We start from the raw sequence: 144,179 nt of genomic DNA, 5'->3' as shown, positions 1-144,179 counted from the left end.
TTTATAATTGAAAAACTTGCTAATAATGAGGGCTGTACCAAGGACTCCAGAGTTAGGTGTCTTCTTCTTCCTGAGAGGTCTTTCAGGAAAAGCTGTTGTCAGGTATGGTGGGGTGGACCTGTAATCTCTGCTAAAAGGAGAGGCAGAGGCCAGCAGATCCCTTCAGAAGGGGAAATCTGAACCACAGTGGGGCTAAAGCCAATGGAGTATCCACATAAAGTCCAGCCTAGTTACTCTCACCTCCCATCAGGAGGCCACCAGGCTGCCCAAGGAAGGACAAATGGAACTGGGGAGGAAACAAAGCAAGAAACTTTTAAGCCCATCTGCAATGGAAACAGTCTACTCTATTTCCAGTCTGGGTTAGATAGAGAGTCAGAGAGAAAGAGATAGAGACAGATATATGGAAAGAAAAAGAGAGATAGAAACAGTCTATCCACTGTACCTCTGAATATCTACTATAACAATACTTAACAAGTGGTTATCCAAGCTTTGTACCCTTCCTCCCTTTCTTCTGAAGTCCATTGGTGTGGAAGCACCTACCTCCTAGAGCTATTGTGGATGAAGTGAGATGATATTTGAAAAGTGATTTGAAAACTTTAAAGTACAATATAAATTTCAGCTCTTATTAGTCCTTTGATATAAAGAGTTGGATTAGATGGCCGTAGAAATCTCTACCAATTTAGAAACTCCAAGATTCCATAATACTTTTTTTTTTTTTTTTTCCTGAGGCAATTGAGGTAAATTGACCTGCCCAGAGTCATACAGCTAGGAAGTATTAAGTGTATGAGACCCCATTTGAATTCAGCTCCTCCTGACTTCAGGGCTGGTGCTCTATCCACTTCACCATCCAATTGTCACTTCCACGATGCTTTTTGTCTTCACCCCTCATTCCATTGTTCTGCCATATTCAGCTTTACTGGGACATGGAGTGAGGAAGTGCTTTTTAGAGGAGGGAAAGATAGGAAAGGCAGAAGTGGAATCAGCACTTTGGAAGATTCTATTTTTCCTAAGGCTGGTAATGGGAATGAAATCCCCTCCTCCTCTACCCCCCAATTCCCTTCGGAAGAAAAAATTTCCAAAACAGCCAGATAAAATTCAAAACAACTCAAATCATAGGAATTCTCTATGGAAGAGTAAGGAGAAGGGAGTTACACAATCTGATTGGGAGGACAATCTAACACTCTAAGTGTCACTTCTCATCCTACACATTTTTTATTCGTCCCAGATTTACTTCTACTTCCAGAATTCTTCCTCAACACAACACTCTTTGACCAAAGTCAGGGCCATGTTTACATTATGTATCATGACCTTAATTAGAAAGAAAAAGGGAGATATTGGAAAATCCTGGATAGTTACTACTGTCTCTTATTCTGAGGCACAGTAGGTTGGGAGTCAAGAAATCAGGATGACCTTTGAAAGAAAGGGAAAATAAAAATGTTTTAATGCACATACTATGCACTAGTAAGTCACTCAACAAGCCTGTATTAGTGCCTACTATGTGCCAGACCCTGGATCAAACGGTCTTCATCAAACCATCCTCACCAAATAGTGAGGATAAAAAGAAAGGTAAAAGTGAGTTCCTTCAAGCTAGAAGCTTCCAGTCTAATGAAGTTAATATGAAGATAAAAGCAGAAGGAAATGGGAAGGGAATGAAACCATAAGGTAGTCTATTTTTTTTAAACTTTTAAATTTTTTTTTACAATACTCATCTCCATATACTTTAGGCTCTAATCAAACCAGACCACAGATCTATTTGGAGGCCAGTGGGATATAATAGAAGCATCTATGAATTGGGAATTGGATAGGGGTTCAAATTTCCTTTGTGTGCTTGGGCAGGGAGCTTAATTGCTCTTCATTTTTAAAACAAGGGGATTAGACTGAGGTCCATTCTACTTCTTTTATTTAAAAAAAAAGATATTTTTTGGTTGCTTTTAAAAAATATTACTTAGATTTGCTCCTATAGTCCTTCCTCAAGCCTTCACAGAGAACTAACCTTATAACAAAAAACATTAACTAAGCACCTAATACTTGTCTGGCACAGTTCTAAGCTCCAGGGGTACAAAGAAAGGCAAAAACTGTTCCTGACCTCAGAAAGCTCACAATCTGATGGAGGAGATAGCAAGCAAACAACTATAATGGTGACTTTGTAAGTGCCTAAATAACCTAACACGAAGGCACCTTGCTTGTGAGAAAAGACATCCTGCATTCTGCTGAGATGGAAGTAGCAATACCTCCTTTGACTGGCTTCAGAGCTGGAACAGGCTGCTTCTTTTAAAACTGCCAGACTGGGACACTCATTCTTCCCTCAGAATTCTGAAAGGTTGACAGTCCTGTCCACCTCCAACCAGACTATCTTCTCATTCTCTTCTTTTTTTACTGTAGTCCTAAGAAATTGGCTTGAGGTTTTGTTATGGCCTGTTTTGTTTGTCCTTTTCAGTTCTAGGCACAGGCAGAGGAATCTCTACGGACCCAGAATAGAGTCATGGTGACCTTTGAGGTAGGATTCCAAGTTGGATATATAGCCAGCCAACCTAGCAGGGAGATGTGGGAGACACTGGCACAGGGCTGTCCAGCCTGGTGTGCCCACATAAAAGAAGGTACTAAGTTCTATGAGCAAAGAAGAGTCACAGGAGCATAAAGGAAAAGTAAAATGCACAAATCTAGAGATATCTCTATGCCAAATGTTCAAATGGATTATTTGTTTTCAGTTTATGGTAGAGCCTCCTGAGCAACCATAATGGAATACACTGTATCTTGACTCCAATATCATGATGTTATTTGGTCCTCTTTGAGTATGAAAGAAAAACAACAATCTCCAATTTATCCTCTATGTATCTTGTTTATGCATGGTTATTTGTGCTTTGCCTCTTCTGTTAAGACTGTGAATTCCTTTAGGATAAAGGCTTTTTTTTGGAGGGGGGGTTATTATTAGGTTTGGGGGGAGCAGGGCTTTCTTTGTACTTTCAATATTTGGCAAGGTACTTAAAGAATACTTATTGATTAATCTGACTGACTGGTGGAAGGTCTCAGAAATAGAGCTAGAAGGGCTTTAACAATCATCTAGTGTAGAGGTCCTAAATCTTTTTTGTGTTATGGACCCCTTGGGTAGTCTTGGAAAGACTTCTCAAAATAATGCCAGACTAAGAACCTCTAATCTGTACCAATTGTTAGGAAAAGGGAAAGGACTTAAAAGTTTGGCTAATGAAAGTCAAGTCTCTGAAATGGGGATGGGGAGAAATTTTCCAAGTTGGATCTCAGAAACCTCAAAATGTATATATATTTGTGTGAGAAAACAAAAAGTGCTATATGTGAATAACTTTTGGAAATTACTCATATAGAAGATTAGAAAAATCAAAGGATTAGGATCTTGCAGAATGAGAGAGAAAAATCATCATGCAAAAGCTTTGATAAATGGCTTTTGGCACATCATTTTAATCAACCAATCAACAAACACTAAGTACCTGTTTTGTGCCAAGCATTGTGCTAGGATACATTTGGATACAAGACAGTCCCTGTCCTCTAGGAGCTCACAATTTAATGGATATAATTAATCTCTTGATGTCTCAGGAAACTTTTATATATTTTTAAAATTATCTATACTTTTTTTGTTTTTTATAACACTCCATATTTCCAAATACATTCTTCTAATTAGTCCTTTCCTCATTGAGCCATATCTTATAAGAAGAATTAAAAAAAAAAAGACTAGGAAATCATCCACTACATCAGCTAAATGTGAAAATTCCATAACTTTAATAGAGAAGATGAATTGTTTTCCTCTTTTCATCTGGGTCTAGCTTGCTCATTATAATTATACAGTTTTCAGTTTCATTTTGCTGCTATTCTTTCCATTATCATTGCCATTATTGTGGCTCTGCTTATTTCACATTGCATCAGTTCATATAAGTCATCAAATTCTTCTCTTTTTTCTTCATATTCATCAACTCTTATCATATATCACATACCACAATTTGTTTAGTTATTTCCCATCCAATGTGAATCTTTTTTGTTTCTTATTGTTGGCTACTACGAAGAATCTTGCTATTAATATTTTGGTGTATATTGAGATTTACATATGCCCATGAAACTCTTAGATATCAATTGCAGAACAATTGCTTATTTGCACTGCTGGAGCGAACTTCCTCGAAAATTTCTTTTGAGGAAATTGCATACTAAACAACAACAACAATCTTTACCCCCAAATTTCAACCCAAGAAAGTTTTAGGAGAAAAAGGCTTGATCCCACTTCTGCACATATGCATGGGCAAGATTAGTGAGCTAGTACAATTTGGGCTTAGGGCACCACCTGGTGGTTACATGGATACAGCATGTCCCAAATAGAGACATCATTAAGCCCTGTCCCACTAATTGGCATATGAACCATTTTCCCTGTGAGTGTGAGTATTGAAAGAGGGTAAGGGGACATGATAGGGAAAGAGAGCAACTGTTCTATCATCTAAATTATTTCACTCATAGAAAAGGCTTTCAAATGTAACTTTGGAAAGAATTTCCCCAGAACTTACTTTTCTGGTCCATGATTTCGTGATTTCCTATAAAACGAGGAATTTTATAAAACAAGAATAACATGGTAACATTTGCCTAATAAAATAAGGATCTGACTTTATATAATGCTCCACATATCATTTAATTTGATTACATGTATTAAAATGTACAAATCAAAGGAAATATATGAAAACACTTGAAAATCTATAAGATTTAAGTATTTAGATATTTCATTAGAATAAGCTCCTTAGGATCATCTTCAAAAAAAGCAAGAGAAATACCAAAAAGAAGTAAAAACTACTAGAAACTCTAAAGGATTTTTAAGGAGAAAAACTTTCAAAAATGAATAAGCAAGAATTCTAAGATGATGACGAAATATTATGAATTAAGAAAAACAGAAGCAGAAATGACAGAAAAAATATACTAAAGTACTAACATATGTATGGGAAATACTACTGCCATTTTCTCAGGTTATATAAAAGAAAATGAAGATGGAAATGAACATAGCAAAAAATTTATTATGAGATGGAATGAAGATACTTCATATGATTAAGAAATCTCAAATCAAGATACTGTTTAAATTCAATAGAAAAATATTTTTTAAAATGAAACAACTGACTCAATGTAAAGCAAGATTCTTTCAATTAGAAGACAATAGAAGAAACATCAAAGAAAGGTAGAAGATAAGCAATGAGAAGAGTACAAATGGAAAATAGATTCAAAATGTACGCAGACAAAATTGTCAAGTAAGGAAGACAGAACAAGGAGAGAAATTTAAAAATTGAGACATCCTAAAAGCAGAAAAAAATATAACCTGACCATTATATTTCAGGAAATTGTATAGAAATTCCATCTCGTCTTCCATATCAAAAATAGAGAGATTGTGAATCAAAGATGCCAACCGGGGTAAACTCTAAATTCAATTCATCATGAAATATTGTCAAGCTTCAAGATTACAATGACAAGAATATTTTATATGTAGTCAAGAGATGGTCATAAGGCTATATATATTTTCAAGAATTTATGAAGAGGTTCAACCTTAAAATGGATTTTGACAGGTAAAACTGTCAAGAATTGCAAAATTTGTTTTTATATAATATTTTAAGGTTTACAAGGAATATTAATATATTATTTCATTTAATATTTCCATTAAGCCTGTCAGATAAGTACTATCTATATTCTTATCTTCACTTTACAGATGAGGAAACTGAGGCTCAGAAAGGTTAAGTGATTTGATCACAGACACATTGCTACTGTCAAAGATGAGATTTGAATTTATTTCTTTTTTACTCAAAGTCCAATTCTCTTCCCACTACATCACAAAAGCATTATCAAGATATATACTATCTGTGATTTCTAAAGATCAATAGGCTAGCAAAAACACATATAACCTGCTGTATATGTCTGACATAGCATTGGTATTAGGTAAATGCTTCCTCCTCCTCTTCCTTTTCCTCCTTATTGTCCTCTTCCTCTTCTTCCAATGCTTTCTTGATATGTCCTTTTACTATAAAAATGAGATATATAGTTATAAGAAACTCAAAATTTTATCACAAAATTAAATTTCCAAGTAAACTAAGTATTCTTTCTGAAGATAAAAGTTGGTAATTTAAGACTACATATATTTTCAAGAATTTACGGAGAAGAGATTCAACCTTAAAATGGGGATAAACATTATTTGTTACGCATCTACTATGTGCCGGTACACTCCCCAAAACCCTGTAAAGTAAAGGCTTCACCATCATCAATAATGATAACAGCTAACATTTATTAAATACTTACTATATGTCAGACCCATGCTAAGCACTTTAAAATTATTATCTCATTTGATCATCACAACACTAGGGAGTAGGTGCTATTATCCCCATTTTACAATTGAGGAAATTGAAGAAGATAGACATTAAATAATGCCCAGGGTGACAAAGCTAATAAATGTCTAAAGCTGGATTTGAATTTAAATCATCCAGATTACAACATGAATTAGCTGCTCATTATTTTTTGAAATTGTACATTCCATTTTTTATACTATTCTAATTGTTGTGGCATTTTGTAATGCACTTTTGTACTGTTATAATTGTAAGAAATTTTGCTTTCCCTTTTCCTAACTGTATGTCTGATGGCAGCTAGGTAGATGGTGCAGGGTCTGGAGTCAGGAAAAAAAATCATCTTCCTGAGTTCAAAATTGGCCTTACTAGTTGTGTGACTCTGGCAAGTCACTTAACCCTTCTCCAGCTTGTCTTACAAATGAGGAAATTGAGGCAAATTTCCTCATCTGTAAAACAAGCTAGAGAAGAAAATGATAAACTACTTCAGTATTTTCACCAAGAAAACCCCAAATGAGATCATGGAGAGCTGGGCACACAATTAAAAATAACTGAACAACAATATATGTCTGAAAGCTCCTCAGTTTCCATTCCATTTCTGTCCCTAATTGTGGATGTAAGGCTCTCTTCTAAAGCTTATTCTCCTCTCTATACTCTCTCAGTTGGTGAGTTTGTCAACTCCCATGGATTCAATGAATATCTCTTCACATATTTTTTCCAGCTCTACATGGTCTATTTTTTTCCTCAGTTGCAGTTCTGTATCACCAGCTGTCTATTGGACATTTCAACTCAATATTCCATAGAAATCTCACACTAAACACATCCAGGAGCAGCTCATGCTCATTCTCCCCAAACTCAGCCATCTTTTGAACTTCCTTATTTCTTCCAAGGGTACCACCATCCTCCCCCTCACTAAGTTAACATGTCATGTTCAACTTTTCACTTTCATTCACTTTATATAATCAGTTGCCAGTTTTTGTCATATCTTTTCCTTCAGTGTTTGTTGTATCCTCTTCTTTCCATTCATACATTCACCACCCTTTATCACCTCCCACCTCAAGTCATTGCCTTTACTCTACTCCCTCTTCCACAGAGCTACCACAATGATTTTTTTCCAAAGTGTAGATAGGGGTGTGCTAGAACCACTTTGAACCAGCCTTTGGATTGTTAAATTTTCCATGAGTATTTACACTTTAGAAATTGACACAGTTACAAATTAAGGCTTGATTTATTGTTTTGTTGATTGTTTAGACTGAAAAAAAGTGAAGGAGAAAAATGCTAATAATGCAAATGAAATTTTAAAATGTATTTTTTGATTTTGTTTTGAGAAAGTTGGTCGTTAAACATTTATCAGCATACCCTTGAGCATTAGATCTAGTCATGTCACCTCTCTGCGCAACAAATTTCTGTTTTTTATTATTATTTCCAAGATCAAATATAAACTCCTGGGTTTGGTACTTAATGTTCTTCTCTATTACACTTTTCCTTCACATACTTCACATGCTCCCTTCCACTACATTATCCAGCCATTTTCTGTTGCTCATATATAACTTTGATCACTCATGTCTGTGTTTGCTATAGACTGTGGACTGTCCCCCATCCCCATCTTCTCCATCTTCACCATCCTCTCTTAAAATCTCTAGCTCGCAGATGGCCTCTGTGGGGCTTTCCAGGTCTATATCTGTGATTCTATGATGCTTTGATCATATGGCTATTTCCTCATGATTATCCTGTAAAATACATGAACAGTTGTCTCAAGACATAGAAATTGAGGGGCTGATAACCAGAAATGGTGTGAGGCTTAAATGAAATAATGAATATAATGCATTTTGTAAATCTTATAGCATCATATAAAAGGTGGTTTTTGTAACAAACAAACAAACTCTGGCTTGCTTCAAGACTTAGCTCAAAACCTACCTTCTGCTAATATTTTCCCCTCTAAGATTATCTTGTCAATGTCTTGCACTGTTTCATCAATTTTGTCAATACCAGTCAAAGTACATGTTGTCTCTCTCATTAGAATGTAAGCTCCTGGAGAGTAAGTTGTTTTTTTTTTTTTTCCTTTTGCATCCTAAATGCTTAGTACATAGAGTATACACTTAATAAAAGTTTGTTTGAATGGTGACTCAAGCTGAAATTTACTTCACTGTGCATCCTCCTTCTAGTTTCACTCAGTAAGACTAAGAAAAACAAATAGAATTTCTCCTCCATATAATGACCCTTTGCATACAAGGCAGTTTTCACATTCCTTTCCTCTTTTTCTAGTCCTTTATATATTCTACATTAGAATGTAAATTTCCTGAAGGCAAGGACTGGCTTATTTGCATTTGAATCCACAGGTTTTGGCACAGTGCCTGGAACATAATAAGTGTTTAATAAATGCTCTGCCTTTCTATTATATACCCTGTCTTCTCTTTTCTAGACCAAATACTTCTAGTTTCTTCAATTAATATTTGTGTGCTGTGTTTTCTAGAGCTCTTACTATCCTGGTTGCCTTCTATTAGATGCCCTCTCATTTGTGAATGTTTTTCCTAAAATGTGGTGCCCATAAATAAACATAATATTCCATATGTGATTTGACCAGGGCCAAATTGAGAAGGGCAACCATTATCTTGGTTCTGGATGCAATGCCTCACTTAATGAAGTCTCGTAGCATGAACTTTTGCTCTCTGCTTGCCATGTCTCACTCCACAATGAGCATGAAGAAATGTGAGGAACTGCTAAGAATCACATAGTTTTTACAATATCCAAATTCTAACTTATTGGTGTGCTTAGATGTAAAATCTTTGTTCAACAAAGAGCTGACACAATGAGACATGTGTCCCAGGCACATTGATACTACCAAAGAAATCAGAAAACAAATCAAAAAAGTGCAGCTTTAATGGAGGATGGTTCACAGTTCATGCTTGTGAGTTAAATAAAGAAATTAGTAAGCTCTTTGAGGACAGCATCCATTTCATATTTGTCTTTGTCTCCTCAGAATTTATCTGGCACAGTTCTAAGTACAGAGTAGGTCCTTAATAATAATGATTTCTTCTCTGATCCAAATATGGTCTTGTGAGAGAATCAGTGAGAGAGAAAACAGAGAAAGAAAACTAGACCAATTTAATATGTATCAATGAAAAATGTTTAATAAAATACTTGCAAAGAAGCTACAATAATGCATTTTAAAATATTATAAACTATAGTCAAGTTAGAGTTACACCATAAATACAGAATTGGTTCACTATTAGGAAAATTATAAACATAATAAACCATATAAGTATCAAAATTACATGTTTACTTCAATAATTACAGAAAAGGCTTTTCACAAAATATAATACATTTGATGTTAAAACTATAGGAAAAATAAGAATAAATAAATCTTTCTTTAATATGGTAAAGGTAATATGGTAAAAAAATAAAGGTAAAGGTAGCTATTTAAAACTAATTGTTAGTATCATCTGCAGTGAAGAAACTGTAGAGGCTCATCTAGTAAAATCAGGGATAAAGCATGAATATCCAATGTCACCTCCATTTTTTTTTGGACTCAATAAGAAAAAATTGAGAAAATATCCACAGGCCAAAAAAAAAAAAAAAAAAAATTAAAACACTGCTTTTTGAATATGATATGATGATTTATTTAAAGAACCATAAAGATTCAACTAAAAATAATCACAAAAGTAATTAACAAGTCATACCTCAATTGATAAATGTTTAAAAGCTATGAACAGGCAGTTTTCTGTGTAGAAATCAAAGCTATTGATAGTCATATTTAAACATGTTTTAAATTACTATTGATTAGAGAAATGTACATTAAAACAACTCTGAGGTACCATCTCACACCTATCTGATTAACTAATGCAAGAGAAAAAGAAAATAATAAATGTTGAAGAGGATATGGAAAAATGAGATTCACTATTCATTATACAAAATTCACTATTGTAAACTGATCCAACCAAATTGGAAAACAATTTGAAAGTTCAAAGTACTGTAAGATTATGTATGTCCTTTAACCCAGTAATACCACTACTAAAAGAACAAAGAATCATAAAAAGGATCTACACATGCAAAAATGTTAATAGCAATTCTTTTTGTGGTAGCAAACACTTGGAAATTGAGGGGATGCCCATCATTTGGAGAATGGCTAAACAAGTTGTTGTATATGATTGTGAAAGAATATTATTATCCTATAAGAAATGATGAACAGGATGATTTCAGAAAAAACTGGGAACATTTACATGAACTAATACAAAGTGAAATGAGCAGAACCAGGAGAGCATTGTACACAATAACAGCAATATTTTATGATGATTAACTATGAATGACTTGGCTATTCTCAGCAATGCAGTGATCCAAGACAATTTTGAAAGATTTATGAAGAAAAATGTTATTTCCAGAAAAAACAAACAAACAACTGGTAGTCTGAATGTAGATTAAATCGTAATTTTTAAAAGTTTATTATTCTTGAGCTGGTTTTCTTTTTGTCTGCATTTTCTTTGTAGCACGGCTAATATGGAAATGTTTTGCATCACTGTACATGTATAATCTATACCAGATTGCTTGCCTTCTCAAGCAAGGTAGAAGAGAAGGAAGAAGAGAATTTGGAATATACAATTAAAAAAAGTTTTGTTTATATGTAATTAAAAATAAATTTAAAAGAATTATTTAATGACTTCAGCAAATACCAGGATTTAAAAATAAAAACACAAAAATAATCAGCCTTTCTGTATGTTACTAACAAAATCCAACACAAAGAGATGTCAGAGTAATGCCAGAGAAATTGAGGCAAGATAGAGATTAGAGAGTTTTTACTAGTTTATTTGAGAGGGAGAGATTGTTCTGGGGGCATGTTGCCCCCAGGGCTGATGTCTCAAAACATCCAGCAGTAAATGTGAGTTCTCAATGACATATATATGGCTCTAAGCTTGGGTAATAGACAAAGGCGGGTGTAAGGGGTTGTGGCGATGGAGTCCAAACTCTGGTGAGCGGGAATCTCCAGGCAGGGACCATCAATCCGGTTCTGACATGTTGGGAGGGGGGGTTAGGACCATAAATTCTTATAAATTGGGAGGACTTAGGAGGTGTCCAAGTAGAGCCAGGAAGTCTGGGACTTAGAAATACCAATTAGGTATTTGAGATAGGACATCTGGAGTCTTACCTTCTGGAATGTCAGCTCTCCATAGCCCTAATTATCTCAGTTCTAATGAACAGAAAAGGGGAGGGGGGGTACAACCAGGGGGATTGAGGCAGAATAATTCAAGGAAACAGGCAGAACAATTGAGGAAACTGAGGCAGGACAAATTAAGGAACAATAGAAAGGAAATTTTACTCAAAATCCCCACAGAATGCATAAATTATTTAGGAACCTATTTGCTAAGTTAGGAATTTTATGCATAAAACTACAAAACATTTTTACAGAAGTAAAAGAAGACATAACTAGGAAGTAATTTATTGTTCCTGGTTTTGTAAATATATTTAAAAAGACAATTCTACCAAAATTAATTTAAAGATTTACTACCATACCAAATTACCAAGTATTGGAGAACTAGATGAAGTTATGATAAAATTAATTTTATGAAGCCAAAGATCAAGAATCTCAAGGGAAATGGTGAAAAATGAAGAGAGAAAAAGCAGGGTAGACCTACTACTACTACTACTACTACTAGTACTGTTGAGGGTGAGAAATGTTGAGGGGTGAGAGATACCCTAACAGTGATAGGGTCCCCAGGCCTGTGTCACAGGTTTTTGCAAAAGAATTTGCAGTCCTAATCTCCTAGTGAGGTATTTTGGCAACAAAAAAAAAAAAAAGAGGGTTTAATTACACTGAGAAGTTACTTCCCTCAATTGGCTGCTTCCTGAAAGGAATTAGCAAAGATTTGGGTACACAGCCTTGATTATATTTAGGTTTCTATGGCCCAGGGTTAGGGAGCAATCTTCAGATGAATTGAGGGACTAATCAATAATGGATGGTAATTATGCCCCAGGTCAAGATCTCCAAATGAATTGTAGGTGTAGATTATTGTGGGAGTTTCCCTGGGAATCAAGTAAGAGGGTGGGGATGCTCCCAAAAGTTAAGAGAGTTTGAGATTTAGGGTTTTTCCAATCCAGTTCCACCCCACCCTCCAAAGATCAGGGGGACACTTCCTATTACATCACTACCATATCTAAAACTTTATTACAAAGCAATAAAAGCATTAGATTATGCTAAAAAAAAAATAGAAAAATTGGTCAATGAAACATATTAGACAGGATCCAGAAGCAATTTAACCCAGTTTTTTGAAAATTTAACTCAGTGTTTAAAAATTCATGGACACAAATTACTGGAGTAAGAATTTACTATTTGAAAAAAATTACTGAGAAAATTGGAAAGCAGTATGGGAGAAATTATACTTAGATCAATATAATACACTATATCTCACATAAATTCAAAATGGATATATGAGTGAAATATAAGAGTATGTTATAAACAAATTAGAGGAAAATACCAGACATTTTTTACATGCATAGATAGAAGAAAGTTCTTGACCAAACAAAAAATAAATATAATCACAGGAGATAGATTTTTTTTTTACTATATCAAATTAAAAGATTGTTATATAAATGTAAAATCGATTTTAATTATATTCTAACACAAAATCAAGCTGGCATAATTTTAATACATTTCCACACTTTGTGAGTCAAAACTCTTTACCTCTGTAACTTCACTCTTCACCTATATTCCAGAGCAACTTGTCTAAAAGTCAAACTTTTGTTTTGTAATTACCTCTACCCTTTCTTTATTCAGGTATTCTCTCTATTATTATAATTTGTATGTACACCTCCAATAGTCCACCTACCAGCCTTTTAACTCAATGCAAGTTCTTTTGTAACCTTACCACCCACTCAACCCAAATTCTAGTTGATACAACAAAAGTTGCAGAAGTCTATTCCTATTGTATGTAGCCTAATTCTATTATCTGAGGATTATTCTCATTTTCTAAATGAGGAGAAGTTGAATGATTCCCATCCCAACTCTTTATTAAAATGTCTTCCAATTGAGATTGTCTTATCGATACTTAGGGATGTACAGTCAGACCAATCAAATGGAAGAGATTTAAAAGACACAGTTAATCCTAATTCTGGGTCATTTGATCTAACAATGCTTTTAGTTTCCTCATCTCCTCTCCTTTTAAAGTTTGTGGCAAATGTAGGCTAGTTTCCTCCTATATCCTTATGTTGCCTTTTGCAGAATTGGAAGAAGCTCAGTTTTCAAGACCTCAAAAATGGATAATGAAGTCAAGAGAGCAATTCCTAGTTCAAAATGAACATGTGACAAATTCACAATGGCCATTCTCTTTGCCAAAAAATGAGGGTTTTTTTTAGGAGGAGAGATTACAGACAAAAGGAAGAGGTAAAATAGGCACCAGGAGTGTTAAATATGAAATATATTTGATAGCGCAATAGGATTATCAAAGAAAGGAATTTGGAAGAATCCATTAAAGGAATATACCATGAGGCTTGGATGTGCCATTGATTGGCAGATTAGATCCATAGAGGGATATGGCAGACTACTCCTTTAAAGGGAAGACACTCTAAAATGGAAGAGAGAATACCTCATAGCAGTCTTAGTCTTAAAAAAGACTTAAGAAAGATCATCATCATGGGTATTCCTTTTATAGGGGAAATATAACTCTGGGTTTCTCAGGAGAGGAAGGGAACTACCAGGGAAGAATTTGGTAGCTCCGAGGGAAGGAATCAAGGAGGAGCCAGATAGAATGCACTTGGCTGATCATTTTCCAGACCTGTCTAAAGATATACTAATAACTTGTAAATAGTTTTCTCATGTTTTCCTTTTTAAATTAATGCTTAAATTGTGAAAGAGATACTGCTCTCTTGATTTGTAAAATTTTAAGTATTAACTGTCTCTGATTCTAAAAGATAATGATAAGGAGGACCAAAAAATAAAAAAAGGGTTACTATGATTTTCAATTCAGAAAAATTTTGAAAAAATATATTAAGTAAGCGGTTAAGCCTTTCCTAACCTGTTGATGGGGTTTGGAAGTAGCTAGCTAGAACCCCACTCTTGTTCCAATAAGAACATAAGCCACTGTGTCCTGGAAGGAGATAATAATTGAACCACCTCCCAGGGTGTTATGCCACAATTCTCTTTTATTATCCTGATTCAGTTTTCCTAATTATCCTTATTCACTCTCCCTAAATTGTCCTGCCTTGGTTTTTAATTGTTCTGCTCAATCCTGCAAAAACACTCCTTCCTCTTAATCATCAGAATATTTGATAAGAATAAAAGATCTTATATTTTATAATATCAGAATGCCTCTCCCCATCCCAAGCTATCAGAATATCAATTACCATCTTATCAAAATGTGAAGGCAGAGAAATGCACCAAACTGGGGCTTGGAAAAAAAGCTCTTACCCCTGATGGACTGATAAGGGGGAATTTAGGAACCCTGATTGGGTCATCTAATACTGTGTGTTTAAAATTTGGGATGGATTTGTTAAAACTGTGTAACTATTGTTGTATGTTTGAGGGATTTTTAGGAAACTTACTGTACTAGTATGTTATGTATAGGAATTTTGATTCACTCTTGGGATTTATATGTGGTATGGTTATTTGATAATTCCTTTCTGTGAGAAAAAAAAAGGGGGGAGGAAGAGATAGGAAAATTGGGGAAACTGATGTATTTTTCTAGAAATGCTTTAAACAGTCCTTTTCGAATTTACTACTTGCTTAAATTTGCGGGACTATGATCTGCTGATTATGTTTTAACTTTGAAATCCCTTATTCTGCTGGAATTGCCCTGGCAGACTCAGTTTTGGTGATTATTTTTTAGAAACAACCAGAAATCAGACACCTTCCTGGGATTGGCAGTCTCTCTGATCTGTTTCTCCACTCCTGTTACCCCAGTTCCTTAATTAGTATTTCAGCATTCTCAAAGGTTGGTATCAGGCCTCTAATAGTTCAGGGGTTGCCTGCATTGGTCTAATTGCATAATCTGCTCAGAAATCTGTTTCCTAGTAGCAGCTCCTGTTCTATTGAGAGGCAACAGGTGGAGCTACTTCAGGCCCCACTTCCCTCCCACCTTTTGGAGTCTCTGACAGACTTGGGGTGCCCCTCTTAGGATGGGCAGCAGGACTGTCCTGAGCACTGCTATTCCCTATATAAGAAGAGGCTGAGTCAAATACACAAATGACCACAGACCCTACCTCACAGTGAACTAAGTTGTCCATCTCAAACTGGATTCTCTGGCTGAGATGCTTCCCAACTGCAGAGGACCTGATATGCTTGCAAAAGGGAGCTTGTGTATTGCTGATTAACTCTGCGGTTATCAGGGAGAGACTTGTCGTTGCCATAAGTCCTTGCATTTTTCTAGCTTTATTTTGGTTTATTTGCTTTACATAGATAGGGTTGGTCAAAACTATGGTTCTAAGACCTATCTAGAGGAAGGTAATTCAATGATTTGAATATTCAGAAGAGAGAGAGAGAGAGAGAGAGAGAGAGAGAGAGAGAGAGAGAGAGAGAATAGAATGTTATGCCACAGTTCTCTTTTATTATCCTTATTCAATTTCTCTAATTATCCTGACCCAGTCTTGACTCAGTTTCTCTAATTGTTCTGCTTCAGTTTATAATTATGAGTTCAAAGCTCAGTCCTGCAAAACCACCCCTCTCTATATATCAGAATATTTGATAAGGATAAAAGATCTTATGTTTTAGAATATCAGAATGCCTCTTCCCATCCCAAGCTACCAAAATGTCAGATACCATCTTATCAAGATGTCTCTCCCCATCTCTGGGGTGTCTCCCCCCATCTTCAGTGGTTCACCCCATCCTGTCAGAGTCCCGTTCCCGCTCTCAGCACCCTGACTCCGCCCTTGCCTTGGTTTACCCCTTGCCTCTGAGCCACATATATATATATATATATATGTCATTGAGAACTCACATTGTTTGCTGGATTCTTAGAGACGATAGTCTCATTCAGCCCTGGGACCAAACCATGGGTCCATTTGCCCCCAACACAATCTCTCCCTTTCAAATAAAATATTAAATACTCTCTAATCTCCATCTTACCTCAGTTTCTCTGGTATTACAGTTATAGGGATCACTTGACTATAAAAGTGCTCAACATAGAGCAAATTCAACATAAACATTAACTGTTTTTATAATTGTTTCATAGTTGATAATAATATATGGATTTTTAGATGTGATCAACATATACTGTCAGAGCTTAACAGGGGTCCTCAAACTTTTTAAATAGGAGGCCAGTTCACTGTCCCTCAGACTGTCGGAGGGCCGGACTATAGTCAAAACAAAAATTTTGTTTTGTGGGCCTTTAAATAAAGAAACTTCATAGCCCTGGGTGAGGGGGATAACCATCCTCAGCTGCTGCATCTGGCCCTGGCATAGTTTGAGGACCCCTGGTTAGATAAATGATTTCTTATGTAAGGTAATTTGGAAGCAACTAAATTAAGGTCACCTGATTGGTAATTAATGGAATCTCAAAACCTAGGCTCCTGAGGAATTGGAAGATAGTGCAAAGAAGAAAGAGTGGTTTTGTCTTTTTGCCCCTCTCTCTTTCCCCAACTACAGCAGGGATGGGTGGATGGGAAAGAGAAAGAAAATCAAGAGGCAGTTGGGTTTTTTTTTTTTGGGGGGGCCGTATCGTGAAAATTCAAGGGTGAAAGGCCTTCATTCTGAAATAAGAACTGCCACTTAAACCCTTTCCTGGCTCACAAAAAAAGAAACAGTCTATGTGAATTGGGTAACAACCAAAAGATAATTGACTTTATTGGAACAATTAGGTAGAATTTAGAAGTCTTATAAACCAAAATTAAAAGTTAATCAATTGGTGTTTATATGTTAAAACTGGAAACGTTATTGTAAATTATATGACTCCTACTTATTTTTCTGACAGATTGTTTTATCCAAATTTTTAAGAATTGTCTTTTTTTCCCCTGAAAACAAACTTAGTTAAGGGAACAGGAGGGGGAAGTCCAAGTTTTCCTAAGAACTCCCAGAGCTACAAAAACTTGGGGAAAGGAAAATATACTACCCAATTGGGTCCAATTCTGAGTGATGAGACTTAGTAAATACTAATTAATAAGGAATAACTTTTTTTGAAATTATAGAACCCAGATTTGCCTGGTCATCCAGTAACTTGAATGATATGAACTGAACAAGTAAAAGATGGAAAGTTGGTTTAAAACTTGGTTGTTATTTTATCAGTCTTGCTCACTCTGTCTTATAATGTTTTGTGATTGCATCTTAGGGAAATTGAATATTTTCACCTTTATGAATAAGTATAGAGGAAGTTGCAATTAAGACAATTTGACTATTCACTTATGAAAATTGTAAGATTGTGACAATAATGTCAAATCACATAATTAATAACATTAAAATCTAAAATTAGTGATTGTTGCTTATTTAAAGCACTTCACCTTAGAGTATGAGGTTGTTAGAATTAGTCTATCCTCTCCATCCCTTCATAAATTGGGGTGGTGTCAAAAAGCACAGCCCATAGCAGTCCTGAGGGATAAAGAGATTGGGCAGGAAGAAGAAGCAATTCAGCCCTTTCTCTGTGGTCCCTATAAATTCTCTGTAAAGTATAAACTTACCAGATTTCTTTAAGCTATCTTATGAGCAAAGTCATCAGCCCTGGAAAATAAGATACTTTAGATTATGGAGTTCCTAAACAATGAATGTAGCTTGCTAAAGTTTTTCAAGTCTCTTTATTATACAAAAGTGATTTCTAATGATTGGTCTTAAAACCAGGATGAGTTTAAACTCCAGAAGATGGAAAAAAACAAAACAAAACAAAACAAGTGAAAGATGTTAAGTGGAATCACTTATATGTATGAGTCCTAGTAAACTGTTATTGTGATAAGACTAATACTATTGGTTGCATTTTCTTTTGGGATTATGAAAACTTAATCTTCCCCACTGTAAATACTTTTTCCTAATAATACTTTCAGGAGTTAGATGGATCTCTCACTATTACCAATGTAAACTTATAGTTAATTATTTTTTAGGAAATATGATCCTTGAGAGTTGGACCCATCTGAAGCTCTTATTGGTAAGACTTGATATTTGAGATAAAATTTCTTGAAACTATAATTGATGTTTTGAGTTTTGAATTCAGGTGTGATTGTCTGATGGATCCTTGGGTCAGTAACCCAACATTTAGAGCAATGCCACAAGCTACTCAGAGGGATATGGTCCTGAATTATCACAGGTATCTGTATCTGGGGAAAAGCTGGGAGGTCAACTTTTGGTTTTACTTAAGAATCCTTCTGGCTCAGTTTCCCAGTTGTATTCCTGTTTCCCACCTGATAATTCCTGAGTTGGCTATGGGGTGGAATTGGTACTGCATGATTGTTTGTCAACTGTGACTCTTACCTGAAGTAAAAAAGAGCTAATAATGCTGTTATAATCATGTTCCTGCTTTTTCTTTTATAGCAAAAGCATATCTTCTATTGACGTGGGCACCATACAAGTATATAAGATCTTGTTGTTTTCAATCTGAAAATATATAGTCATGGAGCCTGAACAATCCGATAAATGAGAATTGGATTTAGTTACCTGCCCATTACTAGAATATTTTTGCATGAAATAAAGTCCTTAAATACTTCAAAATGATGTGAGAATAATTGGGTATTGATAAAACTGTTTATGGGACCTAGCTGTTATTCTGCTGATTATTGAAATTAATCAGAAACATCTTCAGTGTGATTTGGAAAAGAGAATTTCAGGTACTTAAGTATAACTTAAGTATAACTTTCTTTTATAAGTAAACTCATTTGTGCAATGATTGAACCTAGGGTTGGGAAACCTCTATCTGCAAGAGTGTGATTAGTCATGTTTCTTTGCCAACTAGAAGTCCTCTCAGTCTGTTATCCTCTCCATCCAATGTCTAATACCCTTTAAACACCTTGGTATATGTACCCTTGGCCACGTGACCATACCTGTATTGTTTACAAAGCTACCACCTCTATCTTTCTTCTCCTTAGATTTATTTCCTTAAGGCTTCAGCTGATTCACCTTCAAATAATGACCAACATCGGATACTGTCTTATTTCTGATCCTAAAGTTCAGCATCCCTTTGAATGAGATCTGTAAGACAGGAACAGCTCTATACCTAATCCTTAATGAACAACTGATTTTCTGAGTCAAACAACTAGCATTGTTAGCATAATTTGCTTTGAGTCTTTTATTATAAAAGCTCCTATCTTTCTTCTTATAAATTGTGAGAGCTGCTAGGAAACTTTGCCCACCTTATGGTATCATAATAAAGCTTTTTTGCTCTTTGGCTGCAAGATAGCCTGAGCTTCTGAATTTTTTCTGGATAATTCCCCACCTTCATGACTTCTTGTATCCCATCAATACAACTAAGTCTGTATACTAAAGATATATATATATATATTTAAAGTTTTACTATTATTTATTTATTTTTGCTCAGGCAATTGGGGTTAAGTGACTTGCCCAGGGTCACACAGCTAGGAAGTATTAAGTGTCTGAGGCTGGATTTGAACTCAGGTCTTCCTGACTTCAGGGCCAGCATTCTATCCATTGAGACCATCTAGCTGTCCCCAAAGATATTGTTTTTAAAAAAGAAAATATACACACAACAGTATTTATAGTAACTCTTTTTGTAGTGGCTAACAATTGGAAGTTGAGGGAAAACCCATCAATTGGGGAATGGGTGAACAAGTTATAGTATGTTGTTGAGAAGGAATGCAATTGTGCTTTGGGAAATGATGAGCAGGATGGTTTCAGAAAAACCTGAAAAGCTTATATAAACTTATGTAAAGCAAAGAGAGCAGAACCAGCAAAACACTGTATACCGTAACAGCAATATCGTTTGGATGATCAACTCTGAATGACTTAGTAATACAAAGATCCAAAATATTTCTGAAGGACCTATGATGAAAAGTTTTTCATCTTCAGGGAAATCAACTAATGGAATTTGAATGTAGATCAAAGCATGCTTTTTTTTTTTATTACTATATTTTTCTTAGGATATTTGTTTTTTTTTTTCCCACAATATGATTAACATGGAAAATTATGACTGCACATAGATAATCTTTATCAAATTACTTGTATTTTCTTTTTTTTATTATAGCTTTTTATTTACAAGATATATGCATGGGTAATTTTACAGCATTGACAATTGCCAAACCTTTTGTTCCAATTTTTCCCCTCCTTCCCTCCATCCCCTCCCCCAGATGACAGGTTGACCAATACATATTAAATATGTTAAAGTATAAATTAAATGCAATATATGTATACATGTCCAAACAGTTATTTTCTGTACAAAAAGAATCAGACTTTGAAATAGTGTACAGTTAGCCTGTGAAGGAAATCAAAAATGCAGGTGGACAAAAATAGAGGGATTGGGAATTCTATGTAATGGTTCATAGTCATCTCCCAAAGTTCTTTTGCTGGGTGTAGCTGGTTCAATTCATTATTGCTCTATTGGAACTGATTTGGTTCATCTCATTGCTGGAGATCGCCACATCCATCAGAACTGATCATCATATAGTATTATTGTTGAAGTATATAATGATCTGGTCCTGCTCATTTCACACAGCATCAGTTCATGTAAATCTCTCCAGGCCTTTCTGAAATCATCCTATTGGTCATTTCTTACCAAACAATAATATTCCATAATATTCATATAGCACAATTTATTCAGCCATTCTCCAATTGATGGACATCCACTCAGTTTCCAGTTTCTGGCCACTACAAAGAGAACTGCCACAAACATTCTTGCACATACAGGTCCCTTTCCCTTTTTTAAAATCTCTTTGGGATATAAGCCCAGTAAAATTACTTGAATTTTCAATGAAAGGAAGAAAGATGGAAAAATTTAAAACTCAAAATTTATACAGAAAAAGGTTAAAATTGCTTTTACATGCAATTAGGAAAAAGTAAAATATTAAAAAAAGTTTTAAAGTAAACTGTTAAAGCTCATACATTTTGAATATTAGTTTACTTTTTATTAATTTCTACCATACAAACAAAAATAAATCAGTCAAGTAATCCAGAAGGGAAAAAGTAACAGAAAAATATTAATAAATTTTTCTGATAGAGGTATGATATCTAAGATATGTAGGGAATTGTAGCTAACACATAGGAACAAGAACTATTTTTGGTAGGTAAAATCAAAGGATATTCATAGGCATTTTTCATGGTAGTAAATCTAATTTATGAACAACCATAGGAAAAATGCTTCAAATCATAAAGAGATATCAATCAATAAAAGAAATGCAAATTAAAGCAACCCTGAGAGTTCATTGCAAACTCATTAGATTAGCAAAGAAGACAAAAAAAAAAAATGACGATCATTAGACCAGCTGTGGAAAAACAGGCATAAAATTATAGAAAGTCACTTGAAAACTAACAAAAATGTTACTAGACTGTACATACCCTTTTATCCATTGAAATCACTAGTAGATAAAAACTCCATAGAGATCAAAGGGAAAGGATTCAAAAATAGTCATAGCAGCACATTTTATTGTGGTAAAGAACTATTAAAAATAGATACCCATGAGTGTGGACTACACCATAGCATTTTCACTCTTTCTGTTGTGATTTGCTTGCATTTTATTTTCTTTCTCGGTTTTTTTTTCCTTCTTGATCCGATTTTTCTTGTGCAGCAAGATAACTATAATTATGTATACATATATTGGATTTGTGTATATATATATATATATATATTGGATTTGACGTATATTTTAACATATTTAACATGGACTACCTGCTATCTAGGGGAGGGGGTGAGGAGAAGGAGGGGAAAATTTGGAACAGAAAATTTCACAAGAGTCAATGTTGAAAAATTACCAATACAAGGAAGAGAAAAAATTGGGTATCCATCCATTAGAGAATGTTTGGATGAATTATGGAATATGAATGTTGTAGCAATATCATAGACCTGTAAGAAATAATAAACGGCATGGATTCACAAAAACTTGGGAATTCATATGAACTGATGCCAAATGAAGTGAGCAGAGGCCTAACTATTTTTGCAATGATAATATTGTAACACTATTAAGGAATCCAACTTTGAAAGATAAAAGAATTCAGAAATGCAATGACTAAATAGGACTCCACAAGACTGACAATAAAGTTTGTCCTTTTTTTGGTGGGGATATGATGTAATCTAAGTGCAGAATGAGATATACATTTTCATATTCAGCCAAATACATCATCAATTTCTTTTGCTCAGCTATTTGTTACCTGATAAAACTTTTATTAAGAGTGAAAGAAAGGTAATGTCACAAAAACAAAAGAAGAAAAGAAAGAAATATGTCCTTAAAATATTTTTAAGGAAAGCAGAAGGAAGTTCAGAAGGGGACAAGACAAGCAGGGGAATATTAACAGTATCACAGGATATTTAAGATATAGACATATATATTTGAAAACAAAACTATGATAGATTCATATATACAAATTTTTTCTGACTTTTACATATGGTGATGTTCCCATTTTTGATGATTTTCTAGTTCATTATAACTTTTTAAAAACCTATAAAACAGAAAAAAAAAACAAAATAGAAAGACATTGAAGAATCTATGAAGGTGTCAAACAGGTAATCAGATAGTAGTAGTGAGCTGATACTACCCTATACCATTTACTTCTCAGAGCAAAATGATTGTGTATTGATTTTCTACCAACATTATCTTTGAGTAGACTTCAGAGGAATGAAGTAAAAAAAAAAAATTGGGTAGGGAGAACTGAGTTTTCAGATTTTACCCAGAAGTGAGTCCATGGAGCTGGAACTATGGCCTTATACATACCTTCCTTGTTTCAATTCTGTTTTAGTAAATATGTTTATGAGTGAGTAATCTTGTTAGGTTCCTACCAAGGTAGAAAAGAGACTAGACTCTTGATGTAATGAGAGCCAAGCCATGAGGGATTTATGAGTTATATTTTGAGTTAGTTATGTCCCTAGATAAAGAGCCTGGAAAAATGCAGTGATGGCAAAAGCTGGTTATTGATGCTTACACTAGGAATGAGGTGCTATAGCTAAAACTCTGAGGATCATCTAATGGCTTGTTCTCACATGTACAGATGACGGGCTAGGAGTAATCAAGCATAGAGAGTCACATGATAGCTTACCTAGGTGTACTCCTATCACTCTGAGCAGTCACCTTAAGCCACACCCCCTATTAGGTACAACTTTGATACTGGCTGTGACAAAATGAAGTAAAGGACCTCATTTATGTTGATGGGAAAGTAATCATATAATTAATTGTGAATATTTTCTAGGTTGCCTTTAAAAAAAAAAGAATCCTAAAAAGTTTTTTCTATGTGTTTGGTATCCATTTTTCATTTAGATATTCCTTAATATTCTCAAAATTGTTTTGCCAACAGCAAAGACCTTTTTTGTACGTTTGGCAATAATATTTTCCCCTGATATGTTAATATTGACAAATCCTCAGAGATAGGAAAGTATTGGTTACTGACATAGAAGTCATTCCAGAATTAATTATATTTAAATTATACATTATTTAGAATAAAGGAAATTGGTACAAATCAAAAAGATAAAGATAAGAAGTAACTATGGGTAATTACAACATTTCCACCCAAACTATTTATTTTGTAAGTGTTTTTATTTATTATAAATTTTAGTAACCATAAAGAAAAACAAACTTTAAAATGAATAAAAATAAAAATTCCCATTAGAGGTAGCTAAGGGACCCAGGGGTTAGGATTTTAGACTTGGAGTTAGGAAAAGATGAATTCAAATCCAATTTCAGACACTAGCTTGGTGATCCTGGGTAAGTACTTAACCTTAGTTTCCTTATCTGGAAAACAGGAACAATTTCTTTTCCTCCCAGATTTGTTGTGAGGATTGAATGAGATAATATTTATAGAGCACTTTGCAAAACAGAGAACAATATACAAATGCTTACTATTATTATCCATGAAAACACAAAGCTAAAAAAACAAACAAACCTGGATTTGTTAAATATTTGAAGGAACTGAACAGGAAAAATAGGGAAAATATTTTTAATACATATGGAAACTGATCACTTTCTAAGGTACAAAAAATTCAAGAGGATAAAAACTGCAAACAATATATTTGTAGATTATAATGTAATTAAAATGGAAAGCAACAAGGAAAATATGCTAAAAGACTACAGGCTTGAATGAAGATTGAAGAATGGCTCATTGCATAATGCCTTGGTTAAAGAACAGATTAAACAATAACAGACTATATTAAAGATAATGAAACTATAAATACAACATAATAAAATTTATGGGATGTAGGCAAAGCAATACTCAGAGTTAAATTTATACTCCTGAATGTTGATAATCATGAGAAAATAAATGGAGTTTGTACTTAAACAAATTTTGAAATGTCCAGGATATTGTAGAGGGATATCTTTTCAATTATACTTTGGACTAGTTCTCCTTCTCTACTATTGTATGACTCTTTAACTGTCTTCCAATACAGTGCAACTCTTGGGCTACTGTTGACATTTAACTTTTGATCTGGAGAAAACCATGGATCTGACCCAATGGCAACTTCTACGTTCTGTTTGGAATGACTGCTACTTGAATTTTTTTTTTGGGGGGGAAAATATTTTTGAATGGAGGAATATATTTTTCCTTTAAAGCTTTTTATTTTCAAAACATATGCATAGATAGTTTTCAACATTCACCCCTGAAAAATCTTGTGTTCGAAATTTTTCTCTTTCCTTTCTCCTACCCCCTCCCCTAGGTGACAACTAATCCAATATATATTAAACATGTACAATTCTTATATATGTGTTTTCACAATTATCATGCTATACAAGAAAAATCATATCAAAAAAGGAAAAAATGAGAAAGAAAACAAAATGCAAGCAAATAACAACAAAAAAGTGAAAATACTATGTTATGATCCACACTCAGTCCCCAAAGTTCTTTCTCTGGGTTCAGATGGCTTTCTCCATTACAAGACCATTAGAACTGGCCTGAATCACCTCCCTATTAAAAAGAGCCACATCCATCAGAATGGATCATCATATAATCTTGTTGCTATGTACAATGTTCTCTTGATTCTGTTAACTTATCTTAGCATCAGTTCATATAAGTTTTTCTAGGCCTTCCTGAAATCATCCTGCTGATGATTTCTTATAGAACAATAATATTCCATTACATTCTCTACCATAACTTATTCAGCCGTTTTCTAAATGATGGGCATCCACTCAGTTTCCAGTTTCTAGCCACTATAAAAAGGGTTGCTACAAATATTTTTGTACATGTGGGTCCTTTTCCCTTTTTTATGATCTCTTTGGGATACAGACCCAGTAGAAACACTGCTCGATCAAAGGGTATGCACAATTTTTTGTTTTTTTTAATAGCTTTTTATTTACAAGATATATGCATGGGTAATTTTTCAGCATTGACAATTGCAAAACCTTTTGTTCCAATTTTTCCCCTCCTTCCCCCTACCCTCTCCCCTAGATGGCAGGTTGACCAAAACATGTAAAATATGTTAAAATATAAGTTAAATATAATATATGTATACTTGCCTATACAGTTATTTTGCTGTACAAAAAGAATTGGACTTTGAAATAGTGTGCAATTAATTAACCTGTAAAGGAAATAAAAAATGTAGGCAGACAAAAATAGAGGGATTGGAAATTCGATGTAATGGTTCATAGCCATCTCCCAGATTTCTTTCGCTGGGTGTAGCTGGTTCAGTTCATTACTGCTCTATTGGAACTGATTTGGTTCATCTCATTGCTGGAGATGGCCACATCCATCAGAATTGATCATCATATAGTATTGTTGTTGAAGTATATAATGATCTCCTGGTTCTGCTCGTTTCACTCAGCATCAGTTTATGTAAGTCTCTCCAGGCCTTTCTGAAATCATCCTTCATTTTTTACAGAACAATAATATTCTATAATATTCATATACCATACCACAATTTATTCAGCCATTCTCCAATTGAGGCATCTACTCAGTTTTCAGTTTCTGGCCACTACAAAGAGACCTGCCACAAACATTCTTGGGTATGCACAGTTTGATTGCCCTTTGGGATTAGTATGGAAGAATATTCTAACATTTTAATGGATGTGATCTCATTGATATGGGTATTTTCTCTAAAGGAGAAATTTACTTTCTACTGAGCTGCCCTCTTTTGGACTTTTCCTTAAAAAATAAACTCAATAGATTTCTTATATTTTATACAGCTTTAAGTCAATTATGTAATGATAAAAATGTGTACTCTAGAATTCTGCTTGTAAAAATTTGCCTTCTAATTTCCTCATTAAGAATGCTTTTACCGTATGTGGAGATTATTCAAATGACAAATTTATTATTTGTTTTTGTTTTTTAATTTAATTTAATTTTTTTAAAAATTGTAACTTTTTATTGACAGAACCCATGCCAGGGTAATTTTTTACAACATTATCCCTTGTACTCACTTCTGTTCCAATTTTCCCCTCCCTCCTTCCCTCCACCCCCTCCCCCAGATGGCAGGCAGTCTTATACATGTTAAATATGTCACAGTGTATCCTAGATACAATATATGTGTGCAGAACCGAACAGTTCCCTTGTTGAATAGGAAGAATTGGATTCAGAAGGTACAAATAACCTGGGAAGAAAAAAAAAATGCAAACAGTTTACACTCATTTCCCAATGTTCTTTCTTTGGGTTGTAGCTGCTTCTGTCCTTCATTGATCAACCGGAAGTCAGTTAGTTCTTCTCTTTGTCGAAGAAATCCACTTCCATCAGAATACATCCTCAGACGGTACCGTTGTTGAAGTGTATAATGATCTCCTGGCTCTGCTCATTTCACTCAGCATCAGTTCATGTAAGTCTCTCCAAGTCTCTCTGTATTCATCCTGCTGGTCATATCTTACAGAACAATAATATTCCATAACATTCATATACCACAACTTACCCAACCATTCTCCAGTTTATGGGCATCCACTCAGTTTCCAGTTTCTAGCCACTACAAACAGGGCTGCCACAAACATTTTGGCTCATTCAGGTCCCTTTCCCTTCTTTAGTATCTCTTTGGGGTATAAGCCCAGTAGCAGCACTGCTGGATCAAAGGGTATGCACAGTTTGATAATTTTGGGGGCATAATTCCAGATTGCACTCCAGAATGGTTGTATTTGTTCACAACTCCACCAACAATGTATCAGTGTCCCAGTTTTCCCGCATCCCCTCCAACATTCATCATTATTTTTTCCTGTCATCTTAGCCAGTCTGACAGGTGTGTAGTGGTATCTCAGAGTTGTCTTAATTTGCACTTCTCTGATCAATAGTGATTTGGAACACTCTTTCATATGAGTGGAAATAGTTTCAATTTCATCATCTGAAAATTGTCTTCATATCCTTTGACCATTTATCAGTTGGAGAATGGCTGACAAATTTATATAAATAACAAAGTAGGCATGAGGATCCATAGTTATTGATGCTCTCCAGCTTGCCTTTTTGTGTCAAGGCCAAGGTTGTTCTCTTCTTAAAAAGGCCTAAGAACTGATCTCTTAGTGTCTTAGTGCCTCTTCCAGCATAACCCTCCTTTATAAATATAGGTAGTCTAATCTAGAAGTTTTTTTCTATCTTTGTTTTCTTATAGGTCATTTCCATTTTCCCTCAGAAACCATTCAGATTGAGATGTTAGAGTCCACATGTGGTGGCTCCATTGGTGGAAAGTTGTTTTGTTTTGTATTTTGCATTTGTTTTTAAAATAAAAATCTTTATAGATTTTAAAAAATCTTTTATCAGTTCGCAATCTGCCTCCAGTTTCATCTTTGAATATTATCAGGATGACTTTGTTCAACTGGATCTTTGATGAACTTTCTTTAAACTTGCGTTCTCTTTTCAGCTTGTTGTTGTTTTATGAAGAAATCCTGCTTTTATTTCACCATCCTTCTTTGTAAGATTTTGTGAATTGATTTATTTTCTAAATTGATATTGCCCTTGGCTACCATATCTCTCTGCTTAGCAAGTAGGTCAAGTGTTTGCTGATTAAGATGATTTTTAGACTCTTTTGGTCTCCTCATTATGGCAATTGGTTTACTTTGGTTACCCTTCTATATAAAATTGTTCTAATTGGTATCAATGTGCTTTCCTCCATCCATTTCCATTTTTTCAGCATCAATGACTATTTAAATAGGTCAATTTGAACTTAACTCAGTGCATACGGTATATTTTTCTTATTTTTGTTATGTCTTCTAGCATGCATTAATTTTTATGCTAACAAGTTAGTGATCTGACTGCACACAAAGTGCTTATTCAGGAATGAGTTTTTCCTGTTATTTCATTTTTTTGTGCTGTTATTCATTACTCTCCAAAAGAAAGTCTCTTCCCATTTCCTCATTCCACATGAAGGATTAGAGAGTCATCCAACAAAGTTAATTCTGTTATTATGTCTTTCAAGAAATCTTGAATGATTTTGATGTATGGATGGGAGATACTTTATTGGAAAAGTGCCATTAAGGAGATATTTTGCTTTACAGAAAAAAACAATTTTTTTCAACAATAAACAATAAGAGTCAATTGTGAAATGGTGAAGGCTTCAAGCAATATTAAATATCACTTTTGAAAGCCTGTTTCCTATAAAATTCTTATTGAGAGTACTCTTGATTCATGAATAAAGATTTTGAGTAAGTGGGAAAGTAGGCATATAGGCTGGTGGTGATTGAGATATTCCTTAATCCCACTTTTATTTATTTATTTATTTAACCTTTTTCCTTTCTTTAAGATCTCTTTGGGATACAAGTCCAGTAGAAAGACTGCTGGATCAAATGGCATGCACAGTTTGATAGCCCTTTGGGCATAATTCCAAATTGCTCTCCAGATTGGTTGGATCAGTTCACAACTCCACCAACAACGTATTAGTGTCCTAGTTTTCCCACATCCCCTCCAACATTTATCTTTTCCTGTCATCTTAGACAATCTGAGAGGTGTGTAGTGGGTATCTCAGAATTGTTACTGCCTTATATTTTGAAAAGTAAACCATATATTTATCACATTTGCTAATAACTAAGGAACTTTTTGGCCTCACAGAGTCTTCTTATTGTGACAATAGATTTAGGGCAGTTAAATTTCTTAAAAATATTTTAATTATACAGTGTCAATATAATTTCTGATCTCCATTTTAATTGTTATTTATTTATTTAAATAATTCTGAATTGAGGAATGTCAATTGTATGACATCTTTTTCTTACTTAATCTTTATTCTTACTTTTATATTGAAGCTTTTTATTTTCAAAACATATACAAGGAGAATTTTTCACCATTGACTTTTGTAAAATCTTGTATCCCAATTTCCTCCCCTTCCCCCACCTCCTCTCCTAGATGGCAAGTAATCCAGTATATGTTAAACATGGTAAAAATATATGTAAATACAATATAGGCATACACATTTATACAACTTTCTTGCTGCACAAGAAGAAGCAGATCAAAAAGGAAAAAATGAGAAAGAAAATAAAATTCAAGCAAATAACAACAGAACAAATTATTCTTATTTTTTAAACTAAATTGGATTGTTCTGAGCTGTGGTCTGTGGTCTAGCCACTTGATTTATAGATAACTCCCTCAGTAATAACAATTTTTCTTATTTATTAAAATATAATTTCTTTTTTCTTTTGTATTGTTATATCCATATCCATATCCAATGTCTACCAATTCTTTTCTCAAAAAAAACCCCAAATAATTAGTGTTGAGATATATTCTATAAGTTTTTGACCTCTTTCATTATTTCCCCTCCTATTAACTATGTTTTCCCATCTATTTCTTCCATTCTCACCTGTTCCCACTTTTGCATTAAAGTCACTGAGTATCAGAGTGTATACTAATTTAATCCAGAGGGTCTTATTGAGTTCTTCATAGAATTTCTCCACCTCTTTATTCTCACTGATGCTATACATGAGTTGTAATTTTCATGGAGATCTTTTGACAGATACTTAACTGTACTTCAACATGACATTATCCATATACCATGTTTGCCTGCTTTTAATTGCATGATAATAAGTCACTAAAGCAAGACAAAAACTCATCAATTCACATAGCTACAACTTCTCTCTTTCTGTACCACTGATAACAAGAAAGACAAGATTAATATTGAGTTCCTCTAGTAGTATATATACTAAGTAATCACTGAACAATGATTTCACATTTAGAATTAGCCTACAGTTAAATTAAAGAGTTTAAAAACATAGTTTATAGGTAGTTAATCTACTTTAGTTTTATCTAAAACTATGAACTATAGTTTGTTTCTCTAATTACTAGACATAGTTTTAAAAAACATGTAATCCTTAGAACTTCTTTTCTCTTTTCCATCATTCTGACATTATTACTGTAGAAGCAGAGAGGGGGCAATAAAAGACTAAGGGTAATTCCGTGGTTTTCTTGGTCTCAGTCCAAGCCAAATAGCCTGATCAAACTGGACTTTATACTCCTTCTCACACATTCTGCTTTTCATCTCTTTGCTTTTGCACAGGTTGTTTGCCTGCTTATAATGCTTTCCCTCCTTGCGCCTCCCTCTTAGAACACTTAGTTTCTAATTTTTTAATTTTAATTTTAATAAAAGATTTGTATCTAGTCAACATCAAATAAAACAAGATTTCCATATACAAAGTGGAAAAAATGAGTGTACACAAAGCTGTAAATTCTTATTGTGTATAGCTTGCTTTTCTTTTTAAAATATATGGTAAATTCAGCTTATTATTTTCAAAGCAGTTCTATTTGTTTATCTTTTCTTAATGATCTTCAATTTGTTCTTTTCTCTGCCTTTAAAAAATGCTTTAATGATGATATTTTCTTTTTCTCTATTTCAATAATCTTAATGTTATTCTCCCTAAGTAACCCCCCAAAAAACTGAAAATAAAGAAAAATAAATACCTTTTATCAGATATGCACAATTAAGCAAATTAAACTCCCCATGTTGTTTCATGTCTGAAAAAAATGTCTCATCACTTCACTGGCAGGAAGTAAGGAGTATATTTAATCACTAGTCTTTTGGAATCATTGTTAATTATTGCCTTGATCAGAGTTCTTAAGTCTTTCAAAGTTGTTTTAACATTTTTTCTCCTTGTTCTGCTTTCTTCACTCTGCATTATTTCATACAAATCTTCCCAGCCTGCCTTCCTTCCTTCCTTCCTTCCTTCTTTCCCTCCCTCCCCAGGGTCACAAAGCTAGGAAGTATTAAGTGTCTAAGGCCAGATTTGAACTCAGGTCCTCCTGACTTCAGGGCTGGTGCTCTATCCACTGCACTACCTAGCTGCCCCTGAACCATTACCTTTGAATCAGGTTATTCAACTACATACAAGGCCATCTAATTCTATTATCATCTAGTCCACATTTTTCCATTCTTCCTATAAGAACAGTATTAGACACTTTATCAAATGCTTTAAATGAACTAATTTCAAAAACTCTTCTGATTCTCCTCTTTAGTAATCTTGTTAAAAAAAAAAGAAAGTCAGACTGGCACAAACTGTTTTTGTTGAAGCTAAATTGGGTCTTCACATTGCACTTTCTTTTCCAGATGTTTACCAGCCATCTCCACAATGACCTATTCTAAAAGTTTTCTATGAATCAAAATCAAGCTCACTGGTCTACAGTGAATTTAAAGATTTCATTCTCTTCCCTTTCTTGAAAATGGGGGTATTATGTAGTATATGATTGTGATGGGATAATATTGTGCTAGAAGAAATGATGAGCAAGACGCTTTCAGAAAAACCTGGGAAGTACAAAGTGCAAATGTGAAATGAGCAGAACCAGGAGAACATGAGACACAGTACCAATAATATGCTAAGATGCTAGGATGATCAGCTATGAATGACAACTACTCCGATCAAAGATCCAAAGATCCAAAACAATTCCAAAGGACACATGATGAAAAAATGATATCTGCCTGTGGAAAGAGCATTGATGAATTAAGTACACATTTAGACTTTCTTCATTTTTATTCTTTTATTTTGCTTATGTTTTCTTTTGCAACCTGCCTAATAAGGAAACATACTTATCATGGCTTCACATGTAATAATTTATATAAAATTGATTGTTTCTCAAGGGTGGGGGAAGGATGAAAGGGAGGGAGAGAATTTTTAATGAAAAAAAATTTTTTAAATGATTGTTTAAAAAACTTTATATACAACTGAGAAAAATTAAAATAAATAAAAATATTTTTAAAAAGAAAAGGAAATGGTAGCATTTGTTCTTTTCCATCTCCATGGCCTTTCTCTGTTTTCTATAACATCTCAAGTATCACTGAGGGTAGCTTAAAAATTACTATTCCCAAGATTTATATTAATTGATGCAAAGTGAAATGAGCAGAACCAGGAGAACAATTTAAATAGTAACAGCAATATTGAAGTGATAATTAACTATGAAAAACTTAGTAACTATGATCAATACAATAATCCATCATAACTCAAAAGGACTCACAATGAAAAATGCTATTTATCTCCAGATAGAAAACTGATAGATTCTGAGTGCAAAATGAAAAGGTTAAATTATGGGAGAGTTAGATCTTAACAGAAAGGGGACTAAGTTGTTTCTTAAACTCTGGAACATTGATACTCTTGAGTTCTGAGAAAAATCTCTTAAATAAAGCTTAAGAATGGTTATTTTTCTAGAGTCTTCTCAAAAAGGATTAAGGTGGGGGGGGGGGAAGAGAGGGAAAAGGGATTAATAGGGTTCCTTCTACGAAATTTCTCAAAGTACTCAATGTACAATGCACAAAGAAGTAGATATCAGATATAGGATAGCTATTTATTTCTTCTACAAAAAAAAAAAAAAGCTTAAAACACAAAAGACTCAAACACTGACACATATATAAAACATGAATGAAACAACTCACAAGTTTTATTATATATACTCTCCCAGGAGGTAAAGATTACTGGGATTGTTGAACTGATTTCATTTTTATCTCTAACTTGAACTGACTATGCAATTTACAGATCTTGATTTCCTGGCAAGCCAAGTCATGGCTTGGGCTTTATCAGTACTTTCATCTATATCGCATATTTTTAGCAGCGATCATCTTTTCCTCAAAATGCAAAGATTAATTCCTTCTGGGAAACCAGTCCTTGGACACCAAAACTCCTTACTTTTAAGCTTACAAGGTTGCATTTACATGGCTAGAAATATCCTCCCCAGTACAGCTATTCAGTCATCTGTCATAAGGAAAAGAAATACAAAAGCAGAAGAGGGACTTGGGTTGAGCTAGGCAATCATATGTTCAACTGCCATTGTCTATGGGAGGAGAAGCAATAATAGATCCTTAGAATGACCACTAATATGAAATCTGAAGCTGCCTGATTCCAAGCAACCCACACCAAAGAGAAGAAGAGAAAGGATAGTGGAATGCCTCTTAAAGCTTACTGAGTGGTTTTCTCCTAATTCCTGCTATCATGGGGAACATGAGAACAACTTAAAACCTCAATCACAAAAAACCCCATTAGCAATAGGTCAAAGTACATGTGTTACCCTACCCGTAGTGACCAACGTGTATGCTCAGTTCTCTCCCTGCTCCATGTACAAGTTGGATGGTGATTTCTTTGCACCTCCAGCATTCTCTTCTGACGTCCCAACTCCCATTTGTCTCCCTTATCAGATTTGTTTTCTTTTGAGGCTTTGAATAAAGAGTTCTCAGAAGAAGAATTATTAACTATTAACAAGTACATTAAATATTGATCCAAATCACTAATAATAAGAGAAATGCAAAGCAAAACAATTCTGGGCTTTCATTTAATGATTAGAAAGTTGGCAAGGATAACATAAGATGGTAACTCTTGGTGGAACTATGAATTGATCCAACCATTCTGGAAAGCAATTTGGGATTAGCCTAAGAATATTCATTCTTTTTAACATGGTAATACTATTGCTAGACCCCCAAGAATGTCAGCGATAAAAAGGAAAGTCCCATATACTCCAAAATATTTATAGTAGCAGTTTTTGCAGTAGCAAAGGACGAAAAGAAAATAGATTCCTATCAATTGGGGAATAAATAAGTTCTGGTACTGGAATTTAATATTAGTGTGATATGAGAAATAATGATAGGAACACTATATTTTGCCTGATAACTTGGAGCACTGAAGAGGTATTTTTCAAGTTCCTTCACCACTTCTGGAAGAGAGACCAATCTAAACTTGCACTAAACATAATATTTAACTATGGCATAAGTATATTGATTGCATTGCACATTTAAAGCAAATCTGTGCAAAAACTTCCAGTTCTCCATACTGATGAAAACTTTCAACTTTATTTTTTTAATTGTCTCCATACAGTTTATTAATGTACCTTGTTTTTACATCAGTCATTTGCCATTCTCTCCCCAGATTGCATCCTCTATTGTGACAAAGAAAACAATTAAGCAAAAACATTTGATGTAGAGAATTTATGTCTGCCATTGTCTAATAATCTCCTCTCATATTCTTCCCCACCTCTCTGCCATTAGGAAGGAAGTATGCTTCATTCTCTTTCCTTTGGGATTTTCAGTGATGTTTTCATTATTCAGAAGTATAGTTCCTTTTTGTGAGCTTTTCATTTATATGATCAAAGTCACTGAGTATATTGTTCTCATGTTCTGCTGTTTGGTCTTTGATAATTCATGCACTTCTCATGTTTCTCAGAATTCTACTGTACAATTATTGTATAATTCACAACATTCATGTAGCACAGGTTTTTTAGGCATTTACTGCATTTTAAAACTGCCTGTGGATATTTATTCATCACTTTCTGAACACCTTATTAAAACTTTTACTTTTTATCACTTCTACTTGACAGCTATACCCATTTTCTATTTATTTCTCTCAAAGATCTTCCCTTTTCTCTTGATTGTTTCATTTACTTTCGTTTTCTTGGTTACCTGGCCTTGCCAACTCCCTCTTCTATAAGTCTTCTTTCTTGTGTCTTTACTCCTGGGATACTTTAATGGGCCACATATGACATTCTGTGGGTACCAGATGTGATACTTGGAGCTTTTCAGTTGATTTTTGGTTGGTCCTCAGTTGACTTTTATGCTGCCATCTGCAAACCTACAGAAAAACAGTGTGCCTTATATTAATGACCCATTGAGGAAGTATAATATTCTGACTTCATCTAGTAGCTCTTTACTCAAAGCATCAGTTAGGTAAAGCTTTCTGGTATATATGTAGATAAGCTACTCCTACTGTCATGCTGTAGGGTTTTAATTAGCTGAACTATTCAAAAATGATGTTTGGGTTTTGAATTTATACTAGGAAGGTGATATGAAATAGTGCTTCAAATAATTAAAAGTGAGAAATCTTTGCCTCTACCTCTATACACATATGGACTTTCCTTTCTCTGTTGAAATGGACCCCACCTCCACTTTTATTTACTGGACACAGATAATCAACACACTGTGGCCACATAGTTTGTTAGACATAGGACAATAAAAATAAAACTCAAGTGCTTCCCACATACAATCCTCCTCCTCTTTTAGCCATCCCAAAGGCCTTCTGCTTATTCTCCTAGATATGTAGATTCACTACAGAAAGATCCTAAAGCTCTTGCATCTGCAAACTATGAGAAGATTTAAGGAAAGTTTATGACCTTTCTCAAAGTAAGGGTCTTAAGCCAAATAGAAAGAGAGAAACATGGTAGAAAAGGGTTATTTTTCTTTCTTTTTAAAATGTATTTATGCATTTAAAATTTAAATAAAAAATAGAAAAAAAAGAAAAAAGCAGAAAAAGAAAAAAAGAACATTGTCACTTGCACGGCAGAAAATGAGAGGATTCAAAATATGTAACAATAAATTTCCATTTCAAGAGAGTGTATGTAATAACAGAACAGGTTGTATTCAGAACTGTCCATCTTTTCTTTGTTTCTTTGTAGATTTTCTTTTGTTCTCAGCTGCACACTTTTTACTTTATTCTTTTTTCGCCTTTTTCTTCCCCCATCTTCCCCAAGCAGGCTACAGTTAAGCACAGATATATTTATGTATACATTTATATATACACACATCATGCTCAGCCCTACCCCTTTCTTTCAACTACCCACTTACTACTACCCACTAATGACAATCTTAGACATATGGTTTTTATTTCTATTACATATAAAGCATAGACAGTTTGTCCTTATTGAGTCCTTTGAAATTTATCTTTATGTTTACCTGATATTTTTCTTGGATCTTATATGTCCAATTTTCTATTAAGTTCAGTCTTTTTGCAGCAAAATCCTGAAAGTCTGGCAATTCATTGAATATCCTTCCCCCCTCCCCCCAATTCAGGATTATGTTTAATTTTCCTGGCTATGGTGTTTAGCTGTAACCCTAGTTTGTTGACTTTTTGATATATAATGTTCTAAGACCTACAGTCTTTTAATGTAACTGCTGCTAAATCTTGTGTAATTTTAATTGTGGCTCTATCATATTTGAATTTTTTGTTATTTATAATATTTTCTCCTTGATATGAGGGATTTAGAATTTAGCTATTATGTTTCCTGTAGAATTTCTTCATATGTTCTCTTTCAGGTAGTATTTGGTTGGTTTTTCTATTTCTACTTTCCCCTCTTGCACTAACACTTCAGTACAATTTTCTTTAATTATTTTTTATATTATATCAAGATTCTTTTTTGTGTGTGATAGCTTTCAGTCAGTCTAATTATTTTTATGTTTTCTCTTCTTGATCTGTTCTCTGTTGGAATATACATGAGCCACCTAACAGTGGCTGCTGGAGATCCAACCCAGACCTGCACAATGGATCTCCTTTTGTGGGCGGATGAGACAAGGAGACAGAGGCAGTTGCTGTTCTCTGACCTTTCTGACTGAGAGGCTGTTGCATTGTCTGATCTCTCTCCTCTTCCTCTGCCTCCAATTTATCTCATTCCCAGTCCAAAATACCTGTCAGCAAAGGCTGCCCTGCAACTCCTTCAGATGTTATGATCCACTGTGGAGGCTCTCAGAGCATTGACCTGTCCCTTAACAGTTCTCCAGATCTGTTATTTTTCTTGTGAGATATTTCACACTCTCTTCTATTTTTTTATTCTTTATATTTTGTTAAGATGATGGATCTCTTTTTCTAGTTGACTGACTTTCTTTTCATAATCTTGTTTTTCTTGGATTGTTGCATTTTTTTTTTAACTTTTCCTTAAGTATCTTTCGTTTAATTTGTAAAGTCCTTTTTGAATTCTTCTGTGAATTATTTTTGGGAAAGTGAATATTTATTTATTGACTCCCTTTGGGTAGAAGAAGCTTTTTTTTTTTTTTTTTTTTTTAAATTTTGGTATCGTCCTCTTATTTTCCCTATCTCCATAATAACTTTCTATAGTTGGGTTCTTTCTCCTTTGCCTGCTATTTTTTTTTTCCTAATAAGAGCTTATTAGTGTAATCATCTCTAGTCCTGAGCTATGGGAGAGGGACAAGGGAGAGGAATCATGCTTCTAGCCTCAGGTCTTCCTCTGGTTCTCCCTTCTGGTATGAAACCCCAAACCAAGAACTCTTCCCTTCTGTAAGCTTCCACAACCAGCAGCTATCCTGCCCCACTGCTTCTGCATTCTTCTGGAGTGTGCCCATCCCTTTAAATCCAGGACCTTGTCTCAGCAGCACAGCTGGGCAGGCTTTCTTTATCAGCAGAAGTTCTCCCAGTCTTCTGGGATTCAGACTCCTGATTCCCCACAGTGTCTAGTAAGTGAAATTTCCTATAACTGGTTCTGAGACTACTTTCCAAACCAGCTAGCCCCAAGGCTAAATACTTGCAGTTTCAGTGGAAATAGCCTAGAGGTGTTTTACACTTCACATGGACCAATCCTCTGCCTTGATATCTTTCTTGGGATCTTTTCCTGTTATCCCAGAAGGACCAGTGTTCTGCCCCAAATCTTGTTTGTTTTAACCAGTCTATGTCTGCCCTGAGGCATAATTTTTGTCTTATTTGTGGGGGAAATCTAGAGTCTGGAATTTTCTGATCTACCCTGCCATTCTCTCAGAATCCTTCTTCAAGAGGGCTATTTTTCTTACAACTGACAAGCCCCATGAGAATTATAGTGCTCCAAAGACATCAAAGAAAAAAAGGAAGGGGAAAATGTTTATTTACGTAACACATATATATGTATATGTATGTATATACTCATACATATACTATTACTACTAAGAGGCAGTTAGGTGGCTCAGTGGATACAGCACTGGACCTGGAGTGAGAAAGATCTGAGTTGAAATTTGACCTTAGACATGTACAAATTGTGCTATCTTAAGCAAGTCATTTTACCTGGTTTGCCCCAATCCACTGGAGAAGAAATGCCAAACCATTCCAGTATCTTTGCCAAGAAAACCCCCTGTATAGTATAGCCCATGAGGTCACAAAGTCAGACATGACCAAACAACAACAAATAATACTAAATTGCATGCATATAATGCTTTAAGATTTGCAATGCGCTTTACAAATACTATTTTATTTGATCCTCACAACAAACTTGTAAGGCAAGTGTTATTATGAATTTTATTTTAGAGATGAGAAAATTAAGGTAGAGGGGTAAAATGATTTGCCCAGGGACACATAGCTTTTCCTTTGTAAAAGCTTATATCCAAACCTCATGTCCTAAATTTGCCGCAACCTCCCTTTTCCCTAAGATAGCAAGCAATCTGATATAGGTTAAGTATGTGCAATTCTTCTAAACATATTTACATATTTGCCATGCTATACACAAAAATCAGATCAAAATGGAAAACAAACATGAGAAAGAAAAAATAACACAAGCAAAAAAACAACATAAAAGGTGTAAATGCTGTACCTTGATCCACATTCACTCTCCATAGTTCTCTCTCTAGATATGGATAGGTGGGCACTTTCCATCACAAATCTATTGAAATTGCTCAAGGACAGAGGTTCTTAATCTGGGGTCAGTGAACTTGTCTTTTAAAATTTTATTTTGACAATTGTACTTCAATATGATTGATTTTCTTTGTAATTATATATCTTTTACTTTATGTATTTAAAAGCATTATTTTGAGAGAGACCCATGGACTTCCAAAAGGGTCCATGACACAAAAAATGTTAGGAACCTCAGCTCCAAGATATCATAAGGAAGAGTAAAAGGCCAATTCTAGATTAAGTGATTAGTTCTCACTTCACTCCTACAGGTAAATGGCTTCTTATTCCAGGGCATATGCTCACTTCTAGGAGGCACCATTTCTATTAAATCAAGCTGCTAAATCCTTTATATGACACACTGAGGTTTATAAAGTGCTTTACATGAATCATTTTATTCAATGCCTAAAGCAACCCTATCTTATAGGTAAATACTACAGGAATTATTATCACTATTTTGCAGATGGTGGAATGTAGATGAGAAAACTAAGGTTGAGAAAGCTAAATAAATTTCCTAGGGTCATATAGTAAAGAGTCTGAGGTTAAAGAGAAAGGAGAGCAAAAGGAATACACTCATGTATAAAGGAGGAAGAAAAAGGTGAAATTTGCTATTTCTCATCATTGTGGTATGTGAGAAGGAAAAAATATAGAAACATGAAAAAAGGGATAGGAGAAACAGATATCTGATGAAGCTCACTTTTATCTGAAGTGGACAAAGAAGAATAAAATATACATATTAAAATAAAGAAATATCACAAACTTGAAATGATCCAACTATTTGGAGAACAATTTGGAACTATCCAAAGGTCTATAAAGCTGTGCATACCCTTTGATCCAGTAACATCATTACTGGGTCTGTATCCCAAAGAGATCATAAAAGAGGGAAAAGGACCCACATGTGCAAAAATGTTTGTGGCAGCTTTTTTTTTTTTTTTTTTTTTTTTTTTTTGTAGTGGCAAGAAACTGGAAACTGAGTGGATGTTCATTAGTTGGGGAATGGCTAAATAAGTTATGGTATATGAAGGGATTGAGAAAGCAAATTTATCTGAATAGAGAAATTAAGGCCTAAAGATGTCTCTGAATCTAACCACAAGAATGTCCTTAGGGAATCACTATCCTCTTTCCCAGACTATGTTCGGGGTGGGAATTAGGGAGAAAGGGAATAAACATTTATTAAGTGGCTATTATGCACCAGATTCTGTGCTAATTGCTAGGATACAAAAAGAGGCAAAAAACAGCCCCTATCCTCAAGGCACTCACAATTCAGGGGAGAAACTACACAAACACACACACACATATCTATATACACAAACAAATTATATAAAAGATAAATAAGAAAAAATTAGAGATGGATGACACTAGAATTAAGAGAGTGAGGATAGGTTTATAGTAGAAGATGGAATTTTAGCAGGAACTTAAAGGAATCCAGGAAGGTCAGTGGGCAGAAATGAGGAGGGAAAATATTCCAGGTATGGAGAAAATACCAGAACCCAAAAGAAAGAATGTTTTATTTGTGGAATGGCCAGGAAGCTAGTGTCATTGAATCAGAGATTAAGTGATGGAAAGTAAAGTATAAGAAGACTGGAAAGACAGAAAGGGGCCAGGTTACAAAGGACTTTGAATGCCAAACAGAAGATTTTGTATTTGATCTTAAAGATGAAAGGGAGTCACTGGGATGTATTGAGTATGGAGGTGACAAGATCAGACCTGCACTTTAGGAAAACCCATTGTGGGTGGAGAACAGATTGGAGAGGTTAGAGCTATTGTTTGGTGGGACTAATATTAAGTAGGAACTGTGGTAACCTGTAAGCCTAATGCCCCTATACTTCCTAAAGATTGAAGTGGAATGGGAGTGTTGGGAAGATTTTATCTTTGATGTATTAGGGAAAATCTTTGATATTTGTTCTTACTATATCTTTGAAGTAAATATCCCCCTGTAAAGGTGATGTTAAGTGAATAAATAGAACCAGGTGCTAATCATTGGGTATCTAAAATGGTTGAGATTCAAATTGAAAATGGAGAAAAAAAAAAGACTCCCTAAATTCTTCAGTATAACAGAAAACATTCAGTAGGGAGGAGGAAAAGGAGGCAGGAACTAAAGGGTTAAAATCTAACAAACCTGTCCCTGAGACCATGAAGCAAGATTGTCTATGTAACATGCTAAGTATTTTTCAAAACTGAAAGTATTCTATTAATGCAGGAGTCAGTTATTATTCATGCTGAGGTGTAATATGATGGAATGAATGGAAAGAGTTAGGAAAAATTTCTTGGGAAAAACTGTTATAAACAAGAAAAGATTTAAGAGATGTAAAAAGTATCTTGAAAAATGTAAACATACAAGGTATTATTGTTATTATTTCTTTGTTGCCTTAGAGCCTCATGGATGATTGAATGAAAAAGCATTTAAAATTTTTATTTTTTTCTCAATTTCATGTTTAAAACTTTTTTTCAACATTCTTTCCCTCCTTTCTTTAATTTTTAGGTTATACAACTATAATCCTATTATATTTACACATTATTCATGTTGTGAAAGAAGAAGGAGAACAAAAGGGGAAAACCTCAAGAAAGGAAAAAAAAGTAAAAAATAGTACTTCAATCAATATGCAGACTCAACAATTCTTCTGGATGTGGACAGCATTTTCCATCATGGGATTTTATAATTGTCTTGGATTACTGTATTGCTGAAAACAGCCAAGTCAATCATCATTGATCTTCACATAATATTGTAGTTAGTGTATACAATGTTCTCTTGGTTCTGCTGACTTCACTTAGCATCAATTCATATAAGTCTTTCCAGGCTTTTCTGAAATCTGCCTGCTCCTCATTTCTTTTAGCACAATAGTCTTTCATTACACTCATATATCACCACTTGTTCAGTCATTCCCCAATTGATGGACATCCCTTTGATTTCTAATTGCTTGCTACAACAGAAAACTGTGTAAATATTTTTGTGTATGTATGTATGTATGTATATATATGTATATATGTCCTTCCTCCTTTTAAGGATCTATTTGGGATATAAATCTAGTAATGGTATTGTTGGATTAATATGTATGTATGTACAGTTTTATAGACCTTTGAATAGAGTTTTAAATTATTCTCTAAAATGATTAGATCCATTCACAACTTCACCAATAATACATTAGTGTCTCATTTCTCCCATTTTTCCTGGAACATTTATCATTATACTTTTCTAATAGGCATAAGGCAGTACCACAGTTATTTTAATTTGCATTTCTCTAGTCAATAGAGATTTAAAGCATTTTTTTCATATGACTATAAATAGTTTTAATTCTTCATCTGAAAACAGTCTGTTCATATCCCTTGACCATTTATCAATTGGGGAATAACTTGTATTTTTATAAATTTGCCTCAGATCTTTATATATTTGAAAAATAAGGCCTTTATCAGAAACACTGGCTATAAAAACTGTTTCCCAGTTTTCTGCTTTTTTCTAATCTTGACTGCATTGTCTTTGCTTGTGCAAAACCTTTTTAATTTAATGTAATCAAAATCACCCATTTTACATTTTATAATGTTTTCTATCTCTTGTTTTGCTCATAAATTTTTCCCTTCTTCATAGCTCTGACAGGTAAACTATTTCTTGATCTCCTTATTTGCTTATGGTATCACCTTTTATGTGTAAATTATGTACCCATTTTGACCTTATCTTGCCATAAAATGTGAGATGTTGGTCTATGCCTAGTTTCTGCCATACTATTTTCTACTTTCTCCAGCAATTTTTGTCATATACTGAATTCTTAGCCCAGAAACTGGAGTCATTGGGTTTATCAAACAGCAGATCACTATAATTATTTACTACTAAATATTACTACTTGTGTACCTACATTATTCCACTTATCCACATTTTATTTCTTAACTGGTACCAAAAAGTTTTTTTTTCATTGTTTAATATTTTCTTTTTCTCAATTACATGTGAAACAATTTTTCACATTTGTTTTTAAAACTTTAAGTTCCAGATTCACTTCTTTCATTCCTTCTTCCTGTCCCCTCCAGCATTAAGAAGGCACGTGTGAAGTTTTGCAAAAATTTCCATAAAAGTCATGTTGGGAAAGAAGATATAGATTCCCCACTCCTTGCCCCCCCCAAAAAAAAAAACCTCAAGAAAATTTAAAAAAAAGTTTAAAAAAGTTTGCTTCAATCTGTATTCAGGCACAGTTTTTACTCTGAATATGGATAACACTTTTCATCATAAGTCCTTCAGAGCTGTCTTGGGTCATTATACTACTAACAATAGAGAAGTCATTCATACCTCATCATATAACAATTTTGCTGTTACAATGAAATAACACATTTCATTTTGTATGAGCTCTTGGAAGTCTTTCCAGGTTGTTTTTTTTTTTTTTAAGAGCATTCTGCTCATTATTTCTTTTTTTTAAAAAATAATATTTTATTTTTCTAAAATATGCAAAGATAATGTTCAACATTCACCTTTGCAAAACCTTGTGTTCCAAATTTTTCTCTTTCCCTCCTCTTCCAGACAGCAAGCAATCTGATATAACTTAAACATGTGTACTTCTTCTAAACATATTTCGTCATGCTACACAACAAAAAGTCAGCTCAAAAGAAAAAAATGAGAAAACCCTCCAAGCAAACAAAGAACAACAGCAACAAAAAATGAAAATACTAATACTGTGCTTCAATCTACATTCAGTCTCCATAGTTTTCTCTCTGGATTCAGATGACTCTTTCCATCATAAGTATATTGTTAATTACCTTGAACCATCTCATTGTTGAAAAGAGCTAAGTATATCACAATTGAACCTCACATAATTTTGTTGTTGCTGTATATGTTCTCTTAGTTCTGGTCACTTTACTTAGCATCAGCTCATGAAAGTCTTTCTAGAATTTTTCAAAATCATCCTGCTTATCATTTCTTATAGAATAATAATATTCCATTATAGGCATATACAGTAACTTGTTCAGCCATTCTCACCTGATAACCCCTCACTCATTTTTCAGTTTCTTGCTACTACAAAAAGGGCAGCCACAAACATTTTTGCACATGTGGGTCCTTTTCCCTCTTTTATCATCTCTTTGGATACAGGCTCAGTAGAGACACTGCTGGATCAAAGGGCATAAACAGTTTTATAGTCCATTATTTCTTATAGCACAATTATATTCCATTATAATCACATACCATAATTTGTTTAGCCATTCCCAGTTGATTGGCATCCCCTCAATTTTCAATTTTTTTGCCCTGAGAAAAGCACTACTATAAATATTTTTGTACATAGAGATCCTTTTCCTTTTTGAAAAAATCTCTTTTGGAATACATGGCAAGTAGTAGCATTGTTAGACTAACGGGTATGCATGAGTTTATAGTCTCTTGGTGTAATGCTGGAGAAACTGAGCAAGATAGAGATTAGAGAGTATTTAATAATTTATTAATTGGGAGAGATTTACTGGAACCAAATGGATCCATGTTTGGTTCCAGGGCTGAATGAGACTATTGTCTCCAAGAATCCAGCAAACAATCAGAGTTCTCAATGACATATATACACATGGCTCAGATGCAGAGGGTAGACTGAGGCAGGGGCGGAGTCAGGGTATTGAGAGCAGGAACAGGACTCTGACAGGATGGGGTGAGCCACCGTAGATGAGATGACATGGTCAGGAGGAGGCAACGGGGACATGGAGAGAGGCATCTTGATAAGACGGTATCTGACATTCGGATAGCTTGGGATGGGGAGAGGCATTCTGATATTCTAAAATATAACATCTATTATCCTTATTATATTCTGATAAAGAGGGAGGGGAGGTTTTGCAGAACTGAGAATCAAGGAAACCAAGACAGGACTGAGTCAGGATAATTAGGGAAATTGAGTCAGGACAATAAAAGAGAACTGTGACATAACATTGGGTATAATTCCAAATTGCTCTACAAAATGATTGGATCAACTCATAATTCCACCCAGAAGGTATTAATATCTCATTTTCCCCACATTCCTTATGACATTTTATCATTTTCCTTTTTTGGCCTATTAGCACATCTAATAAATATGAGGTATTCCTCATTTATTTATTCCTCAGAATTGTTTTATTTTGCATTTCTCCAATAAATAGTGACAAAGTATTTTTATTTCATAAGGCTATAAATAACTGATTACTTCATCTGAAAACTTCATATCTTTTGATCATTTATCATTTAGGAAATGATTCTTTTTTAAAAAATACATTTTACTCAGTTCCCTATATGATTGAGAAATGAGACCTTTATCAGACAAACTTTGCTTCAAAATTCTTTTCACAATTAATATTGCTAATTATTTCCCCCCATTTATTCTGTTCTCTCTCCTTTCATCAGAATCTTCTTCAAAAGTGTTTTGCTTCTGACTACCCCCTTCCACAATATGCCCTTTCTTCTATCATCTTCTTCCTGTTTTGTATCTCTTTCTCCTTCTGCTTTCTTGCAGGATAATATAGATTTCTATACCCAATTGAATATGTATATTATTCCCTCTTTGAGCCATTTCTGATGAGAGTAAGGTTCATTCACTCCTCCTCTTTCCCTCCACTATAAAAGCTTTTATTGCCTCTTTTATGGTAATCTATCCTATTCTTACTCTCCCTTTCCCTCTCTCAGTACATTTCTCTCTCACCCCTTAATTTTATTTTATTTTTAGATATTATCTCTTTATGTTCAACTTACACTTGTGGCCTGTGTACAAACACACACACACACATATTATATACATGCTCTACTAATGAGAAAGTTCTTATGAGTTAAAAGTATCACCTTCCCATGTAGGAGCATAAACAGATTAATTTTATCAAGTTCCTGGTATTTCCATTTCCTGATGAACTTTTTATATCTCTCTTGAATTTTGTATTTGAAAGTGAACTTTTCTATTTGATTCTAGTTTTTTCATCACAAATGCTTAAACTGTCCTCTATTTCATTGAATATCAATTTCCCTCCTGAAGGATTTATACTCAGTTTTTCTGGGTAGATGATTCTTGGTTGTAATCCTAGCTCCTTTACTCTCCTGAACATCATATTCCAAGCCCTCTCACCTATTAATGTAGACACTGCTAAATCTTCTGATATATTTACTATAGCTCCAACATACTTGAATTGTTTATTTCTGGATATTTGCAATATTTTCTCCTTAACCTGTGAGTTCTAGAATTTGGTGATAATATTCCTGAGAATTTTTATTTTGGGATCTTTTCCAGGAAGTGATTGGTAGATTCTTTCAATTTCTATTTTATTCACCAGTCTTAAAATATCAGGGCAGTTTTCTTCGATAATTTCAGTTTAAGCAATTGAGGTTAAGTGACTTGTCCAGGGTCACAAAGCTAGTGAAGTATTAAGTGTCTGAGACCAGATTTGAACTCAAGTTTTCCTGACTCCAGGGCTGTCCACTGCACCATCTAGGTGTCCCTCTCTTTGACACCTTTTTAAACGATGATGTCTAGTTCTTTCTTTTGATCATAGCTTTCAGTAGTCCAATAGTTTTAAAATTATCTCTCCTGGATCTATTTTCCAGATCATTTGTTTTTCCAACAAGATATTTCATCTTGTTTTCTATTTCTTTCATTTGTTTTATTTTATTTTTTCTTTATTTCTCATAAAATCATTAGCTTTTCATTTGCTCAGTTCTAATTTTTAAGGAATTACTTTCCTCAGTGAGCTTTTGTACTTCCTTTTTCATCTGGTCAAATTTGCTTTAGAAGTCATTCTTCTCCTCATCAGTTTTTTGTACTTCCTTTTTCATTACTCTCATTTCTTTTCCCAAAATTTCCTTTACCTCTCTTACTTGATTTTCGCTTTTGAGCTCTTCCATAGTGGGAGACTAATTCTTATTTTTCTTGGAGGCTTTGTATGTAGGAGCTTTGACTTTGTTATCTTCTTCTGAGTGTTATGTTTTGATCTTTGCCACCATAATAACTTTCTATGATGAGAATTTTTTCTTGTAGTTTGCTCATTTTTCTAGTCTATTATTTGATTTTTAACTCTTTATTAAAGTAGGACTGTTTTCAGGGTGTCTCAAGTTTCAGAGTTTTGTGCAGCTGTTTGTAGAGATACTTCTAAGGATCTGTAAGTTTTCAGTTCTTCCAATTTTTGAACTAAGGAGAAGTATGTTTAATGCTCCACTGCCCCATGCTCTGGTCTATGAGTAACCACAAGCACTCTTTTCTGCCCTGGACCTATGGAAAGCATCCCCGTTCCATTGTGGTTGTAAATTCTAGTATACTAATACTCTTCTTTGCCCTGGGACTAAGCCAGAACTGTGTCTTGAATATGAACATGGGTTAAGCAATAGAATGTGGATTCTGACACTATAGAATTTGTTTAAAGTGATTATTTAAAGGTATTTGGAGGGGTTTGGGAGAGAGCTTAGGTGAGTCTCTGGAATAGTTTTGATGACTGCTGCTTTGTAATGCAGTTTAAGATCTGGTATGGCTGGATCATCTTCCTTTGTATTTCCGTCCCTCCCCCCATTAATTCTCTTGATATTCTTGATCTTCTGTTCTTCCAGATAAATTTTATTATTTTTAATAATAATAGCTCTATAAAATAATTTTTAATAGTTTGATTGGTATGGCACTGAATAAGTAAATTAATTTAGGCAGCATTATCATTTTTATTAAATTAGTTTATGAGATCTAACCATGAACAGTTGAGATTTTTCCAATTGTTTAAATCTGACTTTATTTTTAGGAAAAGTGTTTTGTAATTGTATTCATATAGTTCTTAGGTTTATTTTGGCATGTAGATTCCCAAATATTTACATTAAATGGAGTTTTTCTTTCCATCTCTTGATGCTGGGTTTTATTGGTAATACATAAAAAGGTTGATGATTTGTGTGCATTTATTTTATATCCTGGAATTTTGCTAAAGTTGTTAATTATTTCAAGTGGTTTTTTAGTTCTTTCTCTAAGATATCATCATATCATTTGCAAAGAATGAATTTTGTTTTTTCATTGCCTATTCTAATTTCTTCAGTTTCTTTTTCTTCCCTTTATTGCTATAACATTTGCTTTTTTTTTTTTTAATTTTGAGTTCCAAATTCGTTTCCTCCATTCCTCCCTTTGCCTCTTCTTGAGAAGGCAAGAAAATTTATATAGATTATACATGTGCAATCATGCAAAATTTTCCCATATTAGCCATATTGTAAAGGCAAATGCAGATCAAAAAACCTTGAAAAAAAATAAAGTTTTAAAAGTATGCTTCAATCTGTATTCAGATTCCATCAGTTCCTTCAATGGAGATGGACAGCATTTTTCATCATTGAGATTGTCTTGGATCAAAATATAGTCAAGTCATTCATAGTTGGTCAAGATTCAATATTGCTACTACTGAGTAAAATATTCTTCTGGTTCTCTCACTTCACTTCATCAGTTTGTACAAGTTTTCCAGGTTTTTCTGAAAGCATTCTGTTCATTTCTTATAGTACAATAGCATTGCATCACAATCACAAAACACAACTTGTTCAATTATTCCTCAATTGATGGACATCCCCTCAATTTTAAATTCTTTAAAAAAATTATTAAATACTTACTATGTACCAAACATAATAAATAAGCTTTTGTATATAATTACAAAAGTAAAGATGATCTCTGCCCTTGAAGAACTTAACATTCTAATAGGAGACAACTGGTAGGGGTCAGGAGAGAACTTTTGGTTTGGAAAGTTATAGAGTGAGTAGGGATATAGAGGAATAGATTAACATATCCTCACAGAATGGATTTGATTGTGGTTATAGAACTGGAAGGGGTAGGTAGAGAGATGAAAGAAGGAATGGAGGGAGAGGGGGAGATAGACATAATGGGCAACTAGCAATTAAGAGAGTGGAGTCTAAGGGCCAAAGTTCTAAGTATGAAGGGGTTAAAATACTCTAAAGAAGATCAGAGAGTGACATAGTAGGTACTCTGTTAATCTGGTTGAAGAGCCCCTACTATCTGCCTCTCTAGTCTTATTTCTGTCTACTTACTACCCAAACTATTATCTTACCTCTTGAAATAAATTATTTCCCCTATGTTTTTGTTTATATTGCCTATTCTCAGAATCTCCCTTCCTTATTCTCCAGCTCATCCCAGTCTCCTCCATCTGTGGAAACTTTTAGGGCCCAGTTCAAATGATATCCCCTCATGTAGCCTCCCTAGTCATAAATGTAGGGATCTGATAGTCACTAAACTTTGTATTCTCTCAGCAGCTTTTAGCAGTCCCAGCTTGAAAACAGAAGAGGAATTTCACATCTCAGAGAGAAGTAATCTGGAGGTCTGGGTGAATCAGGTAGATAGAGAGGGGGGAAAGAAAATGAGAACTGAATTTAACTCATGAAAGTGCACTATGTAAGGTGTGGCCTTTCACTTATATTTAGCTCACACCAATACTACCGGTTCAGTATTCAATGTTCATTTGGAGAGAAATATCATCTTCCACGGGCTGAAGCTTTAGCATGCCATAGAATGGGAAACCATGTAAAATCTTTAATAGTTCCCCAAATGCTGGGCCATGGTAAGGTACAACTCAGGGGATGGAGAGGAATAGATTTTCTATCTCCAGCTCTGAAAGTTTGGGAGGTGTCAGTTTTGAGAAACAGGTGGTGGGAGCATTATTTTAAATAAATATTTTTTTTTCTTCTATGATGATACCTATTTTGTTCTGGCTTGATAAAGACATTCAGTGGAAATCCATTCTGAGCAATGGATTAAGAGAAAGCTACTTTCTGAATGCCACAGATCTGATTTCCTAATAGACCTAGAGAAACTAGTGCTGTTAACCCATCACCCATCACCCAACGCTTCCGATCAGGATAACAGAGGACAGGATACTCTATATCAGGGTTCGCCGTTATTGTAGCAGTTTTTTTCATGCTGCCTTAAACAGAGGCTTGATAATAAAACCTGCGTCACCGTATGCCCAGGGACACTAGAAACCAACTCAACCAACTGCCTGTGGTAGGAAGCAAGCCTTCCTTCCTACCAGAGCTGGCTCTGTCCCCCTTCCTCAGTCACAGCCTGCCTGCACCTCGTGAGCTCAGCAGGAACTGCCCCTGATGGTATCTGGTTTCCTAGATTAGCGAGAACTCTCTCAACTGTAGATCCATGATAAATCAACTAAACTTCAAGGAGGCCCAGTTTGAGTATGGGGGGCAGGGAACAGGAAAAGGTTAAGTGAGGGGTCTGGGCATCCTGAAAATGAGCAGCCACTGTCTCCTGTAACAGTCTCCCCATGACTCCGGCTCCCACCCCAGTACCTTAGCCATCCCCCACCGCCTTTCACACATACCAGGTGCTGCTGTGATTTCCCAGAGTAGAGCCTGCAGGTGTTTAATTAACAATCTTCCTTCCTACTTCCTTGCTCCTGATTTCCAGTCCCATCCCTACCCCCATAGTCCCTTGCTCTCCCACAATAAGGAGGGTTCCTACCTAACCAAATAAAGATTGTAGGAGAAATAGAAGGAAACCATTTTATTCAAACAGTTTCTAGATGAAGGATGCCACCATCCTGGAAGCCTCCTATTTTTGTTTTTCAAAAAATCATCTTCATTTCCCTTCCCATTCCCCCTCCCCTGAAATGGCTCTGCCTGACTTCTTATCTCTCAACTATAACATAGTCCTTTCCATATGTGATACTGCTTATTTTGTCACATGTTCCCATATGTCTTCTTAGGCTGTAACCTACTAGAAGGCAGGGAATTGGCTACTGAATCATGGTTCTGGATGAGATTTTAGTGGTGTCCAAGCAAATACCTTCATTTTACGGATTTGGAAACTGAAGTCAAAGGGCTAAATGATTTTTTCATAGTCATACAGTTAGTATGAGAAGCAGGATTTAAACCCAGATCCAAAGTTAGTGTTCTTTCCATTCAACCATGTTATTTTCTATTAAAGGAGGTTTTTACTGATACTCTTTATCCTTATAGGAGTCCTCAAACTACACCCACGGGTCAGATGCAGCAGCTGAGGATGTTTATCCCCTTCACCCAGGGCTATGAAGTTTCTTTATTTAAAGGCCCACAAAACAGGGTTTTTGTTTTTACTATAGTCTGGCCCTCCAACAGTCTGAGGGAGAGTGAACTGGCCCCCTATTTAAAAAGTTTGAGGACCCCTGCACTAGGTCACTTTCCAATAAACTCTGCCTCACCCCCAACTAAATTCTTCCTTGATTTTTCTTTTAAATAATATTTTGTTTTTCCAATTACATCTAAAGACGAATTTTAAAGTCCTCCCTGTTAACAAAGAAAAACAGGACAGCAAAACTGATTAATATAGCAAACTCATCTGATAGCACATTTCTCCAGAGCAGAGAGAAGTATGTTTATCTATTGATCAATGCAATTAATCTGAGCTTCACCATTTTTAGCATTGTTATTTGTATCACTGTAGTCATTGTGTTACAGTTAGTTGTTCTCCATCTACATCCAGTTTCATTTCATACATGTGTTCCTATGTTTGGAGTTCTCATATTTATAATTTCTTACTAAATAATGTTATGTCATGTAAGTCTTTATAGTGGCCAAATGTTTCTTGTTAATGAACCCATTTCATAAACAGGAAAACAAGGACCCCAGTGGGAAAGTTCCTAATTATCAGACATCATCCACTGTAAATTTCCCCTCTGAGCCATCAGTTACTGGAGATGTTTGGGTTTAAGTGGTATGGGGGAAGGAGGAAAATAATGGGGGGGAGGGTCATCAATTTTCCTCTTGGGATTTGCTTCCTAAAGACAGAATTGGTTGTAATTAAGAATATAGCAGCATTGCACTAATCCAACATGTTTTGGCTTTCTTTTTATCCAAATTCCTGTACTCAAAATTGGGCATTACTTAAAAACTGAACTCGTGACTCCAAAACAAGGAAGATTCTAATATATCACTTTACTTTTCATGCTTATCCTACATCCAAACATTAGAAAGGCTCCACCAACCCCTGGGTGCCCTTTCCAGTTAGCATCTAGTCCTTCCACCCCTCCAGGTCATGTTGGGCTGACCCTTCCTGGAAAAAATTCTTGGCTAAGCTCCTCTGGCCTTTTTCATGTTCATATCATTGAGTTTCAAGGTCCCTGGCAGCTTCATTCTTTAGTGTCTATGTTAGACTGATCACCGACCAGGGACTTTAGCTCTCAAAGCTGGGAAATAAAGAGGAACCTTGGGGAAATCTTCCATATCTTTTCAGAGGAAGAGAATTGGGTTGGGGGTGGGCGAAGACTGAAGCCAAAATTCAAGTGCCTTTAAACTTATATATTCCAAACAAAGGCAGCAATCTGGAGAACTATCTCACAATAGAACTCCACTGGAAACCTCAGAAATAACTCCTGTGCCAAGGGAGCCCATCACTGGCAGAAAAGGGAATTTTCCAATCAATCCTCTTTCCCCTGGACACCAGACAAAGTCTCAGATGACTTATGTGTTAGAGCTAGGGTGAGAGAGTCAGGGGAGGAGGGAAAGGGATATGATGGGCACCACCTGGATTAACCAGATGCTTAGAGAACAAGGCCCTTAGTGAGACAAGCAAGGAGAGAAAGAAGCCTTGCTAATGACAGTTTTGGATTGCATAAGGTTGTAACCAATTCTCTGAACTGTCAAATTTAATTGTTGACCTAATTCACTGTTCTCATCACAAATAATTCAGGAAGGTAGGCACAGACCAAACTAGTCTGTGGCTGAAAGTATATACCAGAAGACCAGGATTTCAATCTTCTTCCAGTTCCTTAATATTACTAATAATAACAATAATAGCAAACATTTGTATAGCACTTACTATATGTCAGGCTCTATGGTAAGCATGATTTCATTTATTTCTCGCAATAACCCTGGGAGGTCTGTCCTATTATTGTCTCTATTTTACAGATGAGAAAACAGGTAAATAGAAATTAAGTGATTTTCCCAGGGTCATATAGCTAGTAAATGTCTGAAGTTAGATATGAACTCAGGTTTTCCTAACTTCAAGCCTAGCCCTCTTCTCCACTGTGTTACCTAGCTTTCCTTTGTGCAATATGCTGTGAATTTCTGGTTTTTCATTTTTATATAGGGGTAATTCTTATAAAAACAAGTGCTCAGGGGAGTAGGATTCTTGCTCTCTCTGTTTTGGACAAGTTAACTAATTGTGACATGAACCAACAGAATCATAGAAGAGTGGAAAAAGAGCTGACATATGAATATCTGCTACAAAATCCTTGATAAAAAATCTTAAGAATCTATCTTAAGGCCTTTAAAAACAGTCCATTCTGTTTTTGGACAGCAAGAGTATTTGGAAGGCTGTCCTAATATTGAAATGAAATAAAGGAAAGAACTTCCCCAAACAATTTCCTTCAATGCTCCAACTGAAGAGGATGAATGCTTTTTGGTATTTTCTCTGAGCTCCTTGCAAGAGTGCTACAAGTCTTTGATAGATACTATTCTAAGAATACCAGCTTTCTAAGTCTGGAAAAGTAACCAAAATAAAGGCAGAAACATTGCTGATAGAACGTGTTACAGCAGCCCTCTTTGTAGTGACCAGAAACTGGAAACTGAGTAGATGCCCATCAATTGGAGAATGGCTGAATAAATTGTGGTGTATGAATATTATGGAATATTATTGTTCGGTAAGAAATGACCAACAGGATGATTTCAGAAAGGCCTGGAGAGACTTACACGAACTAATGTGAGTGAAATGAGCAGGACCAAGAGATCATTATATACTTCACCAATAATACTATATGATGATCAATTCTTATGGACCTGGCAATCTTCAGCAATGAGATGAACCAAATCAGTTCCAATAGAGCAGTAATGAACTGAACCAGCTACACCCAGCGAAAGAACTCTGGGAAATGACTAAGAACCATTACATTGACTTCCCAATTGTTATCTGCCTGCATTTTTTGATTTCCTTCACAGGCTAATTGTACAATATTTCAGAATCTGATTCTTTTTGTACAGCAAAATAACGGTTTGGACATGTATACTTATTTTGTATTTAATTTATACTTTAATATATTTAACATGTATTGGTAAAAAAAAATGTTACAGAGCAATAAAGAGAACTATTTCTGAATAGTTCATAGTATATGCCTTCCCACTGAAAAGCTCAAAAGGCTTTCCCATCAATAAACTGGCTTAGTGGTCCCCTCAGATTTTTATTTAATTTTAATTAATAAATAATTTCATAATTAAACAGAAAAACATTTTTTAAAATTCCTTTAAAAGCTCAAATAAGTTCCATTTTTATCAATCAGTATCGTTACTTTGAGCACATTTCCATTTTGAGTCAAACGGACTGAGAGGAGAGGAGACCTGGGTTATTTTTTTGTTTTGCTTTGATCTCTAAATCTCTCATTATGTGACTGTGTCACCTTAGGCAGGTCTTCTCTGAACCTCAATTTCATCACCTATCAAACTAGATGAATTCTAAGGTTTCTTCCAACATTATGTGATCTTCATAAAATTAGGTGATCTCTTAAATAATAAACATTAGAACAACAATGTAACAATAACTATGAGTAGGATAATAAATCTAGGGCTAGATTTAGCACTCAGAAGTCTTCTAGCCCAATGCTGTCATTTGAGGAAATTGAGGAAACAAGCTCAGGAAAGTCTATGGTTTCTCTAAGGTCACCCACTATAGTAAGTCTTTGAGGGAGCATTAGGTCCTCTGAATCCAGAGTCAATGTTCATTCCCACTGTACCATACTAGAAACTCTTTTCTAGCTCTTATCTTTATAAGCTAATGGAGAGATTGCAGTTAGCTGGAATAGTTCAGATCACTTCCTAAATCAAATGAGTTGCGGTGACCTACCTTTGAACAAGAGATGGGATTTAATTCACTGGACAGGAAAAGGAAGAACATTATGGGATAAGCAAACAGTTTTTGCAGAAATTCAGAGGAAGGTATGTTTAGGGAACAGAAAGCAGACCATATTGAGGGATATACAATTGAGAACTAAAGGTCAAAGATAGAAGGAAGACATATTAGGGTCTTGCATGCCAGGCTGAAATGCTTAGATTAAAGAAGAAGAACACAATGTTTTTGAGGAAGGGTTAATGCCCACTGACAAATAGTTTAACAAGGTAAGTCTGGCAACAATGTATAGAACATATTTGAATGGAGAGAGAATAGAGGTGGAAGTCTAAACAAGTTCAGATATGAACAAGGAGACATCCTACACTAGAATAGTGACAGTGAGTATAGAAAAGGGATGATTTTAAAAGATACAATAAAGAGCGTGTCAATAGGATTTAAAATCATAGAATCCTATAATTTAAAGTGAACCCTTAAAGTCACCTAATTTCAACTTCCATCTATAGTAGTGTGTCTTTCTTTAATATCTCTGTCATCTAAACTCCATGTAACCATTTCCAGTAAAGGAGAACTTATAACTTTGTGAGGCAGTCCTGTTCTCTTATTGGGATGTAAAGGTAGAATAAGTCAAATTGATTCTGTAGCTTCAAGCCTTGGTGATTGAGGAGAAGTGTGTTGGCATTAACAGATATAGGGAAGTGTGGAAGGAGACAGTGGAGAAGGCAAAGATAAGCCATTTTAGAAAAGTTGAGTTTTAAGTAATAATGGGACAATAAAGTAAAATATTTTATTAATTATTTATTTTTAAATTTTATTAATTAATTAATAAAATTGTAAATTAAAAATAATTAAATTAATTAAGATATTGATTTAAATATAATAATTTATTCTATTAGGTAGCTCAGCAAATTAAAAGTAATGATTGAAATCCTTTGAATGGATGAGCTGTCTGAATGAGATAGTATAGAGAAAGAAGGATGAGAACAGAAGAAAGCCTTAGGATAAGTTCTTATTTGAGGGAAGGTGGTGAAGTAGATCAGAAAATTCCATGCTCCCCAGATCTTCCCCACAAACAAGAAAAAAATTGCATCTCAGGATGAACATAGAATGGTTAAAAACAAGGAAGAGTTGAAGCAGAACAGTGGTCTTCCTGGGACAATCAGAGAAGCTCTGAAATAAAATGCCAGGATGGAGATTTGGTCCCTGTGAAGTATAAATACCTCCAGGTTAGTTCTGCTGAAACAAGGAGTAATGGTAGCCTTAGCCCAAGCCACAGGAACTTTTACATCCCAGACAGTGTGGGAAGTCAGGAGTCTGACTGAGGGAATCTCTGTTGATAAGGAACTACAGGCCCAGCTGTGTTGCTGAGATGCAGCCCTTGGCAAAAAGTAACCAGCACATACCCAATGAGTGCAGAAGCAGTGAAGCACTGCCCAGTGGCTGTGGGCACATACAAAAGAATAGAATTCTTGGTTTAAAACCACCTTTGTGGTTCCAGGCTAGAGGGCAGAATTGAAGGAGGACCTGAAGTCAGAAGCACCATCCCTCATGTCCCAGGATTTAAAGATGATTATATATATAAATGAGTAGGCAAAGGAGGAAGAATTCAACCATAGAAAGTTAATATGGGAACAGGGAAGACCAGACTCATCTTCAGAGGAGGATTCTGAAATTTAAAAAAATCTCTCTTACCCTAAAGAGTAATGTCAAATGGTTTACCTGCCCCAAAAGAATTCAAAGAACTAAAAAACAAAACAAAACAAAACAAAACAAAACTTAAAAATCAAATGAGAGAGATTAAGGAAAAACTAAAAAACAAACAAACAAAAAAACAAAAAACAAAAAACAAAAGCAAAAACAACAATCCAAGAAAAACCAAAAAAAATTATATAAAGTTAACCAACTAAAAAAAGAAATCCAAAGTTTAAGGAAGGAAATGACTTTCAAAAACTAGAATTGAGCAAGAGATCAAGATTAATAAAACTAAATAAAAAGAATGAAAAAACAGAAGAGAGTGTGAGATATCTTAAGAAAAATAATAGATCTGGAAAATAGATGAGAAGAAAAAAACATAAGAATAATTAGACTACTTGAAAGCTATGACCAAAAAAAATCTTGATGTAATAATACAAGAAATAATAATTTTAAAAATTGTACTGAAATGTTAGTACAAGAGGGAAAAGTAGAAATGGAAAAAATCCACCAATCACCACCCTAAACGAAATCTTATGAAGAAACCCTATAGAAATATCATAACTAAATTTTAAAATTCAGATCAAGGAGAAAATATTACAAGCATATATCAAAGAGCCAAAGAACTAAGGTTGCAGCCAAAAATATCATAAGCAAAATTAAATATAATACTGAATGAAAAAAAGACACTTAATGATTTGTCAGACTTTCAGGATTTTTTTTTTTTGCAAAAATATCTCAATTTAATAGAAAATTTAACATGTGATATCCGAGAACAATATCAGGTAAATATCAGGTAATCAGAGCTTAAGTTCAAGGAACTCAAAAAGGACAAACTGTTTATGTTTTATATGTGGAAATGTAAATCATACATTTGCAAGATTGTCATTAGTAAGTGGGTAGTTCAAAAGAAAGATTGGGGTAGAGCTGAGTATGATGTGATTCTAAAAAACAAAACCATGTAGAAAAAGGTAAAAAAGACTAATAAGATTATATGAAAGAGTTGCAAGAGCAAAAATTGACACAGAGGAATTAGATCAGAGAGGAGGACTGTTAATTTTGGAATCTTACAAGGAAATGGATTTTTTTTAAATTAAAGCTTTTTATTTACAAAATATACGCACAGTTAATTTTTCAACATTCACCCTTGCAAACCCTTCTGTCCTAAATTTTCCCTTCTTTCTCTCCACCTCTTCTCCAAGATGGCAGGTAGTCCAATACATTAAATTGCTTCCTTGTAGCAATGTACATTAAAATGTTCCCTTCTTTGAAGAGAAACTTAATAATATGTCAGCCATATTAATTAATATTGTTTTGGACTATTTAAAATTTAACAACTAGATAGTATAAGGTTGTAATATTGCTGTGGTATAAGAAATGATGAGTTGGTGGATTTAGAAAAATATGGAAAAACTTGGACCTAAGAAGGATGATGTTATTTACCTTGAGAGAAACAAAGGACAAGGAAACATAGTACAACTTTACATAGATGTATATGAAATACATATGTATGATTGCAGATTTCTATATATATGTGTAAATATATATATATATGTATATACACACAAGTGCCTATATATATCCATAATTAACTGTAGCCTGCTTGGAGGGTTACAAAGGGGCAAAGGGGAAAGAACGAATAAAGAAAAAAGTGCACAGCAGAGAACAAAAGAAAATCTACAAGGAAGCAAAGAAAAAATGGATAGCTCTAAATACAAGTAGTATTTATTATATATGCTTTTCTTCAAATGGAAATGTATTGTTTCATATTTTGAATCCTCTCATGTTCTGCTATGCACGACAATGTTTTTTTCTTTTTCTTTTTTCTAATGTTAGTTAAATTTTAAATAAATACATAAAAAATTCTCATTTGAAATCAGAAAAATAAAATTGAGCCACAGAAGAATGAGAGGTTAGACAAGAACAGGGACAATTGAGGAAAAACTAACATCATGATCTCAGCAGCAGTTGGCAAGTTCTATATTCCGACTTGCCCAGGGTCACACAGCTAGGAAATGTTAAGTGTCTGAGGCCAAATTTGAACTCAGGTCCTCCTGACTTCAGGGCTGGTGCTCTATCCACTGCACCACCTACCTGCTCCCCCCTGACTTCTTTATTTAAAAAAATTTAAAAAATAAAAACCAATTTCCTCTTTCACCTATTCCCCCATCTCACTGAAAAAGAAAAAGAAAATTTCTTGTAACAAAAATGCATAGTCAAGCAAAATAAATTTCCATGTTGGCCGTGTGTGTGTGTGTATGTGTGTGTGTGTCTCATTTTGCCTCCTAAATCTATTACTTCTCTCTCTGGAGGTAGAGAATATATTTGATGATCAGTCCTCTACAATCATGGGTGATTGTTGGATTGATTATAGTTCTTAAGATTTTCAAAGTTGTTTGTTTTTACAATGTTGTCATATCTCTTCTTTTCTGATTATTTCATTCCTCATCAGTTTATAAGTCTTCAAAGTTGTTCATTTTTACAAAAGAGATTTTGATATAATTTTCTTTTTTGTTCATTTTTTTCTGACTCGTCACATCTTTCCATGTCTCTGAAACCATCTATTGTCCTGTTTCTTACAACACAATATTATTCCTTCACATTCAAATACCACAACTTATTCATTCATCTCTAAAGGATGCAAAAGCATTTCTTTCTAATCTTAAATCAGCAGCAACTATGCTAATGGATCATTTTCTTGCCTCTTCTCCTTAAAAAAAAAAAAAAAAAAATTACAGGATCACAGAATTAGTGTTGAAAGCCTTCCTAACCCATTTTTGCAGCTTATAGATGTCACAAACATCTTGTTGGAAGACAGCCTTAAAGGTGACATTTTGCATTCCCAAATCAAAGGCTTTTTAAAGAATAGTTAATTCACAATAAATTCAATGATGCTCTATATCACTGCATAATGGTAAGGATGTGGTTTACTGTGGAATGTCACTTGTGAAAAGCTTGCCTATTCCCTTCTAATATTGTCAACATGAAAACTCTTGATGCATGCAGAGATTATTCTAATCTATAGTCTACAGTCAACAATTATTGATGTTTTCTTTTTTTGTTTTAAGTAAGAAAATTTTATACTGTATCCATATGGTTGCAGTCTCTTTTCATATACTTTTGAGACTCAATCTTTCAGTACCTTCAAGACAAGAATTCTAAAAGCACAGATGAAGAGACAATACTTTCTAGGAATAGAAAAAAAAAACTTCTATCATTGAAAAAAGAGGAAGATGGAGTATTGTGTTTGGGAACAGCCAAATGTCCTGTTAGGCTAGAATGTAGAATTCACGAAGGGGAACATGAAATAAAGCTGGAAAGGTTGGTCAGAGTCAGATTTAGGGAAGGCCTTAAATGTCAAAGCTAAGGTGTTTGCATTGTCTACAGGCAGCAGAAAACCTTTTTTTTTTTTTTTTTTTTTTTTTTTTCTGTTAGCAAGGCAGTGACATAGTGTTAGACCTATGCCTTAGAAAAATGATTTAGACAACTACATGAAGAATGGATTAGAGATGGAATAGGCTAGAAGCAGGGAGACAAATTAGGTAGTCATTATAGTCATCCAAGTGAGAGGTGATGAGAGCCTGAACTAAGGTAATAATTATATGAGTGGAGGAATAGGGGAGAAATGAATTGACATGATCTAATAACTGTCTGGATGTAGGAAATGAGGAATAGGGAAGAGTCAAGGATCATAAAGGCAGAAGGGAATTTTTTTTCTCAATTAATACAACCTTCTTGACAGGCATTTTCTGTTAAATGCTTTAAGTGAGGGGGAGTTCACTTTTTCGTGATAAAGTCATATTTTTTTGTTATAAAGTTATTCCTCATATTAAAGTGAAATTTGTCTCCCTGTAATTTGCATTGATTGTTTGGTTCTAGCTCTGTCTTCTGAGACAAGAGTGAACAATTCTATACCTTCTCACATGGAAGCCCTATAAATATTCGAACATAAGAATCATGTCCACCTTAAATATTCTCTTCAAAAGACTAAACATCTCTGGCTTCCTTAATCATTTAATGATAGTAGTAATAATATTGGTAAGAAGCTTGTGTTTCATTGATGTTTTGTTTTTAAATCTGGGTTGGAATTCTAGCTCTGACATTTACTAGCTGTGTAATCCTGGGCAAATTTTACTTACACCCTCTGGAGTCCTAATGTGTGGGTCAATTTCCTCACCTGTAAAATGGGAATGATAAGCCTTTACTACTTATCTCACAGAATGTAGCTGAGGAAAATCCTTTATAAGCCTTTAGGCATTTACAAATGTAAGTTGTAATAATGTGACAGTATTTTGAGACCTCTGTCCTAATTACTCCATTCTGGGCCCACATCAATATCCCTCTTTTAAGTTGCCTAAAACTGGACATGACACTTCAATTGTGATGACTAGCAGAGTTCAATGTAATTACTACTTCCCTTGACCTGGACACTATACTTCTAACCTAGGAAGTCTTAAGATTACTTTTTTTGGCATATATAGCACTACATAGCCTCATACTTTGTGACTAGCCAAAGCCTTCAACTTTTTCACTCAAATGACTATCAAATTAGTTCTTTTCCATCCCATATTTTTATGGTTTCTTTTAAAAATTAAGTATAGCACTTGATATTTATGACTGTTAAAATGAATATCATTTTGCTTCATTATTTTAGCTTGTGAAGATAACTTTGATATTTTCCATTCAATAATATTTATATGCTCATTTTAGATTTATACAATACTATATATGTGTATATATAACACATGTGTATATGTATGTGTGTGCATAATTTGAGTCTTACAACAACTCTATGAAGTAGGTCCCATATTATTATTATTTCCGTTTTAGAAATAGGGAGATAAGGTTCAGAAGTATAGTGGTTTGTGTACAAACATATCTAATAAGTATTAAAAGCAGGATTTTAATTTAGATCTTCCTGACTACAAGTTCAACATGTTTTATCACTCACAGACATTTATATAACCTTGAACTACATATATGTATACTTCTATATCTTCACTTAAGAATAAAGATATTGAACAGGACTGGATCAAGCATCGAGTCTTGTGATAGGTTATTAGACAACTGCCTCCTTTTTGCTTGATGTACTTTTTTGGATAGTTGTTCAACCCTAGTTATAAATCCACTCAACCATACTCTCATGTATAGCCATGTGAAACCATATTATTTTTAAGAATACCATGAATCATTAGATTCATGAATATCTGCTAAAATAAAACATTGTAACATGTTTTACAATCAAATATGATTCCTTATTTTAGTCAGTGGTTTTTCTTGGCTTAATGACTGGTATTGCCCCAAAGGAATGTCATATTATTTTTTTTTCTTGCTATCAGTTTTCTAAACTAAATCCTCAATTAGTTCCTCTCTTCCCAATGCTTCTTCTTGTTCTTTGCTTTTTGTGTTTTATTGCAAAAATATCACTTAGACTTCTCCCATTGACATTGGTATTAGAGTGGATATTGTATAAATCTTTATCAATATCATTTAAGAAATATCAAATATCCCTTTTTCTATTAAAATACCATCTTCTTGGGCAATCATCTTCTAATTTTCCATTAATGCCTTTGCTTTTTCCCTTCTTCAAATAATGTATCCTAAGGAATGACAACCTAAGTATTTTACAATTTGCTAATGTAAAATATTGAGATTTTTGTTTTATAGTATAAAGAGTGTTGGTCTTATATTTACAAAATATGGGTTCAAGTTTGAGTTCAATCATTGTGTGACCTTTCCTCACCAATAAAATGAAGATCACATTTTCCCAAACTACCTCATGGTGTTGATGTAAGAATCAAATTATGTAACTATGTATGAGTTCTTTGTCAATTATATAGCATTATAAAATAGTTATTATTGCCTTTAACGTAGATGTCAAGTAGTATTTCTATGCCTGAGACCATTTTATCGATTGGAAGGGACAGAACACCAAAGGCAGACAAAAAAGCAATCTCTTGGAGAAAAAGTGCTGACTCAATGCAAAGATGACCAGTGTGCTGCTTCCCAAAATCTAATTACACATGACTAATATAAAGAATTTTTGATTGATAATCAGGAAACCTTGGTACTTAGAATCTTTTTGGTGGCTACAGGACACTTGTATATTGCTTGTTTGTGGTTTGGCTGACAGAAATGTGTATTTTAGTTTTCCTTTATCAGAGAGAAATAAATCATTGTACATATGATATTCTTGCTTTGGAGCAGTAGTGTTGGTCAACACCAGACCTAGCAAATTCTGAAAATATTTCACTTCATCACAGCAAAATATCAGAGCTTTAATTTCCATCTGCTGTTTGGATGAAAATTTTTAGTGCTTAGAAGACTTGACTAGATGGAAAATTTCTTTTTTTTTTTTTTTTTCCCTAAGGCAGTCGATTCTGCCTTTAGATTCTGCCATAGAAGTAGGACCTGCAAAAACTGTAGTTTACAAACTTAGGATTTCTCTTTTGGTCAAAAGAGCCCAACACTATTTTGTAAGCCCAGAAATAATACCAGGCAGCAGGAGAAAACCAAGAGGAATAGCTGAGCCCACCTGAGACTTGTGATCTTTAAGTACATCAAATCCTGATAGTAAATATTCCAAATCACAAGTTATCACAAGATATCATTTTGGTTGATTTATTAAATAAAAAACATCAGTGGGGGCTCAGGAGTTACAGTTATAGTTTTAAGGATGATTTGATTCATCCTTGAATGATTATCTGCAGAATCCTGAAGTGAGTTGTAGCAGCATATCTACCCCTCTAGAAATCCTACTTTTGTGGATATAATTTGGGTAAGTAAGCCTACCATAACCCAGGAAGGGAAGAGAGAATAAAAAAAGAGAGGAGAGAAAGGGAAAGGAAGAAGGAGATAAGGAAAGGAAAGAGAGGGGAAAGAGAAGAGGGAGAGAAAGAAGGAAGAGAGAGAAAGAAAAAAGAAAGGAAGAGAAAAAGAAAAAAAGAAAGTGGTTGACTACTATATAACTTTTGCTATATACAAAAATACTATGCATATCCACCCTGGAAGCTCTTTTAAAAGAGAAACTATAGGTATAAAATGAAAAATTATTACATAATTTTACTATATTAAAATAGCTATTTGAAGAAATATTTTTTCCAAAAGTAAATAATTCTTTTTTAAAAAATAATGACACCTCTGGCTAGTCATTACTTAGCAATCTATATTTTTTAGCTTTGCCCACAGCCTCTAATACAATTCCTTCTCTCTGTTGTATTCCAAATACCACAGTCGTAAAACAAATACTTCCTTACTTCCATCCCTTTATTCCAGAGCTTCAGCATCTTCCTAACCTGCTCTGCCAGTTTACAACTCACTATATCCACAAGGGCTGACCAAATATAAGTGTAAATGTGTTCTGTCCCCTCTCTTTTTCACAGAGTGACACTAACTTACATAGAGCCATCTCTGAAGAATGACAATATACAAAGCTAAGCCTGAGAAGTAAGTTCAACTCAATACATTTGATTAAAGAAAATATCAAATGAAGAGAAATACAATTATTTTTAGGGGATACTCTCAATAATCCCTTTCCACTATGTATCCTTAAGTTCTCTCCAATCTTGGGGACGTAGGGAGGTGATTGAGGGGTTAGAATTCTGTCTTTAAGGTGGTTGAGCAGGAATATAAGCAATAGCATCAAATCAATTATTAAGTACTTTTTATATACATTTATCACTAAAAAACAAAAACAATTCCTTCCCTCAAGAAGCTTCTATCTAATGGTAAATATAATATAAATGAAAAGTAAATTTTGAAGCAAAGGCAATTATAGTTGGGGGTGGAAGTAGGAAAAGGAGAAAGGCTACTGAGAAAGGTTTATTTAGAAGGTAGTATTTGACATGACACTTAACAAAGACCAAGGATTCTAAGAGATGGTGAGGAAAAAATGTACCTCAGGAATGGGAGACAACTAGTTGAAAGGCAAAGATATTATGTTTTAGGAATAGTAAGGGGGATCAGTATGGATGGATAATGTATCCAGTATGGATGAATAACTGGAAAGACACGTTAAAGCCAGGTTATGAGAATTTTAAATGCCAAATAGAGTTCCTATTTTATCTCAGAGATAATTGACAGTCACTGAAATTTATTGACAAGGTTGACATGGTCAGAATCACACAACAAGAAAATTACTATGCAGCTGTATGGAGGATGGCTTGCAATCAGGGAAGACTTGAGGCAAGGAGACCAATTAAGAAGTTATTGCAATCATTCAGATGGGAGGTGATTAGCACCTGAATTAGGGTGGTGATCATGTGATGAGAAAGGGAATATAGAAATGTTATAGAAGTGAAACTACATTTGGCAACTGACAGAATATGTGGGATAAAACTAAGGAATTCATGATGACATCAAGGTCATAAACTTAGGTGACTGGAAAGATGGTGCTGTCCTTAACAGTAACAGGGAAGTTCAAAAGAGGGATAGGTTTGGGGAGGGGGGGTGGCAGAAGATAATGAGTTTTGCTTCAGACATGTTGAGTCTAAAGGGTCTTCAGAACTCCAGTATGAAATACCATATAGACAGTTTTTAATTTGTACCTACAACTCAGGAGAAAGACTAAGGACAAAAATCTGGTAATCATCAAAATAAAAATGATAACTGAATGTATAATAATTGATGAGGTCACCAACAGAGAGTACAGAGAGAAAAGTGGATATCTACCATTATGATCATAATATAAATATATAATATAAATGAAGATCCAGCAAAGGAGTTGGAAAGGGAGTGGCCCAATAGATAGGTAGGATAGCAGGAAAAAATGTCAAGAAAACCCAGAGCAATGACTTCAGGAAAAGAAAGTGGTCAATAGTGTTAAATACTGCATAGGCAAAAAAAGATGAAAACGGAGAAAAGCCCAGTGGATTTGGCAATTAAAAGATCACAGATAATGTTGGAAAGAACAATTTTGGTTGGATGATGAGGTAAAAAGCCAGACTATAGAGAACTTAGAAGAGAGTGAGAGGAGGATACTTAATGTAGTTTTTTTTCCCCCAAGTTTAAATGAAAAAGGGAATGAGGATGAAAGAATCTACTGTGGGTTTTTTTGGTTTTTGTTTTTTTAAAGATGGGGGAGACATGAGCTCTTCTGGAAGCGTTAGAAACCAGTAGAAAGGGAAAGAATGAAAATTAGAGTGAGAATGATAGTAATTTGCTGTAGACAACAAGATCAAGGATGCACATAGAAGGGATTGGCCTTAACAGGAAGGGCTAGAGGCTGAAGGAAATAGAAGATAATTTCAAAGGATTATGAAATGAGCATAGAAAAAAAAAAGGGAATTTGGGGCATTCTCAATTTTGAGGGGAAGGGGCATAGGTGAAGTATGAAACAAGGTCCTTAGCTAAAAGAGTGGGGCAAGAGGATGCTATGAGACTTGAAAACAGAAAGACCAACTGCAAACCTAATCTTACAGGAATCAGTGATAGTAACAAGTAAGGCCTTCTCAAATAGACTCTCCTATTTCTGAGTGAATCAGTGGAAAGTTTGTTGTTAGGAATACCATCATGGTTGAAGTTGCTTCCAAGAGATTGAAAATTAAACTGTTCTATAAAGTTTGTAAGTACAGCTTACATTCAGATCTTCAGCGTATATTGTGACTCCCTAAAGAGGAGAGATGGAGAAGGGAATTGGTAATGGGTTCCTAGGATAGAACTTTCAACTGGGCCAGCATTATGAAGATATTGAGACATATTACAAAAAGCCAGATTGATAGTAGATCAGGAAAAATCAAAGTGATTAAAGAAATGTTAAAAATATAATTCTATACTTTATCTGGGGCAAGGCATGAGGAAAGAATGGTTGAGTTGGTAAGACAAGTAGCTGTCAGGATAGCAGTTCTGATCAGAAGCCAAAGTGGGCAGACCTAGGACTTGAACAGTAAAGATTTTGTTTCTCTACAGAACAAGAGTGGGCTAAAGGGAAGAGCTCAGCTTTGCACCAAAAAGTATAAGGCAGGAACAATCAAGACTAACCAAAATCCCAAGAGCTATTGGGCTCAAAGAGAGGGTCTGTGGACCCCTGGTAGTAAAAGCTGCTTCCATGAGATAGTAAAAATAGGGAGTGCCTGGAAGCCATTTAATGCTTCAAAAGCTCATGGACTAGGTTAGCTGAATACTTGTGACCATTAACTATACAGTTTGTATGCCCAAATTCCTCACACATGATTAATAAAGTTTAGTTGTATTCTTGATGTGTATAAAACTAAGGTGGAATTAACTTATTTCATTATTATCTTATTTGTGAGAGAATAGGATACCATTATAAAAAACAAAGTATAATAGAAAGACTTTGGATCAAGTATATATATATACATGTATAATCATACATATATACATACATATAATTTTTTGGAGGGACAGTATTAAATTTATCCAGAGGTGTAATTGGATGGAGGTCCAGTGACTGGTCAATCAAGGCATGAGAGAAGTCCTGACTAGATGGGGTCGTTCGTTTCATCCTAGCTTGGCAGGTAGTGCTTCCTAACCTTTGAAGTCAATAGAAGAGAGGATATATACAAAATGCAGCTCAATTATCTTTAACCAAAAAAATTCTGAACATTATTTTGTGCATTCCATATGATACTTTATTCAAAGGAAGAACTCAGTCACTTATTTTAGAACTTTGGGTAGCTCACTTTCATTCTGCTTAGCCCTGCTGTCCATCAGCAAAAAGGACTACCCTACATCCTTACGTATTCCCTCCCAACTCAGTAAAACATCCTTACTGTGAGGAATCTAGAGGACAAGATGTAGAGAGATGTGTGCTGGAGAAAGCATGAGATGATTCAAAACAGATTTGAGTTTGCATTCTAACATTTAACTGTGTGATCTTGGCAACTCACACCTTGCTCAACCTGGTTTTCTATTTGCAAAATGAGGATAACAATTATCTCAGAATTGCTATGAAGATCCAATGAGAGAATGTGTCAAAAGGATTGCTATATCAAAGTTAGTTAACATCTTAGGGACCATTGTTTGTATGGGCCCCGAACATTTTAGAGTTAAATAGTACTATACAATTTGTAAAGTGCTTTTTATTATCATATAATCCCTACAAACCTGCAAGTATTATTTACAAAAGAAACTGGAGCATGCTGAGGTAATGACTTTTCCAGATATGTAGCTATTAAGTAGAAGAGAAGGAATTTGAACTCAAGCATCCTGATTTCAAGTTGGTCTTTCCAGTTTATATTACAAGCCTGTTCCAAGATGAACATCCTTCCTCAAAACTAAGCACAGCTAAGTGGATAGAATTGAACTTGGAATCAGGAAGTTTTGGGTTCAAATCCTATATTTGAGTATGTTACCCTGGACAAGTAATGTAAACTCCTATGTGTAGTGTAAACTACTCACCTGAACTTCTAATTCTGATGATGAAATTAAAAACACCTATTGTTTCAACACATTTTATCATGTGGAATCTCTTGTTGTTGATGTCTTTTTTATGCTGAATTTAAATTTTCCATTTGCATTTGTCACCCATTATTGAGTGACATGTGAAGTGTGAGAGTATGTGATATATAGCACTAATAAAATGTGCTATGGCTGAAGGGAGGTAGTTGTGAGAAGTCACTAATCAGCTTACCTTTAAACTTGGTGTTAAGTCCCAGCTTATGTGATATGGGGTAGGGAATGTTCATGTGAATTCAGTCCTGAAATCAATGCTTGTGTGTGTATATTTCTCAGACTGTTCTGTCAGTTGTATGTCAGGTATCTTTTGATAAACATCAGTATTATTACAAATCCTATTTTCTGAAGTGTTTGTATTTGATAGATGTCGCAGACATGACCTTAGATTCTTGTTGTGGCAGATATGTGTATCAGTTATCCTAATAGTTTTTGTGATGAGTATAGTGAATTAGCCGAGACAAAATTGTATTCTCTATTTAAGAAAATGTATTGTTTTTGTGGCAAAATAGGTGATTAAAATAAAGAGTAGGGCCTTGAACTGTGTAAATTACTTCTTAAGCCACTAACTTGTTAGAAATATAGATCTTGTCAAATGCTGCTTGCAGTTCATAGGACTAAAAGGCAATAAAAGTCCATTAAACAGATTTTAATTTTTGCTAAACAAATATATCAGTGACTATCTCCAAGTTTAAATACAGAGTACAATATCCAAATCGACCTTCAATTTTAAGATTGGTTTTAATAATCACATGTACCAAAACAATAAAAAGGAATGTAGATGGCATGAGTCAGAAACTAATGAGGCTCAGCAGTTAAAGTAGGACATCAAGGTAGTGATCACTTAGTTGAAGTAACCTATCTTCAGATCTTTACTTTAGTAACTGGAGATCTAAATGACCTTGTTAACTTTTCCAAAAATATTAAAATGAATTTTCTAGCTCCTAGACTAAAATGATGGAATATCTTGTAAGAGCACTTCATGTATATGTAAAATATTACATTTTTAAAAGTAGTATTATGACAAGTGTTTCTAGAAGATTGCTTTTTCTTACATCTTACACCAATTGCTGTTGCTTTATTTGTGAATAGAACAGAAGAGGAAAGAAAAAGACCAACATATAATAAAAGGTGGCTTCAAAGGGAAAAACTGATTAGGGGGGAGGGTGGAAGAGGAAGGGAAGGAAATGTTGTAAACTACTAGTATAGGGGCTCTTTGCCTGCATTGTGTTCATGGACTCCTTTTGGCAGGCGGATGGAGCCTTTTGGACTCCAGGTTAAAAAGATCTGCAGTAGTAGATTCTGAATTTTTTTTTAAATTAGGTTTTACTTGATTTAATGAATAACTCCATTAAGGCAATGGATGAAAATAATCCAGATTTTATCTGAAAAATAAATTTCTAAGAATCAGTAAGGTTAAAATCAAAGAGGAATATCTGTGGGTCTTCAAATGAATGATAAAAGACAAATAATTCAGCTAAATAAAGTGGAAGAAGCTATATTTTACTGTTCTCAAAAACTTTTAAAAAAAATACAAGGCAAAAAATTCCACCAAGAAACATGTAATCTCAAAGTCAATAATGTGGTATAGATGTAGCACTCTTGTATTAACATTTGGACAACTTCTGAGAAAATCCGGGTATTTTCAGTGATGAGAACTAGGAATACTTTCAACAAGACATCTATTAGTCAATAAACACTTACTAAGCACCCAGAAAATTAAGCATTCAAAACTAAAAATGTGCTTCAGGAAGAAACTGAACTTTCTAGAGTGGGTTGTGCTCTGTGAGTGCCAAGTACTACATTACGTGCTGGGGATACAAAGAAAGATTAAAAGAAAGTACCTGCCCTCAAGGAGCTTAAAATCCAAACTGTACACAAATAAGCAAGATAGAGAATGGGTAATAGTAAATAGAGGAAAGATACTAGAAGTAAGAGGGACTGAGAAAAGATTCTTGTAGAACAGGGGCAGGAACCTTTTTTCTCCTAAGGCCATTTGGATCTTTATAATATCATTCACAGGCCATACAAAATTATCAACTTATAGAGAACCCAAGTGGTGTTATACCTTTCAGCTCATCATCACCTGCCTCAGCAAATGATTTGGTGAGAAGGAAGTGGAATGTAAGCTGGAAATTAAAGTCAAATCAGGGAAGCTAGAAGGCAAGGATGAGATGGAAAAGCATTTCATTCATAGGGAGATGGAGTCTGTGACTTGAACTCCAGTCAGTATAGGAGAAGTGTGAAGTCTAGGACTGGGAATGAGTGAGAGTGTGTGTATGTTTGGGGCCTGGGGGTGGGGAGGAGAGGGAGAGAAACAAAGGAAGGAGGAAGAGTAGGGGGAAGAGAAAGGAGGAGAGGGTAGGGGGGAGGAGTAAAAGGAGAGAGAGAAAGAGACAGGGAGGTGGGGAAGGAGAAAGTGAGGACAGACACAGAAACAGAACACCTAGATTATGAAGGGCTTTGAATGCCAAAGGATTTTATATTTGATCCTGGAGGTGATAAGGAGTTACTGTAGTTTACTGGGGGGTGCAAGTGGGGATGACATGGCTGGACTGTGTAGTTGAGTGGAAGATAGATTGGAGTTGCTACCTTTCTTCCAGAAATACAATTCCTCCCCTTGCAATGCTGGAGTTTCCTTGCCCAGGGTCAAGCATTTCTATTCCTTTGTGGCAGCCATCTACTTAGGCTACTGTTTCTGACACCCGGTCATGTTGGAGCTTAGATCCTTTCTATGTGTTTGAATGCTCATATTTATTCATTAACAAGGATGTTTCTGACTTTTGTAATCTTGCAGGTACACAATGGTCTGGCCTTCATTAACCTTTTTATATTGTTCTTAGCCTTTTTGTTGCTCTCTTAGTGGCTCCTGTAAAACCATCAAGCAATATAAACATGAAGGAGAGACCCTGGATAGCCAGTCCAGTTCAGGCCTACACAGTTCAGTGTTAGTACTCATAAAGGGACTACTTGAAGGAACAAACATTTTAGTGAAATGAATGCAATTTTGTTTACTAAAAAACTTTTCTAAAGAGCAAAACCATGAATTCCATTGAAATGCTATGTGATAACAAAATGTGAATACAGAAGGCCAGAGAGATGAAGCAAGAGTGGATTCCACTGAAAGGTTTCTAGGCAGTCAGATGAGTGATCTAAGATTGGGATTGAAAAATCAGTCCCATCACATATTAACATCATTCCTCTTCTCTCTAAAAGGTTATCTCTGAACACAGACTCAAGAGTTGTTCAGAAAAAATGTAGTCCCTGTTTATATTCTAAGGTAGTAGAAAACCTTAGTGTCTTAAAAGTGTACTTACTTCTAAGATAACTTCCTCAATGGATCTCTGATCTTATTTAATTGAATAAATCCTTCAAAAAAGACAACCATATCCCTATCTACCTCCTCATCCTTATCTTTGTTTATATTCTTGTTTTGAAAACCTACCTTGAATCTCTTGACATTGAATGGGTACCAATAGAGAACATAGAATGTCCATGAATTACAATCATCACCCCATGACAGGTCCATCTTAAGATATCCATTTGATGACATCCTTGATGGTACTTATTAATTCTTGGTTGATGGTACATTACAACTTATGTATTAGAAGATACTGTAGCGAAAAAGATGAACCTCTCTTCCAAGAACAAATTCTTAATTTCTAACATCTTTTACTAAAAAGGCAAAACAAAATTCTTAAGGCTTCTACCTTTTCTGAACTTTCCTGTATTGTTACAGACTACCACCCTGCCAACTTCCCAGAAATTGGCCTCTCCATGTCATTCTTGACTCTTTTCTCATCATAGTTGATTACTAAATCCTGTAATTTCTGCTTCCACATTTTTCATTAACATTCTCTTTTCTTCACTGACATAGCCACCATCCTAGTAGAGTCCCCTATCTTGTCTTCCAATTGGTCGTCTTCCTTTTAGTCTTTCCCAACAATAATTCATCTTCCATCTAGCTGCCAAAGTGATCTTCCTGAAGCCTAAGTAAACCAATTCAATGGTATTTCCCTTTCTCTGCTCATTAAACTGTAGCATCCAAGATTAAATAGTCAAGTTTGGCATTCAAAGCTCTTTACAACCTGACCTCTCAATTCCCCTTTGCATACTTCATAATCCAATTGCTATTCCTTACACATAAAATGGCATTTCCCATTATCTCTACTCCTTTGCACAGGAGTCCCACACCTGGAATATTTTCCCATCCAATCTCCCAATTTTTATAACCCTTGGTTTCCTTTAGGATCAGCTCAAGTACCACTTCCTCCAGAGGACTTTGCTGGTATCTGCCAGCTACCAATCCTCTGCTCTGAATCTCTCTAATGTGCTATGTGTCCTCCATTAGAATGTAGGCTTCTGGAAGACAGAAATTTTTTCGTATCCCTAAGGATTAACACTTAAATAAAAAACCAAAAACATAGTGCTTAGCTTAATAAATTCTTACAGATTAAGGAACTTCTAACTTTTAAAGGTATAGCATTATTTCCCTAAAACAGTTCAATTTACTCTCCATACATCTTTCTTTTCCTCTTTTTATTGTTAAAACATGCATGGGTAATTTTTCTTTCTTTTTTAAAAATAGCTTTTTATTTACAAGTTATATGCTTGGGTAATTTTACAGCATTGACAATTATCAAACTATATATACTACTAATGGACCAGCTCTATGGTATCAGTTGGAAGAATAGTAGTTTGGAAAAATAGGCATTTTTCATTCATTTAGATTTTTCAATTTGGATAATTAGGGCAAATCTGTAATTGATAATGAATTTCATTCAAGAGGTTCAGTAATGTTCTATTATTTATAATCCATACATAAAGCAAAAGGAGGACTTTACTATCAAATTTCACTTGTTTTGACTGTGCAGTAAATGTCCTCTATAGTAATAGCAAAATCCTGTAGCAAGTATGCCCATTTATATCTTACTTCAAATCAGATACATCAACAATCAGAGATAATCAATTTAAAAATCCTTTTTGATTATATTTTCCGGGAATTTTGATTCTGACATATACCTGAAAGACCTCTGGTTCAAGAGGGTCTTTAAAGTGACTTTCTACTAGTTAATCAAAGAATGCTTTAAAAAACAACAATGCAACAAAATAAGTACAGGAGGTCCTTTTATTTACTATACTTTTTAAAGCATACATCTGTAGAATTTAAGCTTGTGAATATCAGGTCCCACCTCATGCCTTTATATGTAGATTTCTGCAATGCACATGTATGCATGTGCTCAAAATATGTTGCAGATATTAGATTTTTTTTTTTTTCAGAGATGGGGGCAACAATAATGTATGATTTTTCTTCCAAACCCTTGACATATATTGCCCTTTTCACATACCTTGAGAATTGATTCTTTAATGCCCTTAAATCTCATCACACATCTCAGGGTCTTTTTGATCTAGTCCAGCTGCCCAAACATTTTTTGTTTTATTCAGTACCATCCTACTTCCTCTTGCTGCCCATTGGGACCTGTATGGTTGAGACTTAATGAGGTAACTGTCATTATACAACAAAGAATTTATTATAAAAAAATTTATTTTTTTTGTTCTTCTTGCATCATTTTTAAATGTTCTTGAGATGATTAAACTTATTCAAGTGTCTTCTTAAATTTTCTATAAACTTATTTTCCCCTGCTACTGTTTTGCTGTTTTATAAGGGGCTACTACTCTATCTTCTATGATTCTCCTCTGAGATCTCTAAAATGACTTTATATAAACCAATATTGACCTTGGCAACATTGTTCCTCTTGGCAAAGAGACAAAGTGTACATTGGCTGAGTAGTTTCTATGCTTGTTTTGGTCTCATTGTGGAAAATAACATATCAATTAAACTTGCTTAGGAAACCATGGCAGACTATGACAGTTTATATTCTTTTATTCATTTTTTTTTTCCTTTTTGCAAGGTAATTGGAGTTATAGCTAGTAAGTATCAAGTGTTTAGGCTAGCTTTGAACTTGGGTCCTCCTGATTCCAGGATCCACTACACCACCTATCTCCCTCTCTTTTGAATAAAAGAGGGGAAATGAATATTTCCCAATTTTCATGCAGCATACTGCATTTTTTTTTCATTTTTTGCTCTTTAATTTGATATCGATTTTTACTTCTAACAAATTAGTGGTCATATTTTACAGGCAGCTAACTCAGAAATAATTTCCACATAAGTAAAGAAATCATTTCCTGTTTATTATTTTCAATTTTTGTGATGTTATGTTGCTCACCATGTCCAAAGTTTCCAACTCCTTAATGAACTAATCAACAGTGTTTGCTAGTAAATAAATGTATGCACAACAAATTTTAATCTAATTACTGCCTTTTCCCCAATCATTTTCTTAGCTCTACACAGTCAAACAATAAATCATGCCTTGAATCTGTGATGTTTGCCAATTTCCAAGATGTAAATGGTCACACTGAAAATTTAACAATCAGCTTTTAAGTTGACACATGCCCAGAAAGGATTTAAGATGTATCATACATGAGGTTTCTGGGTGGCCTATAAGCCTTTGAACTATCATTTCTCACTCCTAATACTTTTGCCATCCTCTCCTATTTCCACTTCATACTTGACTAAAATGTTCCATGAAAGTATTTTTTGTTATCTCTGGGCACAAAATAATGCTAGCTCTATCAGCCACTTTATTTGCTTCTTCAAAGAGATCTTGTGGGCCATTCTTTCATTTAGCTACAACTTCCTTTTGTCTAGTTTCATTTTCATTGAAAATTATTAAGATGAACATAACTCATTTTCCAGTAGTACATGGGTCACTGAACAAGGATCATGCATTTAAAGAATCAAAGGTTAAATTAAGGTTTGTAGATGGTCTAAATACCATGTGATTCTTAGCACCCTCAGTCTTCTTTTTCATCATTATCATCATTGTAGAAGCAGGAGATTGTACAGGATTGGCAGTCATTTTTAACTTTTCTTTGTCCAAAATTCAACAGTGATTGGTCTGTCTCTTTTCTTTACTTGACCTAAGATTGTCCTAGAAAAGCAGTTTTTTTCTCCCTAAAAACTGAAGCTTTTCCAAGATGACAGGATTTGCCAGAGCTTATGCTTTATCACCAAAGTTTTTAAAAACTCAAGATAATCTTTGTCATGAGGGTATCAGAATAGGACTTTGTGAAGATTGCAACTAGCAATCATTCAGTAAATGTTCACTCAACGAGTCACATGGCGCAACTGACAACAAATATAAACATATATATATATAAAAACATATATATATATATAAACCATGTCCAAAGGAGCCAGTTCAATTCAGTAGAAAGTCAGGCATTTGGTCTTGATCCAAGTTCTCATTTTGATCTTCTATGTGATCTCTTTAGGTTTCAGTTTTTCTATGCTACCTCAAAGAGGCATTTTGTAAATGCATGAGAACATAAGCATGTTGTCATACAGAGGTCTTGCTAGGGTACTGGTCTTTATTGACAAGAACTTGTGACACATAAAAAAAAAAAGATGTTGTATTAAAATAACTGTCTTCCAGAGTAAGTCAAATATTCACTCTGAAACAATGCTATTCAATTATATGCCTAGTAAACGTCTTTCACATAGTAAAAAGAAAAATTTCAGCCCCAAATACTATCATACTACATTACAAAAAACTTTAATTTTTTCCCAAAGTTAAAAGCATTTCAACAAGAACAATCTTATGAGGTAGGTAGAGCAATTATTACCTTCATATATGTGATTAAAGTGAGGCACAAAGAGGTGAGTTAGTTTGCCCAAAGCTGGCAAACTAGTGACAAAGATATGGCTAGACTGCAAGAATACCAAATCACAGTTCAGGCCTTTTGTGATCCTCAATTTGCAGGACCCAAAAATTCACTGAGGGAGGAATACAAGTAAGTTATTCTGGGGTTAATAATAGATGAAGCCCATTATAATTCAGTTAAGAAGGATTCCTGGAAAAAAGCAGCCATTTAGTTTTTGTGCCATCCATTAACCCTGTTGCTACAAAGCTGCCTATTATATTTGAGATTGCCCAGCGCCCTCTTTAACTCACAATGCCTGAATCAAAGTTGTATAAGCTTCTGTCCCCTAATTCTAAAATATCCACAATAACAATAAAAAAACCAAGAACTGGTGCCCCTACCAATGCAAAATTTCCAAAGCATTCAATATCCCCCCCTTCTTCCTTCTCTTCAAATACTTATCAAAAAACAGACTACAGCTGTGCTCACTGTTCCTTCAAGGCCTTTTTCTGGAAGCACCACAAGCATAACAGGTGGGTGGTTAAGAGGAAAGCATTTAGAAAGCAAGTGTGAAATAATTGCCCTTGTATCAGGGACTCCTCGTTGAAACTTGCTTTCCCAGCAGCAAATTTCAGTAACCTTAACACAGCCAAAGGCAACACCCCCTCCTACTGCATCTTCTGCTTGGGAGAAAAGGAAATCTACACGTTTGTGGAAAAGTACAACTTAGAAAGCAAACACAACAGGCTCCAGTGGAGCAGAAAAGCAAGCAAGGCGCTTTCTAAATACAGAGCCCAATTGTAAGCATTCACTGTACCTTATTCCCCACTATCGTCATTTGCGCTGTCAAAAATAGAACCTTCTGTTCCTTGATCTATTCAGAATAAGCCACAGCAGGCACAGCTCTGCTTACAGAGGGCAGTTGGGTCAGTGAGGACGTAGGGGGAAGTAGAGAGTACAGCCAGCAGGTTTTCTTAGGGATTATATTGCTTTAGCTTGTTATCATTCTTCCCAGCTATTTTTGGTGCCAAAAAAGCAGCAGGGAGGTCTGAGCTCTCATCAGAAAGAAGTTCATTCAGTTCATTTCACGAGGGGCTAGAGCTCAGGCTAGGACAGCAGTGCCCTCTGCTGGCCAATGTCACCTGTTCAGTGACTCACCCTTGAATATAGAAGTTATGGGAATAAAGAAAACGTTTACTTTGGAGTAGATCAGAAGGGCAGGCATGTAAGAGATAAGAGACACAAAAGCCAACACTTAAGTTGAGGGCTAGACTCATCACCTGCCTCCAGGAAGACACTTCCTGGAGCCACAGAATGATTTTCATGTCTATGACTACATCAAAGTTGTTTTTTACCCTCCAGGCAGGTAGAGAAGTAAGGCTGAACTCATTTTTCCTCCTTCATCCTGACCAGGATTATACTAGAGTACAGAAAAGCTAGAGTATCCAGTATTAGGTTTTAATTAGGACATGAATAGTAGTTGAGGATGGAAACAAAAAACCAAAGAGTCAAGAGGTTTTGCTCAGACATTAGATTCTAACTCATGTCTACTTACCTCTGTGTAAGTGTTCCCAACTCTTGTTTCCAATATGACACGCCCCTTTTTGGGTCCCCATTTTCTTTTTCTCATTTATTCCAAGGGATAACAAACTTGATGACAAACTGCACTATTTTCAATGACCAGAAAATGAATCATCTCTGAACAGTTTACACAGACACCTTATGGGTCAAGCCAAATGTAGCCTCCATCTCTTCTTTACAAAGTTTTTAGATTTAGGGGAATAATTTCCAAATCAGTAACAATGCCATGGGAGCACTTGATTGTCAAGTTTCATTGTATTAGCTGCACTGTACCCATTATGTTTGCAATATAATGTCTCATATTACTTACCTTAACAACATATATGAATTTCACCTCTCTCACACAATTTTTACCTTCTTTTTGCATCCCTCAAAAACCAAAAAAACAAAAAAAAAACAAAACAACAACCAAAACAATAAATAGCTGAGGTGGCTACATCTTTTCAGAAAGCTCTAAGATCAGCATCAATAGCTAAAAACTCCAAGCTCTTACACATGGGATAATGGCGCCACTTTGCGAAAAGTTCTTTCGTGGACAGAAACTCAATGCACAATTTTTTTTTTTTAATAGAAACAAACCCCAGAGCAGCCCATTTATTGTCATAATACCATAAAAGATCAAAATAGCTTGGAAAAATGTGAATCACTATTTTAGCCCAACAAGTGTAACTAAGAAAAAAATGTTGCCTTCTGAGTGTCTTCCAACTTCACTGACCATACACTTCTAGTTAGAGACACTTTGAAGTAGAGTAATGTTGTCTCCTTTTAGCATGATTCGGCCTGCAACATAGATTAAAAAAAAAAAAAAAAAAAAAAAAAAAAAAGACATCAGAAATCAGGGATCTTTCCCACCGAACTTCCTAATTACTTAATCAGAATTTCAAATCTGTAGCATGAGAGGATCTGAAAAGATATTTTTTTAATATAGAAATTTTTCTTCTTCCTCTCACAAGACAAAACCCTTGTAACAAACATGCATAGTCAAGCAAAACAAATTTCCACAATACTAATGTGCAAAAAATTTGCTTCATTTGACTAAAGCTTCTTGTTTCTTCTTCATGGCACACATTCATTTTTGATTTTTCAAGCATTTAGAAACATGAAAGCACTTACATGAGCAAATGCTTTTATGAGGTAATTTCAAGTATGTGAGAAGATATTCCTTTATGAAAACAAATACCCCAAATGCTGAGTTGGATGGTCCATTCTTAACTGCTTGCAAAATTTGCATATATAATATACAAAATTTACCTTTAATTTAAATAAAATCAAGGCTCTAAGAAAAACAACCTAAGCAGTAAGAAACAAAGTTAAATCTTCCTACTGCTTCTCAAAAACAAATCTTACACAACTGATGTGTGTTGGGAGAAACTTTAAGGAGAGGAAAACTTAAAACATGAAATTCAAAGACTCATTTTTAGCAAAGGACCATTTGATAAGAGATGAAATAGACATGAAACTTGGAAGTGAGGCGGCATGGATAACACTAAAGAGTTATCCATTATAAGTCCCTGATTTAATTATACTTTCTCAATGGTTAAAATAAAATCATGAATCTTCGAGTCTTTATTAAATACGCTAAGGAATGGCTTTAAAAAAAAAAAAAAGGGTAACTTCTGCAGCATCATCAAGTTACTTTTTGGATGGTGGGGAGAAGGCAATCAGGATTAAGTAATTTACTCAAAATCACACACCTAGCAAGTGTCAAATACTTGAGGCTGGATTTGAACTCAGGTCCTCCTGACTCCAGGGCTGGTGCTCTATCTAAAATGCCACATAGCTGTCTCAAATCATCTAAATTATCTAAAATTGAATAAGGTTGTATATGATCTTACCAAGTTGTTTCCTTGACTTTGTTTTAGAGTGAATCTCCTCTGCATCATCCAATACAAGATTCATATACTCATCAAAACCCTAGATGATAAAATAAATTGTCATTTAAAATTTTTAATAGTTTTCCAATAAAACTTATTATGATCTTTTTAGGCAGAATTATATTCAAATTATTCCAAACACATAAAGCTATGTTATTTTACGACACATTATTACAACCGAAGACAAATACTTTTATGAGTTAATACAGTACTGGTTTTTAACATAACACCACTGGTTTTTAAAATGAAAGAGCAAAGATCTAGAAACTTCAGTGACTGCTACTCAGAAGAAATCTATTCCAACCACTACTCTTCCACATAAATTAACTTACCTTCTTTTCTTTTACTCAAGGACACAACCTTTTTTTGAGGAAAAGACTCTGTTGGCATTCTAGCAAAGTCTATAGAATGTTTTTCACAATTAATTAAGAAATAAAAAGGATCCACATGTGCAAAAATGCTTATAGCAGCTGTTTTTGTGGTGTCAAGGAATTGAAAATTGAGGGGATGCCTATCAATTGGGCAAGAGCTGAATAAGTTGTGGTATATGAATATAATGGAATACTACTGTTTTATATAAAAAAGACGAGCAGGCAAATTTTAAAAAACCTGGAAAGACTTCCATGAATTGATACTAAATGAAGTAAGCAGAAACGGGAGGACATTATAACACATTAACAGCAACATTATGTAGTAGTCAACTATGACAGACAACTCTTCTTAGCAAAATGGTGATCTAAGAAAATTCCAATAGAATTGCGATGGAAAATGCTATCCATACCCAGAGAAAGAACTATGGAGATTGAATGCAGATCAAAGTATACTATTGCCACTTTTTCTTACTCGTGGTTTCTTTGGCTGTAACATGTAATCATGTTGTCAATTTTCTTTTACAACATGATAAATAAGGAAATATTTAAAATAATTGTACGTGCATAACCTGGATCAAACTGCTTGCTGTCTTGCAGAAAGGGGAGGGAAGAGAGAAAAATTTTGAACTCAAAATCTTATGAAAATGAATGTTGAAACATGTAAATGAAAAAAACAAAATACATTAAATGAAAAAAATTCTCAGAAATTTTTAAATATTTAAAATACATGATTGCAAAGAAAAAACAATTAAATTAAAATAAATTTTTAAGGCTCATGGATCCCAGATTATTCCTACCTACTAACCCCTTATGTATATGCTCAAGGAAATCAAGGTATTGTTTTCTTTCTTGTCATTCTACCTCCACCTCCTACCCCCCCCCCAAAAAAAAACCAAAAAGCTAATATAGTGCTATATACAGAGTTAGCTCTCAACAAATCCTTGTTGTTTTATGGACTTGTGAACTTAATACACCTGTGTCAAAGACTCTATGGTTTGACTTCTGATTCTTTTCAAATCTTTTTTCATTATATACTGCTGAAAAAGAGCATAAATTTCAGATACTTACAATTATGCAGCCCTCTATTCGCATATTTACTTGCTCATATAACCACACTTGAATTCGGGACCGCTGAAATAAAGAGGCAAAATTTTAAAAAACAAAGAAAAAAAGACACCAAATTTATCATTACTATCCATATGTGCAAATGTGATTCGGTGAAATTCAATTTCCCAAAAGTGATTTTATAAAATATCAGAAAACATTTTCAAAATATAATTGATGCCAAGATGTAAGGTTAAAATTATTTCCAAAGAAATTTTCAATTTTGACAGTACTGAGATTACACATGCTATGATTTCCCATGATTCTCAGATCTTTAAGCCACAGCATTTTTTTTAATGGCAGATCAGACTTATTTTGCCTTGTGAAATATAAACATTTTTCTCAGAGTTCTCTGGATTCTTGAAAAAAACTCAAAATATCTCAGGACCTCATCAGACCTACTGAGCAAAGAGACCAACAGTCTGAAACAAACAAGTTTCCCCCAACACTTTTTACATCATACTAGCTTGCTAAAGCAATTGGAAATGATTCAGATTCTTTTTTCGTGTGGCAATAAAGGGCCATAACCTCAGATCAATAAGCTTCAGTGAGTTCAAAGGGCTATTAAAAATTTCTCAATCAACACAAAGCTTTATTGTTCAATGTATGCAAAATAAATAAACAAGTCTAATGAAGCCATTAAATCGGGGATTCTTAATTTTGGGTCTATTTGAATATTTCAATAAATTTCAATGTATCTTATTTTATGCATTCCACACTACGAGGACCAAATGGGTCAGCTGGCACAAAAGCATTATGATTCTTGTTTATTGTTTTTGCGTTTTATTATTTTGACCTTAATTGGAGGTTTTCTTGGCAAAGACAGTAGACTGGTTTGCCATTTCCTTCTCCAGCTCATTTTAAGGATGAGGAAACTGAGACAAGTGACTTGCCCAGAGTCACCCAACTAGTACACGTCTGAGGCCAGATTTGAGCTCCCAAGTCCAGTTCTCTATTCACTGCACCACTTCCGAAATGAAAAATTTCATTCTATTTTTAATTTGCTTCGTGATTAAGGGGAAAAAAAGCATTTTATCAATCAACACAGCTTATTCTTTCCACTCCTTTTAAATCCCGTGCATTAAATACAACTACCAAAAAAACAGTGAAAATGTAACAGGTTATAATAAATGCGTGTCCTGTCTACTGAAAAAGTTTTATTCTAAAATAAAACGAATTCGTTTTGGCTATGCTTAAAAAGCTCATAATAACAGCATTTGAGGATGATTTGAATAGAAGAGTCAGTGTTACTTTTGAATAGCCTAAGACCTCAGCGGGGGAGGGCTTCCCTCCCTGCTGACACAACGCTACGCTGGGTTCACACGGGGTAGCGGAGCTTCGCTCTGCCATCCCGGGCTGTCCGCTCCCGCTCGCTACAATGATGCTTTAGGGCCCGGCGTCAGTCCTTTCCCTCCCCCCCTTAGCTTTCTGTCCATGATTCTTCCGGACGAAACGCTACCACGCTCTCACAAGAAGGGAACGGCCCCCCGCTAAGCACATTCACCCGTGGTTCTGTTTATTTTTTCCCCTTAGGAAAAGCAACAAGGAGCTAAGCGATGAATGAAAGCGTCCGCATTTTCACTTACATTTTGGAGGTACCTGAAGATGAGGTTCTGGCCACGAGTTGTTAAGGGAAAACCTGCTGAGCGGCGCGCCCGCGGCGGGGGGAGGGCCTGGCGCCGGGCTTTGGGGGGAGTCACTAAGCGCACGCGCCCCCCGGCTCTCCGTTCCCGAGGCTTCTCCCGGAATCGGTTCCCGGGCGCCGCACGCACTGCCCGAGTGCGCACCAGACGCGGGGTGGGCGCCAGCGGAGGATGAAGGCCCGCCGTTCGCGCCCGCGCCCCCCCGAGGCGCCCCTACCCCTCCGGCCTTCCCGCGCCCTCCGGTCCCCAGCCCACGCCGAGGCGCCCCCTCGGGGGAGCGCGGGCCGGGAGGCCGGCTTCTCGCGCTTCCCGCCCTCGCGCCTGCCCGACCCTCCCGCCGCCCCGGCCACACCACCAGCAGAGGATACGATGGGCTGCACCATCACCTTCTGCACCTTTTGGCCCTGGCCACGGTACGCCATGGCGGGAGCGTACAATGAGCGCTAGGCACGGCGCGCCTCAGGGAAACCACGAGCGGAACCGGAAATGCGCTCGCGGTGCACGCCGGGACGACTTCCGCCGCCACTTCCTCCGGGCTGAAGCGCTGCTCTTCTTCCCTTCCGCATTTCAGGAAGCGGAAAGGGGAGGGGTGGAGGAGGGAGGAGGAGCCAAGGGCTAAGTTGTCATCACGGTGCCTACAGCGCTCTCTACGGGGAAGGAGGAGAAAGCAAAGCCGGGTTCCATTTCCTTCCCTACCCCCACCGGAAAGGCAACCTTGTCCCGGCCTCGCCCAGCCCCCTTCTGTAGCCTAACCCATTAGAGCCCTAGGCTGGCTTCGCCGCCAGTCAAGAGGCCAGAAGGAGAGTAACGACCCCGTGCTCTCACCCCTGGTTCTGGTCGCCTCTTTTGCTCAAATGCATCACTAACGATTAGAAAAATGCAAATTAGGACGACTCTGAGGTAGCGTTACAACGATCGGATTGGCTCCCAAGGCAGAAAGGGCAAAGGGCAAATGTGAAAAAGGAGGGGCACGAATGCCTCGGGGCGGAGTGGTGAGCTGTTCCGGAGGTGGGGGAACTACGGCCGGGGACGGAATAGGATGCACGCCTTTGAATCCCGCCGTGGATCTGTGTCGCAGAGACGCAGGAAAATGGGGCATTTCTGCGTTGGACACTGAGAAGATTTCTCAGTTCGGCGTAGGATTGTGCTGGAGCGCGGTGAGAAATAACGGGGGGTGATTTCGGGGAAGTCTGGGCAGAACTAAGTGAGCTGATGCAAAGCGAAAGTGAGAGCGCTACAGTGACCGCGATCGTGCGGAATGCCCCGCTGGGAAAGGCAGCCCCGAAGGACTCCCGAAGAAGACGCTGCGCGCCTCCGGAAAGGGAACTGGTAAAGCTCGAGTCCGGCTGGAGCCTTTTTTCTGTTTCTTTGGCTTTTTGTGGGCGTCTGTGCAATATTGTCAGTCTGGTGATATCTCTTGCAGGATTTCATGTGTGTGATTGGTGTCTCCGTGCATGGAGGAGGGGCAGAAGGGAGGGAGAGAATTCGGAATTCTTAGAAAAGAGTGTTAGAAATAATGAGTGATAATTTTTTAAAACGACATAGGTGTTTGGGGGAATAGCCAATTAATATGGCCGTGAGTATTTTAAAGGAGTTAATGACTGCATTGATTAGCCCCTGCCTTTGGATTGGTTTCTCAAGTAGGAATCAACGTTTTCCGATATTAGCCTATATATGAATCTAACATGAGGGAAATTATGAATTATGGATGTAGCACAGTAATGACTATAGCTGTGGATGTTCACATTTAAATGTCTATATATGTATATGTATGTATGTGTACATACATATATGTGCATATATACGCATATGCATGTACTCATGCACACATATAATTCCTTCTTCCTAGCAAGCAATATAGATTCCTTTGCATTACCCAGATATTTTATGGCCCTTTAAGAAGGAAATATATATATATATTTATAATAGAATATATATGTTTATAATATAATATATATATATTTATGATAGAATATACATTTATAATAGAATATATATTTATGATAGAATATATATATATTTTTATAATAGAATATATATTTATGATAGAATATATATGTTTATAATATAATATATATATATTTATAATATAATATATATTTGTGATAGAATATATATATTTTTATAATAGAATATATATATTTATGATAGAATATATATATTTATAATAGAATATATATTTTTATGATAGAATATATGTATATTTATAATAGAATATATATATATTTATGATAGAATATATATATTTTTATAATAGAATATATATATTTATGATAGAATATATATATTTATAATAGAATATATATTTTTATGATAGAATATATATATTTATAATAGAACATATATATATATATTTATGATAGAATATATATGTTTATAATATAATATATATATTTATGATAGAATATATATATTTTTATAATAGAATATATATTTATGATAGAATATATATATTTTTGTAATAGAATATATATTTATGATAGAATATATATATTTATAACAGAATATATTTTTATGATAGAATATATATATATATTTATAATATTATATATATTTATGATAGAATATATATATTTTATAATAGAATATATATATTTATGATAGAATATATATATTTATAATAGAATATATATTTTTATGATAGAATATATATATATTTATGATAGAATATATATATTTATGATAGAATATATATATTTATAATAGAATATATATTTTTATGATAGAATATATGTATATTTATAATAGAATATATATTATTTATGATAGAATATATATGTTTATAATATAATATATATATTTTTGATAGAATATATATATATTTGTAATAGAATATATATTTATGATAGAATATATATATAACAGAATATATTTTTATGATAGAATATATATATATTTATAATATAATATATATATATTTATGATAGAATATATATATTTATAACAGAATATATATATTTATGATAGAATATATATATATTTATAACAGAATATATATATTTATGATAGAATATATATATATTTATAATAGAATTTATATACATATTTATAACAGAATATATATATATTTATGATAGAATATATATATTTTTATAATAGAATATATATATTTATAATAGAATATATATTTTTATGATAGAATATATATTTATAATAGAACATATATATATATTTATGATAGAATATATATGTTTATAATATAATATATATATTTTTGATAGAATATATATATTTTGTAATAGAATATATATTTATGATAGAATATATATATTTATAACAGAATATATTTTTATGATAGAATATATATATATATTTATAATATAATATATATATATATTTATGATAGAATATATACATATTTATAACAGAATATATATATTTATAATAGAATATATATATTTATAATAGAATGTATATATTTATAATAGAATATACATATATTTATAATAGAATATATATACATATTTATAACAGAATATATATAATAGAATATATATATTTTTATAATAGAATATATATATTTTTATAATAGAATATATATATTTATAATGGAATATATATAATAGAATATACATATATTTATAATAGAATACATATATTTATAATAGAGTATACATATTTATAATAGAATATATATATTTATAATAGAATATATATGCATATTTATAATAGAATATATATACATATTTATAATAGTATATATATAATAGAAACCACACCAGACACTATGAAATAGATTGCAAAATCATGGTTTAAGGGGCTCTACAATAGTCCACCAGGGTGTATATACATAAACGCATTCCCTTGGTTGTATTTTGCTGTATTTACTAAAAGTATTCTAGAAGAAAAAGTGTAACCTGCATTTTTAGTTTACTTTTAAATTTAATAACTTTGTCCTGAAATTGTCCACTCAAAATGGACACATCTATATCTATATATAGATATATATGAATGAAACTGAATCTCTTATTACATAACTCTTGCTTAAAAAAACAAATATACACAAAAAAACTATAGGGGCAGCTAGGTGGTGCAGTGGATAGAGCACCTATCCACTTAATACTTCCTAGCTATGTGACCCTGGGCAAGTCACTTAACCCCAGTTGCCCGAGGGGGAAAAACTATAATAAATTCAACATGTTACTTCCAAAACTTGTTTATGTTTCCTTCCAAACTTCCTTCAGTTTCTTCTGTTAATTTTTGAAATTATTTCAATGACTGCTTCTTTTTCTTTTATTCTTTTTGGGCATCATTGCTGCTACCCCCTTTGCCCTCCTTCTTTTCCCCTTCCACTTAAATATTGGAAAAATAAATCCTTGAAACTAATAAACATGAGCAAGCAAAATAAATCCATATCATAATCATTTCTAAAAATGTATGCTCTTTCTGGACTTGGTATCCATCACTTCCCTGTAAGGAAGTAACATACTTCATCTTAAGTCCTCTAGCGGCATAGTTGATGATTGTTTAGATGAGAGTCAAGTCTTTTAGTTGTTTTACATTATAATTTTTTTTGTCATTTATAAATTGTCTACATGGTCTTACTTAACTTTGCATGAGTTTCATGCATTTGTATTTCTTTAAAATTATCTCTTTCCACTGGGACACTAACATTGATGGTGGACTTGTGAACAGATCCAACCATTCTGGAGAGCATTTTGGAACTATGCCCAAAGAATTATCAGTCTGTGTATATACTCTTTGATCCAGCAGTGTTACTACTGGGATTACATCCCAAAGAGATCTTAAAGGAGGGAAAGGGACCCACATGTGCAAAAATGTTTGTGGCAGCCCTTTTGGTAGTGGCAAGAAACTGGAAACTTGAGCGGATGCCCACCAGTTGGAGAATGGCTGAATAAGTTATGGTATATGAATGTTATGGAATATTGTTGTCATATAAGAAACAATCAGCAGGATGATTTTAGAGAAGCCTGGAAAGACTTACATGAACTGATGCTGAGTGAAATGGGGCAGAATCAGGAGATCATTGTACACGGCAACAACAAGATTATATGATGATCAATTCTGATGGATGTGGCTCTCTTCAACAATGAGATGAATTAGAGCAGTTCCAACATTCTTGTGATAAAGACAGTCATGTACACCCAGAGAGAGGACTGTGGGAACTGAGTGTGATTCACAATATAGCATTTTCACTCTTTTTGTTGTTTGCTTGCATTTTATTTTTTTCCAGTTTGATTTGATTTTTCTTGTGCAGCAAAATAATTGTATAAATATGTATGCATATATTGGATTTGACAGATATTTCTACCATATTTTAACATATATTGGACTACTTGTCATGTAGGGGAGGGGGTAGAAGAAAGGGGAGGGGGGAATTGAAACATGAGGTTTTGCAAGGGTAAATGTTGAAGAATTATCCATGCATATGTTTTGAAAATAAAAAGCTTTAATAAAAATTTATAAAAAGAAATTGTCTCTTTCCTTATTTCTTGTGGAGCAAAAATTTTCCATTACCTTCACCTACCACAATTATTTGATAATTTCACAGTTGATGGATACTCCCTTAGTTTTGAATTATTTTCCCTTTTAATTGCCCTTTCAGAACTGAGATATTTGTTTTGTTGCAACTATCCTTTCACTAGAGACAACTAGTGGTTCAGTGCATAGAATACTGAGCCTGAATAGACCTGAGTTCAAATTTAGTTTCAGACACTTTATATCAGGGGTCCTCAAACTTTTTAAACAGGGGACCAGTTCACTGTCCCTCAGATTGTTGGAGGGCCTGACTATATAATTAAAAACAAAAACTTTGTTTTGTGGGCCTTTAAATAAACTTCATAACCCTGGGTGAGGGGGATAATCGTCCTCAGCTGCTGCATCTGGCCCGCTGGCAGTATTTTGAGGACCCCTGCTTTATACTTTATGACCCTAGGCAAATCACTTAATGTCTGATTGCTTGACAAAATGGATCCACTGAAGAAATAGGAAATCTTTGCCAAGAAAACCCCAGAGTCACAGAGTCAAACACAACTGCCTTCCATCTACATCTGCTACCATAACCCACTATACTTACATAGGAGTAATTAGGATGAAAAATATTTTTTGTTATTGGTTTTTGTTTATTCTATTATTCAGAGTAAAGCTTTAATATTATCTCTTATATAAGCTATTTTCCTTCAAATTTTTTTCTCTAAAATTTCCATTTTTAAAAATCTCTTGCTTCATTCATATTCATATAATCCCAAGTGGAAAATAAATTTTTCTCCGATTCTTATTATCATGGAGTTTCTCTTTAATATTGAACTTTTGAGTGTTTTAGATTTACAAAAATCTTTATAGTAATTGATGTCTTTTTATTTACTAAATCTCCAGCCTTAGTTCTTGAACTGGAACATGTCCTAGGGCCAGATTTTCCACTGTTGTGCTTTTGGTTGGGGAGTCAGTTCAAATTTTGCCTTGGGTATTGGTGCTGACCTCCATTTTCCTGGAATGTGAGCACTGGTAAGTTTTAGCTATTGCTCAGATTTTGGTTCAGAGTACTGGATTTTCAGAATGTTCTATAGCATCTTAATAGAGCACTGAGGACCTCAAAGATCCTAGGATTGAGGTATCTCAATCTGAGCACTCTACTCAGATTTGATCACTGCCATGCTGTTATAGTAGCTATCTTGAGCAGACTGCATCTTCATTAAATAATTTTTAATGAATGTAACTGGTTATTTAAAAGAATCCCATTGTATATACTTCTTTAAAGCAAAAAATCCCACCCCATTTAATGTTTTGTTAAATTATCTTTAAAGTGAGATATACATATATTTCATATACAGTATATCATGTTATAGATAAAGGGAGCTTAATGTTTGGAATAGTGAAGCAAAACAACAAATTCACATCAAAAGCTCTAAGTTCTTTGGCAGAGGATAAGCTTTCCTTTGTTTTGAATTTAATTTCATAGAATAGCACTAGGATATTATGGAGTTACTTTAGTATTTAACACAGAATATTTTCCCTTCAAGGCTTCATTCTGAGATAAGATGCACATGTTTATACATGTACTATATGTAATAGCTAAATAAAATTAGATATGATTACAAGTTCCAATCGTGCAAAAGGAGTTGAGAATGAAATATTTGAGAAATATCCTTAAGGACTCTAGTGCGTCACATGTTATCTCTTGCCTGCTACATATAAACTCGTCTTATTGTTCTGTCATTAGCTTATGCTTTTCAGGGCTCCAGATCTGTGATTTTATTGATGTAGGAAAATACTTATGAAGTAGATCAGCAATTGTTCTATAACTAAAAATCAGAGCTGTTCAAGAATACTGAGGTTGATCTGGCCAGAATCACTTAACTAGTACATCAGGCAGTAACTGTTGCCTCAGTTCTGTGCTCTCAAAGAATTTTAAAACTTGATTGGATCTTAAACACCTACTATGTACAAGTCATTGTGTTAGGTGTAACTGTATTCAAAGATTTTTAACATCCTTCCCCTCAAGAAGCTAATTCTATTTCAAACTGAGGGTGTTGAACTAAATGAACTCAAAAGACGTCTGATAGATCTCTATATTACAGATGTACACACAACTCAAATATAAAGCAGTATGTATTTTTTACATACTTACATAAATGAGGGAAAAACTAAATGAAGCAGTTAAAATAGGTTGAAGGTACTGGGGAGGCATTTGCCTGTAACTTCATGAAAATATAATTCATACTAGACATATGATCTTGGGTAAGTCGTTCAAACTGTCTGCCTCAATTTCCTTATCAGTAAGACAGAATTAATAGCCACTATCTCTTAGGATAACTGGGAGGCTAAAATTAGAGTATCTATAAAGTGTTTTTGCACACCTTAAACAACTATATATGCTGGCAAACTATTAAGGAACTCTACAATTCATTTTTTAAACAATAATCTCTTATGTAGCTGCTCTTAATGTTTTCTGAAAGTGCAGCACATATTCATCCTAATGACCATTTCTAGCAGCTAAATTATAGACATAGTTTGTATATTTAGTTGTTTGTTTACATGTAATCATTAAAGATTTTAGGGAACAAATTGAAGGCATTTATAGTTACATTAGGGGGACAATAATTTGACTCGGGCATCTACCATATCAGATGCACTGATGTGATGTTAACAGTTTATATACAAGTCACACTGCCAAGAATTTCCTACACCAGTTTTATTTAAAACACAAATATATTTTTCTCCGTAATGACTAATGGTTCAAATGATGCTGAACATGAATGATTCAGACGCAGATTAATAATACAAGTGCTTTAAATAGGATACAAACAAAATAATAAAAAATGAAAAGAATAAAATGGTTATTTACAAAAGGGATTAGAGATCTCTATGCAGACCTCAGAAACGAAATGCATAAGGGGGAAGAGGCGGTAACGAAGCCAGAACATTCCATTCTTGGCCTTGGGGAGGGGTCCTCATACAACAAATACTTTCAATTGCAGAGGAAGGGGTGGGGAGATTGTGTTTTAAATATATAAATTTCTCTTGTTTGTGCATAACCATTCAGACCTCAACAAGGCCAAATGGGTAGTCCTGTGGCATTCTCCACCCTCCCATGAGATTACATGAAATTCTCCTTTTGATGAGCCGCCTACAACAGCAGTTCCTTAAGGAGCCAATATGACAGGTGGGTCAATTTTCCCTATGGGAACCAAGATAACCACCTACAATGAATTATAAAAATGGACAAGTTTTTTTTTTTTTTTTTCCCTTTCTTCAAAATACCATATGAACACAAATATTTACAATGCAGTATATTTCCTTCTGAGAACACAAGCCTGAATAGGCTTATTCTAGCACAAGTCTAAAATCCTTGAGGGGATGCAGAGAGGACATCAAGAAAAAAAATCAATTCAGAAATAGTAGGAAAAATCATCTACAAAAATGGAAGGTACACAATACACCTCCAAAGCATCTCAACATCCCTATTACAGCGGGGTTCAGTGTATTGCTATAGTTCACATATGAAAATCAGCAGCTGATTTGGCTTCCTTTCTAGGTGGTTAAGGGTAGAGAAATCCTGGGCAAGAGAGTTTGCTGGAACTGCAGCAGTACAGATTTAAAAAACAAAAAAGCATAACCCTTCACACAACTTCTGGTGATTCTATGCCAGTGGTGGTGGGGAAACTGTTAGAGGGAGGAGAAAAACTTTCATGCTGAGAAGAGGGTTCTTCTAATCATGTCACTTCTTGTGAAGAAACCAGGGGATCCTAGCAACAGTAGTTCTTGGGACCACCGAGGCACTTTCAAGCAAAAAATAAAAATTCTTTTAAAATTACAGTAGAAATAAATAAGCATTTGCTAGTTAGAAGCCTTCAGAGTAGCAGAAGCACCAAAACTCGGACCTAAGAATTGTCCATGTTATTCTGGTTTGCTCCCTGTAGCTGCTTAGCCCTCTCTAAAGCTATGTTTACAGTTTAAATACATTGTAAAAGGACAGACAATGTAACAAAGGCTGAGTGTATTTTGCTCAGTGGCAGCATGAAATTTGGTCCTTAAGAGTAGTAGCAGCTGTCTTCATCTTTTTCAAACTCCAATAACCTTTCATGTATCCGTTTATACACACAACAAAGAAGACCCAAAGAAAAAAGCCAGAATTAACAAACATAGACCTTAAAGCTTTAAGCTCCTTTATGCCCCCCTCCCCAACCCAATCTCATCTCTACTTTCTCTTTTTTTTTTTTTTTTTTTTTTTTAAAGTGGGAGAAGGAAGGGATGGGGGTGAGGTGGGGTGGAGGGTGAGACAAGGAACTGTATCTCAAAGCTAAACAATAATAGACAGGATGGCTGCCCAAAGGCCTTCTCTTTAATTTGACCCACAGGAGGCCCAAACAAGTATAGATACTTCTGAGGTATGCTTCTGATTGGGGCAAATCCTGGCCTAGAGAAATAGTCACCTCAGGCAAATGTTATAATAGATGAAACGAAATTCAGTTTTTTTGTGAGTTTTTTTTTAAAGTGAGCTTTCACCACTTTCAGCTATCAATCATTTCTGAAAGCTCAAGTAGAAGGTCATCTTCATCCTTTCCAGGATCCAGGTCAATTTCTGCTTCTAATTTTCCTCCTGAGATCTCCCAGATCAGTTTCTCAAAATCATCTTCCACAGAAAGGGGGGGCTTTCCTGAAGAGGCAGAGCTGAGCCGGCGGCTTTTTGTTGCCACTTGGGATGAAGAAGGACTAGATACTTCGGGTGGTGATGGATCAGAATCAGCTTGGCTTGGAAGCAGATCAAGACTATGAGAAGGACAGAATTCATCATTACAAAGCTGTCTGGACAGAATCACTCAGTCCCTAGGTCATTGTTTTAACATGTGAATGTTTCTGAGTCTGACAATAGTTCAAGATGGAACCAAACATCATCTTATTTAGGCCACTGAATCATGTGCTTTCTTTTGAATATCATGAAATATAGAAAAAAACAATTTTGTGAACACATACTGTGACAGAACATTAATCCTGTCTTTTATATTTTCTTACTAAATCTTGGGGCTTACTGTATTAGTTTCATTCATAAATTATTTGAATTTGATGTGTATAAGAATTATTTGGTGGCAAAGTTCTTCAGAGATAAGAAGGAACAGGAACACAGGTATTTATAGTGACAAAAGTTTGACTAAAAGGAATAAAGAGAAAATTTACCTATTTGGGTTTTTTTCTGTCTCAGACACAGTGACTGGCTTGTCTTCAGAGAGAACTGGAACAGCAGCCTGGAAAAGCACATTGTACATCAATATCCACTTGTCTTTTCCAGGAAGTTAAGCAGCCCTCTGATGCCCAGCTCCTACTCAATGCATGGGTCTTAAGTATAGGGAATAAAACCTTCCAACTCGAGGAAGATTAACTATTATTTGGCTAAATTGGAACCTTGTTCCTACCATGGAACAAATACTGTTTTAAATGTTCTTTCTCTTTAAGAAAGCAAAGAATTTATAACATAAACATCCAAAGTATTAAGAAATAGCAGGCCATACTATGAAAGTTATAGACACAATGGAAGTAAGACTTTCATTTTTCTAAAAAGCTCCTACTATGGATCAAAAATAATTTTCTTACCACAGCGGCTTTCTTGCTTGGGTTTTCCTGAAGAATGCTGCTGGAACTGAGTGGCTTTACAGCTGCAATGACAGCAGGGTGGACTTCAGTTGCTTTGCGTTTGGTGGCCAATTTAGGGGTTGAAATGACTTTAACCACAGATGGCTTGACATTAACCTTGGGCTTGGCTACAGGGTGAAGATGATAGTTGGTTAGTATTTAGAGTGTCAGAAAACAAGGGTAATGGTATTGAAAAACAGAGGTATAAACCATGTCTAATAACACAACTAACCAATGCATATACACTTACTTACTTATCCCCTTAAATGACCTGTTTGGCATAGGATTTTGACAAAGAAATTGCCACAAACTCCATAGATAACCATCACATACTAATCTCTAACTCCTGGTATTTCCATTATTAAGCCTATTGATCATCACCTACTCTGTGGTGAAAAAGAATGGCTTAGTGGAAAGAACACTGAAGTCAGAAGACCAGACTAGCTCTACCACTATACTATCTATGGAACCTTGGGCATTTTCTCATCTATAAAATGAGGGGTCTATATTAAATATGCTCTTTAAATCATATGATCTCTAAAGGTCGTTGGTGCCCAAAGGATCTGTGGCTAACTCTGAAGGCACTGATTAATGGAGGGTCTACGGATACCATATCATAATTTTTGAGAATTTTCAAAACATTTTCTCTTTCTTTTCACTAAATTCTGAGAACAAATTAAATGCAACTGTCAACTATTAATCCAAGTGAGTCAGTCATTCATTGAATAAAGAATCCTACTGTTTAGGACATAATATATAAAACATTTACCTTTACCCCTTTTTTCTAAGGGCTGTGCTGCACATTTCACATTCAGTATTGAATCCCCAATTCCTGAAGTTTCTACCTCTACTTGCTGGGCTTTTACTGGCATGCGCTTTGTCAGCTGGCGGGTGATTCCTGGCACAGTATTCAGTTCTGATTTCTCTGCCATTTGTGTATTACTAGGTGCTGCTTCTTCCTGAAGGGGTGTCAAAACGGTTTTCTCCTTTTGTAGTGTTTCCACCTCTTGCTGTTTCTGCATGCGCTTCTCTCTCATGATATCCTCAAATTTCTTGACTTGAACTTTGGAAATGCCATCTCCTGTGGTCTCATCTGAAGGCTGTGAGGAAACCTACGAAAGACCCAACAGAATTCAACTCTAGCATTTTTAAAGACAAGCCTGTGGCCAAAACAACTACCAGCAAAGTAATAAAGACTGATAGTACTGCTTCAAAAAAGTATAGAGAGCAAAGAGAATTCTGTAATGATCAGCATAGAATGCATAATGTTTATCTTTCTTCCACAGCCTAACTGATATTTATGATCAAAAGCTAGAGTAGTTCCTAGAAAAGAAGCTTAAAGGGCCTTAAAAACACCTCTCTAAATCCTAGGTTATCCAGCAGAAAGAAGCATCTTTGAAAAATGGAAGAGGAAGGAAGAAATATGTTCACTTGTAATCACCAACAAGCAAAATTCTATAAGAAATAGTTATGATATAAAAAGAAAAAGTCATTTACATGGAAATTAACTATTTGTAAACCATGTTGCTAATGTTCTCACCTCAACAGTCTCTGTTCGAGTAACACCAATACGAGATGTGATGTCAGCTGCTTCACTAAGTTTCTTCTCTTCTTTTGTACCTGTATTATTCAAATCAAACTCCAAATCATTAATCTTTAATTTAGGCCAGTGTGGGCTGATTAAATCTTTAGCTTAATGGATACCTTGGTATCCATTTTGCAAACAAAATAATTTTGCTACCTGTTCTTTTGGTGATGCGAAGCAGTCGTCTTATCACTGGAGTAGCCTCAGCCTGTGGCTGGGAGTTGGTGCTGTTCTCAGCACTCTGTTGTACCCTCAGTGCCTTTTCTTGCTTGATCTCCTCCAGGGTTTTTATATGAACTTCCTGCATGGGCTTGGTTTTACTTGTAGGCTCTTCTAATTGCCCTTTGCTGGCAGTGGTAGGAGGCAAGATAACTGCTTTCTTAGACTCACTCTCTATTCTGAGCTTAACAGAAGGATTTTCCTTCTCAGCTTTCTGTCTCTCTTCTTCCTGCTGCCGGTGTTTTTTTTCAGCTAGGACCTCAGAAAATGTTTTGATTCGAATAGCAGAAGAGCTCCTTATCCCTAAACTGGAATCTTCAGTCTTATGGGTTCCTTCATTCTTGATTTTGGTTTGCAAGTCTCCTCGTTTCTGGCTGGCTCTCTCAAGACGTATTTCTTCTAGTGTCTTCACATGGATCTCTCCACCTTTTGCAGATCTTTCTGCTAACACAAGAAAAAAAAAATTTCAACTTGAAAGCTTCTTTCTCAATGGTATACTAGTAAAAGACATTGGATATCATGAATCCTGAACTTAAAAAAAGTAATAAGTAGCTATCTAATCATAGAATCTATAGATGTCATTCTTTTTGAAATAAAATAAATTTCTGCTTATACTAAAGAACAGTAATTTTTGGTAAAAATACAAAGAAATCAGATGCCTGATCTAGGGGACGGAGTGGGGTGAAGGAGGGGAAAAGTTGGAACAAAAGGTTTCGCAAGGGTCAACGATGAAAAATTACCCATGCATATTGTTTTGTAAAAAGCTATAAAATAAAAAAAAACAACAAAACTAGATGTTTGGGTACTAGAAATGATATTCTCTCCTCTTATAGAAAAGAGATTAAAAAATATTTGACACTTGAAAAACAATGACTGGAAATGGGAAGGTGGAGGAATAGAGAAAAGGGAAGGGAAATGAAAACTGAATTATTAGTGAATCAAGATGACTGTCGTTTTTTTAAAAAAAAAATCTAATCTCTAACCTGAAATCAACCAAATCAGAGAAAACATATATGTTGTTTGGGGTGGTTAAAAAACATGGGAATCAGTTTCAGTAATCATTACCTGTTGTCTCCATACTATTTAGATCAGCTGGCATTCCTAATCTCTCCTTCAGAGACTTAGAAACTTGAACTGAAAAATAAAAAATAAAAAGAATAAAATAATAAAAGATATGATAAAGATCTGCTGATATTTACACAGAATTATTAAACTAAGGATTCTTTATGGTATTTAATTGAATTTCATGTGTTCCTTTTCAATTTTCATAATGAAATCAACACTTTTCTCTTACTACCAGTACTCTTTCTCTGGGGCTTTGCCATCTCCATCTATTACTTTTCTCTCAAAATCTCTCCTTTCTAGTCCTTGACCCCAATAACTTGGCTCTGAAAAATTATTTCTACATCACATGTTAGAATATTCTTGAAAATAAATTTTAAAAAATTATTGCTAAATAACAAATTATGTGATGGGCTTTAGGAATTTTTTTTTTTTTTTCATTTTAAAAATCATAGAAAGGGAATGACATGGCCCTAAAACCCCATCATCTTAGTTTGCCTGAACAGATGAGGAATCACAGATAGCTCAAAGTGCCAATAAAGCAAGTGGCAAATGTAAAGAGTGTAGTAATTTTAAAAATTTATTAAATTAGTACCTTTCTTTGGTGTTTTATCAGTATTCATTTCTGGAGACTCAATTTTCTTCCCAAGCCTTTGAGCAAGGCTTCGCTTCAGTGGAGGGTCACTGTCAACACCTTTTAGATCAAAGGAAAAATATAAATTTAGTTGAAATCATTTTTTTAAAAAAGAAAAACCATGAATAAGAAAAAGCAAACAAATCTATGAAAATTAGTGTCCTTTCTTCTGTTTATATGATAAATAGTGAAGTTTCCTTGGAACTGGACAACTCTACCTCAGAGAAGGTAATGAAATTTTCACAGAGTAAGATGGTGGGATGGAAGAAAACAAGATATGAATAACCTTCAATATGGGAATCATAAGTTAACTAAAGTCAAGACTAAGAATGTATCAAAAATTCTAACTGGCTAACAGGTGAATTCCAGTAACCAAAGTAACACCACAAACAACCAAAAAGATTATAGAACTTCAGAACTAGAAGGAACTTCAGAGATCATTGAATGTCTTTTCCTTTTACAATCAAGAAAGATAAAGCTCAGAGAGATAATGTTTAAATAATTGGGAGAAAGTCAAAACCAAAATGTATGCTTTCTGATTCCTGGTCAGGAGCTCTTTCCAGTACCACCATGTTGCCTAGTGTAAGCTGTTTAAATAGCAATTTCTAATATTTTAATTGTTTTCCAGATTGTCGAAGACCAAACTTTCCCAAAGATATACTTGTATAAGACTCTACAGCTAGTAAAACTCTAATGTAGATACTATTAACTCCCAAGAGCTTATATCAATTTCCTTTCTCTATTCTACCTATTTTTAGGTTGCCTGCAAAAGAATTTTATAAACAACTTTATATTTCTAATAGCAAAAATGGAAAAACTTCACTAAAATTGCAATTATCTTTTCATATCCTTTGAGAACTTAGCACATAAATATGTAATTTAAAATGCTAAAGCAAAGATTTGTCCATAAAAACATCACTACTACCACCTACACAGGTACTATTAAATTGCCATGGCAACACCATTTAAAATGGTGTGAAAGGAACCTGTGATATCAGGAGAGTTTTTTCAAATTTAGGCAGTATATTATTTTTGGGTAGTTATGGAAAGTAGGTTAATTGTCTTTCAAAAAAGACAGGGGAAAAAATGGAATACTTTAAATTTTATTCTTCAAATAAAACTGTTAAGAGAACTTACTGATAAATAAATGGGAAGTTTAAATTTTAATACTTTTTAGCTAACTAAAATTGTTACATAAAAATTTTTTATTAAATCTAAATTTTATCCTTATTCTAAAAAAGTTCCTTAAAATTTTCCTTTAATGAAGAAAAAGAGAAAAAGTACTCAATATCTTTTAGCTCAGGGCTTTTTAAAAAGAACTATTAAGAATCAAAATGAACTTTAATTCATAAAACTGTTGAAAAGATAAAACAAATATAGGGCAAAAAGAAATTGGAGAAGGAAAGTTGGTGACAATGTCCTTAAAAACTGTTACAGAAGATTGGTGGGGCAACATCAATAACTTATTTTTGTGTGTGAAAGGTACACTGAGTTGTTTCTAATACATCACAGCTTGTTATATCTGCAAACAATATGTCCTTACCTGAGAGCTTCCGCTTCCCTAGCCTTTCTGTAAGACTCAGTCGCACCAAAGGCTCTTCTCCTAAAATAACAAACAATAAATAGGTTAAAATTTACTATCCTTAACCACTATTAGTGCTTGGTGAATGCAAGGCACTTGGCAATAAACCAGAAAGTATTAAAGAATAGTCATCTTAATACCCAAAATAATAACACAAAAGCTGGCATTTATATGGTACTTGAAGGTTTTTTGAAGTACTGACATACTTGATCTATTTCTCACTTGATTTATTCAAATCTGAGTTAAATATTGCAGTTATTAGTCTAATTTTTAGAGGAGAAAAGCAGAAATTCAAGTTTTATGCATAGTCCATGGTCACACAACTAATAAGTACTAAAAAAAAGGATTTATAGCTAAGTCTTTCCTGATTCCAATTCTAGAGATAAATTTTTGTCTTGTGTTTTTATCATCTAGATATTCCCCTGTATTCCTCAGTTTCCAAAAGAGCTAGTTCCTATAACAACATTTTAAAAAGAAAAAAAATCAGAAACAATAAATATATTGAAAAAAATCTGACATTATATGCTACTCTTTTCTCCTTGGGTCCCCCAACTTTTGGAAATGGACAGAAGTAGGAGTGCAAGACAACAAAAGTTTTTTGTAAGTCTCAAATAAGTAAAAACAATTCAGCATATTAAATATTATATGATAACACCCTGGAGGTCAACAAATAGTAAACATGAAACAATAATGATATATGCTCTACAAAATGCAGTGTTAGGAGTCAAGTAAACCAACATCAATTCATTTCCTCTTCTCTTAAGGCAATAAACTTGCATCTTCAACAAATACTTGTGGAAAGACTTTTTTGATAGGCAGTGAAAGAGACACAAAATTTTTACAAAGGCACGGTTCCTTCAAGTTTGACCCTGAAGAAGAGATAAGACAATTTATCTCTCTAACTTCTTTGCAGAGGTGATGGACTACAGTCATGTAACATTGTACATATTATTTAGCTGATGTGATGGTTTGGGTACAGATTGAACTAAAAACTCCTGGAAGAGATGAAGACTTAAATAAGCCTGTCTAGAATAATGTCACTGGGAACAGAAAGAATGAAACAGATAAGAGATACCATAGACATAAGAGACTCAAGTTCCACAGTGGTGCTGGCAAAATGTACCCCACTTGTCCACCCCCCCCCCCAAAAAAAAAAAGGCTAGATGAAGGCCTCCAGTGCAATGAGTAACTCCTGTTTAGAGGATCTATGGATGAGCATGGATACAAATTGCAGAGGATGAATTGGCTATTCTCTGGTCAAAGAAGGGAAAAGTCATCATGAATTCACTGAAGCATCAAAACATCAGCTATACTTGATAGTAGACTGAAGAGGAAATGTGAGAGGAAGAAAAACCACATAAATTGTTATGTCACTGGAAGAAACAATGAAATCAGGAGGAGTTACAAGTTTAGAGGTAAAGATTTAATTAATTTTTTGTTTTGTTTTGTTTTGGATATAGTGAGTTGCCTATTCAAGATGTAGTATAAAAGAATCAAAAGTCAAATATAGAGGTAAGGGCAAGAGATATATAGTTTGGACCACCAATACAGAATTTATAGAACAAAGACATGAGAGAATAAGAATGTGAAGGAAGAGAATGTAGAGAGAGAAGATAGGGGCCAAGGACTGAATTTGAGGGAACACTAAGCTTATGAGACTGTAATGAGGTCAAGGAAACAAAGAAAAGAAGTCTTAATAAAGAAAGGTAGGAAAATTAGGAAAATGTGATGAAAAACATCAATTTATCTCCCAGTGATTTGTCTCAGGGATCTATGTTTGACCCTATAATATTTATCATATTTATGAATGACTTGAATGAAAGCTTAAATGGCATGCTTAACATATTTACAAATGACAAAGCAAGAAGAAATAATAATGACCTGAATGCCAGCCACAATCCAAAAAGATTTCAACAAATTAGAACTTTGTACTGCATTTAATAAGGTGAATTTGAAGGGATAAATATAAAGTTTTAACCTTTCCCCCAAACAACTTCACAAGCATAAAATGGAAAAGGCATGAATATATAGAATTCTATGTGAAAGAAATAAGGGAATTTTATTGAACTGCTAATTTAATATGAATCAATAATGTGGTATGGAAGTCAACAAAGCTAAAATAACCTTAGGTTGCACTGAGTCAGAGTGTTTGAATCAGGGTGTATAGAGGAGAGTGAGAAAGAAAGAGAGACAGAGAGACAGAGAGAGAAGGCAGATAAATCTCTGCTTTGCCAACACCACATAAGAATATTATGTTTCATTCTGGGGCCACATTTCAGGGAAGACATTAATAAAACGGAGAGAGTTAAGAGGATAGCAAACCAGAATAGTGTAATGGCCTTGAGCTCATGCCAAATGAGAACTGGCTAAAACAATCAAATATTTTTAGAGTGGAAAAAAAAAAGACTTGGGCAGAAAGGAAGTTAGATTTATTTCTAAATGTTTGAAGGGCTATCACAAGGAAGATATATTAAAGTAGTTTCCAGGGGGAATAGAGCTAAAACACTGGATACAAGCTGCAAAAAGACAAACTTACACTTACTATAAGGAAAAATTTTCTAATACATAAGAATTATCCAAGAGTGAAATATGCCATATAACCCATCTCGTTTTTGAAAATGCTTTGTATTTATTTCTATATATATTGGCATTTCAGTGTATAGCTGTTATTTCCTCTAATAGAATGGAAACTCCTTTAATACAGAGATCGTTGCATTTCTATTTTATTCTTGGTGTCTAATAGAAAACCTAGCATATAGCAGACACTTTTTGATTGATACATGTTTCTCATATGTATCCCTTCAACTCAAAAGCCATAACCCTAGCTCAGACACTTCTCATCTCCTGGACTAATGGCCTTAGGTCTTCCTGTCATTATTAGACTGCCTTCTCTTTTATTCATCTTTCATACCACTGCCAAAATGTATAGGTATGACCATGTCATTCCTCTGCTGAAAAACACTGTGTACTGAATAAAACGGAAACTTCCTACCTGGAATTCAAGGATCCCTGCAACCAGGTGCTAATCTATCTTTCTAGCCACAATTCATGTTACCACCACCCCTTCAAGTTTTGTAAACTACAAATAAATAAAGCATCTCTTTTCAATTTCTGTGGAGGGCACTATTATGCTTCCAATCACAGGTTTGAAATACTGAGGTTATCATCAACTCCTTATTCTCATTCAGCTCACCTATTCAACCTATTGCTAAATCTTGTCCTTTCTACCTTCTATAACACTTCTCATGTAGAATCCCTTCTTTTCTTTCACATATCTACTCCCTAAGTACAAGCTCTTAACACCTCTTAAATAGACCATTATAATAGCTTTTTAATAAATATTCCTATTTCTACTTTCATTCCATTTTGTTCATCTTCCACTTAGCTGTGGAATGATTTTCCTAAAGTACAAGTCTGACCATGTCATTACCCTACTCAAACTTTTGTGGTTCCCTATTAATGTCAGGATCAAATATAAATTGGAACTTAAATCTCTTCAAAACCTGGCCCTTCCTCCCTTCTAGTCTTGCAATTTAATTCCCTCCATAATCAGCTCTACTGATCTACCTGCTATTTTTATCACATGGTGATTCATTTCCCATCCCTGTGCCTTTGCACTGGCTTGTCCTTCATTCCTAGAATGTCCTACATCTATACCTCTGTTTCCCTGACTTTTTTCAAGATTGAGCTCAAATCTCACCATCTACAAGAAGCCTTTTCTATCCTCTCCATCTAATCTACTAATGCCTTTTTCTGAAATTGCCTTCCATCTATGCTCTCTATATGTAATATGCACCTAGTAATTAACATGCCTCTCCTATTTAAAATGTAAGCTCCTTGAAGGCAAGCAGAGTGAGTTTTTTCCCTTTTTTCTGTATCCTTAGCATTTCGCATAGTGCCTGAACACTGCATGCTGCTTAAGAACTACTTGTTGATTGACTCCAGGGAAAGAAAGAGAAAAGATTATCATTAATCAAGAACTCATAAGGTTTCAAAAAAGTATGCGCTGCCCACGGAATCCCTCAGTCACTTCTGAGGAGGGAATTGGGCCATAAAATATATTACTAGGTAGCAGAAAAACACATGAAGAAACTTCACCATGGATGCTGTTACTGCCCTAGACCAAGTATGTGCTCTATCCCCTCATGAATTGGTTCTTTGAAATCTCTTCATCATGTAGTTTTTGGGCACACTATAATACTCAATTCAACTTCCTCTACAGGGAATATCTGTAATATATTCATTTAGTTGCAACTTCCTTCTTTCTTCAGGTTTTGCTTATGTAAATAACGTTAACAATGATATGATTCAGTAATTTTGGCATTATGTCCAGTCATTGGACAGGGATGTCATATTAAAGGGCAAAGTCTAACTAAAGTTTGTTGACAGTCTAAAAATGATGTGGTTCTTAGTATTACCCTTCACTGCTACTCTACCACCTTCACTATAGAAGCAGAAGAAAGTTATGTGAAAGACTGAGGTTCGTTTTTAATTTTTTTGTAGAGGGCCAGAACTCTGGAGAAGTATACTTGAAACAAGGATACTTACAACAAGGTGTTAACTCAGTGTGATTGATAAGATGATGGCTCTCTAGTTTACATATACTCTTAGTATGGTTATGTAATGGTTCTCTAGTTCAAACATACTCAGTATGCTGTAATAATATAATTGTAATAGGGTATTTAAGGACTGAGAGAACTGAGGACACAGTCAGTCAGAGTGAACAGATTGTGAAAGAGACAGATTGTAGCAGACACATTCTGTGAAGACAATAAAGACTTCAGACTCTGTTCCTGACCATCCTGGTGGTGACTATCCTGCTGAGACCAAAGCCCGTCCAGAGGACCTCCAGAAAGCTAGCCTGGACATTACAATTTTTGTTTCCTTGACTGCCTGAAACTGCTTACCTATTGGTGATATGCTGGTCATGTCATCTTTCATACAATCTTCCTAGGAGAGGGGCCTGCCCATTTTACTCCCTTGTTCAAAAAACCACTGGTAGCTCCCCACTACCTCTAGAAATAATATAAACCCTGGCTTCAACCTGCATTTTCAACCTAATTTCACATTACCAGCCACATTATGCACTTTGTTGCTCCTTGAATTCAACATGCCATATCCTACCTTTGTGCATTTCTATAAGTCAGTTCTCATATGGATTATGTTATCCCTTCATCTCTTTCAGAATTCTTATATTTTCTTTAAGGTTCAATTCCTGTAATACCTTCTCCATGAAGCTTTGCTCAATTCCTTCCCACCCTATTCCTACCTGTATGCTTTCTCCATACTCATATATTTCTAGAGTAGCTCTCTCATTTGTTCTCCTCACTTTCGTAGCCTGTATTATATTTATGTTGTTACTTTATATTCCAAATAGAATTTAAGCTCCTTGGGAACAGGTTTCTTTTCATTTTTCTATTTGTATTTCCAGGATCTTATATATAGTGGTCAAGTTTATATTCTTAATATTTTAATATACACTTACTCTCTATTGAACTGAATCCCTCCTCCTCAACTGTCTTTCCTCAAGGAAAGTGCTTTCTGCTTCAAGACAATGAGATCCCCTCTAATCCCTCCTTTCTATCAGATAAAAACAATTTTTCTTTCCTTGACTTTCCCAAGATGCTCTATTTAACATTTCCCAGTAACATATCCATTTTCTAATTTATATTTACACTTTTTAAAATATGTTATTTTATAGCACTTGTGCATCTCTCACCCCTCCTATCAGATTAAAGTTCTTGAGGGAAGGTGCTGTGAGGGAAAGGTACCTTTGTATCTTCAGGTCCTAGCAACCATTTAATTATTTAGTAAATTAAATTAAAAAGCAAATGTCTGAAACTGCATTCCACATATGTATTTATATTGGTTGGCAGATATTACACCAACAATAATATATAACCAGAAATAATATATCAGAAATAATAATATAACACCTGACTTAATGGGGCTAACTTTCTGAAAGAAAAGCTATGTCATACTCTTTGGCAGCAATGGTCTCCCCTCTCTCATTGCTATCTTTCCATCCTATAAGGCCCAGATCAAATATTCATCTTCCATAAAATCTTCCCTACCAGACCAATAAAAATTGATTTCTCTTTCTTATGAATTCTTATTGTACTTTGCACTACACTTACTTATTTGTTACTGCCTCTTATTGTAGTGATTTGCATACTAATCTTATCTCTCCCATTTAGTTTTAAACTCTTTTGTGGGGAGCAGCTAGATAACATTTCCTAGCTGTGTGACCCTGGGCAAGTCTCTTAACCCCAATTGTCTCAGCAAAAAAACCCAAAACAAAACAAAAAAACAACTCTTTTGTGGTCAGGGACCATTCTACATATCTCAGTGTTTTGTATATGGTAGATAATCCTTATTTGAATGAAGGAATGAATGCAGCATGTAAGCATGCAAAGCTCAAAAAATACCAACATACTCAAAATCATCAACATCTTTCTATCTGCAGAACCTTCAACATAGACAAAGGTGGTATATCCCCTTATTTGTGCTCCACTAGTTGTATAAGCAGGGCAGTGATAAATCCCAACCCTTCTTACACCTCACCTTGTTTGTTGGATAGGGTCACTGTCCTCACCACAGTTCTGACATTCTCTTTCTCAGGACCTGGAATGGGCTGTGGTTGAAGTAAGTGAGCAGATGCTCCTGAAGGCCCTTCTGAATAAAGGAAAAAACAAAAACCAGTTATGGAAAACAAAGTATTTTTAAGATTTAAGACTTTTAAGTCCCTCATAGTAGATCTTTAAAAATTTAGTAATTTATTCCTGGGTCCCTGAAATGACTGGTTTTGTCTACAAAACTGGGTGTTTATAGAACCAAGAAAATTATTTAGCAATCCAGAAAAGAGAAACCAGTGCTGGCTTTGGAATTATTAGATTTAGATTTGAGTTCTATCCTGTTACTTAATAGCTGTGTTACCCTGAGCAATTCATTTTAAACTTTCAGGACCTCAGTTTTCTTATCTGTAAATTGAGAGTGTTGAACTAGATAACCTGTATTATCTTTCAGTGCTTATATATAGCACCTTTCAGTGCTAAATATTCTATTAAAAAGTGTTATTTTTGCTAGCATGTGACAATTTTAAAGTTAACGTTTATTTTGTAATCCATAACTCTAAATGTTGGTTGGAGGACATACTGTTTATATAGAAGAGCTAATAATGGACTAAGATGAGGAAGTTACAGGTTTTATTCCATATCTGGCATCAAACTATCCCATAACTATGGGCAAATTAATTCTATATCTACTATAAGATTCCCTTCTTAATCAAATAAGGATAATTATCCTGGCTTTCTTCTTCCTTGGGATACTTTGAAAATAATTGAAAGAATATACTCTATACAGAAAAAGATACTAACAAAATTCAAAGTGTTACTATAAAACTGATACACTATTTAAAAAGAAAAAGCAAGAATACTAAATCTAAACCACTCCAATTTTAATCTGTTTTTACTTATTTGGCAAACATTGTAAAAATTACCCCACAGACAACCTCATTTTTTTTTGTTTTGTTACTAGCCTAAATAGCCAAGTCTTATTTCTTCCTCATAGTCATGTGTGTCAAACAAAACTTTTCAGACCTGAATTCTGCATATAGATTAGTAGATCCAAAAATCTAACCATGATAGAGTATAAATTTCTAAGAAAATGTCAAGACATTTGAAAATTTAGTAATAGTTCAAATCATGACTCAGACACTTACTATCTGCATGACCCTGGGCAAGTCAATTAATCTGTCTTAGTTTCACCTGTACATGGTAATAAGAGCACCTATCTTCCAGGGTTATCAAGAGAATCAAATACGTGTAAAGCACTTTGCAAATCTTAAGTTCTATATAACTACTAGACATTGTTATTTTTATGATGATAATTGGTGACCATTCTATTATGAAACTGAGGAATGACACAGTCAAATTTTCCAATTTTTATGTTGGTTTTTTCATTTGTTTTTCTTTGAAATCTTGTTAAATGATGAAAAGTCTTTCCATTAGTTCCTATTATTTGTGGATCAATAGAATGAGATTAAATGTGTAAGGTAATCATTAGCTTTAAAACAAAACTGATCTTTCCAGAAAAAAAAAGTCACAAAAACAAGTTATTCATTTTAGTTCTTATTTTCAGAAAATTATTGTTCTCTAAGATTAAGACAACATCTTTTGTCAAAAGTTCTCACAAGCTTTACCTCCTTGCTTCTTAGATTTTTCCTTCATTTTCTTTGACTTGATTTCTTCAAGAGTTTTTATTCCAAAATTCAAATTATCACCTACAAAGCCAAAAGAGGATTTATGAGGAAATGAAATAATAAAGAGGCAGGGTAATAGCTATTGTCTAGAACATTTGGCTAGGATATTTCCCTGTTAAGGGTACAGTAACATATGCTAACAGGAACTTTATTAAAAATGGTCAGGAATTAGTGACTATTTCTATTAAGGCATATGAGTAAGAGCAGAAGTTTATAATCAGAAGGCCAAGAATTTGATTTAAAAATATTTTAATAACTTTATTTTAATTAATTAATTTTTATTGTAAAAGCTAACTTATTTTTTTAAAAATTATAACTTTTTATTGACAAAACATATGCATGGGTAATTTTTCAGCACTGACCCTTGCAAAAACTTCTGTTCCAACTTTTCTCCTCCTTCTCTCCACACCCCCCTCCCCTAGACGGCAGGTAGCCCCATACATGTTAAATATGTTAAATACAATATATGTATATATATTTATATAGTTGTCTTGCCAAACAAGAAAAATCGGATTTAGAAAGAAGTTAAAAATAACCTGGGAAGAAAAACAAAAATGCAAACAAAGAATTAACAGAAAGAGTGTAAATGTTATGTTGTGGTCCACACTCATTTTCCAGTGTTCTTTCATTGGGTATAGCTGGTTCTGTTCATTACTAATCAATTGGAACTGATTTGGATCCTCTCATTGTTGAAGAGAGCCACCTCCATCAGAAGTGATCCTCATATAGTATTATTGTTGAAGTGTATAACTATTCTCCTGGTTCTGCTCATTTCACTTAGCATCAGTTCATGTAAGTCTCTCCAAGCCTCTCTGTATTCATCCTGTCAGTTATTTCTTACAGAATAATAAGATTCCATAACATTCATATAACACAATTTACCCAGACATTCTCCAATTGATGGGCATCCATTCAATTTCCAGAATAACTTTATTTTAATATAATTGTTTTCCTTAGTAGTGCTATATATTTTATGTTCTTTTAAAATATTATATCGGCAAAGGATCCATAAAACAAAAAAGAATAGGAACCTCTGGGGTTAAGGACCAGCATTTAAAACCTGCTCTTACCTTGCTTTAAGCTGACCCCAGGTTTCCGAGCACCAGTTATGCGCAATCCATTATGGACTTCAGGAGCTGGTTGCAAAATAGGTGTTTTAGTTTCATCTCCTTCTTCAGAAAACTGATCTAAAAAACAAAATCAAACAAAATTTAAAATGAAGACTCATAGCTTCTTTGCTAGTTCACCGAGTAACTTTTAGTTGAGTTCCTAGTTCTGAATTTCTGAAATAAACTTGACACTTACCATCATCATCTTCATCATCATCTGCAGCATTGATTACAACTGGAGGATGTGTGGGACTGGGAACATTTTCTGAACTTTCCACTTTCATTACACCTCTAAGCTGGGGGGAAGGGTTAGACTGGACTGATAGTTTGTTCTGCTGCATTGAGAGCTGATTAGCTTTCACCTCTTCATCTGGTGACTCAGGCACAATGGGTAAAATAGCTAAAAGTGAAAAGGCATCAGTAAGTCAACAATAATTGAATAAAAGAACTCAAATTGCTTTGTCTATACATACTAGATTCAGTAAATTTTCATAAAATTTTCTTAAGACCTTTTTAGTCTCTTGTTAGAATATATGCTCCTCCTCCTATTTTGTAATTTCCCATATTCCATAAGAGTAATTACAAATATGTACTGGATTGAAGACATGGCTGAATAAGTGCATTTACTAATTCTTAATAAACAATTTTATGCATTCTAAAAATCAGAACTTTTGTTAAAAAGCAGCAGCAAAAAAACAATATGGTAGATAACACTTCAAAATCTATATTACATTTAACTACTAAGCAACAGATTATTGTGGACTTAATTTTTATTAAATAGATTTAAAATTCAAGTCAAATCAATTCAGCAAATGTTTACTAAGTACTTACTAATTAGTAGAACACAGTGCTAAGTGCTCGGAAAAATACATAATTTAGATAGAACAAAATCCTAGTTTTTAGGGAGCTTATTATCCACTTGGGAAAAACTCACACAGATAATTATTTTTTTTTTAAATATTAGTATATAAATGAGGAAGCAAACAAAGTGAAAGTTATATCAATTTGGGAGAGAGAAGAGAGAAAAGTAAGAGTAGGAAAAACTGGTGAATTGTTGACATAGTATCTGACTGAATTTTTAAAGATTGGCCAATGGAAGGGAAGGGCATTGAAAGAACAGTGAAAAGCACAAGTCAAGTGGAGATTGTGACATGATCAAGTATATATAGAAAGAAGTAAAATCTACTGTGAGAAAAAGGAGACAGTAGAAATGAGGTCTATTAGTAATCTGAGTGGCAATAGGACTTATGTTAAGATAGCAGCAGTACAAATAAAAAAAGGGGACAAATTCTCCCCCCAGAAAAGATTTCTTACTTTTGTCTTTGTGTCCCTAAAACCTAGTACAGTGACTTGCACATAATTGGCATTTGATAAGTATTTATTGACTTGAATTGAAGTTAGGGGTTGATAAATTCAAACTTCTTTTGAAAGTCTTTATGGGTATAATAAATCCAGCACAGAAAATGTAAGAGTAACTAAAAATATATGAAATGATTTAAAATAAAAACAGAACTTACTTTTGCTTGGAGGTAGGAAAAGGCCTTCAACATAGCGTCCCCTGTTGTGATGAAATGCACAATTTAATTTTTGACATCCCATTGGCTGGTTTTCCCAGTAGCATGGAATCTCACTCCGCTTTTTCTGTGGATTAAAAAAAAAAAATCAGGAGATAAACCAAAATATGAAATGGGATTATCCTATCTTGATATGACAAGAACTAAATATATAGCCTCTGTCTGTAGATCTTCAAGGAAGGGAAACTTACCATATTTCAAGGAAGCTAATTTCACTCACAGAAAGCTCTAATTGTTCATTTTTTTCTGACATGCAGCCTAAAACTGCACAACTGCCACCAATCTCTCTTGGTTCTCTCCCCAGGAGTTAAACAGAACACAGCTAATCCCTCCTCCAAATAATTTCTCTTCAAATACTTAAAGTAGGCAAACATGTCCCTCAGAGTTTTTTCTTTTCCAGGCCAAACATTCTCATTGCCTTCAAATGATCTTCATACAACACTAAGACACAGGTCTAACTATTCCAGTTACCATCCTTTAAATAGTCTCTAGCTTATCAATGTCTTTTCTAGATTATGGTGCTCAGAACCGAACAGAATAGTTCATATGAAGGCTGACAACACTGTACGTTGGTACAAGAGGACTCTCACCACTCTATTTCTGGAAGCTGTGCTTTTCTTGATATAGCCCAAGATCACATTCACTTTTTAAACTGCCATATTAGACTATTGACTTTAGTAGCCTTGCAAAGTACCAAATTTTTTTCTTCAAAACTGCTAACCATGCTAGCTTATCTTATATTTGTGAAGTTGATTTTTTTTTTGTATTCAAGTACATACATTTATATTAGAGTCAGCTCAATGCTCTAGCCTGATAAGATCTTTTTGGATTTTGACTATCATCCAGTATAATAATTATCCCCTCTCAGTTTTGTGTCAACCATAAATCTGATAAGAATATTATATCTTTACCCATTTACACACAGCAAAGGCACTGGACAAAGCAGACATTCCTAGAATGCTTCTCTGGAGACTTCCTGCCAGGTTAACATTGAACCCTTTACAATTACTATGAATTTGGCCAGCTGACCAGTTCAGATTACTGTTTAATCCATAACACTCCATCTTCTCCCCAAGTATATCCAAAACATTCTCCATATCTACTTTTCCTATCTATGAGTCAAGGAAGGTAGCACAACTTATGTGAAAATAGTATTGGAATGGAGAATGGCTGAATAGGCTGTGTATGTGAATGTGATGAAATACTATTTTGATATAAAAAGTCATGAAGGGGGATGGTTTTAGAAGAACCCCATTAGATATATATGGACCAATATAAAATAAAGCAAGCAGAACCAGGAGACCAACTTAGTACAATTCGATCCTCCTCATCTTCTTCCTCCCTTCTTTTTCCTCCTCTTCTTCTCCCTCCTTCTCTCTTTCTCATTTTGCACGACTATCCTTATCCATAATGCATTTTAATTTTTCTTTCTTTCTCAATGGGCAGAGAAAGGAGAAAAGGGAGAAAAGAATTTAGAACCAAAAACACAATTAGTTAAAAAAAAAATAGTGTATTTTGAAACCAAAGAATTGGGATTTGTCAAAATATTTTGGAAATACCTTGTTTCTCAGAGCTTAGGCCCATCAAGATTGTGTCCTAAGCTTAGTGTAACAATAATCCTTTGCACTCTGGATATCACTCTCTGACAAGGTTTACTGCCTGGACCAGTGCCAGATGTTCACTGAGGGATTCAGCTCCCCTGATTTCCCAGAGTGGTCCATCACTTGTTCACAATCTCTCTTCTTTGTCATTGATAGGTACTATACTGTACATTTAGAGAACTCTGGTTCTGTGCTCTGGCCACAACTCTCCAAAACTTGGTACAATGGGCTGTTCCCACAGGACCCAAGAACATCTGTATTTGTCCCAAGAAATGCTAATCATGAAAACCATTTCAAGATCCTAGAATGATTGTCTTGTGGGTCAACCCCTTTCAAGAATCAATAGGAAGTGAACTTCCACCTGCAAATTTTACTTTCCTCACTGTTAAATTAATTACATTTCAGTTTGTGTCTTGACTCTCTTATTTCTAGCCTGCTTTTGTGCTGCTCTGGACACCCACAGATTACAGGCTAGTTCTGGTTCAGCTGACTGATTCAAATTCAGTTCTGCCACTTGCTAGTGATATGACCCCGTGCAAGCCACTTAACTTCTTACTGTACTGGACATCTCCCTAAAAGTATAAGTTACAAAAAAAGTTGTTGTTCTGCTCTGATAAAGGAAGATTCGTCACTGGGTTACAACCACAAATCTAGACAAAACAAATAGAGAACAGCTCAAGGTCTAAGCTTCTCGGAAATTATAGCAATTTAAAAATATTATCAGTAATATTATTTTAATTGTTAAAGGAGGAAAGAAAATAATGAAATACTGACTGTTAATTTTATGAAGACTCTCAGATACACTAAAAAATATAGTGCTAAATATTTTAGAGCCTTTTTTTTTTTTGCTGAGGCAATTGGGGGTGACTTGCCCAGGATCACACAGCCAGGAAGTGTTAAGTGTCTGAGACCAGATTTGACCTCAGGTCCTCCTGACTTTAGGGCTGGTGCTCTATCCATTGAGTCACCTAGCTGCTCCTATTTTAGAGCTTTTAATAAAGTTCTCCTCCCCTAAAAACTATATACACAAAAAGGTCAGATATTTTTACCTGCAAAGACTGTAAAGACAATGAGCAATTATTTTTTTGAAATTCTCAAATGGTATTATAATGATTGCTATTTTATATATAATGATAATAGCAATTACCTAATTGCCTCTTGTTTTAAGGCTACAGAAATTCAGTGTCCCAGTTTAGGATCTAATGTTAATTTTTCTCACTCCTGAGGCCTTTGGTTTAAGAGACTTTCCCTCTCTCTTGGAAATAAACTTTCTAAATACAGGTTGCCTGCTGTAGTGAATCCTGCTGTGTTTTACAATATGTGATATTTAACCTTAACCTTGATAAGTATGAAAAGTCTACCTGTTCATAAAAGGATATGCCAATTTGTCCAACTCTCTCTCTTAATCATCAAGCTTACACAAAGCAAAAGAAATTAAAATTTTTAATTGTTCCAGTGGTTTTGGTCTCAGGCTACTGATGAAGCAATGTCATTAAACTTGACTGACCACTTACATCAATTTCCATATGTCGGAACCTGCAGACTTGTCGAAAACAGCGCCCTTCCTGCCACAATGTGCAGACAGTCTCATTTCCTAAGGCAGCTTCACAGTGCCGGAATGGACAACTATCTCCCTGCAACCAATAGAAAAGAACAAAGAAAATAATTATGACCTGAAAGATTCACATACATTTCTAAGCATAAAACTGTGCTGCTTAGTGACAAGTACTTAATATGGAAAAGAGATTAAGTCAATATCAGAAAAAAAAAATAATAAAGTTAAAAGAAAATAGGACTAATCTAAGGGAAACAGATTCTACTCTGAAAAGATTTTTTGTGAACCTAACCTATTCCACTGATTCCACTTTATTTTTTAGCCTGTACCAAATGGTTTTGATAACCACTGCTTTATAATATAGTTTTAGGTCTGGTACAGCTAGGTCACCTTCATTTGCATTTTAAAAATTAATTCCCTTGAAATTCTTGACCTTTTGTTCTTCCTGATGAACTATGTTACTACTTTTTCTAGCTTTGTAAAATAATTTCTTGGGAATTTGATTGGTGTGGTACCAAATAAGTAGATTTAGGTAGAACTGTTATTTTTATTATATTAGCTTGGTCTACTCATGAATACTTGATATTCTTCCAATTGATTAGATCTGACTTTGTGTGAAAGTGTTCTGTTCATATAGGTCCTGACTTTGTCTTGGCAGGTAGGCTCCCAAACATTTTATATTATGTACAGTATGGAATTACCTCTTGCTGCTGAATTTTGTTGGTAACATATAGAAATGCTGATGGTTTGTGTGGATTTATTTTGTATCTTGCAACTTTGCTAAAGTTGTGAACTGTTTCTAGTAATTTTTTTAGTTGATTCTTTAGAATTCTCTAAAAATACCATCATATCATCTATAAAGAGTGATAACTTAGTTTCCTCATTACCTACTCTAATTCCTTTAATTTCTTTTTCTTCTCTTATTGCTAAAGCTATTATTTCTACTATAACATTGAATAGTAATGGTGATAGTGGACAATCTTATTTCATCTCTGATATTATTGGGAAAGGTTCTAGTTTATCCCCATTATATATGATGTTTGCTGATGGATTTAAATAGATGCTACTAATCATTTTAAGGAAAACTCCATTTATTCCTATACTTTATACAGTATTAGTGTCTTTAATAGGAATTAGTGTTGGGTTTTGTTAAATGCTTTTTCTGCATCTACCTAGAGAATCATATAGTTTCTGTTAGTTTGGTTACTGATATAGTCAATTATGCTAATGGTTTTCCTAATGTTGAACCAGCCCTACATTCCTGATATAAATCGTACTTGATCAAGATATATTATCTTGGCGATAACTTGCTATAATCTCTTTGCTAATATTTAAGATAATTGTATAAATATTCATTAGGGAAATTGGGCTATAATTTTCTTTCTCTGTTTTGACTCTACCTGATTTATGTGTCAGCAACATATCTGTGTCATAAAAGAAATTTGGTAGAAGTCCTTCTTTCCCGATTTTTCCAAATAGTTTGTATAATATTGGGATTGTTTTATAAATGCTTGATAGAATTCACATGTAAATCCATCTGGGCTTGGAGATTGTTTTCTTAGGGAGTTGATCAATTTCTTTTTCTAAAATGGGACTATTTAAGTAATTTTATTTCCTCCTCTCAATGTGAGCAATTTATATTTTTAAGTATTCATCCATTTCACTTAATCAGATTTACTGGCATACAGTTGGGCAAAATAGCTTCTAATTATTGCTCTACTTTCCTCTTTATTGGTAGAAAGTTCATCCTTTTCATTTTTGATCCTAACAATTTGATTTTCTTCTTTTGTATTTTTAATCAAATTAACTAAAGGTTTATCCATTTTTCCCCCCATAAAACCAACTTTTAGTTTTATTAGTTCAAAAGTTTTCTGACTTTCAATTTTATTAATGTCCCCTATAATTTCAGAATTTCAAATTTGGTATTTAATTGAGGAAAGGGGACAAAGATTTCTTACAGGTATTTTTTACAGTTATTACCATTTATCTCATCTGCAGCCAGAAGATTAAGCATAGATTCAGAATCAAAGAAAATACAAGTAAGTGAATGTTAAAACCTGAAAAATATATAAACAGTAGCTTAATTTCAAGCTGTCCTACATAAACTTGAGTTCTACAAGTAAAGCTAATTCTGATATAAAAACATAAAAAGTACTAGGCCAGGAGGCAGGTCCAGTCATATATTCTGTAATATAGGTAGCACACGTTATTTATATTTTGAAATCAAACACCATTTTGTGCAATTGACTGGCTATATGTATTTAGGATCAACAAAACTGCCAGGACTTTGTTCAAAACAGAGAACACACATACCTATTTTGGCATTATAAGCAGCTTGTCACTAATGAGACTTGGAAAAAAAGTCTTTCATATGAAGACACGAATGTATAAATTACAAGAAAGAGACAAGTGGTACACATATCAAAATGAAGGATTTGGAAAAGCATTGTGTGTGTGTGTGTGTGTGTATCTTCAGAGTTGTAGGCAGAAAATTTGGAAAAAGAAAGAATTAAAATACAAATTTTAATGTACACATTCATAGAAATATAGCAACTACTTATACCCAATAACATTTACATCATGTAAATCAAAACCAACAATCTACAGCCAATGGTTTTCATCATTTTTAAAGATGCTAAGGGGAAAAAACATGGCATAGACTATTCAGAATGACAATTTTGTCATGTATCGAACATGATTTGCCATGTATTAACTTTAAAAGAAAAGAAGACAATGAACATGTAACTCTTTATATTTTAAATTCTTTTCCAAATGTTAATGTTCATGAACACATTTTTATATTAGAATCAGTGTATTAGTACTATTTTTAAAAATTTAATGTTGTTTTATATCATATACTTTTAAAAGATCACCTTAGAAAAATATAAAAAAACAACCACAAAACCAAGGAAGAAAAAGATTATAAAGAATGAATAAATTTCCTTATTGGGCATTATTTTTTCCTAAAAGGGAAGCACAAAAGGCCAAATTAAACTGATAAGCAGTGAAATAGAAATATTAAGATGATCAGCATATTAACAAAATCTCAAACAACGTAAGAAATCAATTATAGGAAAGAACTTTTAAGTTTTACCTTAGTACATGTAGAATAGAAAAAAAAGTAGCAGTCTTCTCCTTGATTAGACATGCTGGCCAGATCCTTAGATCAAATGATGGGGCTTGAAAACAAGCCACTACTCTAGATGAGAACCAGGTTCCAATTTTCTCAAATGGGCTCAATCTTCAACAGGCTCAATCTTCCACAGGCAATTCAACCACTGAAATCTTCTTTAAAATGTTACCTTAGATAGATGGGAATATCAAAGTATATGAAGCACATCTCCTGTTTATTAACTTCTAACTCTTAATGATTTTAATCATCTTGGAGATAATAGTAACAAAAGCTGTGTTGGTATCTTATCTTTCTATTAAACAATGATCTCAAGAAAAGAAATGGCACCCTATTTGCATCACCCCTGGTGCCTATTTGGACATACCAGGGTTTTAACATATGCTTGTTACATTGCTCTATTTGTATTAGACTAATGATTCATTTGCATAGGGAACTCCCTCTTCTGATATGTATTAGCACCTTCACTGCAAATCTATAGTTTTATGAGTCTTCTATGCCACTGTGAAGTTAAAATGATTTGTCCAGTCACAAAATCAATATGGATTATTAGGATTTGCACACAGGTGTTCTTGGCTGAGGCGTGCTCTCTACCATTCAACTAAACCACACGGCTTTTTTATTCTAGCTGTATTCATCCATTAATTTACACTTCCATATATATATATATATATATATATATATATATATATAGAGAGAGAGAGAGAGAGAGAGAGAGAGAGAGAGAGAGAGAGAGTTTTGTAAACATACTTTCATGTAATTTCTGGGTGGACATTGTATACAATATACAAGTAAATTCTATATTTGTGATATTTCACTTAGACTATAGAATCCTTGCATATAATAATGATATCTTCTTTTTTCTCTCCGGTATTTCCTATGGGATCTAATGGGATCAAAAGAGTGCTAATCCTCAATAGATGCTGCTAACAAATAACCTAAATCATTTTTCTAATATTTCGATGATTCCTACATATTTGACTTGGCCAGGGTAGAAATAATCTAGATTTTTTTCACTTGAAATGTATAACATAAGAATTCATAGGATCATGGATCTAGAAGAAGCCTTAGAGATAATCTAGTCTATTCCTTCATTTCACAGTTGAAGGAACTTGAGGCTCTGAGAGGTTGTGATTTGCCTAAGATCACAAAGTCAGTAATGGAAGAGTTGGGATTCAAATCCAGATCCCATAACTGCAAATTCATGCTTAACAATGTATCATTCTATCTTTAATATTATACAAACACGATTCTTATTTCAAAAGCAAGCCTACCTGGTTTAGAAAAGTGCAAATTATTTACAGGAATAAAGTTAACATCGTATGCCTCTGAACTTCCTTATATCTGGACATATGTTTACATAATAATGAAAGTGGCTATATTTACATAAATCTCATTAGCAGAGAGAACATATTATAAAATATAATTTAAACTCAATTTGCCCTGGCTGTGAATTAAAAGGCAAAATTCTTCTTATTGATGACCTTCTAGAGGCAACCCTCTGTCTTCTGAAAGAAACAAGTTATTTATTAATTTTCTTCCTGCTGTACTAACTGATGACAGATATATGCATTACCAGACGAAAGCAAGGGCTGCTTTGGACAGCTAAAACTTACTGCTTCTTCAGAGGGAAAATTAAAATAGTAGACATTTATTTACATGTTGCTTTAAGGTTTGCAAAATACTTTATATACATTCTTCTTTATCTCCTGTTATATCATACTTTTTAAAAATCATAAGCTACTTTGTATATATTTGATTTATTCACTTTATACATAAATATAAGCTCCTCGCAAGTTATTATTTTTTTTGTACTTGCATTCCCCAACAACTGGCACAGCACTGGAATGAGAGTATGACTTTAATCAATATTTGTGATTGATTACTTCAAATAATCCTGGGAGGTAGCTACTTCAAGTTTTATTACTCCCAGATTATAGATAAAGAAGCTAAGTTTTAAGAATCTCTTGTGCTTTGCACATTTCTCTTGAAACAAATAACTTTTCTATTTAAAACATACAAGAGACAGTGCAACTGTGTGCATATACATTTGGGAAGCATGATATGGGACATGTACAAGGATTGTGGTAAAATTATACATTAGAGTATTTTGTGTCATTTAAAAAATATTTCGAAAAGGACTAGAATTCGTCCCTTCCCACACACACACATACTTTTAGACTCTTCTAATTAAAAGCTAAGATATGTGCTGATGCTAAGAAATAGGAAGGTTATTTATTTTACATTACAAAACGAGGTCCAGAAATTCAGTTACTTAAATTTTATATATAATATAAAAACCACAGTAAATAAAACAAGGGCTTCTTTCCAGTAGCTATGGAAATGTTTTCTATAAGACTCACAAGCTCTTAAGATATACCTCTTCTACTACATCATGCTGAATTCAGACTTGTTTACTTTTGTAGCACACAACACTTAAGCCCACCAAGAAGCAAGTTATAGATTAAAAAAACAACAACAACAAAAAAAACTCCTATAATTCACCAGTTTTTCCCGGGGTTAAAATTGAATTACACTGTATTTACTTTTCTGTGTAAATATTATATCCCTCTTCCCTATTAGAGAAGAATGTATGTTCCTGGAAGTCGGGTGCTATTTGTATTTTTGTATTAGTAACTCTTCCACTAACAGCACATAGTAGAAACTGAATAAAGGGGCTTGCTGAATTGATTGTGAAGGATAGAGACTTCTGAAAGATGCCATCAGCAAATAGTTCTACTTTTTGTGAGAGGTGTGCATTTCATATTTGCACAGGAAAGCTTTATTTGAAGTAGTGCAATTATGAATACTGAAAAATCACTTCTTCAGCCTCTATTTAAGCCATTAGTTAAAAATAAAATTATAGTTCAGTGATGTTGCTAAGTTACAGACAATAGTGCTTTCAATATTTAATAATGTAGCTGCTATACCAGAAAACTACCATTCTCCTAAAGTATAAGCAGAATAATCAAGACAATTCTGTGCCAGTGAAAAACACCATTTTAAAAGAAAAACAGATTTCACAAAAATATAACTGAAGTTCAAATTAGCCAGGGAGCTGTTTTTTGAACAATCTAATTTCAGGACTAAAATAACTTTTAAAAATCAAATATAATTCCATTTCTTACAGACTATTTGTTGTAAAGGATGCTCATCTTTCTAAAAAGCATAAAGTATTCTACTTGTGCTTCTGAAAATTAAAAAGATAACCTGAATATTCTAAATAATTATAGTATGAATTATAGAAATATCAACACCTTAAAAAAAAAAAAAAGGCAAAATGATCAATCTCCATACTTACATTAGCTGGGTGACCTCAACAGTATCGTCTGTCTTCAATGAATTCCAATTTATTACTCCTGTAGGTCGAACCAACACTCAATCCATGAATTAATAATAAAGGGGCAGAAAGAATTTTCCTCCTCACATTGCCAAGGAAACACCTCTCAGCCACAATTCAAACACAGACTGTGCTTTTTAAACTTCTCCCAACTATTGGAAGAATAAGTCCATTCGAATAACCTCTGTCAGACTGGAGACAGCCAGGGTTAGTTATCTCTTCCAAAAAAAAAAATAGTTCATTTAAAGATGAACTTGAAATTCAAAGGGCTACAAAAAAGATCCATCTTCCACAGCCGGACAATTTATTTTTTTTTTTAAAAAAACAAAAACAAAAAATTGAATAATATCCAATTCTGGTCTTCAAGATTTCTTCACCTATTAAGAAAAAACAGAAACCTTCCCCCATCTTTATTATCTGTATACTGAAAATACACGTGTATGTAAAAGTATAGGTATGTGTGTATCTATGTATATAAGCATATACATATATACAAATTGGTTTATACACACAAACACATATACACAAATGTGCATAACCAAAGCATTTGAGTGATTTTTCATCTTTAAAGTATATCATAAAAGTCTTTAGTTTTGAATGCATTTTTAAAAATAATGGTTAAAAACTCAGAATTGAGGAATCTTTTTTAAAAGGCTGAAATCTTGCACCAGCCCACAAATGCTGATGAAATAATATCCTTACACATATGAATGTGTATAGTATGGATGCATGTATAACATTAATGTTTCCACATGAGCTTTAACCAAAATAGATGGAAATGATCAGAATAATGACAACTAAATGGTACAGCAAACTACAGAAGCCAGAGAAGCCACAGTTATATAAAACATGGGGAGCTTAACATTTGATGAGAGACAACATTTCCTTCAAATCAATACCAATTCTGCTAACAAGGTATCAAGGATTAGCCATGCAAAAATTTGCTTGAGCAGCTCAATTTCAAAAATTTTAAGCTACCATCAGTAAGAAATTTATAATTGCTTATCTATTCAAGTTAGAGAGGTGTTCAAACTCTTAATTTTGCAATGATGTTGACATGTTATAACAAAAAGTTTAAATAAAAATATTGTTATGCTTAAGGTTTACTCTAGATTTTTAAACCAGTCCCCAGAACTTAAAAGGAAATTTGATTCTTATAAAAGTTGCATAATCTCTAGGTTAACTTTTGTCAAATTCTATTCAAGACAAAACAAAAATTAAATATTACTTAGAATTTGAAAATAAAATGTGGACACCTTTTACTCACACTTAAACACTAGTCAATTTTCCAGGACTTTTTAGAGCAGGGAATATCCCCAAACCTAAAATGAAAAAGAAGGAAAAATCAGATCTTCAACAACTTAGTCAGAAATTTGCATAAAAATAGTCTATAAAAATTTTTACTAAGAGAAAATCCCAAGCTTTTCCCTTTTTATTCATTATATATCTGATCCTATTTACTAGGACTAAATTACATCTTAATATAAAAATAAACTAATTTTGTAGAATAACACTCCAAAGAGTAGACTGCTTAATTGCAGCAAGATTAGGATGTCCAAAACAATTTTCTGATAATCAGGGAACCAGTTTCATGATTTAACTTCAGTCAACTTCAAGGTTTTGATTTTTTTAAGCAGACTAATCAGTCTTACAAAGCTTTTATTCTCTTTGGAAAATGAAAGTGAAAATTATTTTAGACAAAATTGTTTCTATGTGTCTTTCACTGGTATCTCCTAAACAAATCTTTTAATCATGATTTTCCAAATTGTAAGAATATATTTTGCCACTTTCAGTGCTACCAACCCTCTTTATCCAAATGCATCAATAATAAACATTTAAATTTTACTGGCCAATTAACTTGGGTTTTTCCTTGCTATACAAATCCCCAAGGGATCAATTCAAAGTAAAAAGCCAATCAACTATTCTAAACTGCTCTTTATACCAAATAATTTAGATACTTATACATATGCCTTTTAATTAAATAAAATCGAGTTATTTAATTCAACAAATATAAGTTTTAAACATTGATCAGTATCATGGAAGTGATTAAATTTTCAAAATTTTCAAAATTTCCAAATAAGGAAATTTAGATTTTGCCCAATTGTTGTGGGATAGTCAATACGATTTTTAACATGGCTTCAGCATGTTTTTACATTCCTTCATGACCTCATATATCCAGACAAAAAGGAAAACAAACACAATAGACAAAAAGACAATAAAGACCAAGATCATTTCTTTTGATTATATAATTTTATCATTATCTTATATTTTTAAAAAGTATTTAAAAACCAGTCATTTATCTGGCTCTATATGTCCCAACTACAATAGCAGTACAAAGTCTTTCAATGTAATACTTTGTTTTTATGCAAAATAGAAGGGGAAAAAAGGTGTGGGGGGTGTTCTTACACAAAACAGAAAAAAGGTGAGAAGAATTCTATGTCAACTAATGTATTGGAATTTTTTCAAAAACTGTTCAGATCTTCCATTTCTATTTAGTATTCTCTAGAAATCTATTGATAAGGCATATTTCAACTCTTTTTGTGTTTTTTTTCAAATGTTCCCACCTCATTTTAAAAAAAACAAAATGAAATTTTCATACATATATACAACCAGACACAATTAATTGTGCTGTATTTTATTAGTAATGACTTAACATAACACTACATGATATTGCCTTGTAACTATCCATCCTATGCACACCAACTCTTCAGTACTCTAAATTCTACCATCAATCATAGTTAAAAGTTAACTTTATTTTCAGGAAATCTCAATTGTTTAACATTTTCAAAATTTTGGTCTACTTTGAGACAAGACAGGTGTTTATAGAGAGGCATTCAAATGGTAGATTACTGATGGGGGAATTTAAATAGTGAATAGTAACTTATAAAACTGGCAAATATATCAGGAAATCACTGCTTATTATAATTTTGAACAATTTTCATTCCAATATTCTTCAACTACTGCTGCTACAGCAGCAGAGGTGATATAAGGTTTTTGCTTGTCACTTGAAATACTATCGGTTGCTGAGCTACCTACCAATGGAGCCTAAGATAGGAGTGGGCCCTGTTTCTGAACAAGCTATAAGATATCACTTCCCATTATAGGTGATAAGGCCCAAAGCTTCTAAAGTGACCACATGACAGTTCTCTGTTGAAGTGTCCATACAATACAAACTTCTCCCAGAAGGATTTCCTATGTTTGTAAATCCTGAGGAAGACATCCAAATTTTCTTTAAGATAAGAAACTAACAAAGTGACAAGATGCAAACCTTGAATCATAAAAGGCATTCAGTAGGATGTCATTTTCAAGCTTTTCTTCTCTTTTTTTTTTTTTTTCCGCTGAGGCAATTGGGGTTAAGTGACTTGCCCAGGGTCACACAGCTAAGAAGTGTTAAGTGTTTGAGGCCAGATTTGAACTCCTGCCCTTCTGACTTCAGGGCTGGAGCTCTATCCACTCCCCCACCTAGCTGCCCCTAAGCTTTTCATTTTAAAAACCATATTTTATCAATGCCTTTTGACCTTTTACGTCAGTAATGTTATCACTATCTCCATGATACTTTCTTTTGTTACATGGAAAAACAAGTAAACAAAGAGACCCAATTTGTCTGAACTACCACAACAGTCTGTTATTTGGACTTCCTGCCTCAAGTCTTTTTTCACTCCAGTCCATCTTTCACTCACTTAAGCTTTGATTCCCTGAAGAACAAGTCTGACTTATGATACTGCCTCCTCTTGCCCCCTCATTTAATAAACTCCAATGGCTCTCTATCATGTCAAGGGTCAAATATAAACCTTTTGCTTGACTTTTAAAGCCCTTCATAATCTCCTCCTTTCCTACCTTTTCAGTCTTCTTATATCATACTTTTTCTCTATATATTCTAGGCAGGGGTCCTCAAACTACGATTATCCCCCTTACCCAGGGCTATGAAGTTTCTTTATTTAAAGGCCCACAAAACAAAGTTTTTGTTTTTACTATAGTCCAACCCTCCAACAGTCTAAGAGACAGTGAACTGGCCCCCTTTTTAAAAAGTTTGAGGACCCCTGCTAGGATTTAGTGACACTGGCCTTCTTGTCCTTTCCTCAAAACAAAAACACAAAATCTCCCCACTTTGGGCATTCTCAGACTTTCTTCCATTATTGGAATTCCTTCCCTTCAATCTTAGTTATTAAGTTCTATCTTCGACAAGAAGGCATTTCCCACTCCCCCTTAATCTTAGTACTGTCTATCTCCAATTTGCCTTGTATCTATCTTGTTTGTATGTAGTTGTTTGCATGTTGTTTCTTCTTTGGAGTTTTGAGACTTTGAGCTCCTTGACAGCAGAATTTGTTTTTTGCCTTTCTTTCTACCCTCAGAATTTAGCAGTGTTTTCATGTGATAGGTAAGTGCTTAATTAAGGTTCACGGACCTGACTTGAGAACATCTGATGAGGTATATAATATTCTGTCCTAGCACTTTTCCACTTTTTATGAGAGAGATATTTCATTACTTATCCTTCTGGACCTTCATTTCTTTTTCTATTATTCAAAATTTAAATTCCTTTAAATAATCTTTTCAATTACAGTGTTGTAGTTGTTTTATGTTACTTTCTGTTCTGCTGATTTTGAGTTAGTGTTGTAGTTTTTTCATATATTGCTCACTGTTCTGCTTATTTTTGTTTCTTTGTATTTCTCATGTTACTGAACCTCAATATTCTGAATCCCTAACTTGGGGAATAGAGCTGAAGTATCAACGGTTAAGTTCTGAAATATTAAATTTTATTTGCCTATAAATATTTCCCACTTGATAGGATAGCTCAATTGGTCGTTTTTCTGAGCCAGAAAAAAATTAACAGCACCTGGTCTGATGGAAAAATCCTCAGCTTCTAATACATTTTCAAGCAGCACCATTATCTCTGCAGTAGGTGGGATGCTTAGATTGGAGGTACCCTAAAGCATAATTTTCTAAGACGCCTGGTCAACTGAGCTCATATTCTTTACTAAACTTGTCAAAGTATATTAGTGTCCAAGCAGAAAATCCAAATTGCAGATGTCTTGGGTTTTTGTTCCAGGCATTAAGATATGGCTCTATTTTTAATGAATAAAGTCTCTTGGACATCAGATTCCATGACTGTTAAAGACTTGCTAGAAGTTACATTTGAACAATGATCTTTTATAAATTCCTTAATCAAAATTTAACTGGAGAGATATAACTCTTATCTTTTAATCCTTAATTTTCTTTTTATGGCAAGCCTTATGACTAACAGTTTCCATTACATCAATATTAAAGTAAAAAGTAGAGGCACATTCAAACCTCCCAATTCTGTCAAAACTTATATTTATTTTCAAGTGCAGTAGGAGCTGAGTACATGGAAGGCATAATCTTCCCCCCCATTGGCCAGTTCAACTTTATTAGAATATCTCAGAAGATGAAAGCCTTGTCTGGCGATATTGCTGAAGTGTGGAGGTATCCAAATAGATAACTCCTTTTACACTTACTGATAATTCTTTTAAAGCTGCTATAAATTCTTCAACAGATTTATCATGGGTTAATGTAGAAAAATTACATCACAATAGAGGTTTTGTATCAAGCAAAGGGATTTGTTTGGCTATACAGCATGCAACTAAAAGATATTCTTCATCCTGCTTGGAAGCACAGGCACACAATATATCAGTAATAGCTGTGGCATCTGAGATCCTCCAGATCTCAAATCTTCAATGATTTTTGATGAACCAATCAGATCTCAATGAGATTTGACTTTTTTTTTTTTGTTTGTGTTGTTGAGAAACAACTCTGTCTCAAGATTCATCTCTTTTGCAACCATTTTCCCCCCACAGGGAGAGGCAGAAGAGTGGTTAGCTTTCAATCTGTGGATTTTTATGTTTAAATATTTTGATAACTGTCATTCAACATAAATGCTTTCCTTTGTAATGTTATGCAAACATTTTACTTTGTACTTTTAAAAACATTCTGAGAAGAGATCCTTATAGTTCATTAGACAGTGAACCCAATTAGACACAAAAAAGTTATGAATTCCTGCTTTCACTAGTATTATTAAGGGTACTTGAAACATATTCCAAAATCCAAACATCACTAAAAATGCCTTGTCTGTTGCCTGCTGAAGATATCAATACATCAAAAGTCTTATTTCTTTCCAAAACTTTTGCAAGAATCTTATAAGTTTATTATTGTGGTAATACAACTGTTCCTCCCCATGTGAACCATCTTTTCTTTCACTTCAAGTTCCCTTTGGAATATAGTCCTATCCCTTGTCAATTTTTGAAAACATCTCCAAACTGTCTTAAAACACTTAAAATTAGAGAGATGGTAAGGATGCTAGCTACCACACAATCCAATTCCTTTATTTTAGAGATGAAGAAACTGAGACCCAGAAACTGAAGGTCAATTAGAGTTAGCAGCAATCAGCTAGAATGCAGGACTCCTGACTACCAGGCTAATGTTCTTTCTCTAACAACATACAATTAACCTTTTGATGCTTTCAGATACCAATTCTTAAAGATTATCCATCTATTTCTAAGCCATTCCACTTTTAAAATAATGAAACTGCAGTTTTATTTAGTGTCCAAGTTATCAATAAGACTCCAAGAACCCAAATCTCAAAACAGATCTGACCACATACTAGGCCATCACAGTAAATGCTTGTTTTTCTTCTTCCTTCGATTTTTAAACTAAAAATCTTTGTTTCTAAGAAAGACATCTAAAGCTGTAAGCAAAATGTTACACATATCTAAGAGTTACAATGCAGCTCTAAGTTTGCTAAAAGTATCAAAAACTAACCCAATTCCGGCTTACCCTCCTTTGGGGAGTGGAGACACTTTGCAATCTGCAAGTTAGTAACTCACAGGTTGCATTTCCAGACAACCTCAAGATCAGGAAAAGTTAGATAACTTTTGTTTCACTTTGGTGAGAGTCGAACTGCAACCCGACCGAGCTCCCGGGCCTTTCTCGGCATCCCCCAGCACTCAGCAAAACGCCCGGCACGTAGTAGGCGCTTAATAAGCGCCGCCGGACCGGCCCTAAAAGAGCTTCGTCCCAGCTGGCAAGTCCTCAAGTGCGGAAGCGACGGTGGGAGCAGGGGTGGCAGACGCCGCACTCCTTCACGGGAGCCGTGGCACAGCGGCCGCAGCCCTCGGTCCACACTACGGAGAAGAGGGCTCGCGGGGCGCCCCGAACCAGAGCCGACGGGGCCCTCCCACGTCATCGTCTAGTCCGGCCTCTTTTTCTTCTGCTGCAGCTGCTCTCTCTCTCTCTCTCTCTCTCTCTTTCTTTTTTTTAAAACAGAGGAGGGAAGCTGGACGTGCAACGAAGCCCCAAGCCCGGCCCGCGTCGGGATTCGAACACAGGGGCCTCTCGGGCCGCGAGCCGCCGGGACCAGGTCCCCGATTTCGGGGAGTTTTTCCGCGGACCGAAGAGCTCGGCCTCGAAAGCCAGGTGGGCCGAAGAGGCATCGCCAGCCGGCCCCAGGCCCGAGACCGGAGCCTGAGCGGTCGGCCGGGGGGAGGAGTCCGGGCTCGGCTCGGCTCGGCCGTGACGCGAGGGGCGGCCGGGTGGGGGCGGGGAGGAGGCCCCCGCCGGCCTGTGACAGGAGCGGAGCGGAGCGGGCGGGGGGAGGGGGCCCGGGGTGGCTGGCCGGGCCGAGTCTTTACGGCGAGGCCGACCAGGGGCCAGCCCGGGGCTTCCTAGGCCGCCTTCCTCGGGGCTTCCCCACACCCCCGAGCCCCGACCCGCTTCGGGGTCGGAAAGACGTCTAGTTACCTGAAAGTGTAACTTGACTGGGTCGGAGTTGCTCTTTCTTCACCGCTTCCGCTGCGGCCTCGACTCTTTCCCTCATCCGCTGCCAGGGTCTGTCGTTGCTGCGACCGCCACTGCTTTTCGTTCCTCGGGCAGCAGCTACAGACCCTCCGGGCTGCCAGCCTCAAAGATGGCGCCTGGCCGACTGGCCCAGCTCCGAGGCTCGGCCAGCAACCAAGATGGCTCCTGCCCACGTCCCGTGCCAGCACTACGCTCGTGCCGCACGGAATTCTGGGAGTTGTAGTTTCCTTGGAGAGGCAAGGTTCAAGATGGCCTCCCAAATGTTTTGATGGGGAGGATAGATAGGGAGGGACTTGAGGGTGGGGACGACCGGCAGTAGAGGTGAAACTTAAAACTAATTTGTGTACTTGCCCCACCCTTTTTTTTTCCCTTTGCTATCATCTTCAAATGTCTCCTACTTTTGAGCCAAGAAAAACAGTACAAGTATTCGAATTCACACTATTTGAAGTTATAATTATGTAAAATATGGTAACTGGCTTCAGTGCAATGGAAGTATACTAAGTTCGAATAATACCACCGCTTAAGGGCATTTCTTGTTAGCATTAATTGGGACCTCCTGAATACGGAATGACTTCAACAACTTAAACAGAAAAAGTATCCGGAAAAACAATCAGAAATCAATATTGCAAAATTACAAAAAAAACCCGAGAGAGCAAATATCAGAACACGCCCTGGCTGCATACCTTTGTGGAGGGGTGGAGTCCCTGCAGATTGCAGTGTTCTCTTCTCTGGAAGATCGCGTTCTCCGGGAGCAGGTTTCGTGGGGAACTTCTGGAGGCAGCCTGCCTTGGCGTTCAGAGTTAAAACGCGGCCAGCTGTTAAAGGTTCAGATCTTTTATTGTCTCCTTCCTCGGGCCCGGTTAGCTTTCTTAGAGGCCGATCTCTCTCCTGGGTTCTGAGAGCTCTTGTTGCTGGTCCTTTGCCTCTGCCAGCCTCAGCCTCCAGCTGCCTCTGAATCCTGGCTTCTCAATCTCCCTCCCAGGGGGTTTGCCCTTTTATATGCTCTTTTAGAGGTGTGAACTCAAAGGTTGACTCCTCTTCCGGGGGAGAGTGGGATGGTGGAAAGTAAGAAAAAGTCACTCTACCTCACCATCTACCAGAAGCTTGAAAGGCAAAGATCATTCCTCTCCCTACAACTGGGTTCTCCTACGGACTTCCCCGGACCATGCTCCTTGGAGCTCTCTTGTATTCAGAAATGGCAAACAAGCCTTTAAAAGTCCTTTTGGTTGTCAATGCAAGGGGGTTTTCTAGACCGGTACATGGTGAGGTAGAGTGACTTTTTCTTACTCTTCCTCCCTTCCTATCGACCTCCATAAACTCTGAATTGGAGTGACATGTCCAGCAAGTTAGTGGAGATAGCTCTGGGGAGTTTATTGTTACATTATTCTGTTCCCTCCCCCAAAACCATCCTCACACACAATTTAATCATGTTATTCCTTTGCTTCTAACTTCTTAAGTGATTTCTTGTTGTAACCAAATACATTTCAGATTTGGCCTTCATACTTATGTGTGGGATGTAGAAGACCCTTGCCCAAAATGATGACGCAGAGATCACTCAGTAGAAAGCAGAAAGGTTGATGATGAGCTCTCCCATCACAAGATAAGGGAAAGAGAAAGCTCGAGGTAGGAGGGCTAAAGAAGTAGTAAAGATAGCTAGCTTTTATACAAGAGATTACATCACAAGTAAGAGAGCATTGAGAAGGGGAGGGGCAGTCATCTATATGGTTGTTGCTATCTGGACAGATTGGAATGGAAGGTTTCTCTTTCCCCGAAATTGCCTGATTTCTAGGAAACAGAAAAATCAGGCCTTCAGGCTTAATCAGGCAGATAGTGATCAAGTTAATAGACTAATTATCAATAAATGTCAATTACTGATAAATGTCATCAGCTTAGGTTAGGTAAATATATTTATAACTGGCCAAGACTCAAGTAAATATGGGCTTGCACATATTATACAGATCATAGGGGAAACACAGAAATAATGAAAATAAAATACAGAAAAGGAATTCACATATTCCTGTAAGTTCTTCACCTTCTCTCTCTATTCCACACACTTAGAGCTGACAAGGTGATGATTAGTCTTTTGTCTCTTCCAGCTACAGCCTCTAGCTCCCTTGGAATCCAAAGCCTCCAGCCAGCACAAAGGTGGAAGCTGGAATGAATCTAACTGGTTCAATTCCTTACTGCTCTATTGGAATTGATTTGGTTCATCTCATTGTTGAAGAGGGCCATGTCCATCAGAACTGATCATCATATAGTATTGTTGTTGAAGTATATAATGATCTCCTGGTCCTGCTCATTTTACTCAGCATCAGTTCATCTAAGTCTCTCCAGGCCTTTCTAAAATCTTCCTGCTGGTCATTTCTTACAGAACAATAATATTCCATAACATTCATATACCACAATTTATTCAGCCATTCTCCAATTGATGGGTATCCACTTAGTTTCCAGTTTCTGGCCACTACAAAGAGGGCTGCCACAAACATTCTTGCCATGCATATGTTTTGAAAATAAAAAGCTTTAATTTAAAAAATTGCTAAATCTAAAAAGATAAAAAATAAAAAATACCCAGCACATAGTAGGTGCTTAATAAATGCTTATTCCCTTGCCCTACCCTATCTAGGAACCTGCAAGGAACCTTCATCATGTTTTTCTGAAGAATGCAGGTATCCTGACTCTTACCTTTTGAAATCTGTTAACAAAATGGAGTTGAGGGTAGGTTATAGGAATGTTTAGAGGCACCACAACAAGGAGGAGGGTAAGCCTTTATTAACTAATAGAACTTCTGCAACTTGGTCATTTCCCTCTGTATTTGCTACTGAAAAACTAAAACCACTCACCATCACTGAGACTTATATTTCCTTAAATTGTTTAAAGTCATTTAAAACCACCTAAAATAAGAATGCATGCTATTTTTGAGGAGTACAGCAAGAGGAAAAAGGAATAAGAACCACATAGGTTGGCATCTTCTCCTATAGTCTAAGCTGGGGGGTAGTAGGAACATAGGTGGAGAGATATATGGGTATTACTATAAAAACTCAGAGAAGTCCAAAGAGCATCCTTAGGCTTACAGGTGGAAAAGTCAGATTATGGATGTAATGGGATCATACTATGGCCAAAAGAGGTATGATTTCAGAGGGAATATCTCTTTCATTTTGAATTAAATTTTGGGTTTTTCCCCTATTCCTGTGAAGACTCTGATTTGGGTATAAATGAAAGACCTCACTCATTCAGATATTGACAGAAAAAGGCAACGTTTAAAAATGAAACAGAAAGATTTTTCAAAAGTAGCCTCTGATTTATGGGTATCAGTCTCAGCTAAGCTGTTTCATTTCATATAAAGATACTTAAAAAAAAAAAGCTTTGTTATAAACTAATATCTTGTTTCTAATCTTCACAGCCTTTCCTCATCATCTAGGAAGTCAGCTCTTATAACAAAGATTAAAAAATAAAAGTTAAAAATGAATTCAGGAATACCAATCATCATGTCAACCAAGTCTTTAGTATCTGTGCAATATTCCACATCCTTAATGCCCTACCTTTTCAAAAGAGAACTCAGCTAGAGTTATTACTATTTATTAATTATAATAACATTATAATAATAAACATTAGATACTATTCAGTTTTGTGATTTGTCTTTGTTTTTTGTTATTACTGTTTTTTCTATTTACATTCTTGGTTCTACTTACTTCAACTCTGCTTTAATACAAACTTCTATGACACATTGTTATACTGTCCTTTCAAAGTTCCAGGCATTCCAAGAATTTTTTTTTTCAAAATGTCTCTAGATCTTTACTGGTTTTAGAATTGGTTCTCACATTACTATTAACTATTTAAACAAATTTTAATTTTATTTTTAAATGAAAAATTATCCTCTTTACCAGACATTGAAGTTTAATTGGTTGTGGGTTTTAAAAGTTTTTTTTTTTTTTTACCCTACCTGTATGAAACTACTTGGAGCTTTCAGATTATTTTGGAACCTAGCAAAATCTTGATGTGTGGGTGCTATCTTCTTTGAACAAGGAAATAGTCTGCCAGGTTGAAAAAAGTTTGGGATCTATGGTCTGGGTCTTCTTTTTCCCAGAAATTAATAGTGAAAAGAGAGAAAAGAAATTATTGCACAATTTCATGAGTTTCGTTAATTCTTATTTTAAAAATAAGTTTTATTGATACCTTTTGCTTTTTATATTAGTCAATTCTGTATGTCCTCTCCTCCCATAATTGCACTTTCACTTATAACAATAGCAAAAAAAAAAAAGTAAGCCAAAACAACCAATAACAGTGACATGTCATATTTGTAATTTTTTTTCTTATAGACTTCTACCAGTTATTAGCTCTTCTCATAAATACAAAAATTCTTATGGACATAGGATTCTTATGTTTTTCTAATGGCTTTATCAGTTATTAAATTCAATCCTCATATCATTTCTATAGTAGATAAAGCAAGGACTAATCTCACTTGGTGGTGAGGAAACTAAATAATTTGCCAACAGTGACACACAAAAAATGAGATGTAAAGATTAGAGAGCAGAGAAAGGGAGAAAAAAGGGAGATGGAAAGAGAAAAAAATAGAAAAATAAAAGGAAAATCTCTACAATTCATTTTGTCTTTTTTTCCCTTTCTTTTCCTCATCCTTCTTTAAATTTGCAAACACAAACACATTTTCCTTTTTTCTTTCCTTCTTCAATTCAATAAGTATTCATTAAAGTCCTATTATTAGGCAGAGCTAAGATGGTGATGTAGCAGAAAGAAGTGTCATTCTTTCTCCTCTTCAAAGAAAAACTCTTCCAAACAGATCTCGATAATGTACTAGAAAAACATTGTTTGGGAAATAAACATCACAGTGATTCTAGACCACATTGGCATAGGGAAAAGGTCAAAGTCAGATGGAAATCCAGCATAGGCATGCCATCCAATACATTACAACTCAAGAAGATACTGTGTACTAGGAGAAGGTGGTGTCTCGGGTCCAGAAGAGGAACCGAACATGTGTGAGGTGTAGGAAGATGTATCAAATGGCAGCTCTAGAATTTACTCCTCTCTCCCAGGTCACAGATACATGGAGAACCAAAGAGAGAACTTAACCCTAGATGTGGCATTCTAGAGCATTTATGGGTCCTAGGCTATAAATGAAAGCAAGAGCAAGTTCAGAAGCAAACAGTACCTTCATGCTAAGACCCAAGGAGCAATGCAGTCTCGGTTCCAGCCTGTATTGCAGTCCGATACCTGCAGAAGAGTAACCAGGATAGGACTCCTATATTAGAAGTTCTGTCACTTTGAACCAACTGAAGTTTCCAGCTGGTTGGTAGTGGCTGAATGGTGGTTTATTGCTCAAAATCAAAACTAATTCAGGAACTTTCAGAGTTGAGGTCTAGACTTTGCTCTGAATCTGTGGGAGCACTGAAAGCTTGCAGGTGCACAATCAAAGCTGTTCCTCGGAACAGCACAGCACTTAATACAACCAAGAAAGCAGCATCAGGACTGGCTTAAACATTTCTTGCTCCTAACATCAAGTTTGAAGTTGATCAACTGAGGAATGACTGAACAAGCTAAAGTTCAGACTACCTTGGAGACATTGTGGGCTCAGTTCTTAAGAGTACCACAGTAAAGTGAATATTGCAATAAAATAAGTCATATGAATTTTTTGGTTTCCCAGTGCATATAAAAGTCATGTTTACACTATATATGTGGTTTACATGTCTTTAAAATATACAAACATTAATTTAAAAATACTTAACTGCTAAAGCAAAACTAAATGGAGCTAATGCTAAGCATTATCTAAGTTCACTCATCTTGGCAGTATAGTTTCCAGGGATATACATGTTGATAATGAGGTTGTAACACACATTGCCAGAATTAGCTCAGTATTTGGGAGGCTTCAAAGGAAAGTGTGGGAGAAGAAAGGTATTAGAATGACTAAGAAAAAGAGTGGTCAGAAAAAGCAATATAAGGACGCTCTCAAGATCCTTTTAAGAACTGTAGAATAAATGCATGGAGACTGGCACAGGACCACCCAGCATGTCATGCCCTCATCAGAGAAGATGCTGTGGTCTATGAGCAAAGCAGAATTGAAGGAGTTCAAAAGAACTGTGAAATATGCAAAGTTTGAGAATCAACCTCAACTGACTATTTGTGGCTGATCTATGGTAGAATATTCCAAGCTCATATCAGTTGATCTGCCATAGTTGGACATACTATCACTTAACTCTAAAATAGTGATGTCATTTTGGTCCTCTTCTAAAACAAAAGAAAACAACCAACCAATCTTTTTGCTGGTAGATAGTTTTGCCTTAATGTTGATGGCCTTTGTCTGATCAGGGTGATGGTTGCTCAAATTCACGGTGTCTGCGGCAATGTCTTTTTTTCTTTTCTTTTGACAGTTTATTCACTTTGTTATAACTATAAGGCTAATTTATACACATAGGACGTGGATTTAATGCTTATATCTGTGACATTGGCAAGAACACTTAAAACGATATATTTAGGTTTCTTTAACTGATTCCAGAAAAATTCAATAATAATATTAATTTCAAATAAATAATAAAATAAGACGCTGAAATTTGCCATATTGATTGACTCTTCCTTTCACTTGAACACTTAGAAGCCTTTGTAGGGTTATTAATTAGCCAAATTTCAGTATTGTTGTGTCTCAGGGAATAGGGATGCCAGAGAAGAGAGAGAGAAACAGAGAACTGCCAGTCAGCAAAGCAGTCAGAACACACACAATATTTACCTATTAAGTTCCCCATCTTATGTGGGCATGGTTTGTGGTGTTCCAAAACAATTACTATTAGGCCTTGGATAGCAGGCCATATGCCCCTCCTCCCCTTTTTCATTTGTGCAATTAGAATTGGAAAAATTGAGTTTAAAAAGAAAACTTTAAACCTTGAGGCTCCGACTCCCCTTCACATGCCATTGCAACATAATGAAGGACAGAAAAGAAAAACAGTATGCAGGTGCTTGCCTTTCTGACTTCACCCCTGTCCAAAAATTACCCTGGGAATAGAATTATTGTGAAGGACAATCTGTCCTGCAGTTATGCCCTCCTTATATCCCCTATCTGTCCAAGAACAGTCCTACTCCCCTGTCTGACAGGGCTTGAGCCACAATCTTCAAGCTGTAAATACCAAGTTAATTCCTTTTTCCCTGCCCTCTCTTTGAAGTAAAGATAACAACAGCTGCAAGACTAATTGCACTCTCTCTTTGCTATTTTGCTTGCTAAAAAAACCTTATATAAATGGTGTGCCTCTATTGCTCTGGACCAAATGCTCCAAATGCTTTGGAAGTATATTCCCATTTCAGTCAGCTAACTTGAATTCTCCACATTAAAGATGAAAAACAATCTTTTCTTGCTTCAATTTCTCTGGAATTACATTCAATAGTAACATCAAAGATTACTAACTCTAGATCATCATATCACATACAATAATAATGAAAAAGTTTAAAATATTGCAAAAATTACCAAAATGTGACACAAAGATATTATGTAAGCATATATTATTGGCAAAATGGGGCAGATAGACTTGCCTGATACAGGATTGCCATAAACCTTCAATTTATAAAAGACAAACAAACAAAAAGCCCTACCACAGTGTTTGCAAAGAATAATAAAGTAGAGCATTTGAATCTGATAGAATGCTATTGTAATTTCACTATCTAGTCCATATATAATTTCAATATAATATTCAATATATCATTCAATAGTGATCAGTTGTGCTATTTTTTTCCCTTTTCCCCCCCTCTCTTTTAAAAAATGCATTGTGGGACAGCTTGGTTGTGCAGTGAATAGAACATCAGCCCTGAAGTCAGGAAGACCCGAGTTCAAATCTAATCTCAGACACTTAACACTTCCTAGCTGCATGACCCTGAGCAAGTCACTTAATCCTAATTGCCTCAGCAAAATCAATGCATTGTGTTCTATGGAATGGCTCCATTTAGAGAGAATGGTGAGGGGAATATTCTGTTTTTAATGTTCTCAACATTATTTTTCATTATTAGAATTTGATAGCTAGAATTTATATAACCCTATAAGATTAATAAACTGCTATCCATGTTATCTGATATGATTTTTATTTATATTTCTCTATGCTTTTTGTCTATTTATCTATATATACATAATACTTCCCTTAGTAGACTATATGTTTCTTCAACCATTGGACCAGCATGGTTAAATGACATGGGGACCATTGTTTTTATAGGAAATGGGAGAAGGCAGGTGTTTATTTCCTGTGTCTGGCACAGTTTATTGGCCCATACGAGGCTCTTGAGAAATGCTTGTTGATTAATTGTTCAGGTGTGTCTGATTGTTTTCTCATCTCTGGCCCAGGAAGCAGCAGGGTTTACCAAGTGAAGGCCCATCTGCAAGTGATGAGATATGAAAAATTTCAGAAAAAATGCATGTATTTGGGGAAGAGTTACTAGATAGAAAGAGGTGACATGATTAGATTCTAGACCAAGCCACCCTTCTCTTTCCCCTCATTCTCTTCCCCAACTCTTCTGATTTTATATTTTCCTGTACCAGATTCTTGCGATAATTATTAAATTCCCTTATGAATCTGAATCTTATATCTGATCAATGTCTGATCTATATCTATATCTATGATAAGGTATAGGAGACTGGCACATGTATGAGCCCTGATTTAGTTTGGCAAAGCTCTAGCAGTCCTAAAACTGGTTTGTGTTTATGAAAGTGATAAAGAGAATGATGCAAATAGATACTAACAATTCCCAAACAGTAAGGGTACTAGTGGTGCAGTAGATAGAGTGTCAGGCCTGGAGTAAGGAGGATCTAAATTTAAATCTGACTTTAGTTATTAGTTGTATGATTTTGAGCAAGTCACATAATCCTATTTACCTCAGTTTCCTCAGCTGTAAAATGAGCTTGGTCTAGAAAGGAGAAACATTGGCTTAGAGTTAAGAATAGATGTAAGTTGCAAAGCAGATTTAGGTCTGATGGGAGGAAAAACTTCCTAACAGTTAAATCTATGTAAAGGTGGAATATGCTAACTGCCTATAGAATTAGTGTGATTTTTCTCAGAGATTTTCTAGGAAAGACTAGATGATCACTTTTTACATTTTTAAAATTAATTTTTCTATTTTTTTCAGGTTTGAATTGGGCAATATAGCCACTGAGTTCCCTTCAAAATCTGAAATTCTGGTTTTGTGATTATGTAACTCCAAGCAAATTTGAAATTAGGTGTGACCTATAGGGACACATTTTGAAGTTGGGAATAGATCGTATATGTATAAGCAACTATTTAGGCACTATGGAGTCAGAAACAAAACTGTCCCCGATCTCAAGGAGGTTACATATTACTGGGAGTGGCTACAGTATGTACACAGAAAAGCAAAAACATAAGAATTTGCACATGTAACCCCATGGGAAGATGTAGGAATGCTTGCTCTGGGGCAAACTAGGTATAGAATGGCTCTTACTTTGAGCTCTCTAGGAGTAATCAAAATAGTACTCTGTAAATATGTCTTACACTGAAACTTTTTCCAGAAGCTTGTCCAAATAAGTACCTTTTAGGTGAGTGCTCTCCTAAATCAGAGCCATGTATCACTTTTTTTTATATTTTAAAAATTATTTGATATATTAAATCAATTTACAAAAGCTGTATCCAGCTTTTGCACATGAATTGATAACAGACTGCCATTTTCTTTACATGTCCAAACAGTTATTTTGCTGTACAAAAAGTATCGGACTTTGAAATATTGTACAATTACCCTGTAAAGGAACTCAAAAATTCAGGTGGACAAAAATAGAGGAATTGGGGATTCTTTGTAGTGGTTCATAGTCATCTCCCAGAGTTCTTTCACTGGGTGTAGCTGGTTCAATTCATTCATGTATCACTTTCATATAGAGATTAGAATGAAGTGGGAACCTGAATTCCTGGACTCTAGGACCTGAGAGAGATGTGGGCCAGGAGAACAACAGATACCACAAAGAGGTTATAGGGGAAGGAAAGCAATAGGATGACATAGGCTATGGGTAAAGTTAGATCCTTTCTCCCTTCAAAGTACTTAGAACTTCTAAGACTACTTCTTGGCATTGTGATCATTCTCAGCACATTGAAAGGAAAATGAAGTCATTATAGTCAGTGACATCTACTATATGTAAGACATTGAACTGGAGTCTAGTGATATATAAAAGTTACAGCTGGCCTTCTAGGAGTTTATAGGTAGAAAATAGACACAAAAGGTAAGTGATGAAACAGGGTAGTATTGGATAAATGCTGCATGAGCTTTTCAGACAATAAGAGTTTTAGGAGTTGAGAAACAGAGGGATCATTGTGGGCTAGGGCAGCTGGGAAAGGTTTTATGGGGAGCTGGCTGAGTTTTAAGGAAGATAAGAGTTTGGCTGAGTAAAAAGGAAGGAAGAAGACATCCTAAGCAGGGGGAATAGGCATAGAAATGGTAATGTGCCAGGACTGTTTGGATGACAATGAGGAGAGCAGTTTGGCTGAAGCTGTGCTTCTATAGGAAGCAAAAGGATATAAAGTTGAAAGATGAGTTAACAGTAAGGAAAATGTACTCTTTTTTATGTTATTTTTTTAATTTAAACTTTTTATTTTCAAAATATATGCATAGATAATTTTCAACATTTACCCTTGCCAAATCTTGTGTTCCAATTTTTTCCTTCCCTTCCTGCACCGTCTCCCCTAGACAGTAAATAATCCAATATATATTAAACATGTGCGATTCTTCTATACATATTTCCACAAATATGCTACACAAGAAAAATCAGATCAAAAAGGAAAAAAAATGAGAAAGAAAATAAAATGCAAGCAAACAACAACAAAAGAGTGAAAACACTATGTTGTGATCCATATTCAGTTGCCACAGTCCTCTCTCTGGGTGCAGATAGCTGTCTTCATCACAAAACCATTGGAAATGGCCTGAATCATCTCATTGTAGAAGAGAGCCATATCCATCAGAACTGATCATCGTATAATCTTGCTGTTGCCATAAAAAATGATCTCCTGATTCTGCTCATTTCACTTAGCATCAGTTCATATAAGTCTCTCCAGGCCTCTCTGTATTCATCCTGCTGGTCATTTCTTACAGAACAATAATATTCCATAATGTTCATATACCACAATTTATCCAACCATTCTCCAATTGATGGGCACCCGCTCAGTTTCCAGCCACTACAAAGAGGGCTGCGGCAAACATTTTTTGCACATTTCTCTCCTTTATGATCTCTTTGGAATGTAAGCCCAGTACACTGCTGAATCAAAGGGTATGCATAATTTAATTGCCCTTTGGGCATAGTTCCAAACTGCTCTCCAGAATGGTTGAATGAGTTCACAACTCTACCAATAATGTATTAGTGTCCAGTTTTCCTACATTCCCTCCAACTTTCATCATTATCTTTTCCTGTCATCTTAGCCAATCTGAGAGGTGTGTAGTGGTATCTCAGAGTTGTCTTAATTTACATTTTTGTGATCAATTATGATTTAGAGCACTTTTTCATATGACTAGAAATGGTTTTAATTTCTTCATCTGAAAATTGTTTGTTTATATGTTTGACCATTCATCAACTGGAGAATAGCTTGAATTCTTATAAGTTTGAATCAATTCTCTATATATTTTTGAAATGAGGCCTTTATCAGAACGCATGAATGTAAATTCTCCCTCCCCCCCCCATTTATTGCTTCCCTTCTAATCTTGTCTATATTAGTTTTGTTTATACAAAAACTTTTTAACTTAATATAATCAAAATTATCCATTTTGTATTCAATAATGTACTCCAGTTCTTCTTTGGCCACAAATTTCTTCCTTCTTCACAGATCTGAGAAGTAAATTATCCTTTGTTCTTCTAATTTGCTTATATCACTCTTTATGTCTAAATTATGAACCCATTTAGACCTTATCTTGGTACAGGGTGTTGGGTGTGGGTCAATGCCTAGTTTCTGCCATACTAATTTCCAATTTTCCCAGCAGTTTTTGTCAAACAGTGAATTCTTATCCCAAAAGCTGGAGTCTTTATATTTGTCAAACACTGGATTACTATAGTCATTGACTATTTTGTCCTGTGAACTTAACCTATTCCACTGATTGACTGCTCTATTTCTTAGCAAATACCAAATGGCTTTGATGACCACTGCTTTATAATATAATTTTAGATCTGGCACAGCTAGACCATCTTAATTTGCATTTTTCATTAATTTCCTTAAAATTCTTGACCTTTTCTTCTTCCTGATGAACTTTGTTATTATTTGCTAAAGTTGTGAATTGAAGCTTACTCTTGAATGCCAGAATAAGTACTTTGAATTTTATTTACTATGTAATCCATTAAAGGATTTTGTAAAATGTGAAAATCACATGAAAAGTAGTACTTTCAGAAGATTGATTTATAGAAGCAGAGGTATGCAAAATAGAGAGGAAATAAATCAGATAGATTTGAAAAAAGGGAAATCACTAAAGAGATTTTTGCAATCATCCAAACTTTAAGCCTAAAATGTACAGAAAGGACAAATTCTGGAGACTTGAAGGAAGTCTAGAGACTTGAAGAAAGAACTAGAGATTTTGAAGGAAAACTAGTGGAACTTGATGATTGATTAGATAAGAAGGGAGAAGGTGTTGAGGTTTTTCTCACACTCAACCACTACTAATCAATCCTAGTTCCCAGGCCTGATCAGAGAAATCTCTGGTAAATATAATATCAATCTTACCTCTGTTTTGAGGTTCCAGAATCCTCTGGCTGCTATCTCATACAGATGCAGTTTGAGCACAACGGAGCACCAGAGAGTTTATGGCAAACAAGCTTAGACTTTATTCTCGTGGTTTACACCTCCTTCTATGACCTCCTGCACTATCTTGGTATTGCTCCCCACGGTCAAGCTCCAGGTGGGAAAGAGATCTGGCAAAGAAAGAACGTGCTTCCTGCTCTGAGCTTATATAGGGTTTCGATGATGAAGATTACATCCCGAACTTGATGAGATTTTAGCATTCCCACCATGGCTGGAGGTCCCATCCAAGAAGGAAGTCCCTACTCTGAGTACTCAACTCCAATCACATCCAGGGATCTTGAGACCACTGGCCTACTCCATCTCACTTGTGCTTGCCTGACCTTTCTGATGGACCCTTCCAAGAAGGAATCCAAGGTTTGAGTCTGAATGATGAGGAGCATGGTTGTGATTTTCACATCCATAGAAATATCTGGAAGGATAACTGATTTGGAGGTAAAGATGATAAAGTCTTAAGAGAAGAGAAGGCAAAAAGTTGTGGAAGATTTGGAACTCCCATCCTTCAATGTCACATATCTACACAATTGTGAAGTTGGAAGAAACCTTCAGTATTAAATGTTCTACACATTTTACAGATGAGGAAACTGGGGTAAAGAGAAGCTTGCTCTGTGCCTTAAAACTGGTAATTATCAAAGCATGGACTGAAGCATAGAATTCCTGATTTTCAGTTCAGTGCTCTAGTATGAAAATCTTTTTGTAAACAAGTACCCTTGAGACATGTCAAAAGTAGGCAAGCAGAATCAAGACAAATTTGTTAGAAGGCAGATAGGTACAAGAAGTGTGGAATGGAGATACCTAAGAGAGAATGTTTCAATTTCATGCTCAAGAAAGGACCCTCTTGGATGAGGAGTCATGTTTCTCACATACAGCCAGATGGCGCTGAGGGTAAAAGAGCTTGAAATAGAGGCAAAAACACTTGAATTTGAATCTTCCCTCATATTGTGGCTAGCTGTGTATTTCTGGGCAAGAAACTAATCACTCTCAGCTGATTTCTTCATCTGCAAAAGGGCTGATGACATAAACCTTAAAGTACTGTATAAATGCTAGCTATCATTATTATTATTCTCACTTGTTGGGTGGCAAACTCCATATCTGCATTGTACGGTTCCAGTTTTAACAAATTATCTCACAGACTGATAAATTTATCAGAGACACAGCTCAGGTTGTTGACTTAAACCTCAAAGAAAACAAGGCTAAGATCTCAATGACAGGCGTCAGATGTTAGAAAGCTATAATTATGAAAATACAAAAAGTGTTGAGTGCTTTTTGTCCCTGACTTGTGAATCTCCTCAACTGAAACCTGCCTTGTAAATCTCCTGAAGTGCATCCTGGTTGAAGTTCCTAGGTTATATATGCTCTCTTAAAGGTGTGAACTATAATAAGTACTAAGTACATCTAGCTAACTGTTAAGTACCCTGCTAAACAACCATTGTGTCTCTATCAATTCCACTGACTTAGCACCTCGTAAGAATTCTAACAGTTTTCTCTCTCTTCTTTCTTTCCCCTGTCTGTTTGTCTCTCTCTCTGTCTCTTTCTCTCTCTTTCTCTGTCTCTTCTCTCTTCACTCTCTCTCATCTCCCTTCCCAAAAATGAGAAAGAAAAATAAAATCCTTATTACAAAAGTATATAGTCAAACAAAACAAATGTCAACATTAGCCATGTCCAAATATGTATATGTTTGTACTATATATATATTTGTGTGTGTGTGTGTGTGTGTGTGTGTGTGTGTGTGTGTGATTCTGTATTCTGAGTCCTTTACCTCTCTATCAGGAAATGGTTAGCATGTATCATCATTGCTTTCCTGCAATTGTGATTGGTTTTTGTGATGATCAGAATTCCTTCTAGTAATAGTACAGTTTGAAATCTGACACTACTAGTTTCCCTTCCTTTCCACCTAAATGATTTTTCCTGATATTTTTAATGTTTTATTCTTCCGGATGAAGATTGTCATTAGTTATTCTTACTTTACAAAGTAATCCTATTGTGGTTTGATTGATATGGCAAAGAATAAACAAAATAAAATAAAAAATGCAATTTTTGTTGTAATTATTGTAATTTTTGTTACAGTGTGGCCTATCCACAAACAATGCATATTTCTCCAGTAATTTAAATATGTTTTTATTTCTATAAAAATTGTTTTGTAGTTGTCATCACACAGTTCTTGAGTGTGTTCTGATAGGTAGATTTCAAAATATTTTACACATTCTTATTTTGAATGAAACTTTTCTCTCTCTTTTTACAGGGTTTTTGGTAATATATGAAAATGTTGATTTTATATATATGTATATGCACACATATATCAATACAAAAATAAATATGAATTTATTTTAGAACTTTGTTAAAGTTATTGTTTCATTTAATTTTGGTTGACTATAGTTCTGTAAGTAAATCACAATGTGAAAATATATTAACCCTCCCCACTTTTAGTTTAATTGAAAATAATAATAAAGAATGTTTCTTTTATCAAAGTCTTTTCCAGATTTCCTATGTGTAAAAGTCAAGACAAAGATCTCAGGAATAGGGATCATGTAGTAGTCAAATTTAGCTTTTGTCTAATTAAGATTATCTTCCCCATCTCCTCAAGTAACTGGGCTATAATTCCCATTAAGAGCAATGCCTTTTTCTCCATTCTCCATTCAGAAAGATTAAGTTATCAATCACTGGAAATTCTTCAGGAGTGAATATGCAAGAATACTTGCAGAGAGTGATCACTGAAGGAACTGAATATTTCTAGTTGAAAATTAAGTGATTATTGCTTCAGAATATTGATACCCAAAACTATACTTTGCCTTGTTGTGACTTTTTCCTTAATCAATATTATTACAACTGTTACTTCAAATTTTCTTGGGTAGATATATATTCATTTGTCTATGAATATGATGGAATGGGTTGTCTCAATTTGGATATGTCTTTCTCCAAGTCAGAAATGCTTGGATTTAGAGAAGTGTTTAATAAATAAAAATTGCTGGCAGATGTGTCTATACCAGTACAATTTTAACATATTTCTTCAACAACCATATCATCTGCAAAAAGTGATCATTTTGTTTCTAATCATTTTATTTTCCATGCTTATTCCTTCTATTTCTTTTTCTTGTCATTCTTTTCATCAACATTTCTAGCACTATATCAAATATCAGTGGTGATAATAGACATCCTTACTTTACATCAATCTTATAGGAAAAGGTTCTTGTTTATACCCATTATACATGGCTTTTGGTTTTCAATAGATACTCTCTCATATTAAGAAAAGGTTCATTTATTTTAATGAGTTTTCTATTTTCTCAAAAATGTTTTCTGCATTAATAGATACAATCATGATTTTTATGGTTCTTGTTATTAACATGAACTATTGTGTTTATGATTTTCTCATTATTGAACCATCTTTGTGTTTCTGGCATAAATCCAAGCTGATGTTAGAATAATCTTTTTTATATGTTGCTTTAGCCTCTTTGATAATATTTTATTTAAAATTGTCGTATCATTATTCATTAGAAATTTGCTTCATAGGTGTATAGAGTGAAAATTGCTTTATAGGTGGTGAAGTGTGTGGAGTGCAAATCTGTGCAGCCTCAGATATTTCCTGACTATGTAACCCTGGGCAGGTCAATTATCTCTCTACCAGTCTCAATTTCTTCAATTGTAAATTAAGGATAATAATAGTACTTACCTTTCAGAGTTATTGTAAGGATTACGAGAGATAATAATTGTAAAGTGCTTGGCAATGTGCCTGACACATAGTAAAATGCTTGTTTGCTTCTTAGCTCCCTGATTTAGATATGAAGAATATATTTGGATCATTAGAAGGAATTTGGCAATGTCGTTTCTTTTTCTATTTTTGGAAAAAGTTTATGCACTCTTGAAATTAAATATTCTTTTAAAAATTCATAGAATTTGCTTGTAAATTCATGTGGTCCTATGGCTTCTTAGTGAGATTTTTGTGACTTGTTCTATGACTTTTTCTGAAATTGATTTATTTATATTCTCTACTTCTTATTTTGTTAATCTAGACATTTTGTACATTTTATAAATATTAATAATTTACATTTAAGTTGTGTGTCAGGATTTGGGGGCATTTAATTGGACAAAATGGTTTATAACAATTCCTTTTACCTTTAGGTAGAATTCTGAATAGAGTACTGAGCCTGTAGTCTCATCTCAGAACTAACTGTTTGACTCTGGGAAAGTTATTTAACTTCTGTTTGACTCAGTTTCCTCAACTGTAAATGGGTGTAATAATAGTTCCTGACCCACAAGGCTGTTGTGAAGATTAAATAAGATAATATTCGAGGGGGTGGTGGTGTTGGGAGAAGGCAGGCAGGGTAAGGTGACTTACGTAGGGTCATATAGCTAATAAATGTCTGAGGCTAGATTTGAACTCAGGTCCTTTTGACTCCAGGGCTGGTACTCAAATAAAATAATATTTGTAAAGGGTGCTTGATAAGTGCTTGTTCTCTTTCCCCCTTCTTAATTTATTATTAAATATTAGTTTTGAAATTGGCAATTTGGTTTACTTCTTTTTAAAAAATCAAACAAACTAATGGCATATATACACAAATATATGTAAAATGTATATTAGATACAGTATTTATTTTAAAACTAGCTCCTATGTGGCTCTTTTCAACAATGAGATGATTCAGGCTTGTTCCAATGCTCTTGTGATGAC

General features: G+C 34.8%; 2 protein-coding genes and 1 long non-coding RNA gene across 8 annotated transcripts; 1 reads left to right on the top strand and 2 right to left on the bottom strand.

Annotated features, from left to right (window-relative positions):
* Positions 1-77,767: 77,767 nt before the first annotated feature.
* On the bottom strand, positions 77,768-82,766 carry SNRPE (small nuclear ribonucleoprotein polypeptide E). Its single transcript, XM_031937184.1, has 5 exons — positions 82,585-82,766; positions 82,160-82,186; positions 80,538-80,600; positions 79,060-79,138; positions 77,768-78,004 (listed from the first exon to the last, which is right to left on the bottom strand). Exons 1-5 carry the CDS (start codon positions 82,636-82,638, stop codon positions 77,949-77,951), a joined length of 279 nt encoding a protein of 92 aa, XP_031793044.1. The 5' UTR covers positions 82,639-82,766; the 3' UTR covers positions 77,768-77,948.
* An 8,137-nt stretch (positions 82,767-90,903) lies between these two features.
* Positions 90,904-126,860, bottom strand: ZC3H11A (zinc finger CCCH-type containing 11A). 5 transcript variants are annotated; one of them, XM_031937182.1, is made up of 19 exons: positions 126,708-126,859; positions 120,212-120,277; positions 118,917-118,974; positions 115,580-115,787; positions 112,445-112,564; positions 109,273-109,396; positions 107,952-108,155; positions 107,717-107,833; positions 106,587-106,667; positions 104,951-105,061; positions 98,348-98,407; positions 96,766-96,864; positions 96,174-96,242; positions 95,046-95,552; positions 94,845-94,924; positions 94,074-94,416; positions 93,266-93,432; positions 92,852-92,919; positions 90,904-92,446 (listed from the first exon to the last, which is right to left on the bottom strand). In XM_031937182.1, exons 4-19 carry the CDS (start codon positions 115,631-115,633, stop codon positions 92,188-92,190), a joined length of 2,463 nt encoding a protein of 820 aa, XP_031793042.1. In that variant the 5' UTR covers positions 115,634-115,787; positions 118,917-118,974; positions 120,212-120,277; positions 126,708-126,859; the 3' UTR covers positions 90,904-92,187. The 5 variants fall into 5 exon arrangements, with proteins under 5 accessions (XP_031793042.1, XP_031793039.1, XP_031793040.1 ...); XM_031937179.1 differs by having other exon boundaries at positions 118,917-119,332; positions 120,223-120,277; XM_031937180.1 differs by having other exon boundaries at positions 120,223-120,277.
* Positions 126,861-126,948: 88 nt separating this feature from the next.
* On the top strand, positions 126,949-130,174 carry LOC105750317. 2 transcript variants are annotated; one of them, XR_004229347.1, is made up of 3 exons: positions 126,949-127,588; positions 128,253-128,387; positions 129,388-130,174. It is a non-coding gene; the product is annotated as an uncharacterized LOC105750317 (long non-coding RNA). The 2 variants fall into 2 exon arrangements; XR_004229346.1 differs by lacking the exon at positions 126,949-127,588 and having other exon boundaries at positions 127,741-128,387.
* Positions 130,175-144,179: the final 14,005 nt, after the last annotated feature.

The sequence above is a fragment of the Sarcophilus harrisii genome, chromosome 4, assembly GCF_902635505.1.
Source record: "Sarcophilus harrisii chromosome 4, mSarHar1.11, whole genome shotgun sequence".
Lineage (NCBI taxonomy): Eukaryota > Metazoa > Chordata > Mammalia > Dasyuromorphia > Dasyuridae > Sarcophilus > Sarcophilus harrisii.
The sequence above is the reverse complement of the archived record's forward strand: the minus strand, read 5'-3'. Positions and strand labels throughout refer to the sequence as shown.

Bases quoted from the DNA above. Each gene is read 5' to 3' on its own strand.
- SNRPE (XM_031937184.1), bottom strand. From the start codon at position 82,638: ATGGCGTACCGTGGCCAGGGCCAAAAGGTGCAGAAGGTGATGGTGCAG. The intron at 82,187-82,584 runs GTATCCTCTGCT...ACTCGTGGCCAG, and splicing joins AGGTGATGGTGCAGCCCATC to AACCTCATCTTCAGGTACCT. The intron at 80,601-82,159 runs GTAAGTGAAAAT...TCTTTATTTCAG, and splicing joins TCTTCAGGTACCTCCAAAAT to CGGTCCCGAATTCAAGTGTG.
- ZC3H11A (XM_031937182.1), bottom strand. From the start codon at position 115,633: ATGTCTAATCAAGGAGAAGACTGCTACTTTTTTTTCTATTCTACATGT. The intron at 98,408-104,950 runs GTGAGGTGTAAG...TTGTTATTTTAG, and splicing joins GACCCTATCCAACAAACAAG to GAGAAGAGCCTTTGGTGCGA. The intron at 94,925-95,045 runs GTAGCAAAATTA...TGAATAATACAG, and splicing joins TCGCATCACCAAAAGAACAG to GTACAAAAGAAGAGAAGAAA.